Source organism: Lemur catta, chromosome 7 (genome assembly GCF_020740605.2).
Source record: "Lemur catta isolate mLemCat1 chromosome 7, mLemCat1.pri, whole genome shotgun sequence".
Lineage (NCBI taxonomy): Eukaryota > Metazoa > Chordata > Mammalia > Primates > Lemuridae > Lemur > Lemur catta.
The window spans coordinates 94,490,847-94,635,025 of record NC_059134.1 but is presented as its reverse complement, the minus strand read 5'-3'; the positions used below and the strand labels follow the sequence as shown (position 1 = coordinate 94,635,025).

The 144,179-nt window shown below is 39.2% G+C and overlaps 3 protein-coding genes, 2 non-coding genes and 5 pseudogenes across 7 annotated transcripts in view; 8 read left to right on the top strand and 2 right to left on the bottom strand.

Annotated features, from left to right (window-relative positions):
* NUP160 (nucleoporin 160) overlaps nt 1-46,158 on the top strand; it is a 53,814-nt gene extending 7,656 nt beyond the window's left edge. The window contains exons 3-36 of the mRNA XM_045558070.1: nt 465-675; nt 1,033-1,255; nt 2,570-2,648; nt 3,408-3,522; nt 4,044-4,202; nt 5,839-5,916; nt 6,180-6,277; nt 7,995-8,079; nt 9,642-9,710; nt 11,563-11,646; nt 12,016-12,186; nt 13,469-13,568; nt 13,843-14,008; nt 14,467-14,594; nt 14,677-14,837; nt 17,735-17,868; nt 18,580-18,650; nt 19,346-19,505; nt 20,135-20,204; nt 21,335-21,433; nt 22,088-22,207; nt 27,445-27,540; nt 27,643-27,737; nt 27,828-27,924; nt 28,018-28,123; nt 31,692-31,852; nt 32,652-32,712; nt 36,690-36,800; nt 36,991-37,114; nt 38,050-38,151; nt 39,752-39,893; nt 41,436-41,561; nt 42,770-42,874; nt 45,049-46,158. Of these exons, the coding sequence (XP_045414026.1) occupies nt 465-675; nt 1,033-1,255; nt 2,570-2,648; nt 3,408-3,522; nt 4,044-4,202; nt 5,839-5,916; nt 6,180-6,277; nt 7,995-8,079; nt 9,642-9,710; nt 11,563-11,646; nt 12,016-12,186; nt 13,469-13,568; nt 13,843-14,008; nt 14,467-14,594; nt 14,677-14,837; nt 17,735-17,868; nt 18,580-18,650; nt 19,346-19,505; nt 20,135-20,204; nt 21,335-21,433; nt 22,088-22,207; nt 27,445-27,540; nt 27,643-27,737; nt 27,828-27,924; nt 28,018-28,123; nt 31,692-31,852; nt 32,652-32,712; nt 36,690-36,800; nt 36,991-37,114; nt 38,050-38,151; nt 39,752-39,893; nt 41,436-41,561; nt 42,770-42,874; nt 45,049-45,138 (3,997 nt within the window). The 3' untranslated portion in view covers nt 45,139-46,158. The remainder of the gene's footprint in view (nt 1-464; nt 676-1,032; nt 1,256-2,569; nt 2,649-3,407; nt 3,523-4,043; nt 4,203-5,838; nt 5,917-6,179; nt 6,278-7,994; nt 8,080-9,641; nt 9,711-11,562; nt 11,647-12,015; nt 12,187-13,468; nt 13,569-13,842; nt 14,009-14,466; nt 14,595-14,676; nt 14,838-17,734; nt 17,869-18,579; nt 18,651-19,345; nt 19,506-20,134; nt 20,205-21,334; nt 21,434-22,087; nt 22,208-27,444; nt 27,541-27,642; nt 27,738-27,827; nt 27,925-28,017; nt 28,124-31,691; nt 31,853-32,651; nt 32,713-36,689; nt 36,801-36,990; nt 37,115-38,049; nt 38,152-39,751; nt 39,894-41,435; nt 41,562-42,769; nt 42,875-45,048) is intronic.
* LOC123643181 lies at nt 12,893-13,030 on the top strand (annotated as a pseudogene).
* Nucleotides 13,217-13,391, top strand: LOC123643182 (annotated as a pseudogene).
* On the top strand, nt 20,334-20,451 carry LOC123643111 (annotated as a pseudogene).
* On the top strand, nt 33,721-33,813 carry LOC123643184 (annotated as a pseudogene).
* On the bottom strand, nt 43,918-44,015 carry LOC123643068 (annotated as a pseudogene).
* A 9,876-nt stretch (nt 46,159-56,034) lies between the features above and the next one.
* Nucleotides 56,035-89,182, top strand: FNBP4 (formin binding protein 4). 2 transcript variants are annotated; one of them, XM_045558072.1, is made up of 17 exons: nt 56,035-56,329; nt 57,344-57,436; nt 62,596-62,732; nt 63,538-63,724; nt 64,641-64,785; nt 64,982-65,021; nt 66,234-66,572; nt 68,161-68,371; nt 72,552-72,676; nt 73,966-74,070; nt 74,949-75,082; nt 76,066-76,253; nt 81,642-81,952; nt 82,077-82,221; nt 82,624-82,964; nt 86,924-87,081; nt 88,121-89,182. In XM_045558072.1, exons 1-17 carry the CDS (start codon nt 56,083-56,085, stop codon nt 88,209-88,211), a joined length of 2,997 nt encoding a protein of 998 aa, XP_045414028.1. In that variant the 5' UTR covers nt 56,035-56,082; the 3' UTR covers nt 88,212-89,182. The 2 variants fall into 2 exon arrangements, with proteins under 2 accessions (XP_045414028.1, XP_045414027.1); XM_045558071.1 differs by having other exon boundaries at nt 64,901-65,021.
* Nucleotides 78,983-79,089, bottom strand: LOC123643162. Its single transcript, XR_006736717.1, has one exon. It is a non-coding gene; the product is annotated as a small nucleolar RNA U13 (small nucleolar RNA).
* An 858-nt stretch (nt 89,183-90,040) lies between the features above and the next one.
* On the top strand, nt 90,041-129,285 carry AGBL2 (AGBL carboxypeptidase 2). 2 transcript variants are annotated; one of them, XM_045558068.1, is made up of 18 exons: nt 90,041-90,198; nt 90,612-90,747; nt 91,002-91,065; nt 94,103-94,237; nt 94,583-94,636; nt 96,137-96,322; nt 98,564-98,671; nt 106,823-106,976; nt 109,937-110,719; nt 112,175-112,331; nt 115,272-115,398; nt 115,980-116,080; nt 117,830-117,960; nt 122,292-122,358; nt 123,748-123,873; nt 124,384-124,491; nt 125,954-126,040; nt 128,533-129,285. In XM_045558068.1, exons 2-18 carry the CDS (start codon nt 90,712-90,714, stop codon nt 128,704-128,706), a joined length of 2,598 nt encoding a protein of 865 aa, XP_045414024.1. In that variant the 5' UTR covers nt 90,041-90,198; nt 90,612-90,711; the 3' UTR covers nt 128,707-129,285. The 2 variants fall into 2 exon arrangements, with proteins under 2 accessions (XP_045414024.1, XP_045414025.1); XM_045558069.1 differs by lacking the exon at nt 90,041-90,198 and adding an exon at nt 92,213-92,258 and having other exon boundaries at nt 90,723-90,747.
* Nucleotides 120,897-121,036, top strand: LOC123643017. The gene has a single exon (XR_006736596.1). It is a non-coding gene; the product is annotated as a U4 spliceosomal RNA (small nuclear RNA).
* Nucleotides 129,286-144,179: the final 14,894 nt, after the last annotated feature.

The window sequence follows — 144,179 nt, the reverse complement described above, 5'->3', positions numbered from 1 at the left end:
TAAGAAATAGTGCACCTCACACAAATAACTATAAGGGTAAAACCCATAAAATTGCTATTGTTTTGTGCTATTGCAGGCTAAGAAGTAATAATTATTAAAGTCAATTTTGTTTGACACTGTAGTACATGTGAAAGCCATGTTCCTCTATAAGTAATGGAGGTGTGAAGTGTTAATTGTTGTTAAAGTAGAGTTTAATTGCATTGAATATTGTCCTAAATAAATGGCCTATCAAGTTTGGAAATGCCTCCATTTAACAGAATCATAATGAGATTTGAATTTTGTTATGCCATGTTTTATAAATGTGCATAATGTGATTTGGAATGTAAAAGTGGTCTGAATCTGCTTATCCAAAATTTTCAAATTTGGAGAGTTCACTTGGATGCTATTCTCATATATTTCAATGCAACAGTCAATGAGAAAAAAAAGCATAAACTTTTTAAAACAAATGTCTCTTTTTTTAACAGGAAGACCTCTGGAGATACATTGGAGCTGGTAGAGGAGTCACTGGACGTAAATCTGTTGAATAATGCAGTCCGCCTAAAATTCCAAAATTGCAACATCTTACCTGGAGGGGTTTATGTCTCTGAGACTCAGAATCATGTGATAATCTTGATATTGACGAATCAAACAGTGCATAGGTTACTTTTACCACACCCTTCCCGGATGTATAGGAGTGTAAGTTGGTTAAGTGTAATATGTTTTATTTCTCGGACTACTCTGGCTGTCACAAATTTAGTGCTTGAGTAATGTCCTTTGGAATTGAAGGAAGTTTGGACTTTTGTTATCCCTCACCAAGCATACTTTGATAGTTACCATTTTAAATGATCAGACACATCTGAAGTTGAAGAAATAGTGTTTTTTTTCTTTAAGGTCCAGAGTGAGTTGAAAAGAAATAGTTCTCATTAAAAAGAACAGCTTTCTTCTTAAGCTCCATGATTTTTTACTTTAAAAGCTCTTTTAGCAATTGAGAGGAACTGAGCAAAATTCAGGTTATTTTGATTTAACAGATTTTTCTTTTTAACTGCTCCATAGGAGTTGGTAACTGAAAATCAGATGCAGTCAGTATTCACTGACATTGGAAAAGTTGATTTCAGGGATCCTTGCAACTATCAATCAATTCCAGCAGTACCCGGAATATCCCCTAATTCCACCGCCTCGGCAGCCTGGCTTAGCAGTGAAGGGGAGGCTCTGTTTGCTCTGCCATCTGCTTCTGGGGGGATCTTTGTTCTTAAGCTACCTCCTTATGACATACCTGGTAAGCATGGGAACTAGGCCTGTATTTAACTTTAAATAAGGAATGTTTGCATTTAAACAGACTTTAGCAGTTAAACCCTATCATGCAATGCAGGTATTGCTTCTGTACTACCTCTGAATTGGTCATTCAGTATTGCTTGCCTCATGAGTAGTTCCTAGTGCTTTGCTTTTGTACAGTGGACTTTATACAGTGGATAAGGGACTATAAAGCATATTGGAGTATGGAAAAACAAATAGATAAATATAGGACAACCTGTTTTAAGTCGCATGGTAGAGATAAGTTGACTAGTTGTCTACCCTCAGGTAGAGGTATTGTAATTAAAATAATTGAAACAAAGAAGTTTGATACCCTGTTCCAAGAAACCACTATCTCTTGTCTGAGTTCTTGCATTAGCTTCCTAAATATCTCAGATCTGTCCTTACCCCTCTTCAGAAATTTCTCAAGAACTCTGATACATTTAAGATATAAGTTGGGTCATGTCACAGCCCTGCACAAAGCTGTCCATTGAGGGTTCTTCATCTCACTCTGAATAAACCCAGAGTCCTTATGTTATCTTAGAGTGCCCCTCTGCTACCTCTCAAACCTCATCTTTTCATTCTTTCCCCCTCCCCTTCTCTCCACCAGCCACATGCCTTCTTGGAATTCCTTGAATACGCCAGACACCCTCCTACCTCAGGGCCTTTGCCTGAGAGCCTGCAAGCTTGGCTCATTCCCTCAACTCCTTTAGGTCTTTATTCAATATCACTTCAGTGGGGCTTTCCCTGACCACCCTTTTCAAAATTATAACCCCTTGCATAACCCTGCCCCCAAAGAGAATTCACTGAACCCCTTTCGTGTCTTATTTTTCTCCGCTTATTACCATTCTACTTAATTTGACTGTCTCTGCTTCTCCCCTCAATGGAATGTAAGTTACATGAGGACAGGAGTTTTTTAATTTGTTTTGTTTACTGCTATGCAACGGTATAGTTTTGCATACTACTCCAGCATCTGGAACTGTGCCTGGCACAGTGAAAGGCACCCGGTGATTGTTTTGGAGGGAGTGAAGTGATTCTGCTGAGCGATTATTACCGCTCAGGGTTACTATCTGTAAATGCCAAAATTTTCCATAAGGAGTATAAAAATGCTATTTTTATTGATCTAATAATGATTCAAAATATTTTACGTGTGATATACGTAGGAAAAGTGTATCCTAAAACTTTGTTAGTACAATGTAGAAACTTGTCATCTGTTATAAAGATTTGGTTCGTGGTTACATCATTCTTGCCTTTGGGTTTATCCAAGTATGATCAGGAGTTACCTTGCGTGTCGTTGCAGGGATGGTGTCAGTTGTGGAACTGAAACAGAGTTCAGTAATGCAGCGATTGCTTATAGGCTGGATGCCAACAGCTATCAGGTAAGTGGTGTCTGGCAGGTTAACCAAAGGACTCAAGAATGTAATCTTTTTGTGCTGGTCGGCACCTTTTAGTGCTTCCAGTCTTACTCCAAGGCAAACATACTGGAAAGGAGAGGAGTCAGCATAATATCCTGTTGCATCTGAGCAAAACCCCACTCCAGGTACATTTCTCTTTTTTTGAGACAGTCTTGCTCTGCAACCTCAAACTCCTGGACTCAAGCAATCCTCTCGCCTTAGCCTGAGTAGCACATGCCACCACGCCCAGCTAATTTTTTCTCACTCTTGGTCAGTCTGGTCTCGAACTCCTGGCCTTAAGCAATCCTCTCACCCCAGCCTCCTAGAATGCTAGGAATACAGGCATGAGCCACTGTGCCTGGCCCTGAGTACATTTCATTTGCAATTGGACATCATGTGGCAGCAGAGACTGGCTTACTGTTTATGTTCTCACAACAGTTCAGTGCTCTGCCCTGACTTACTGAAATTTAATTTTGTGTAAAATTATTAGAAGTAGAAAGTTTTTGATGATTAGAGTAAAATAATACAAAATGAAATAGTGTTCCATTGTTATATAGAGATTTTTAAAATTTATTATAGCAATTGATTGTTAACCGAACAAGAATGTAGTTGTCTTATACCAGCATATAAACTCTTGCTTCTTCTGCTGAGTGTATACTTATAATTTTATATCTTTTGAATTGCAAGCTCTAATGATCAGATTATTTGCAACAATAAAACTAAAACTTGACCTTATGTCTTTAGGGGTGACCAAGGGCCTTCAGATCGTCCCCTCAGTCTTGCTGTTCACTGTGTTGAGCATGATGCCTTTATCTTTGCTCTGTGTCAGGATCATAAGCTACGAATGTGGTCTTATAAGGTAAATGCTACATTTATAGTTACTATAATTGGAAATAGAATTGTCAATTGTGAGAGAATTGAAATCAATCTTGCTGCTTCTCAAAGATTATCAAATCAATTGGTTTGGAAATTATGGGTCATTACCAGATTCAGGCAGTTTCACTTAGCTTTATTTTGCATACATTTCCCTCTTAACTGCTTGTCTTTTTATTTTGAAAATTATGAGTCCTACAGGAAAATTGAAAGAATAGTACAAAGTATACCCTTCACGTAAGAGCAACAAATGTGTTTTGGAAAGGCAAGCTGGTAAAATGCTTTTCAAGACTCACCAACCAAACAGAGCTGATGATTTTATCCATCAGACTGAAGAGATATTTTTCATCTTGGCCCTTTAAAAACAAAAACCTGTAAGGTCTTTTGGCAGATAAACTAGATAGAGTGATAGATATAATGAATGTACGTCCTCTCAAAAGATAGGAAATATGTTTTTCTAGCCTGAATATTCTTTGAATACCACCTATTAACATTTACCTTGGGCAGGACCAAATGTGCCTGATGGTAGCTGACATGCTGGAATATGTACCTGTGAATAAAGACCTTCGGCTCACTGCTGGAACTGGACACAAATTACGACTTGCTTATTCCCCTTCCATGGGACTGTACTTAGGGATATACATGCATGCACCAAAACGAGGACAGGTATGGAGCAAGTAAGACACATGTCAAGTTATTCTGTGTGTATTGATGTGGGAAAATAGCTGAGACTCATCAAGTATATTTAAGCTCTTCACACCAACCTAGGTGCTTCATGTGTTAGGTTGTTTTCTGAGGTGATGGTGAGTTTTTTGCTAATGTGTGGATTAAAAGATCTTGAAGGAGGGGTCAATATGAAAGGAAATAGTTTAAAGGCACGTCACAAAAAGTTAACCAAAACTAAATAAGAAAGAGTACATATGGAAGTCTGGGTGAACAAATGGGATTACTGAAAGTTATGTAGAAGTTTAGGGTTATGGGGAAGTTAATTTTTAGAAATTTTGCTCATCATCCAAACACTAGCTGTTGTATGTAAATAAGTAGGATATAATAGTATAATCATGTAAGCAAGCAGGTATTGGATACTATGTGTTTGGTACTGTGCCAGGCCCTTTATATACTTTAATAATACCAAACACTTGGACTGTGCTTACTTTGGGCTCATACATTGTACGTGTATTATCCATTTGATCCTAATAACATTCCAGTGAGATAGGGTTTGTCTCCCTCACTCTGCTGGAGCTCTGATTCCCCATGCTAGGTCACTGCCCTGCTTGGATGCCCTGCTCACCCTGTTTGGGCCCTGATACCACCAGGCCACCACCCCCATACAATGGACACCATCCTCACCCTACCTGAAGTGAGGTGTGTGTGATATATACCTCTTTATATACCTGAAAGAATTGAATGCAGGGTCTCGAAGAGATATATGTACAATCATATACATAGCAACCATATTCACAATAGCCAAAAGGTGAAAGCAACCCAAGTGTCCATCGACAGATGAATAGATAAACAAAATATAGTATATGCATGCAGTTGAATATTATTCAGTTTTTAAAAGGAAGGAAATTCTGGCACATGCTATAACATGAGTGAACCTTAAGGACATTATGCTAAGCAAAATAAGCCAGTCACAAAATGACAAATACTGGCCGGGCACGGTGGCTCATGCCTGTAATCCCAGCACTCTGGGAGGCCGAGATGGGAGGATCGCTTGAGGTCAGGCATTTGAGACCAGCCTTAGCAAGAGTGAGACCCCCGTCTCTACTAAAAATAGAAAAAATTAGCCAGGCATGGTGGCACACGCCTGTAGTCCCGGCTACTTGGAAGGCTTTGCTTTAGCCCAGGAGTTTGAGGTTGCTGTGAGCTAGGCTGACCCCACGGCACTCTAGCCCAGGCAACAGAGTGAGACTCTGTCTCAAAAGAAAAAAAAAAGACAAATACTGTATGATTCCACTTATATGAAGTACATAGAATAGCTAAAGTCATAGAGACGGAAGGTATTAATAAAATGGTGGTTGCTAGGGACTGGGGGTTGGTAGGGAACGGGGAGTTGTTTAATGGGTATAGAGTTTCAGTTATGCAAGATGGAAAGGGTTCTGGAGATTGGTTGCACAATAGTGTGAATATATTTATCACTACTGAACTGTATACTTAAAATGGTTAAGATGATAAATTTTATGTTATGTATATTTTACAATTTTTTTAAAAAATGGTTTCTAAATGCTAATAGCCCTTGCTTAAAAAAGTAACATGTTGATTATTACAAGTAATAACTGATCAACTTGTGTTTTAACAGTTCTGCATTTTCCAGTTGGTGAGCACTGAGAATAACCGCTATAGTCTAGATCACATTTCCTCACTATTCACTTCTCAGGTAGGTTGAATCATCCTTTGTATAGCACACAAGTACAAGGAGAAGAAGTGTTGGCTAATCTCACTATGGTGTAATGGGATTGTAGTCTTAAAGTGTAATATTTCATGATGTGTGGAAACAATTTCATTTGGGTTTTACTAAGTTCATGTTGTACTGCATTTGGTTTTTATGCCTTTACCTTTCCTACCAATACAAATTTAAGTCACCAGGAATTACTACCTTTTCTTTATTGTTTTAACCCTTTTTTTCACATTTCCTTCTAGGAGACACTAATTGATTTTGCCTTAACCTCCACGGATATCTGGGCCCTGTGGCATGATGCTGAGAACCAAACGGTTATGAAATACATCAACTTTGAACAGTACGGGTCACTTAACATTGTCATCCTACCACACTCCAGGCAGTTTCATGCTAAGACGACGAGCTTTTTTTCTGTAGAACAAAGTCAAGGGTTTTCATTCGAAGGATTCGACCCTGGGTTTGCCTATTGTTACTGTCTTCTGAAATATTTCTTTTGCATTTTGTATTATTTCTTACCTTTTGGTTTTAGGAGAAAATGAGAATTCTTAGGATTGGACTAACATAAAGAAAATACCATATTTCTTGGGAGGGAGAGCATGTATCTAAAATACTCCTAATCTAGTTTTCTTTACTTCTAAGCAAAGATTATTCTTGATACCCACAACTTCCAAAAGACACTGCAGCCCTTTTGTGTTCTCAGTTTTCTCATTATGAGTTGAGAAATAGATTGGACAAGTACAATGCTTCTCAAATTTTTTAAAAACAGCAAGCCCTTTTTTCCAAAAGATAATGAACATATTAAATGAAACTAGTATTTTATGAGTATAAAATTATAACATAATTTAATGTGTTGACAGTCATATTTGGTATCTAATCCTTTTAAAGTATATTAGTTGGTTGGTTGTTTTTGTTTTTATTTTTGTTTTTGTTTTTGAGACAAGGTCTTGCTGTGTTGCCAAGGCTCTGGAGTGTACTATCATAGCACACTATACCCTTGAACTCCTGGGCTTAACTGATCCTCCTGAGTAGCTGGGACTACAGGTATGTGCCACCATACCTGGCAGTTTAAAGTTTTTAATAGTTATAAGCGCATTTTAAAAACCAATTTTGAAGCAAACACTTGTGTAACCCCTGTAGAGGATTCCCTGGACCACTGCTTAAGAACCAGGGAAGTAATTGAACCTTCTGGGTCCCTCATAACCCTAATGTCTAGGGTAGAATTCTAAGAATGATTACCCCCAAATTGCCCCCAAGCCACGCCTCAGAAGATAAAAGAGTGTACCTTATAGTTAGCATTCAAGCAAAGTAGTCAACAAGCACAGGCTCCAGAGTGGGAACAGGGTTGGAATTGTGGTTGTGCAACTTACTAGCTATGAGGTACTCTAAGCCTCACTTGCCACATCTGCAAAATGGGAGTAATATATCCTTCAAAAGTTATTTATCATAAGGCATCTGTGAGTAATATCTAGAATTGCATCTAGCATAATATCTAGCAAATACTAAATGCAGAATAAAAGTTAGCTGTTATTTATAGATTTGTGTTTAGACTTTTAATTTCAAGAAGGTACTTGTTAAAACTTGGTAAGAATACTTCTATAAAAACTAGACTCTGGCCAGGCATGGTGGCTCACGCCTGGAATTCTAGCACTCTGGGAGGCCAGGGTGCGAGGGTCTCTTGAGGTTGGGAGTTCAAGATCAGCCTGAGCAAAAGTGAGACCCTGTCTCTACTGAAAATAGAAAAATTAGCCAGACGTGGTGGTGTGTGCCTGTAGTCTCAGCTACTCAGTAGGCTAAGGTAGGAGGATCACTTGAGCTCAGGAGTTTGAGGTTGCAGTGAGCTATAATGACGCCACTGCACTCTAGCCTGGGCAACAGAGTGAGACTCTGTCTCAAAAAAAAAAAAAAACTATGCTAAGAATAAGTTTGAAACATTTTTAATAGAGTAGTTGTTGCAAGGGTTCAGTGATAGGGTCCTCCCTGCCCAGATACTGCCAACAGCATAAGTTTCATTTTTATGCATCATTTCTGTATAAACTGATGGACTTTTTTTTCTGTAGTAATGTTGCAGGACAGTGGAATCCAGTTTTTATGCAACCTCTGCCAGAGGAAGAAATTGTCATCAGAGATGATCAAGACCCCAGAGTAAGCAAACGCTTAAGTGTCATGAAAGGGGATGATTTACCCTGATAATTATTTTAAGAAGAACCAATTGTATTACTGGGAACCCTTTCAGCTTCAGGTGACAGAAGCCCACCCTGAACTGACTTAAGCTAAAAGGAGAATACATTGACTTGTGTAGCTGAGAAGTTCAGTATTACCTGGTTATAGCAGTGGTTGGAATAATGCCTTCAGGGCTTGGTTTTCCCTTCTCTCCAGTCTACTTTCCTCCATGTTAGGTTTATTTCAGGCAGATTCCCTCCTCCCCTGGGTGAGCTTGCATTCTGTGAACTTAGTAACCCCAGAAGAAAGAAAGTAGCACCTCAGTCCCAGGTCCTTGATGTGACACTCACTGGCCTGGCATGGGACACATGTCCAGCCTGGACCTTGGTATTGCAGGGACTGGTGAAGTCCTATGAGTATGGGCAAGGGAGGGATGGTTCCCCAAAGAAAGATAAGGGATTTCTTAATAAAATGAAAGGGCACAGATTTCGGGCAGGTACAAACACTTAAGTGTCCACTACATCAACAATGTTGATACATGCGTATAAACTAGAAGTAAGACAAATTCTGATAGAAGTGTATGCTGTGAAGAAAATAATTTTGAAAGATAATGAAATAAATAGCACAACAAGTTAGTCTCCAGATATTCCAGGGACATCATCAGGATAAATGGAAGAAAACACTTCCAGTAGATGCCTTAGGTTAAAACGAGATTAAAGATTATGGGCTCTGATTCAGAAACAATGACTGCAGGAGTAGAAAACTCACTTTAAATATCTGAAAGGGAATATTGCTAAATTTTTAATCCCAAGAGTTGATGGGTGATGGTTATTTATTGTTCCAGTTATAATAATTACTGACACTTGGCTTTTGTCTGAAAGCTAAAACCTCATGCTGATTATTAAAATCTTTGGTTATCTCTTTTGTCTTCATCATTTTATCATCCACCTGAACCTTAGTAGAAGGAAGGAGACTTGAATGAAGATCAGTCAGATTTGCTACTTAAGGACAAATCTGGTTTCTGAGAGTTGGTCAAAATAATTAGGCAATATGAGATTTCCTGTTTTATTCTCTATGCTTCATTTTCCCTCTTGGGAGACCTTATTGCAGTTTGTTTTGTTTACATATAATGTCTATTATTATTGGTTCCTTTTCTTATATGTGAGCCATAAAATGAGTACTTTTGTAGATGGTGTAGAAACAAGCTTAGTTTAATTGTTCTCTTACCAATGTATATCACCAATAAACTAGATCTACTTCCTCAATTTAAGCTTGGCATTAACAAAGCATGTTTTCCAGTGGAACCCAGTGAAGCCCTCTATGAGGAGCACACCCTTGTCAGTATGGTACACCGAGTTGACTCAAAGGCATTGCAGGGTGAAAACATAACTGCTTGTTATTGCTCAAATGTAGAAGGGTGCAATGGCTGTGTTTAAATAATAAAAACTCAAACTTTGGTGTTATGTGTTGAATTCTTCCTTCAAATTTTTCCAAATTTTATCTTGTTTAGAATGGTATTAACTTTTGTTTTAATGTTCTACCAGGAGATGTACTTGCAGAGTCTTTTTACACCAGGACGATTCACAAATGCAGCTTTATGTAAAGCTTTACAGGTCAGTGAGACAATATTTACTGTTAATTTAAGACTATTTCTTATTTTGTTATTATATTATATAATTAATAATTACTATTTTGGTTTGCATATATTAAATACTGAATATATTTCTGCATTTATATAAACATGTGTTTATCAGTACTACTGTAATTGTTTTTAAATGTTCTTTCCATTAAATAAGACTCCTAGTGAGGATTCAGGGATAGGGGTTGCTTTCCCAATAACTAGTGAAACATGCCAGAGGCAAAAAGAAAAACTGATGCCTACGGTATTTTAAAAAGATACCATACTACACTGAATATAATCTCTATATTTCAAAGAAATTTAAAGTGTTTTTTGGTTCATTTCGCTTATAGTCTATTTGTGCCATTTTGTTAGTACAATGAATGTCTGAGTGGGTCGGATTCAAGAAAAAAAATTTTAACTTTAAAGTGACATAGTCTGAGAGGTGCCCAGTGCTTTACAAAAGTCTTCTTTAAAGTTACATAGCCTTCCATAAATTGTGACTTAGATTCCTGGATTTAAAATACAATTCTGTTCATGGAATTCAAAAGTACCTTACAGTCTCCTAGTCTGACCTCCAACACAAAGCAGAAATACCTTCTGAAACTTCTCTGATAGACGTTTATTCATCTTTTAATTGTCTTTACCTCCAGTGACAAGTTTCTCACTAGCTGTTATGTGTTATTATTCTCAAACTGTGCCATTTTAAAGTTCATAGGTATTGGTTTGAATTTTAACCTCCATCCTTTTGGTAGCTCCTTTCTTTTGGAACTTCACAGTATATGTCTGTCTTCTATAAAGCAGCTATTCAGGTATTTAAAGAGTCTTTCCATGTTGTCTTTCTCCAGACTAAACACACTCAGTTTCTTAACTTTCTCTCAGATGATGTGGTTTTCAGACCTGTAACTTTTCTTCTAGGTACATTCTTGAATATGTGGCCATTGTATGCTTTCAGTTTTCTCTCTGATAAAACTTCAGGGTGACATGGTCACCTTCTCTGTGTTTTTTCTTTCATCTCATCAGCAGTTCTTCCTTGTTAACAGTAATTAAGTGCGTGATAGTATTTCTCATGGTATCTCTTGCACACTGAGATATTGAATAATCATTAAGGTAATTATCAAATGTATTTCTTTAGGAGAATCATTCCCAGTACAGTAACCTACCGCCATTGATATTTTAGCTATCTTTGTGCCAGTCTCAGGATATGTATGTTTGGCATCATCTACATCTTCTTTCCAGCTGAGCAACAGCACTTATTTTGCTTTTTATAATGATTTAAATGTACTCTATTATAATTCTTTCAGATTTATGGATTTCTAAAGTTTATTCTGGTCTATAGAAACTATTTCAGAATTGTTGTGATTTCTCTTTCAGAAATTATTTGCACAATGTTCAGGGTAAATGTGTATTCCAGGCATGCTCAATCTCTATTGTACAGTTGTATACTGCTTCATTGCCGTCTAACCCAGAGTATTTTTCATTTAGTTTCAGGCATTATATAATACTCTAAAATGTTTGGGGGTTTTTTGTTTGTTTGTTTTTTGTGGAGACAGTCTCTCTCTGTCGCCCTGGCTAAAGTGCAATGGCGTCATCATAGCTCACTACAACCTCAAACTCCTAGGCTCAAGCGATCCTCCTACCTCAGCCTCTCAAACAGCTGGGACTATAGGCACATGCCACCACACCCAGCTAATTTTTCTATTTTTTGTAAAGACAGGGTTTTGCTCTTGCTTAGGCTGGTCTCAAACTGCTGATCTCAAGCAATCCTCCTGCCTTAGCCTTCCAAAGTACTAGGATTACAGGTGTGAGCCACTACTCCTGGCCTAAAATGTCTGTTTTAATTTTAGATTTTCTGCCGAGGAACTGAGAGGAATTTGGATCTTTCCTCGAGTGAACTAAAGAAAGAAGTTACTTTAGCTGTTGAAAGTGAGGTGAGGTTTGGGTAGAGAAAGAATAATAATTTCTTTCATCTTGATATGGGGCAGATTGGTATTGAGGAATTGCTAGAATTGTTCACTTAACCTTGTTAGTCGGAAATATAAATGTTTAAATGTTTTAATCAGAGAATTAGATACACATTTATATAGTCTATGGCCCTTAATATATAAGGATTAACCTGGAATTAAACTTTGTATAAAAAATAAAATTAAAAGATACAAATAAAATGAAAACAATAAGAAAAAATATATAAGGAATATTCATTTATCTGTAGCTTAGTAAAATGACATTGAACAATTATGTTCTTTGTAGAGAAAGATCCTGAATGGTATCAAGAGTTTAACTTCTTTCTTGTTTGCCAGCTTCAAGGAAGTGTAACGGAGTATGAATTCTCCCAGGAGGAGTTTCGAAATTTACAGCAGGAATTCTGGTGCAAGTTCTATGCCTGTTGTCTTCAGTATCAAGAAGCCCTCTCTCATCCTCTCGCTCTACACTTGAATCCACACACAAACATGGTGTGCCTGCTGAAAAAAGTAAGGAAGTCAGAGCATAGAGAAGAACTTTTCTAGATAGTTCAGTGGGTCTTGCAGAATGTTAGTCTGGTGAATGTTGTACTTAACTTTTAGGACTTTGTATTTATATTTTTTCCCTGAAATTCTAATTCAGTTGTATTTAGATAGTTTTTTGCATTATTATCTACATTTTTTGCATTTCATCTTATTTACTTTTTATATCAAAGTAATTTGAAACTTAAGGTAAAAGTTACAAGAACAATACAAAGGATTTCTGTATATCCTTCACCTGTATTCATATAGTTTATATTCAGATTTTGCCAATTATGCCCATAATTTTTCTTCCTGACCCAGGATCCAATCCAAAGTCTTATATATATTTAGTTGTCATGTTTCTTCTCCCCCCCCCCCCGCCCCCCCCTCAGTTTTTTGTAGAGACAGGGTCTCACTTTTGACCAGTCTGGTCTGAAACTCCTGGCCTCAAGTGATGCTCCCATCTCTGCCTCCCAAAGTACTAGGATTACAGACATGAGCCACCATGACCAGCCTTAATATTTCTTTACCTTAATCTCAAACTATTATCAGCCTTTCTTTGTCTTTCATGACATTCACGTTTTTTGAAGACTACACATACTGTTTTATATAGAGTGTCTCTCAACTTGTATTTGTCTGGTGTTTCCTCATAAGAGTCATGTCTCATTTATTTTATACCTTTAAACATTCACTGATCGCTTCTCAGCCTTTTGGCAAAGATCAAGTATAGTATCTGTTCTTATTAGTTTAATACCTTTTTTTTTGAGACAGAGTCTCGCTCTGTTGCCCGGGCTAGAATGCCGTGGCATCAGCCTAGCTTACAGCAACCTCAAACTCCTGGGCTCAGGTGATCCTCCTGTCTCAGCCTCCCAAGTAGCTGGGACTACAGGAACGTGCCTCTACGCCCAGCTAATTTTTTCTATTTTTAGTTGCCCAGCTAATTTTTTTTCTATTTTTAGTAGAGATGGGGTCTCAGCTTTTGCTCAGGCTGGTCTCAAACTCCTGAGCCCAAGCAATCCTCCTATCTCGGCCTCCCAGAGTGCTAGGAATTAGTTTAATATCTTATACTTCCTCTATCCAAGGACAATATATTAAATGAATTTTTGGAGCAGGGAGTTGGAATAGGAGCTTACTCTGTCAACTCCAAACATCAACCTGGTATTGTAGTACCTCCAGGGAACAGTGCATCCCTCCCACAAATAGAAAAAAGAAAATTTGTAAAAATAAAAATTCACTGAAAAAAATGTAACTGGAAGATTTGTATTTCCAGGGATACCTGTCTTTCCTTGTACCCTCCTCCTTGGTGGATCATTTATATCTCCTGCCTGATGAGAACCTTTTGACAGAGGATGAGACAACCATATCTGATGGTAATAGTAATTGTTACATCCATATTTAATCCCCTTCCTACATGAATCCTATGCTTTGTCTCAGATGTATACAAAGAAACATTGATTGCTACATTGACCTGTACTGGTCACTTTACCATACTGCGGATATTTTAAGGAAAACTAAAGAGACTTAGGCATCTCTGAAACCTCAGATCCCTTGGCATTTAATTATTAATATTTTATTTTAATATAGTATTGATCAATAGGTCTTCATTGTCTTGAGACATGAATATTTACTTTCTCTTACTCACAGATGTGGATGTTGCTCGGGATGTCATATGTCTTATAAAATGCCTCCGGTTGATTGGCGAGTCAGTAACTGTGGATATGTCAGTTATGATGGAAATGAGTTGTTACAACCTACAGTCTCCAGAAAAGGCTGCAGAACAGATTCTGGAAGATTTGATCACTATTGATGTGTAAGGAGAATTTAGGGTAAAGTGCATTTTCTAATGGAAATTCAGCAATTTCTAGTGCCAAAGTTGGGTTTTTAATGTACTTTCAAGAATGTACATGGTGGCTTAAAGTGATTTGCCATGATTCTATTAAATAAATGGGTGTTTCAGCTTTTAAACAGAAAATCTCACCCACAAATTCAGGTCTGGAAGCAGACTCATAAAATATGATATAGGTATCAGCTATTAAATGAGCTTCAAATTGTAAAAAGTATTTTTCTCATATTCATTTTGTCTCTCATTTCTGAAAAATTAAAGGGAAATTTGCCATGTGGAGTGAAAGTATCTTGTATGCCAGAGTGATCACTCTTTTATTATATGGCTGGGTTTCCTGTTTCATAAAACATTTAGCTTACAGGACATAATAGAGCCTGTCTTATGTATTCTCAGCACTAATTGGAGTTTTCTAATTGTCCTTATAGAGAAAACGTGATGGAAGATATTTGTAGTAAACTGCAAGAGATTAGGAACCCAATCCATGCCATTGGACTGCTTATACGGGAAATGGATTATGAAACAGAAGTGGAAATGGAAAAGGGATTCAATCCAGGTAAGTGACAGAACAACAAATGTGCTGCTTTGATTAAGAGAAAACAATGATACATTTAACTCCATTTTTCTTCTTATTACAGCTCAGCCTTTGAATGTTCGAATGAATCTTTCCCAGCTGTATGGTAGTAGTACTGCAGGGTATGTCGTGTGCAGAAGTGTATGTAAAATTGCCAGCACTCGCTTCCTGATCTGCCGAGACCTTTTGATCCTACAGCAGCTGTTAATGAGGCTAGGAGATGCAGTAAGTACTACTTAAGGGAAGATTTATAAAATCTAAAACCCGATGAAGACCTGCAAGTACATAGCAGCAGAATGTCAGCTCTAACAGCACAGAGACTTTGTTCACTGCTTTATCCCCCATGTTTGGCCTTAGTAGGTGCTCTATAAATATTTGTTGAATTAAGAATGACTAAGCATCATAATCCTTATAAGATTACAGATTAAGAACATATATGGGGTGGGGGGAGGGGATGGAGGTATAACTACATGGTGAGTGCCAGGCACACTGTCTAGGGAATGGACATGCTTGAAGCTCTGACTCAGGGGGATGGGCGGGACATGGGCAATATATATAACCTGAACTTTTGTACCCCCATAATAAGCTGAAATAAAAAAAAAAAAAGAAAAAGAGAAAAAAAGAAAACTCAAGAATGAATCAAGAAAATAAACCATTACATCAGTGATAAAAAAAAAAAGATAACTCTAGATCTAAGGGCATACACCTGAAGCCAATACATCTGCAATAATGGCAGAAATTTTAAGTACAGAAGTTCGAACCAAATATAGTGATCTAGCATGCCCTAGGATAAGGTGATTTTTATGAAAATTTGAAAAAAAACAGAGTACAACAACAGAAGTATCATATTAAAACTTAAATTTAAAAACAAACAAAAAAGAACATATATGAAGCAGATTGCTTTACTCTTTTTTTGTTTGTTTGTTTTGTTTTTGAGACAGTCTTACTCCATCACCCCAGGTAGAGTGCAGTGGTGTCATTGTAGCTCACTGCAATCTCACATTCCTGGGCTCAAGTGATCCTCCTGCCTCAGCCTCCTGAGTAGCAGGGCCTACAGGCGCACACCGTCATCCATGCCTAGCTAATTTTTTCTATTTTTAGTAGAGACAGGGTCTCACTCTTGCGCAGGCTGATCTCAAACTCGTGAGCTCAAGTAATCCTCCCAGCTCAGTCACCCAAAGTGCTGGGATTACAGGCATGAGCCACTATGCCCAGCCATATTGCTTTACTGTTAACGTTTGTGTATGTATAGCAGTGGAAATTTTTCCCAGGTTTGCACTCCCAAAATTTAGTAGTAGTATTATTACTTTGGATATGATAGCAGAGTATTGTTTAGTGTAGAGAGAGGAAAAAGAAGAAAAAGAACTCTCATTCTACAGTGCAAGCCTTACCCTAAACACAATTTTGAGATTGCAAAGTTTATCTTTGTGGTCCTCCCAGCATCATTCTGTGCTTCCTCTTCCATCCTATTTTCAGACCACCAAACACTTGTTGTTGTTATACGATCCTAATTGCCTACCCTACTGAGTGTTCCTTGCTTAAAAATTACCTTTCTGCCCACAGTCTGAAGTCTCAATTTTCTCTGGGTCAATAATCTCATTTGAGCCTGACAAGGAAGCAGTCTGGTTAAACCAATTCATGCTAATGTTAATGTGTAAATAGCTGAAAGTCCTTTGGGGCTCCTAGAAGTATTTATATTCTTTAAATCAGAATTTATTAGCTCAAATACATTGATAGTGGTAGAATTTCTGGCAAAAATATGAAAAAAACGTTTACGAAGATAATTTATTTAAGACCACCAAGGAGAAACAGGAACCTTTGCGGAGAGTCTGTCACTTAGGTTGGTTAGCCCTTACTGAGCTTTTCTGCTCCATGTAGATTTTTCCATTTCTTCAGCTTTTTTTGTTTTTTAAAATAATAACCTTTGTTCTTCTAAACACAGAAATAATAGATATTTATTATGCAACCTTTATAAGATATATGTATGCAAAAAGAAAATAAAAATTCATCTATTAATCTTCTACCCAGTGATAACTACTATTTAAATTTTGGTATATCCCCTTTTTTCCTATGCAAACAGTTTTTTGGTTTTGTTTATAAAATTAAAATATGCCGGCCGGGCGCGGTGGCTCACACCTGTAATCCTAGCTCTGGGAGGCCGAGGCGGGTGGATCGCTCGAGGTCAGGAGTTCGAGACCAGCCTGAGCAAGAGTGAGACCCCGTCTCTACTAAAAATAGAAAGAAATTATCTGGCCAACTAAAAAATATATATACAAAAAAAAAAATTAGCCGGGCATGGTGGCTCATGCCTGTAGTCCCAGCTACTCGGGAGGCTGAGGCAGTAGGATCGCTTAAGCCCAGGAGTCTGAGGTTGCTGTGAGCTAGGCTGACACCACGGCACTCACTCTAGCCCGGGCAACAAAAGTGAGACTCTGTCTCAAAAAAAAAAATAAATAAATAAAATAAAATATGCCACATAGTATTTTTTGTAATCTAGCTGTCATTATTCCTCCACTTTATAAATCTCATCAGCTTTTCCCATGTTATGAAATATTCTACATTATTTTTAGTAGTTACCTAATATAGTTTTGATTTATTCTACCAATTCCATTTGTGGCCATCCAGGTTGTTGCCAGTTTTTCTCTTACAGCTATAACTTTCTGTGCATCTTTGATTATATCTCTAAGATAAGTTCGAAGAACTGGAATTGATTGGTCATAGGGTATGCACATTTTTAAGCCTTTTGGTAGTATTGCCAGATTTGCCTCTAAGTGGTCGTGCCTATTTTTACCCAACACCCATAGAATAAGAGAGGATTTAGATTTCCCTGCTCCTCCTTCAATTCTGGAGCCACAGATTTAATGAAAGTTAAGCTTTTTGGTTGTTGCTTTCTTCTTCAGCATCAGCTCCAATGACTTGGTGAGCTATTGTTGATTATTTTTGGACTGTTAATTTTTAGGAAGCTATTTTGCCACTTGCTACCCCAAATTGTAACAAGTGTGTTGCTTTTACAATATTGTCCCCTTTGTTTGTTATTTTATTTTATCTCCACCTGAACTGTAAAAGTTACCATTACTGATAGCTATTGTTTATTGTCTCCTCTACCTGCGCATCATGTATAGGTGATTTTGGGAGCCGGTCAGCTCTTTCAAGCTCAGCAAGACCTACTACATCGAACAGCTCCCCTACTCTTATCTTACTACCTCATTAAGTGGGGAAGTCAATGCTTGGCAACTGATGTTCCACTTGACACACTGTGAGTTTCATTGTCCTAATTATTTTAAAAAACTATGAATTTAATTATTTTTTCCATTGTCTTAAAGAAAAAAATTTTTTCTTTAATCATGCTGTAAAATTACATGCCTTTAAGATTCAAAGAGCTTTCAGATACTTCATTTTCTAAAGGTTGAAGGCAACTTACAGGAATGAAAATTAAAATACATTTTTTTATTTTACATATACTTACGTGTGTGTGTGTGTGTGTGTGTGTGTGTGTGTGTGTGTGTGTGTGTGTGAGATGTACGGATAAAGCATGTTGAAGACAAAATATTAAGATGAAGCCAGAATAAAAGTTACACCATACACAAAAACATTGTGCTCTAATTATTAAAGGTAGGCTGAGTTTCTTTATAACCAAAAGAAGAGAGAAAATCGAAGAATTACAAGTTTCACGTTTTCTTTCCTTTTTTTTTTTTTTTTTACCCTGAGTCTGCTTCCTAGGAAAGATTTACATTTTCAGTAAGATAAACTATCCTGTTTGCTCTGGCTCCTCATTGAAGGATCACTGAGTGATTTGATGGGCAACAATCTAAATCATTGACATTTTCCAATTTTTTTAATGCTTTCAGTAGAGCCTTTTATGTGCAATTTATTAAATAAATTGAAAGTGTTCTTAGTAAGATAACTTGGAGAAGTAATGTTTGGCATAGGAGAATTTATTAAACTATCCTTTTCCCTTTTCTCACAGGGAGTCTAATCTCCAACACTTATCAGTATTGGAACTAACAGACTCTGGTGCTCTAATGGCAAATAAGTTTGGTAAGAAGTGGACTGTGTATGAATTTGATTTTAAATTGTATATTCATTAAAATGGTCTTTTGTCATCTTTGCTCTGTAAAAGTTGGCCAGGCTCTTTGCTTTCACTTGAAGAGGGCTGAGCAAGTTGTGGCCTGAGACCTCTGGTTGTGGCAAGGGGTCTGTGAAACTGTAGTCTCAGATCAGGCATAAATTAAGAGTGTAATACAAACATATACTGCTGCTTTTCCATTGTGTTCTGATGCTCCAGTGATTAATTCAACAAAATTATTTTAAAACTTACCAAGTTCATGGTAGCTTTTGTAACCTTGTCTTAGTCAACAAATATTTAAAACTTGAAAAGCTTGAAAACCATTATTCTAGAGAATTTATTTTGTATTTTTTTGCTGTAAAACTCGTTATCTTGGGACCAAATGTACTGTAAAGAGGTCCTAGGAAAGGCACTTACATGTAGTGAGATCAGTGAAAAGAAATGACTATAACATTGAATTAAGTGGCTTTTTTATTGCATTTGTATAGTACTTCACAGTTTACAAACAGCTTCTATTCATATTGCCACTGATTATACGCATTCATTTTCTGTTTTGAAATGATGTGTTCTTTCTTATAAAATTGGTAAACTATCTGAATTGAAAATTGATATTACTATTTATATTACCATCAGTAGTTTGTGATTATCATCACCTTTTCTTTTTAAGTATCTAGCCCACAGACAATTGTGGAGTTATTCTTCCAAGAAGTTGCAAGAAAACACATTATATCTCATCTCTTCTCTCAACCAAAGGCACCTCTGAGCCAAACTGGATTGAATTGGCCTGAAATGATTACTGCAATTACCAATTATTTATTGCAACTTTTGTATCCTTTTATTTAAAAGCCAGTTGAAAGATCTCCTATCTAAACAATATAACGCTCTGATTCAGCCTGTGTAATGAAGAATTTTAAAGAGGTTAGATGCTTACCTACCTAACAAGATTTTTAGGTATTTTCAGATTTGATCCCAATTTTTATTTTATTTTGTTTTTTACTCAAGAATTGAGCAAAATTTTGTTGGTACACACACATTTAATACCTGGGTCTCCTTAAAACACTCATTCAACAATGATTTATTGAACAACTCTATATTGCCAGGTCCTGTGTTACATGTTGGACATGGCCACTTGCACCAACAGTATGTATCTGCAGTATATTAGAAATTACCACCCAGGGATGAAATACATGCTTTATTCCATAGTTAACTAAGTTCTAAGCTGGGTGACAAGACCCTTTTATATTTATATATATATATATCTTTTCACTGTATTTGGTATATATAAAGGTATATATATTTGTCTAATATTAAGGTTATATAATGATGTGGAAAGAACACTCTTTACCTTTTTTTAAAAAAAATTAAGCTGTTTCATGGACTCTTCTGAGTTTGATGCCCAATATGTACATTTAAGTTTTGCCCAGAAAAGTAAGGACTCTCCTTAACCAATGACTAGATGGCCTAGCAATCCCGGTTGTCTCTTTCTAGAATGTTTGATGGGGAATTGTCAGTATGTACAATTGCAGGTGAGTTCTTTTGCACATTTCAGGTTTAATCATTCTTGTAAAGGATGGGACTGCTGGAATTTTGATCTGATCTGATAATGAGTAATTTGAACTTGATTACACCAAGACATACCCCAAAAAGATTTTCTTACTTACAGCCATACCACCCCGAACATGCCTGGTCTCGACTGATCTTAGAAACTAAGCAGGGTTGGGCCCGGTTAGTACTTGGATGGAGTACCACCTGGAATATCAGTTGCTGTAGGCTTTTTTAAAAAGTAGTAAAATAGAAAGAAGAGAGATTTTTCTCTACTTCTCTCTTTTTTAAAAACTTTTTAAATTATTTTGGGTTTTTTTCCCTAAAAGGCCATCTCAGCATCAGACCTATCTCTCTTAACAGTATCATTCCTAACATAATTTTTTCTAGAGTATCTTTTTTTTTAATTCTCTCTGCTAGATTTTCTTTTTTTTTTTTTTTTTGAGGCAGAGTCTCACTCTGTTGCCTAGCTAGAGTGCTGTGGCGTCAGCCTAGCTCATAGCAACCTCAAACTCCTGGGCTCAAGCGATCCTCCTGCCTCAGCCTCCTGGGTAGCTGGGACTACAGGCACGTGCCACCATGCCCAGCTAATTTTTTCTATTTTTAGTTGTTTGGCTAATATCTTTCTATTTATAGTAGAGATGGGGTCTCGGTCTTGCTCAGGCTGGTCTCAAACTCCTGAGCTCAAATGATCTGCCCACCTCAGCCTCCCAGAGTGCTAGGATTACAGGCATGAGTCATCGCACCTGGCCTTAAATTTTTTATACTAATACAAACATACCATTATCTTCATATAAATGCTTTACTAGAATCTAGTCATTGAACCAGTAAATACCAAAAATTGGAAAATTACTGAGGTGTAAAGTGTGTGTGTGTGTGTGTGTGTGTGTGTTAGTATGTTACTGGACTCCTATTTGCTTTCTTAAGATGTCTGATCTGATATAAGAATATATTAACAGGATTAGGTTTTAATCTCCAGATGATTTCAGGAAATGAAACTTTTCTATTAATAAGACACTATATTCTCTTCCTCTGTAAAGAACAACTTGGAAATGAGTATCTCCTTAAGTAGTGTTTATTTTTCTAATCCATAAGCACCTTTTATGCCTTTAAGGATTATATTCAACTGCTACATCCCTGGTGTCAAGTCAATGTTGGTTCCTGTCGATTTATGCTGGGACGATGTTACCTAGTTACAGGAGAAGGACAGAAGGTAAACTGTGTTTGAGTGATGAATACACTTTAGTGCAAGGAGATCTCTTAGTTTCCATCTAAGTAGGTTATAGAGGCTGGGAGGTATAGAATCCTCTAGATTAGAACAAAAAAGCCTGTACTAATGCCAACAAAAGGCATGATATACATGCGAGGACTCTGTAGCAACTTGTAATTTATGGTTTTAGTTAGGACATAGGAAATAAGAAAATATTGAAACCCTCCTGCCCCTGTGCAAGTGTTTTTAGGGATGAATTTTTATAAGTAAAATTTATTAATTACATTATATAATTATAATCATTGTTTCAGATATATAGAAAAGTTTAAATACTCTTACAGTGAATATATACCCACCACTCAAATTCTACAGCTGTTAACATGTTGCTACAGTTGGTTTATTACATATCTGTCTGTCATCTTATTACAGTTTACTTTTTAATTGATAGCATTTAAATACAAAGTGAGATAATTTTTTAAATGTTAAATAATGCATCACATAGAATTTAGATGTGGCAGAAATTATGAATATAATAGACTGTCTTAAATAATTTTGTTTCTTTTTTTGTTTTGTTTTCCTTAGCATATGAACCCCTGATTTATAGCACCTAGAATTGGAATAATCTACCAGAAGTCACTTTGTATTATTTTCCTCTAGGCTCTGGAATGTTTCAGTCAGGCAGCATCTGAAGTAGGCAAAGAGGAATTCTTAGATCGCTTGATCCGCTCAGAGGATGGGGAGATTGTGTCCACCCCCAGGCTGCAGTATTATGACAAGGTACTTTATGGCATGGTTTGGCTCTTCTTATAGCACCCTGTATAAAAATGCAACTGAAATACATTGCTTTGATATTTTTGGAGAAAAAATACTATAAAAATGTAATTGTTCCCTGAACTTCCACATGAAGTTGGCTTTGCCTAGAGAAACTGAAGAAATACATTTTGAGTTGAGTTAAATTTGATTTTTTTTTGGAGACAGTGTCTCACTTTGCCCAGGCGAGAGTGCAGTGGTATCATCATTGCTCTCTACAATCTCAAAACGCTTGGCTCAAGCGATCCTCCCGCCTTGGCCTCCCAAAATGCTAGGATTGTAGGCATAACTCAAATGAAATACCTATCATGATATTTTATTAGCCCAGTCTTCATTAGAATTGCATTACTTAATTTTTACTTTATTATTCTTGCTGATACTTCAGAGAACTAACTAGTAATGTTGTGTTTAGCCTTAGTTTATGATTTGGCCCTTGGGTACCCTCCTGATCTTTTTTCCTACCAATTTCTCCTCTGGTCACCCAGCTGTAACAATGATGACCTTCTTACTGTCTCACACAAGTCAAGCACATGCTCTGTTCTCTTCAGGGCCTTTCTGCCTGCTGTTCTCTCTGCCTGCAGTGTTCTTCCTCACACCCTCATTGTACTTAGATCTCTGTTCGTTTGCCTCCTCCTCAGAGTGCTCCCCTGCCTGGCCTATGCAGAATAGTTTTTGTGCCCATGCTCTTGGGTACACGTGCGCTGTCTCTCTTTTCCATGTACACCTGCAGATGGAGGCACTGTGGGCCCTGCTTTGTTTTTCTTTATAACATTTAACTGTACTTGTCTTTATATTTTAGATGGTTATTTCTAATCTGTATTTCCCACTAAAAAGTAAATGCCACATATTTTCTTCAATGTTTGTTAGATAAATGAATTTACACTGAAATGGATTTATAGCTCTTAATAACCCTCTACTGTCCTAGTAATAAGAAAATTATTTTGAATTCTAAGTAAGGTTTTTTTTTTTTTTTGAGACAGAGTCTCGCTCTGTTGCCCGGGCTAGAGTGCTGTGGTGTCAGCCTAGCTCACAGCAACCTCAAACTCCTGGGGTCAACCAATCCTTCTGCCTCAGCCTCCCCAGTAGCTGGGACTACAGGCATGCACCACCATGCCCGGCTAATTTTTTCTCTATATACTTTTAGTTGGCCAGATAATTTCTTCCTATTTTTAGTAGAGACGGGGTCTCGCTCTTGCTCAGGCTGGGCTCAAACTCCTGACCTTGAGCGATCCTCCTGCCTCAGCCTCCCAGAGTGCTAGGATTACAGGCGTGAGCCACCACACCCAGCCTAAGTAAGGATTTTTACTCTGAGGCCAGATAACTTTGAGGAATGCATAAATCCTCTGAAGTTGTATGCAAAATATTTGTATTTTTTCTGTGGGGAGTCTCTGTAGCCTTCATCAGAAGGAACTCACTGATTAAAACAACATTAAGAACCACTGCTCCAGTGGACCCCAACTTGAGAGTTGGAAAGAAAATATCAGAACTCTCACTCACAGGAGAAACAAATTAAGATGTACTAATATAGGATCAACCCTGGTGCTCTCACTTGGTCTTTTTACCAGGTGATCATTTGTCAGTCTCAAGGCAGGTATGAGGAAAGAGTGAGGATATTGCAGCCATGGTGGAGATCGCTAGTGTCCCCTTCACTTGTCCATCTGATTTCTATAGATTGTGTTTACCTGGGTAAATGGATTTACACATTATATTACTTAATTTTAATGAAACTTGCCTTCACAATGTGGCTTTAAAATGTTCAACCTGGCAAAGTAGCCAGATTGACAGTAATGCAATGTAAGTACAAGCAAATGAGGAAAAGATAGAGCTGGCACTTCTACCCATGGCACAGGCTCTTCATCAGCCACATTACAAGGTAAAAACAATGATACCCAATAATCAGGTCTGACATGAATCAGACAAAAACAATTGAACTTTTCAGGAATGCTATTTTAAAATTTAAATAAATGTACGTTGAGCCATAAAGTGTCAATTCAAGATAATATAAAACCATGAAAATTTTCAAGGTAGTAAACGTTTTAATCACCTGTGGTGAAGTTTAAATTTGTTACAACCACGGTGGAAAACTGTCATTATCTATAGTAATTCCAGTTCTAAATATATACAGAAAGATGTACGTATTTACCAAAAGACATGTGTAGTTATGTTCCAAACAGCATGTTTATAAGTCACGTGTAGTCATGCATCACTTAACAATGGAGGTACGTTTCTGAGAAATGCATTGTTAGGCAATTTCATTGTGTGCATACATCATAGAGTGGATGATGGCTTAGCCTACTAGATGGTATACCCTACTACGTACCTAGGCTATGTAGCCTATTGCTCCTAGGCTACAAACCTGTATAACATGTTACTATACAAAATGCTGTAGGTAAAATATTGTAACATAATGTTAAGTATTTGTTTGTCTAAATGTAGAAAAGGTACAGTAAAAATACAGTATAAAAGATAAAAAGTGGTACACCTGTATAAGATACTACTGTGAATGGAGCTTATAGGACTGGAAGTTGCTCTGGGTGAGTCAGTGAGTGAGTGGTGAGTTACTGTGAAGGCCTAACACATTAATGTGCATTATTGTAGACTTTATAAACACTGTACACTGAGGCTGCACTAAATTTATTTTTTAAAATTTTCTTGAATAATAAACTAGCTTACTATAACTTTTTTACTTTATAAACTTTTTTCAACTTTTGACTCTTTTGTGAGTTATCTTAAAACACAAGCACATTATACCATTGTACAAAAATATTTTCTTTTTCTTTCTTTTTTTTTTTCTTTTCTTTGAGACAGAGTCTTACTCTGTTGTCCGGGCTAGAGTGCCGTGGCATCAGCCTAGCTTACAGCAACCTCCAACTCCTGGGCTCAAGCGATCCTCCTGCCTCAGCCTCCCGAGTATCTGGGACTACAGGCATGCGCCACCATGCCCGGCTAATTTTTTCTGTATATATTTTTAGATGTCCTTATAATTTCTTTCTATTTTTAGTAGAGCCAGGGTCTAGCTCTTGCTCAGGCTGGTCTCGAACTCCTGAGCTCAAGCCATCCGCCTGCCTCGGCCTCCCAAAGTGCTAGGATTACAGGCGTGAGCCACTGTGCTCCACCAAAATATTTTCTTTATATCCTTATTTTAAAGCATTTTTCTATTTTTTAAATGTTTGATTTTTTTACTTTTTAAACTTTTTTGTTAAAAAATTATAACACAAACACACACATTAGCCTAGGCCTACACAGGCTTAGGATCCATCACTGTTTTCACCTCCACATCTTGTTCCACTGGAAGTTCTTCAGAGGCAATAATACACTTGGAATTGTCATCTCCTTTGATAACATCTCCTATGTATTCTTCTGGAACTCCTGCTAAAGTACCTCCCTGAGGTTGTTTTGATAAGTAGAAGGGGTATACTCTAAAATAACAATAAAAAGTATAGTATAGTATAGTCAACACGTAAACCAGTAGCATAGTCATTTATTATCATTATTAAGTATTATGTGCTATATATAATTACATGTGCTATACTTTTATACAACTGGTAGTACAGGTTTGTTTATACCAACATCCCAAATGTGAATAATAACCTGGGCTGGGACATCACTAGGCAATAGGAATTTTTCAGTTCCATTATAGTCTCATTAGATTACCATCATAGGCCGGGCATGGTGGCTCACGCCTGTAATCCTGGCACTCTGGGAGGCCGAGGCGGGTGGATCGCTTGAGGTCAGGAGTTCGAGACCAGCCTGAGCAAGAGTGAGACCCCATCTCTACTAAAAATAGAAAGAAATTATCTGGCCAACTAAAAATATATACAAAAAATTAGCTGGGCATGGTGGCGCATGCCTGTAGTCCCAGCTACTCGGGAAGCTGAGGCAGTAGGATCGCTTAAGCCCAGGAGTCTGAGGTTGCTGTGAGCTAGGCTGATGCCACGGCACTCACTCTAGCCCAGCAACAGAGCGAGACTCTGTCTCAAAAAAAAAAAAAAAAGATTACCATCATATATGCGATCTGTCATTGACTTAAAGGTCATTATGCAGCGCATGACTGTACTAGAAACAACTCAAGCATCCATTTAACAAAATGTATCCAGGAATTTTAGTTATATTCTTTCAATGGCATACAACACATCAATGAAATGAACATAATATAAATGTAATAATATAGATCAGTCTTACAAACATTAAGCAAAAGAAGGCAGGCACACACAAAAAAGCATATTTTGGAGTCTATTCCCATAAAGTTAAAAACAAAACTATTAAAAGTCAGGATAGGGCTGGGTACAGTGGCTCATGCCTGTAATCCTAGCACTCTGGGAGGCCAAGGTGGGTGGATCATTTGAGCTCAGGAGTTCGAAACCAGCCTGAGCAATAGCGAGACCCCATCGCTACTAAAAATAGAAGGAAATTAGCTGGACAACTAAAAATATATAGGAAAAAAAAAATTAGCTGGACATAGTGGCACATGCCTGTAGTCCCAGCTACTCGGGAGGCTGAGGCAGTAGGATTGCTCGAGCCCAGGAGTTTGAGGTTGCTGTGAGCTAGGCTGACACCACAGCACTGTAGCCCGGGCAACAGAGTGAGACTCTGTCTCAAAAAAAAAAAAAAAAAAAAAAAAAGGAAAGGATAACCAAGAGCCCTGTATTTAATCCTTCCATTATTCACCAATAGTTCCTGTAGCCTGGCACAGTGCCTCACACCTGTAATCTCAGCACTTTGGGAGGCCCAGGCTGGAGGATTGCTTGAGCCCAGGACTTTAAGGTTGCAGTGAGTATGATTGCACCACCGCACTCCAGCCTATATGACAGAGTGAGACACTGTCTTTTAAAAACAAACAAATAAACAAAAAAAAAAACAGTTCCTATTAAAAGTTCTATACATTAGAATTATCTCTCTTTTTTTCCTTTTTAGAGACAAGGTTTATCTAAATCAGGCAATCAGAATTTATCTGTAACTAGAGAGCTGTTGTTCCAGTGGTAATATCTGGGAAAACAAAAGGTTTTACAACAAGCCTATATATAACAGGAGAGTCTAAAGGAAAACCTTAAATATTAACAAATAATCCTGTCCATCTTATTGTCAGCACCTTTGATTTGAACTTTTTCTTACTTTTATCTTTCTAATTAATTTAAGACCATAGTTCAGTTTGGAGTACACTACCATATTAATTTTTGATAGAAATTTCTTCTCTTTTTCCCTAGGTTTTACGTCTACTAGATGTTGTTGGTTTGCCTGAGCTGGTTATTCAGTTGGCTACATCAGCAATAACTGAAGCAGGTGATGACTGGAAAAGTCAGGTAAGAACTAACTGTAATTTTGTTGTTTTCCTTAAGGTTTGTAGATGTGGTATTTTGATTTCATTGCTCTTTTCTGATATTTGATCTAAATTTGATATTTAGGCTACTTTAAGGACATGCATTTTCAAACATCATTTGGATTTGGGTCACAATAGCCAAGCATATGAAGCCTTAACCCAAATTCCTGATTCCAGCAGGTAATCTCACAGTCTTTATTTTAGAGAAGGCAATTTACTGCCCTGTTTAACCTGCTAAGACAGTTTACCCTCATATCCCTTTACTTCTAGGCAATTAGATTGTTTACGACAGCTGGTGGTAGTTCTTTGTGAACGTTCACAGCTACAGGATCTTGTAGAGTTTCCCTACGTGAATCTGCATAATGAGGTAATTTTAGTTATCCACTGATGGCTAGAAACAACTACGGTGATTGCTGTGATTGCTACTAACTTTGATATCTGATTGCTTCCCCTTCATTAGGTAGTGGGAATAATTGAATCACGTGCTAGAGCTGTGGACCTCATGACTCACAATTACTATGAACTTCTCTATGCCTTTCACATCTATCGCCACAATTACCGCAAGGGTGAGCAATTGAACCAGAGAGTATCTATTGAAGACAACCTTATTAGCTTAATCACATTTTACAAAAATACTGTGTATTAGACTTACATAATTTTTCATATGTGTTTAAATAAAGATTAGCTTCACCCTTTTGAAGATTACTTGTTGGCCTTAAAGATATGCCCTTATTCCCATTCTAGAACATTCTCAGGGTGTTTCCATTGAGATGGCATTGTATGTGCAAATTCTGGCCAATTATAAAGGAAACTTTAGCTTTGTCACTTAGAGACACCTTAAATTTTTGTGACTGGTTTTGAGTTCCTGTGCCAATGGCCTTCTCTCTTTCCTTATGTCAGTTCTTGAAGCAAAATTCTGACTGCTTAAATGTGCTTAGGTCATTTGAATACAATAGATGGTATTCCTTATTAGCTATGGTTAGATTGTCACATCCCTTTAATTTACGCAAAATCCTTAAAAGGGGAAGTAAAATTTACATTTAGAAGTTATCAAATGATATCCTAGTGAATTGGGTTTTTTCTTCTTTCAGCGTTTTTTTTTTTTTTTTGAGACAGAGTCTCGCTCTGTTGCCCAGGCTAGAGTGCCTTGGCATCAGCCTAGCTCACAGCAACCTCAAACTCCTGGGCTCAAGCAATCTAACTGCCTCAGCCTCCCCAGTAGCTGGGACTACAGGCATGTGCCACCATGCCCAGCTAATTTTTTCTGTATGTATTTTTAGTTGTCCAGATAATTTCTTTCTATTTTTAGTAGAGACGGGGGTCTCACTCTTTCTCAGGCTAGTCTCAAATTCCTGATGTTGAGCGATTCTCCCACCTTAGCCTCCCAGAGTACTAAGATTACAGGCGTCAGCCACCTTGCCCAGCCTTCTTCAAATTTTTATTGTTTTGTTTTGTTGGGTTTTTTATTTATTTTTTGTTTGTTTGTTTGTTTGTTTTTTAGAGAGAGTCTTGCTCTGTTGCCCGGGCTAGAGTGCCGTGGCATCAGCCTAGCTCACAGCAACTTCAGACTCCTAGGCTTAAGAGATCCTTCTGCCTCAGCCTCCCGAATAGCTGGGACTACAGGCATGCACCACCATCCCTGACTAATTTTTTTCTATATATATTTTTAGCTGTCCAAATAATTTCTTTCTGTTCAACTTTTTAATTTAACATTTTTCAGTTCTACAGAAAAGTTAAAACATTAATGTAATTAACACCTACCTATATACCCTTTGCCCAGGTTCACCAATTGTTAATATTTTACCACATCACTTTCTTACCTATCTTCTCTTTCCTCCTTCCCTCTTTTCCTTCCTTCCTTTCCTCCACTTCCTCCCTCTTGGTCTCTCTACTTACTAATTTATTTGCTTATTTGTTTATTTTCGCTGATCATTTGGGAAGTAAGTTACAGATATCATGACTATTAATACATAATAGGTGTATCTCCAAAAGACACTTTCTTATATAACCTCAATACAATTATCAAATTAAAGAAATGTAAATAATTAATTTAGTGACTTAAGTTTAAATGAAATGCTGTTATCTAATGCGGTACTCGTATTCAGATTTTGCCAGTTGTCATAATAGTGTTTTTTTATAGCACATTCCTGAAGAGTATAGGGTAGTCATTTTTGTAGAATGTATCTAAATTTGGATTTGTGTGATCGATGAAGTCTTTATCAGAACAGCTAAAATGAAGGGAATATGGATTTATTTTAAGATTATATTTTACAAGATAACCATTGTGGTTCCCCTTTGGAACTTCTAACATTTTCATACCACTTTCATTCAGAGAATTTTTATTAGATTTTTTGCTGATTTTCATTAGAAAGAATGGATGGAGTTAATTTATAGCCATGTTCTTAATATTTCTAATAGTAAAACATATTTGCATACAGGAAGGGAAATACAGATTATTAAAGACCTGTCAGTGTCTGCTTTCACGGTAACATCCATTATATTGGTGCCAACCTAATTAGGATCAGTTTAGTGAAAGTAATGTTCAGGTCTTTCTGGAACAAGGCTGTTCTTCTAACACAGTGCCTTACGTATTGTAGGTGCTCAAAAAATATTTGTTGAAATGAAATATAGTTTTACTTGAACACTGAAAAATTTTTTTTTTTTTTTGAGACAGAGTCTCACTCTGTTGCCCAGGCTAGTGTGCTGTGGCATCAGCCTAGCTCACAGCAACCTCAAACTCCTGGGCTCAAGCGATCCTACTGTCTCAGCCTCCTGAGTAGCTGGGACTACAGGCATGCGCCACCATGCCCAGCTAATTTTTTCTATAGATATTTTTTGTTGTCCAGCTAATTTTCTTTCTATTTTTTTTAGTAGAGACGGCGTCTCCCTCTTGCTCAGGCTGGTCTCGAACTCCTGAGCTCAAACGATCCACCGACCTCGGCCTCCCAGAGAGCTAGGCTAAAAGAAAATTTTTACATGTTATTCAGTTTCTGGAGTCCCATGGCCCAGAACAATGTATTTCTCAGTATCTTGTTCAACCTGTACAACTAAAGTATAAAAGTAAGAGTCTTATTCTTGAGCAAAGCACCTGAACATCTTTTGATCTTACAATCCTGGGCAGGGATAGGTGACAGTATGGCTGAGACTAGGTCTCTAAGCTAGTCTTCTGTACTTGGTATGGGAATGTAGTATCTAAAAGTAAAAAGTAACATTTTCCATTTTTGTTTATATTGTGGTAAAATACACATAACATAAAATTTATTAGCCGGGCTCAGTGGCATATGCCAGTAGTCCCAGCTGGGGCTGCTGAAGCAGGAAGATCACTTCAGCCTAGGAGTTCAAGTCCAGCCTGGGCAACATAGCAAGACACTTTCTCTTTTACAAAAAGATACACCATGAACCATTTTTTAGTGTTCAGTAGTTCAGTAGTGTTAAGTACATTTACACTGTCGTGTAACCCATCTCCAGAACTCTTTTCATCTTGTAAAACTGAAGCTCTGTACCCATTAAACAACAACTCCCCATTCCTTCCAGCCCCAGCCCCCTGGCAACCACCATTTCACTTTCCATCTCTATGAATTTGGCTACTGGAATCCTATGGTCTTTGTTTTATGACTGGCTTATTTTACTTAACATAAAACCTTCAAGTTTCATCCATGGAGTTGCATGTGTCAGAACTTCTCTTTTAAAACTAAAAAAATTCCGTTGTGTTTATATACCACATTTTGTTTATCCATTGATGGACACTTGGGTTGCTTCCACCTTTTGGCTATTATGAATAATGCTACTATGAACATGAGTGTAGAAATATCTCTTTGAGACCCTGCTTACAATTCTTTTGGGTGTATACCCAAAAGTGAAATTACTAGATCATATGGTAATTTTATTTTTAATTTTCTGAGGAACCACCATACTATTTTCCATTGCTGCTGCACCATTTTTTACATTCCCAGCAACAGTGCCCAAAGGTTCCAATTTCTCCACATCCTCACCAACATGATTTTGGGTGATCTTAAGTTAAACCCAATTTAGTTTTAAATTTTGGTATTTGATAAGGATAACAGATTCTCTCTGTGTATCTCTAAAGAAATACATTTTTGAAATTCTAATGTCCAATTTATTTTTGCCTCATAGCTGGCACGGTGATGTATGAGTATGGAATGCGTCTTGGCAGAGAGGTTCGAACTCTGCGGGGACTTGAGAAACAAGGCAACTGTTATCTGGCAGCTATTAATTGTTTACGACTTATTCGTCCTGAATATGCGTGGATTGTGCAGCCAGCATCTGGTGCAGTGGTATAAAAATTTCCCATCCTGGAATTTTGGAATTGCTTAATCTGTTTGGTCCTTTCAGAACTATTACATAATTTTCCTTCATTTCATTTAAAATTTCTACTGCAATATTTATGAAGTTAATCTATTTTTACAGCAATTCGATTGTTATATATTACTACCCCTTTAGTTCTCAAGTTCAGAATTGTAGGAAGAAGTATTGCAGAGTGGTTTTGGAGTTAGGCAGACCTGACTGACTTCAAGTTACTTAATCTTTTTTTGTTCAGTTATTCTCTTGCATAAAATAGAGATGATAATATCTACCTTACAGGATTGATTGGTTTTTTGGGAGTATTTTTTTCCCCTAAATGCTCTCAGCATAATCATGTTTGGGTATTAAATGAAATAATTTGAGTATATTGCACAAGACAGTAACAGTGCCTGGCCCACAAACAGTGCTCAAAAAATAGTAGCTGCTTTTATTTCGATCGTGTTTATTAATTTAGTCTGTGAGTTTTTCCTATCATACTGATAGGTCACATACACCCAGCTACTTCTGTTATATAGTTCCTGCATTTACTAGGCTGTTGCCCAGAGTAATAGGTGGAGAATACAACTGTGGAAACAAGGAAAGTCAGGTTGTTTATATGGAGATCAAGTCCATTTCTTTGTCTGACAGTTAAAGAACCTTTGTAAGAAGAGCTATGCTGGTTGAAATAAAAATAATTTCTATTGAGAGAATTTAATTATGAAAGTTCTCAATCATAGTTAATGAAACTAAAATACTAATTTCACAGTTAAATCACTTGTTTTGTCTTATCAGTACGATCGCCCTGGAGCATCCCCTAAGAGGAATCATGATGGAGAGTGCACACCTGCCCCAAGTGAGTCAGGAGTCTCATGCTGATTTCTTTGCTGGACGGTAGTTATATTGTTATATTACAATGGGTGGATAATTATATTGCAATATTACGAGAGAGGTTATATATATGTTGTATTATAGTAGTTTTAGTTGACCCTTGAACAATACAGGTTTGAACTGCAGAAGTCCACTTACATGTGGATTTTTTTCAATAAAAATATTAGAAAATTTTTTAGAGATGTGCGACAATTTGAAAGAACTAACAAATGAACAACATGGCCTAGCAATAGTGAAAAAATTAAAAAGTTACGTATGTCATGAATGCATAAAATATATGTAGGTGCTAGACTATTTTATCATTTATTACCATAAAATAAACACAAATCTATTGTAAAATTGCTTGAGCCCAGGAGTCCAAGGCTACAGTGCACTATGATCAAGCCTATGAATAGCCACTGCATTTCAGCCTGGGAAACATAGCGAGCCCCTGTCTCTAAAAAAATTTTTTTTTATATTTTAGTTATTTTTTTATTTTTTTTGAGACCATCTCACTCTGTTGCCCAGGCTAGAGTGCTGTGGCATCAGCCTAGTTCACAGCAACCTCCAACTCCTGGGCTCAAGCAATCCTTCTACCTTAGTCTCCTGAGTAGCTGGGACTACAGGCATGCGCCACTATGCCCGGCTAATTTTTTCTATATATTTTTAGTTGACAAGCTAATTTCTTTCTATTTTTAGTAGAGATGTGTTCTCACTCTTGCTGAGGCTGGTCTTGAATTCCTGAGTTCAAACAATTCTTCTGCCTTGGCCTCCCAGAGTGCTAGGATAACAGGCATGAGCCACTGCTCCTCGCCTTTAATTTTTTTAATGTTAAAATTTATCAAAACTGAAAGCAGGGACTCAGGGTCCTTCTGACCTTTTGAGTTTTAAACAGCAGGTGTCAGAAAAGTTACCACAGGATAACTGGCTTGTAATGGGAAAATTCTTTTTTAATTAATTAGGATAAAAACAGTTTTTATCAAATCTTATAGACATTGCTTCTCTGCCTTTTGACTAAGATCAAGTGTAGTATCTGTTCTTACCAGTTTAATATTAAAAAGAAAACATGGACACAAACAGACCATATATGGTGACATTCTAAGTCAAGAGAAATGTAAACAAAGGTAAAGATGCTATGTTAAGCTATAACTGCATAAAATTAACTGTAGTACATACTGTATTACTGTAATAATTTTCTAGCCACCTCCTCTTGCTATTGAATTAAGCACAAATGTTGCATCTATTTAAAAATGCCATGTGACATCAATCATCTCTGCATGAGCAGGTCACCTCTCCAGTAAATTGGGGTAAAAATTGTGATCTCTCACAGTTCTCACATATTTTTTTATCATATTTACTGGGACACATACAAAGGGCCACTGTGATGTTGGAAGTACTCCCAAGAAGCAGGGAAAAGTGACATTACAAAAGAAAGTTCAATTGCTTGGTATGTACTACAAGTTGAGGTCTGCAGCTGCAGCTGCCTGCCATTTCAAGGTAAATGAATCCAGCATAAGGACCATTGTAAAAAGAAAGAAAAGGAAACTTGTGAAGCCATGGCTGCAGCTACACTAGCAGGCTAAAAAACCTTGCACTTTTTGCAAAATACCTTTTTATTTCATGTTGAAAATGCAGCTTTTATGTGAGTACAAGATTCCTATAAGAAAGGCATATAGGTCGGGCGCAGTGGCTCACGCCTATAATCCTAGCACTCTGGGAGGCCGAGGCAGGTGGATCGCTCGAGGTCAGGAGTTTGAGACCAGCCTGAGCAAGAGTGAGACCCCTGTCTCTACTAAAAAAAAATAGAATGAAATTATCTGGCCAACTAAAAATATATATATAGAGAAAAAAAATTAGCCGGGCATGGTGGCACATGCCTGTAGTCCCAGCTACTCGGGAGGCTGAGGCAGGAGGATTGCTTGAGCCCAGAAGTTTGAGGTTGCTGTGAGCTAGGCTGACGCCACAGCACTCACTCTAGCCCAGGCAACAGAGCGAGACTGTGTCTCAAAAAAAAAAAAGAAAGAAAGGCATATACCTGTAGACACTAATGATTGGAGAAAAAGCAGTCATTGTATGACAACTTAAAGCAAAAGGAAAGTGAAAGATTGAAAGCTAGAGATTTAATGCGAGCAAAGGATGGTTTGATAATTTTAGAAAGAGATTTGGCTTTAAAAAAAATGTCAACATAGCCAGACCCAGGGACAATGACTCCTGCACAGGCACCCAGCACCTTGGGAGGCCAAGGCGGGAGGATTGCTTGAGGCCAGGAAGTTGAGACCGGCTTGGACAATATAGCAAGACCTCAGTCTCTCCAAAAAATTGTTTTAAAAATTAGCTGAGGGTGGTGGGGTGTGCCTGTAGTCCTAGCTACTTGGGAAGCTGAGGCAGGAGGATCTCTTAAGCCCAGGAGTTGGAGTCTGCAGTGAGCTATGATTGTGCCACTGCACTCCAGCCTGAGTGACACAGCGAAACCTATCTCTTAAAAAAAAAAAAAAAAAAAAAAGGTCAACAGGAGAAGCAGCTTCTGCTGACCAAGAGGAAGCAGACGAATTCACAAATGCCATTAAGAAGATCATTGAGGAGAACGGATATCTGCCTGAGCAGATATTTAATGCACATGAAAGTGCCCTATTATGGAAAAAAGTGCCGCAAAGGACATTTATTATTAAGAAAGAGAAGCGAGCAGAAGAGTCCCAGTTATTCAGGACTGCTTTTGACTACTTTTATAACATGGACCCTTCTATGATACAAGCACTGAAACTAAAGCAAACAGTGGAAGGATTGGTACCATATAGAAACATTTTTAGATAAATGAAAAAGTGAAAAAAATCAGACAAATTATGATGTATTTCTGTAAAGTTACACTGAGTATGCCTACCTCTCACTGCCTCCCCTTCCACATTCTTCACCTCTTCCCTGAGACAGTAAAACCAACCCCTCCCCTTCTTCCTCAGCCTACTCAACATGAAGACAGTGAGGGTGAAGACCTTTATGATGATGCACTTCCACTTAATAGTAAACATATTTTCTCTTCCTCACAATTGTCTTAGTAACATCTTCTTTTCTGTAGCTTTATTGTAAGAATACAGTATATAATACATCTAACATACAAAATATGTGTTAATTGACTATTGAGGTTACTGGTAAGGCTTCTGGTCAACAGCAAGCTATTAGTAGTTAAGGTGTTTTGGAAATCAGATGTTATACTCTGATTTTCAGCTGCTCTCTACATTGTTCAAGGGTCAACTGTACATGTAATATAGATAGTAGTTATATTGTAACATTATGTTAATATATAGTTATTGTTATATACTATTATAATATTGTCATATACTATATACATACTATATATAGTAGTTACATTGTAAAAATATTGTAAAGTTCCTTCAACATTCTAATCTACTAAAGGTTATCTGGCATCCCTTTGAAAATGTTGTATGGGTGTGTGAGAAATGAAAATGCTTTAAAAAGTGTTTTTGTTGTGTGTTTTATTTAAATCAGCTCAGTCCCAAATTTTTTTCATCAGATTCCTTTCATATTACCAGGGAGGCATGATATCCTTCCATAAAAAGTCTGAGTTCTAGATTTGGACACACCTTCTTTTAATTCTGCCTCTCACCCTTTGGGCATGTTTCTTTCTTAGGGATAGAGATGACAGTGTTTCACAATTGTAACAGTTAAAAGAAATTACCTGTAAAATACCTTGTGAACACCTCCTCAACTGCAGTTATTGTTACTGGAGTACTTTAATTTGACTCAGTTCTCTGTGTGAAGCGGGGATGTTGCTTAATTTCTTAAGTCAGCTTTTACTGAGTCCCCTGTTTTCTCCCTTCTTAATGCATTTGGAAATTAAATTGAATATTACTTAATGGTTAGTGGAAATTGACACTTTACAATTTGATTAAGCCACTTGACACTTTGTTTGTACTTTGGGATTTAAAAATCTTTTCCTTTGATTTGAAGCAAATCGGCAAATTGAAATCCTGGAACTGGAAGATCTAGAAAAGGAGTGTTCCCTGGCTCGCATTCGCCTCACTTTGGCTCAGCATGACCCATCAGCAATTGCCGTTGCAGGTAGGAATCCTGCAGTTATGGCCTCTAGCCTGTTTGTGTCAATAGCACATTTTAGGTCCAGGCAGTGTACTTAAGATGCCAGATGGGTATAAAGCATGGGGTTGTTACTCTGGGATACTCATCAACAAAGTCTTTGATCTCATTGCATATACCCTTGGGTGCACTAAATAGCCTTTTTTTGTTTCCGCAGGAAGTTCATCAGCAGAGGAGATGGTCACTCTCTTAGTTCAGGCTGGCCTCTTTGACACTGCCATATCACTCTGTCAGACTTTTAAGCTTCCCTTAACGCCAGTCTTTGAGGGACTTGCCTTCAAGTATGTATAAAATTATCTTTTTATACTCTTAATTTTGTTATGCAAATATATTATCCTATTGTTTTGTGTGAAGCAGTCTTCACAAGCCAAGTAGCCTATAAGCCATTTGTAATTTAAGGAAGTGTTTTATTTAATCCATGCAATGATTTTTTTTTAAATTTTTTTAGTGGCTTGTGATTTGACTTTTTAAAAAGAAAGGATCTTGCTTTATAGCTTCTCTTGAGAAATCAGAATAGCAGATAAACCTGAGTTAAATAATGGTGTCCATTTCTGACAAGGTATGTGCTCTGGTTAGTCCTTTAGGATATCTTTTGGTCCCTTTAAGCATTATTAAAAAATATTATTGAAGTGACTTTATACCTAACTATAATATTAGTCAAGAAGTTTGTGAATTGGAGGCTGGGCACAGTGGCTCGCACTTGTAAGCCTAGCACTTCGGGAGGCCGAGGTGGGAGGATTGCTTGAGGTTAGGAGTTTGAGACCAGCCTGAGCAAGATAGCAAGACCCTGTCTCTACAAAAAAAAATTAGTTGAATGTAGTGGCACACACCTGTAGTCCCAGCCACTTGGGAGAAGATTGCTTGAGCCCAGGAATTTGAGGTTGCAGTGAGCTATGATGATGCCACTGCACTCAAGTCTAGGCAACAGAGCAAGACCCTGTCTGCAAAAAAAAAGTAAGAAGTTTGTGAATTGGAAATATTTTTAAACATGGAGAATTTTTCATCATTAATTTTCTCTTGGAAGTAAATTGTCTCTTAACACTTACTGATATCCTGTGAGTCATCCAGTTGTGTGGCTTTGAGGAAAAGGAAGAGCCAGTACTCAAGTAGTAGAATTCAGCAATAGACTAGAGCTAAAGTTGTCATCTTATCTCTCTAGTTTTAATAGCAAAATTTCAGCATTTAGTTTATGGGTGCGGAACCATTTTCATTGCAGATGCATCAAACTGCAGTTTGGAGGAGAGGCAGCACAAGCAGAAGCCTGGGCCTGGCTCGCAGCCAATCAGCTCTCATCTGTCATCACTACCAAGGAATCTAGGTACAGCCCTAGTGTTAATCCATCCCTGGGTAGTTTTACCTGTCTCAGTGCCGTAGCTTTCTCTCTTTGATTAAATTGTCCTACACAGATCATTTCACTTTTTTCGTTCTTTTCTGGCTAAGTTTTTGTAAAAGCTGGGGAGTTTATAATTAGGGTGACATCATGCCCATTTGTTGTCCAAACCAGGATGTCTTTGCCAATGAAATGTTTCCTTCTCCATATCCCCCTCCTCAAAGACTTACTGTATTATATATCATTAAGAAAATGTTCTTTTATAGGCAAAAGTCTATATTTACTTGGTTTGAGAGTGTGATGTTCCTTTGTTCCCTGTTTCTTCCATTGAGCTCTCACTACATGGTTGTCATCACAGTGTCCTCTTATGGCTTGTCTCCAGCTACTATTTAGCAGTTTGTCACCCACCAACCCCTATTGTCCACCAAACTTTCTTCAGATCTCCTCTCTCCATATACTTACCTAATGTACCCACTTAGTGTCTGCCTAAGTGTACTTCTGCTGCTTCTTCAGAATCCTTCTCTGACATCCCTAACCCTCAGTAAACTTCCCTTCCTAAACTGCTTTTGTAATTTCTAGCATGCAACTTATCACTTTGGAATGGTAGCATTTTCATTTTAGAATTTGGAAGACCTCTGACATTAGCTTTCAGTGCCTAAATTAATGCATCAGAATCACTTACTAAAATGCAGGTTATGGGCCGGGCGTGGTGGCTCACGCCTGTAATCCTAGCACTCTGGGAGGCCACGGCGGGTGGATTGTTTGAGCTCAGGAGTTCGAGACCAGCCTGAGCAAGAGCGAGACCCCGTCTCTACTAAAAAATAGAAAGAAATTATATGGACAGCTAAAAATATACATAGAAAAAATTAGCCGGGCATGGTGGCGCATGCCTGTAGTCCCAGCTACTCGGGAGGCTGAGGCAGGAGGATTGCTTAAGCCCAGGAGCTTTAAGTTGCTGTGAGCTAGGCTGACGCCATGGCACTCTAGCTTGGGCAACAGAGTGAGACTCTTTCTCAAAAAAAAAAAAAAAATGCAGGTTATGAAACATCACTCTGTTCTTCTAAGTCAGAACTTCCACATGATTCTAATACTTGATGAGGTTTGAGAATTTGTGATCTGAGCCAGTTTCCTTGTTTTAGAAATCCAGGAACAGGCTGGGCACAGTGGCTCATACCTATAATACGAGCACTTTGGGAGGACAAAGCAGGAGGACTGCTTGAGCCCAACAGTTCTAGACTGGCCTGGGCAACATAGCAAGACCCCCCATCTCTTCAAAAAATTTTTTAAATTAAAAAAATAACAACAACAACAAAATCCCAGAAACAAAGAAGTTAAATGAATTGTATAGTCAAATAAATATGTGGTTAGTGGGAGAGAATTTAAGAATCTACGTTGTCTAGTTTCTAGTACTGTACCCCAAGTCATATTGACCCTAATAACATTAGTTACCATTTAGCTGTATTACCAATTCATTTGTGAGCTTCTACAGATTTTTTTTTCAACCCCTTGGTCAATTTGCATTCTAAAGATTTTTTTCTTTATAAATACATGTTTTAAAAGCTCATTAGTCATTTTTACTTTTTTCAAGTGCTACAGATGAAGCATGGCGACTATTATCAACTTACCTGGAAAGATACAAAGTTCAGAATAACTTGTATCACCATTGTGTAATCAACAAGCTCTTGTCTCATGGAGTGCCTCTCCCTAATTGGCTTATAAACAGTTACAAGGTAAAGTGGATCTTGTAGAGACTGAGAACCTCTCTGTCATTCTGATTGTGAGATGATTAAAAATAACAGGATGGAGTAATAACTCATGGGAACATACTGACTTATGTACTTTGGGAAGCTTTTCAATCATTGTTAAAAGCACTAAAAACAATTTAACTTCAATTCCACATGTAGTATTGGGTATTTGGATTTGAAGTTCCATGGGTTAGTAGTTAAGTTAATAGCTGTTTATGTGCTGGCTGAACAATGAGTTTATATTTAGAACAATGAATATATGCATAACATAGTATTATATTTACTATTCATAACAAAAAATTCGCAGAAGTGGGCAGAGTAGTTTTCAAATAATATAATAGCATGGCTGCTGTAAGTGCAGTGGTGTGTATAAACAAATTGGTCATAACCAGTTACAGATTTCTTTGTTCCTTCTCCACTCCCACTGCTTCACTTGACTATTAAAGGGGGAAAAAATTGGGTCCTTGGGCTGTCTGCATCAGAATTATTTGGGCAGTGGGCTTCTTCAAAATATAGATTTCGAGGCCCCATCCCAGACTTACAGAATCAAATTATCTGGGGCTAAGAGGCAGGAATGTACATTTTAACAAGCTCCTAATTTGATTTTGATGCAGGCTGAAATTTGAGACCTACTTTGAACCCTTGGGTAGAATTAGAAAAGAGAAAATCTAAATGTTGAAAATCAGGAAAGACAGCAGGGCAAGGTAGCTGACGTCTATAATCCTGGTGCTTTGAAAGGCCAAGGCAGGAGGATTGCTTGAGGTCAGGAGTTCGAGACCAGCATGAACAAGAGCAAGACCCTATCTCTACAAAAAATAGAAAAATTAGCCAGGCATGGTGACACGCACCTGTAGTCCTAGTTACTTGGGAGCCTTAGGCAGGAGAATCACTTGAGCTCAGGAGTTTGAGATTGCAGTGATCTACGATGATGCCACTCCACTCCATCCCAGGCAACAGAGCAAGACCATCTCAAAAAAAAAAAAAAAAAAATTAGAAAAGTTGATATATTTCTTTAAGTTAGGAAGTAGACAAGGCAGCTAAGGTGGTAACGCAAGATTGTAATCAAATCAGCATATTTTAACAGCATATTTAACATAATTAATAGAGCTCTTCCAAACTGCGGCTATATTCAAATTTAAAATTGGTGATACTTTGAAATCCTTTTGCATTTGTCATTCATATATTTTTGAGAATTAATGTGAAAATATTGTTACTGTAGTACTCAGCATTTCTGGAAGAGTTTGTTAACTTTACAATTATGGAAGCTGAAGTAGAAAGAAGTTAAAATATGTCTTCTTAGATTACAAAATAGGGGAGGAAGATCATTTAACTGAGCCTCACAAGCCAGAAGTAACTGGGCTATTAGAAATTCAACTCTTATCCTAAGATATAGATGAATAAACCAAGGCACTCATTTATTTATATTGAGAAATCTAAATGCCAAGGAATCAGACAGCCAACATCCTTTGGTCAATATCCAGATAAGAAGGAAACAGGTATATATTTTTAATCATTTACTTTTCACAGAAAGTTGATGCTGCTGAGTTGCTTCGTCTGTACTTAAACTATGACCTTTTAGAAGAAGCTGTGGATTTGGTATCAGAATATGTGGATGCTGTATTGGGGAAAGGACATCAGTACTTTGGAATTGAGGTAGGCATATATAGCTGGTCCTCAATTGACAATGATTTGACTTAATTTTTCAATTTTACAATGGTTCAAAAGTGATAAGCATTCAGTAGAAACCATACTTCAAGTACCCATACAACATTCTATTTTTTACTGTCAGTACAGTATTCAATAAATTACATGAGATATACAACACTCTTATAACATTGGCTTTTGGTTAAACGATTTTGCTCAACCGTAGGCTAATAAGTGTTCTAAGTACATTTAAGGTAGGCTAGGCTAAACTATCATGTTCAATAGGTTAAGTGTATTAGATGCATTTCAACTTACGATATTTTCAACTGATAATTGGTTTTATCAGAACATAACCACATCATTCATCAAGAACCATCTGTATAAGCATTTCTTTTTAATTCTGTATATCACACTAAGGTGAGAATCTAAAAATCAGTACATTGAATTATATTAGTGTGTTTAACCTTTACTACTTGTAGTTGTACAAGTAAATAGTGACACTTTAGAAATCTCTAGTTTTTTGTTTATAAAATGGGAATACATTTTTATTCATCAAAAGAACATGGCATTAGTTAGTATTCGATGGAGAGAACTAAATAAAAACAAAATGGTATTTTGTGTGTGCAGGGACTATGCTAAGTTCTACAAGCATTTTCTCATTTAACCCGTATAGAATCCTTATTAGGGACTGCTTTGATTTTTTTTTTTTTTTTAACCCTCATGAGGAAACAGAGGCTCAGAGGTTAAGTAATTTGCCACAGTTCCCACAGAGGGTAAGTAGAAGAACCAGGTCTACCCAGATGTAGTTAACTACATAGCCAAGCTCTTAAACTCTCAGGAAAGTACTCAGAACTTTGACAGTTGAGTTTTCCTTTTCCACATTTTTTTTCCGGATGATTTGAATCTAAACTCAATTTCAGACTGGAAATAGTATCATTTATTGACAATTTAGAGAAGAGTTTCGTTGAATATGTTTACCTTAGGCCTCCTTTAAGATAAGAGGTGATAGGAATTTCAAAACATACTTGATTTTAACCAAGAAAAGGACAAGTTCCTGAGTTGAAAAGAGAAAGGGGGGGTGGTGTCCAATTGTATGCATTTTCTTATTGTGCAAAAAAAATAAGTATTTTATGTTATAGTGTCCTATGAAACCAACTTCCCAGAAGAAATGGTACACTTTTTAAATTTTTTTCAAATACTCGACATTTTCCTTTCAGTTTCCACTGTCTGCAACAGCCCCAATGGTGTGGCTTCCATACTCCTCTATTGATCAGCTTCTCCAAGCTCTGGGAGAGAACAGTGCCAACAGTCACAACATTGCAGTAAGTAAACCCTTTTATGAGATCTCTTCTGTAAGTCCCTGCACTAGCAGTTATACCTTACAGCTTGATCTTTAGTACTAAAGGGAGGGCGAATGCCTGTTATTGCCCTTAACAAGCTGCTGCCATCTCTTTATAAATAAGGCAAAGGATCTAAGCAACTTGGTCAAAAAAACTTAATGAGGAATGGTGTGGGCATTAATTATACAGAGGCAAATGGCATGCAGTCCGTTCTTTTTTTTTTTTTTTTTTTTTTTTGAGACAGAGTCTCGCTTTGTTGCCCAGGCTAGAGTGAGTGCTGTGGCGTCAACCTAGCTCACGGCAACCTCAAACTCCTGGGCTTAAGCGATTCTACTGCCTCAGCCTCCCGAGTAGCTGGGACTACAGGCATGCGCCACCATGCCCGGCTAATTTTTTCTATATATATATTTTTAGTTGGCCAGAGAATTTCTTTCTATTTTTAGTAGAGACAGGGTCTCGCTCTTGCTCAGGCTGGTCTCAAACTCCTGACCTCGAGCGATCCACCCGCCTCGGCCTCCCAGAGTGCTAGGATTACAGGTGTGAGCCACCGTGCCCGGCCTGCAGTCCATTCTTTAAAGGCATTTACAGGCTAGGCATGGTGCCTCATACCTGTAATCCTAGCACTCTGGGAGGCCGAGGCAGGAGGGAGGATCGCTTGAGGTGAGGAGTTCAAGACGAGCCTAGGCAACATAGTGAGACCCCATCTTTACAAAAAAATGAAAAAATGTGTATTAGCCAGGCACAATGGTGCGGGCCTAAGCTACTTGGGAGACTTAGGTGAGAGGATCACTTGAGCCCAGGAGTTGGAGGTTACAGTGAGCTATGATTGGGCCACTGCATTCCAGCCTTCCAGACTCAGTGAGACCCTGTCTCAGAAAAATAAATAAGTAAAATAAAGGCATTTATAGTTTGGTATGGCAGATTTTACTGGGTAAACAGGTACTTAAAATGCAGTGTGATAAATTATCACTATTCTGAGTGAACTTGGCATATACAGCAACGTTTCCCAGAATTAATTTTTTTATATATACATAGAACGCTTCACAAACGTGCGTGTCATCCTTTGTGCAGGGGCCATGCTAATCTTCTCTGTATCATTCCAATTTTAGTGCTGCCAAAGCAAGTACATTTCCCAGAATTCATATGTTAGCTACTGCTTGCCTTAAAAGAAAAAAAATGATACTCTTTCCTTTGTTCAGTCATTACAGTGAATGCTTGTTTACTAGTAAGATGGAGTGTTTCCTGAGCCTATTAATAGAACTCATAGAATATGATTTTATAAACTAGTCATTGATACAGAATATAAACTGCAGGGGCTTTTGTATGTTTCTCTTCCAAATCTGTCTTTCAAAGTGTTAGGCAAGAGGAAGAAAGGCAGGCAGGCATGAAAAGCAATTCCTACTAATTGGGTCTATCAATTTAGGATAAATAAAATGTTAACAAATAATTAAACTACCTAAGTTATTAGTCCTATATTTCACTTGGCGGCTAATGACTAGTTAAATCAGATACAGCATCTTCGGTTCTCAGAGGAGAGCTAGTAATATGCTTATTAGAAATACTGATATGGGCCGGGCGCGGTGGCTCACACCTGTAATTCCAGCCCTCTGGGAGGCCGAGGCGGGTGGATCACTCAAGGTCAGGAGTTCGAGACCAGCCTGAGCGAGACCCCGTCTCTACCAAAAATAGAAATAAAAATCATCTGGACAACTAAAAATATATATAGAAAAAATTAGCCGGGCACGGTGGTGCATGCCTGTAGTCCCAGCTACTCGGGAGGCTGAGGCAGTAGGATCGCTTAAGCCCAGGAGTCTGAGGTTGCTGTGAGCTAGGCTGATGCCACGGCACTCACTCTAGCCTGGGCAACAAAGTGAGACTCTGTCTCAAAAAAAAAAAAAAAAAAGAAATACTGATATGATTTGCATATTTAGAAAATTCATTAGGAAACCAGGTTTGAAGTATTGTATATAACAGAAAAGTCCAGTTTTATCAGTAGAGTCACAGCAGACTCCTAAACTGAATGGTGATTAAATGAAGCAGTGTGGCTAACATCGTTATTAGGTAGAGTCTAATTGGTGAAGTCAAAGTGATTAGTAACCTCAATCTTTTTCAATCTTTGAGCTATTCTGTAATGATTCCCTTCTTTTCTCTTACAGCTGTCGCAGAAAATACTTGACAAATTGGAAGACTACCAGCAAAAAGTTGATAAGGCAACACGAGATTTATTATATCGTCGGAACTTGTGATCCAGATTGTTACCTAGCCTTTGTAACCGCTTGGTGCCTCCTAGGGCTTAAGACTACCCTACTGGAACACTGTACTCAAGGCCAATTTTTATAGCTGTAAATGACGTATACAACATTGAAGTCTGCATTTCTGCACAAGATGGGAGGGCTGAAGAGTCCAAGGACAGAGGACCCTGTGCTTGCTGGTGGTGCTAACACAATTTCTGGTTTTCAATGTTGGTCTCAAATAGCTGCTTTTGTATATGATTCACAAGCTTTTTTAGAGTTTATATTTTTTTAAACTACAGAAGACATTCTTTACCTGCAGATTAAAACCCATCTCCACTTTCCAAAATAACCAATAGTGGTTGGTTTGCTGTAGCTGACCACCAAAAGCAGTCACTGCAGATCTTTTAATTCTACCCTATCACTTTTTGTATTTCAATGGAATTATTTTGGTCCGGAACTGACATGTATTTTCTGTATTACAAACAGAGGCTAGTGATTTTGCGTACTCTTTTCATTATTTATTGTGGAGTTTTTGTATGATCTTCAATGAAGTATTAAATAGTTTGCCTAGATTATACCTAAAATGATGACCAGCTATTTAAAGAGGACATCTTATTTTGAATCTGGTTCTGAGGCTAAAGTTGAATAAACTCTTAACTAAGAAAATTGGAAATCCATCATCTGTAAAAGCAACAGATTTTTAAAGTAAATTCTGATAATTTCTATGATTTATGATAATCAAGCCGGACTTGATCTAACAGGTAGTCTAATAATGTATTGGACCAAAATATAAACTTTATTGATCAGATTCAGAAGCATTCATGCCACATATTTTGGGGAAAGTAAAAAATAATAAAATCTTTGTGGATTTTATTCTGTATATTAAAATTTATCTTTTCAGGAAATAATCTGTATACCACTTGTTTGTACGACCTTTAATTTTTCTTGAGTTCTTCATAAGCCTTTAATTTTTATACTGTCAATATCATATTTACATTATATACATTAATTAACAATGTGAGTTTCTCCGTGGTACTGTTGTTGGTAGATAATGAGGTGTGTAGTTCTTTTTTCATCTTGGCTCTACCATGATTAATATGAGGCATTTGGTGCAATTAGAGACTAGGAAAGCCCTTGCTCTCCCAGCTCCCTACATGTGTGGCTTTCAACTACAGTAAGAAAGACATTTTCACCTTCATACACATATATACCCAAAAGAAACGTTTCTCAAAATTTGTATCTTTACTTGCTAGGTACTCTAATGTTTTCATGAATAGTTAATGGAGCATAACCCACAGTCTAAAAAACATCAAATGCTGTTGTAGCCATCTCTGGAGAGCAACAAGTAGCAGTAGACCAGCCCTTTTCCAGAAACTTATCCATTTGTGTTGCTGATCAAAGCACTGGTTTCCATGGCAGTTTACAAGGCACTGACCAGCTTTTCCTATCTTCAGTATTATGGTTCAAGGCCTAGATCCCATGCTGGAGCCAGTCCAGCTCTTCTGTTCCTTCTTCACTTTGAGTCCCAACCAAAGCAGAACTTGCCCCACTCCTTCCTTTCCACTTTTCTCACCACTTTGAGTCCGCATTTTTGTTTGCTGGCCAATGTGATACTGTAATGGTGCATAATAGCATCATTACTCCTTGCTTTTCCCAACTGCAGCAATTTTCTGATCACAATGTTATTTAAAAGGTCTCCTCCTTTTTAGTATTTTGCTATCATAGTTCTTAAAGAATTTAACAAAATGTAACTGATAAGCTACCTACCAGCCTATGACAATAAAAGTGTCATTTCTGTTAATACTAGAATTCATGACACACTGAGTTTCATATTGACCTTTTTTTTTTTAAACACTATCAGCTCATACAAATCCATATATGGACCATTCTTACCAAGTTTATCACTGTAATTTTTGTGACCTTCCAAGAAACCTAATTTGTTCTATCAAGCCATCTTGGCAGTGTTTGGTCACCTGTGTCAGCCCTCGTCACTGAACCATAACTATTTGAGATCCCTAAATAGCTCTCATCAGCATGACTGGCTGTCCTCTCCCCATTCTGATTCCCTCCAGGTGTCAATATGGGCCATGCTGTCACCTGCCAAAGTCCAGCATGTGTTGTGTCCTAAAACTTTACTGAACATGGACTGTGCCTATCCCCAGGGATTTCCCTAGCGGCCACCTCCCTTCTTAGTTCCCAGCCTGATTTTCCTATTGCAGATACCAACATTCCTCTCACTGATAGCAATATAAATGTAAATCAATTTACCTTTAAATAATCAACAAATGGAAGGACAAGTCTATGAGTGAAGGCATTCTAGATAACAGAATTAATTTACCTCAACCTGATACTACATTTTTTTCTGCTAGAATGTCGTACATATTATAAAAAAGTTCTAAAGTTTCCCCTAATCTTCACAGTTCTTCCTGATTGTATCTGTACCTAAGCATAGATATTCCTGTATAGTTTTTTCTCAAATTAGGTAGAGACTTTAATATTAGTAACATTTATCAATAATCCCTCGCCATATGAATATCCCTTTCTGTGCACAGACCTCCATTATGAAAAAGCCAATTTAGGCTGGGCATGTGGCTCACACCTATAATCCCAGTACTTTGGGAGGCCAAGGTGGATTGCTTGAGGCCAGGAGTTCGAGAGCAGCCTGGGCAACATAGTGAGACTTGGTCACTGCCAAAAATTTAAAAATTGGCCAAGCATGGTGGTGCATGCCTATAGTCCTAGCTACTCAAAAGGCTGAGGCAGGAAGATCACTTGAGCCGCAATGAGCTATGATCACACCACTGCACTCTAGCCCAGCAACAGATAGAGACCCTAACTCAAAAAAATAAATAAAAATAAATTTATTGTCCAAATAACCTGTGCCTGTCATTGGACTAAAAATAGATATTTCTTCCAGTAAATCAGACTTCATTGTTTACATGAATTTCCACAGCACACAGAAGGTCAAATAATGTGATATAATTAAGAATATATCTGGTCTTTGTCTTTGGTTCCTGGCACAGCTTCAAAAACCTTTGGAATTTCCTGAGTGATAGGAATTCATTATACTAATGAGGGACTCTTGGTGAGTCCCCAGCTAGCTTCAGAATTGGGGCTGGTCACCAGGAAAACCAACCACAAGATTAGAGAGTTGGAACTTTGGGCCTGCCCAACCTCCTGGGAGGATAAGAGAGCTGGAGATTGAGTCCAATCACATGGCCAATGATTTAATCAATCGGGCCTATATAATAAAGCCCCAGTAAAAACTCTGGACACCAAGGAGGCTTGGTGGAGCTTCCTGGTTGGCGAGGCATTGATGTGCTGGGACGGTGACATGTCTGACTCCACAGGGAAGTGGCATAGAAGCTCTGTGCTCCCTCCCAGGCCTCACCCTACTCATTATCCTTTATAATAAAACTATAATTCTAAGTATAGCACTTCCCTAAGTTCTGTGAATGGTTCTAGTGAATTATGAAAACAGGAAGTCTTGGGAACCCCTAAATTTGTAGGCAGCAGAAGTGTGGGACCTCCCCTGCAGCTGGAGTCTGAATTATGGGCAGCTTTGTGGGGACTGAGCCCCATGAAGTCCAATGCTAACTTCAGGTACTTAGAGTCTGAATTGAATTGTATCAAACTGTCTCATCCACTTTGGGGTGAGACAGAATAAATGTTAAAATTTAGATAAATCAACATACATGACCATAAGACTTCATCCTACCCTACTGAAGTTGGGAATTCTGTGAATAGTCCACCTCTGCACGTGACCTCTTAAAGTTCCCAAAGCCGGAGCCTTCAAATGGATTCAGGAAGGTCAGCTTTTGAAATTAAGATCAAATACTGGGTAAAGGCATTGCCCACCAAATATGATTATGACTCAATATACTGGAAAATACATGTTTATTTAAATGATTGTTCTTCCCAGGTTTCACTAGTCAAATGTGAGCCCTGATAATTTGGTTTTATTGAAACAACATCATCATGACAACCAGAGAAACCCTCAGTAATTCCAGAAGTGCTTAGGATCCTGGAAATCAAAGATCAGGCCTGATTTTTCTTCTAGTCTCCTTAAAACTGACTATGTTTCCTTACTAGGAGCCTAGACAGAAGCAAACTTTTCCAGTGAAGAGTCAGAGAGTAAATAGTTCAGGCTCTGTAGTCTACATACAGCCTCTGTGACAAATTCTTTGTTTTGGTTTTTAACAACATTTTTAAAAATGTAAAAACTGTTCTTACCTCAGCCTAATTTAGCCATAATTTACCCACCCCTGGTCCAGATTTCTAACACCTCCTCTGAGGCCAACAGCAAAACTTGTCTCTCTCTAAAGCCAGTGGGTCTCCACAGAAAAACTAAAGATTGTAAGAGATTATGAACAATTACACACCAACAAATTGTATAACCTAGAGAAATGGATAAATCCCTAGAAACATATAATCTAGCAAGAGTGAATCATGAAGAAACAGAAAATTTAAAAAGTAAGGAGATTGAAGCAGTAACCAAAAACCTCTCAACAAAGAAAAGACCAGGACCAGACAGCTTCATGGGTGAATTCCACCAAGCATTTAAAGAATTAATGCTGATCCTTCTCTAACTCTTCCAAAAAATTGCAGCATTGGGACCACTTCCAAACTCATTTTACAAGGCCAGCGTTATCCTCATACCAAAGCCAGATAAGAACACTACAAGTAAAGAAAATCACAGGCCAATATTCCTGATGAACATAGATACAAAAATCCTCAACAAAAATACTAGCAAACCAAATTCAGGAGCAATGTCAAGAGGATCATATGTCATGATGAAGTGGAATTTATCCCTGGAATGCAAGGATGCAAACCATATGTGCAAATCATATGCAAATCAATATGTGATACACCACATTAACAAAATGAAGGGTGAAAATCATATGATCATCTCAATAGATGCAGAGAAAACATTTGACAAAACTCAACATCCTTTCATAATAAAAACTCTCAACAAATTAGGTGTAGAAGGAATGTACTTCAACATAATAAAGTCCATATATGACAAGCCCACGGCTAACGTCATACTTGATGGTAAAAAGCTGAACATTTTTGCTCTGAGATCAGGAGCAAAACAAGATGACCTTTCTTGCCACTTTTATTCAATATAGTACTAGACATCCTAGCCAGAGCAACTAGGCAAAACAAAGAAATAAAAGATGTTCAAATTGGAAAGGAAGAAGTTTAATTGTCTCTGTTTGCAGATAATATGATCTTGTACATAGAAAACCTTAAAGACTCCACCAAAAAAGTTAGAATAAATGGATTTAGTATTGCAAGATAAAAAATCAACATACAAAAATCAGTAATTTTTCTATATACTAACAACAAACAATCTTTAAAAAAGTTAAGAAAACAATCACACTTACAATAAGCATCAAAAAGAATAAAATAGAAATAAATTTACTGAAAGAAGTGAAAGATACATATACTAAAACCTGTAAGTCGTTGATAAAAATACGTTAAAGAAGACAGAAATAAATGGAAAGATATCCTGTTTTGTGGATTGGAAGAATTAATATTATTATTAATAAAATGACCATGCTACCCAAATTGATCTACGGATTCAGTGCAATTGCTATCAAAATTCCAGTGGCATTTTTTACCAAATTAGAAAAAAACAATTCTAAAACTCTTATAGCACCACAAAAGACCCTGAGTAGCCAAAGCAATCTTTTTTTTTTTTTTTTTTTTTTTTTTGAGACAGAGTCTCACTTTGTTGCCCGGGCTAGAGTGAGTGCCTTGGCGTCAGCCTAGCTCACAGCAACCTCAAACTCTTGGCCTTAAGCGATCCTACTGCCTCAGCCTCCCAAGTAGCTGGGACTACAGGCATGTGCCACCATGCCCGGCTAATTTTTTTTATATATATTTTTAGCTGTCCAGATAATTTATTTCTATTTTTTTTAGTAGAGACGGGGTCTCACTCAGGCTGGTCTCGAACTCCTGACCTCGAACGATCCACCTGCCTCGGCCTCCCAGAGGGCTAGGATTACAGGCATGAGCCACTGCGCCCGGCCTAAATAGTCAAAGCAATCTTGACGAAAAAAGAACAAAGGTGAAGGCATTAAACTTCCTGATCTCCAGCTATATTACAAAGCTATAGTAATCAAAACAGTACAGTAGTGGCATAAAAGCAGACACAGACCAATGTCACAGAATACGGAGCTCAGCTGGTCACAGTGGCTCCCGCCTGTAGTCTCAGCTACTCAGAAGGCTGAGGCAGGAGGATCGCTGAGGCCAGGAGTTCAAGGCTGTTGTACACAATGATTGCATCTGTGAGTAGTCACTATACTCCAGCTTGGGCAACAGAGCAAGATTTCATCTCTAAAAAACAGTAAAAATTTTAAAAAATAAATAAAAAGGCAACTGAAAGAATGAAGAAAATATTTGCAAACTATCTATCTGATAAACAGTAAATATCCAAATTATTAATATATAAAGAACTCAGCAACTCAATAACAAAAAAGGTAGGGCGGGGCAAAGGACCTGAATAAACATTTGTCCAAAGATGATGCACAAATGGCCAACAAGTATAGGAAAAGGTGCACAACATCGCTAACCATCAGGGAAATAAAAATCAAAACCACAATGAGATATCACTTCACACCTGTTAGGATGGCTATTATCAAAAAGGCAAGAGATAAGTGTTGGGGAAGGTGTGGAGAAAAGGGAACCCCTGTACAATGTTAGTGGCAATGTAAATTGGTATAACTACTATTATGTAAAACAGTAGGGAAGTTCCTCAAAAAATTAAAAATAGGAACACTCATACTATTTTATAGAATGAGGTGTTGCCTAATTTAAAAAAATATTTAAAATAGCAGGATCTAGCAATCTCACTTTGGGGCATATATCCAAAGGAAATAACACTAGTATTGGTATATAATATATATTATATATTAACATACCTTGAAAAGATATATGCACCTTTATGTTCACTGAAGCATTATTCATAATAGCCACAACAAACTTGTTAATAGATATGAATAGATAAAGAAAATAGGACACACACACACACAGAGCAATATTTTCAGCCACTAATAAAAAAGGAAATCCTGTCACGTGCAACAACACAGATATACCTGGAGAGGACATTACATTTAGTGAAATAAGCCAGACATAGAAAGACAAAAGTTGCATGATCTCACTTATATGTGGTGCTATGGTCTGAATGTGTCCCCCAAAATTCACATGTTAGAAACTTAATTCCCAGTGCAACAATACTGGGAAGTGTGGCCTTCTGGGAGGTGTTTAGATCATGGGAGGGCCCTACCCTCATGAATGGATTAATGCTGCTATAAAGAGTTTGTGGGAATGGGTTTGCTCTCTCTTGCCCTTCTGCCTTCTGCCATATGAGGACACAGTAAGAAGGCCCATAGCAGATGCTGTTGCCTTGATCTTGAACTTACCAGGCTCCAGAACTGTCACAGAATAAATTTCTGTTCTTTATAGATTACCCAGTCCCAGGTATTTTGTTACAGCAGCACAGAACAGACTAAGACATGTGAAATCTAAAAAAGTTGAACTCATAGAAGCAGAGAATAGAATGGTGGTTGCCAGGGAAGGGCTGGGACGTAGGGGAAACGAGATGTTGGTTAAAGAGTACAAACTTTCGGTTACAAAATGAATATGTTCTGGGGATCTAATATAAATATGGTTACTATAGTTAATAATATTGTATCGTATGTTTAAAATTTGCTAAGAAAGTAGATCTTAAGTCTTCACACACACAAAATAATGGTAACTGTGAAGTGATGGATTTGTTAATTAACTTTGCCAAAAGATAAAATTACAACAAATGTAGTTTTAAAGATCTTAATTGGCTTTTATTTACCAATTGCATGAATCAGGTAACACTTCATCCCATGAAATAGAATGATTTTCCACTGAGCTGAGCAGAGGAGGTTGGTTTTATACACAGAAAAGGGCTGAGGAAAGCAGAAACAGAAAGCAAAACAATGATTTGTTTCAAAGTTAGTTTCCTTATAAAGGTTAGAGCAGAGGGGACTTCTTTATCATGCTGTTTAAAGCTGACTAATCCCCTGTTGGGGGATTTAGCTATTAACTCTCTCTTCTGATTTCTCAGGTCAGATAAACAACTTAGATTTGGTTTGATGTTGTGGTACTTTGGCATAAGTGACTCCATTTTGGTTTGGTCTGTTAGGACTTAATACAGGAGCTCAGTCCAAAACAATGGCTTCCTATAAATTGTATTTAACAACTTGATGTGGTAATCATTTCACATTGTGTATCAAATCATCACATTGCCCACCTTAAATATATACAATTTTTGTCAATTATAGTTCATTAAAGCTAGGAAAAAATAATAAAGCCAGTGGTTAGGAGCCTTAGCTAAGTATTAGAATAACCTAAGGAGCTTTAAAAAAAACAGCCAAAACAATTGTGGGTGGGATGGCACATGCCCATAGTCCCAGCTACTTGGGAGGCTGAAGCAGGAGGATGGCTTGAGCTAAGAAGTTTGAGGCCAGCCTGGACAACACAGTGAGAACCCCATATCTAAAAACAACAACAACAAATTGATATGTGTCCTGCACTCCCACCCTTAGTCCAATTGATTCAGATTCTTAAATTGCTGTAATGCCCTCCAGATGTTTCTATGAACAGCCAGGGTTGAGAATCCTTGTCATAAACACAGCCACATCCAGAAATGTAAGTTTCCCCCAGAGAAAACAGCCCTTCACATTCCTATACATTTTGCTTTAGCTCATAATCTCAACTTGGTTCCAGCCAGTTTTATATTATCTGGCCTTTTGTAAACAAAGACTCATTAATAGAAATAATTAGGCTGCTGGAAAAAATGGTAATAATTAGTATTACTGTTTATTTTGTTCCGGGTACAATGCAAAAAGAGCCTAAAACTATGATCCACCAGCCTGGACAACATAGTGGGACCCTGAGATCCTGCCTCTACCAAAAAAAAAAAAGAGAGAAGAAAGAAAGAAAGAGAGGAAAGAAAGGAAGAAAGGAAAGAAGAAAAAGAAAGAAAGGAAGGAAGGAAGAAAGAGACAGAGAGAAAGAATGAAAGAAGAAAAAGAAAAATTAGCCAGGCGTGGTGGGGTGCACCTATAGTCCTAGCTACTTGGAAGGCTGAGGCAGGAGAATTGCTTGAGCCAAGGAATTTGAGGCTGCAGCAAGCTATGATGACACCATACCACTCCAGCCTGGGCAACAGAGCAATATTGTCTCAAAAAAAAAAAAGGAAAGAAAGAAAGAAAGAAAGAGAGAGAGAGAGAGAGGGAGAGAGAGAAAGAAAAGGAAAGAAAGAAAGAGAAAGAAGAAAGAAAGAAAAAAAACTATGATCTCATTTAAACTTCACAACAACCCTATAGACACTGTTACTAACACATTTTACACTTGCAAAGACAAGTTTAGACATGTTAAAAAATTTGTCCAAGCCTTCACATCTGGAAGGTTACTGGAGCCAAGTTTTGAACCTAGATGTTTGGCTTCAGAATTCCAATACACAACTAATGTATTTTACTGCCTCTCCTCCCAAGAAATAAATCAGAAAATTGCTAACAGTTTTAAACAGCAAATTCTTCCCTGCTTCGAGATCTTAAATTTTCAGAAATCTGGAGAATCTATAATCTCAGGACATCCTAAACCAGATATTCTTCCCATAGGTAAGAAAAAGGAATGAAATCTTTCTATTTCAAGTTTGTATATATTTATTCAAAAGCATTTGCTGAGTATTTCCTCTGTTCCAGAAAATGCATTTCTATACAGGGAACAAAACAGATAAGTAACTACTCTCCTTGCTTTTGCATTCAGCAACCACCTTGAGGGTGCATCTGTTAACTGAGGATAATGATATCTACCCTATAAAGTTGTTTTGAGAATCAAGTACAATTTTACATGTAAAGCACTTAGTACTAACATACAGTAAGCGCTCAATAAATGTTAGATTTTTTTTTAGTAGGAACTCAACCTACGGATATAAAAATAAACACCAATGGTATTCATTTAAGCTCAACTTGGAGGGGCAGTAGGATGTGCTAGGGAGGGGCTGGGCTTCTCCGGGGCGCGGATACACTGCACTGCGCCTGAGGAATTAAAAGAATTTCATCATGAGGTGCAGTAATTATTCCGGGCAGGGCAAAGGATTGAAGGTGAGAGAGGTGATGCTCCAAGCGGCTGGCTGCGGAGGCAGAGGAGGGAGACAGTGGCGGGGCGGAGCACGGGGGCCAGCGGGGGGTGTTAAAAGATTAATTAAAGTAGGTTGAGGGTACCAGTGGGACCAGATTAGTAAGGTTCCTGTATCCCATTCCAGCAATTTAGGCTTTTCCCTTGTAGGCAGTAGAATGAATCTCTAGTGATTTTTCCCAGCCAATAAGCAAAATTAGACATTATCTTTGTGCTCTAAGAAATTACAAAAGCGTAAAGACTCACTATCCTATTTAATGTTCAATGTTATACCCAAAGTAAGCCACAATAATCAGGGCGAAACTTGGGGAAGGGCTCGGGAAACAGCATAGCTTCCTATAGGACAAACAACATCGAACACTTCCCCGAGAATAGCCACAAGATGGAGGACAAGAGGATAAAGAAAAGACTGCAAAAGACGCATGGGTGGAACCCTATCCTATGTAAGCGGGGAAAGCATTCTAAACTCAGGCCCTTCCGCTCTACTGGCTTGACTCTCACCCTTTTTCCTATTCCATTGGCTACCGGCGCCTTCTCTGGGTCAAACCATCCAATCGCCTAGCGCCGTGGGTAAAGCCGCCCTTCCTCCCCGAGGAAGAGGAGCCAGAAGCGCCAGAAGGCCCAAGGCGCCTGCGCAGGCGCGTGCCCCGCCGGTTAAAGGCGGACTCCGGCGGGAGGCGGTGCCGTGGCACATGAATATTGATTACGCATCGCCACGCCGAGTGCCCGCCCCTCTCGGCTGCCCGACGTTCGCTGCTCGCGCTCGGGCTCGCGATGGGGAAGAAGTCCCGGGCGGTACCCGGCCGCAGGCCCATCCTGCAGCTCTCTCCTCCTGGTCCCCGGAGTAGCACGCCGGGCCGGGACCTGGAGCCGGAACCCGACACCGAGCCGGACTCGACAGCAGCGGCCCCCAGCCAGCCAGCCCCGGCGGCGGCGGCGGCGGCGACGACGACCACGACCACGACCACGACTACGACTGCGGTGGCTGCCACCGCGGCCCCGGACGACTCGCCTTCGGAAGGTAAGTGTGCGCGATGGGCCCCGCCTAGTTGGGTCATCCGAAACTCGAGCTCGGGGCTTGCGGCCTAGGCCTCTCTGGGCGCTCGACCTCACCCTGCGACGGAGAGAAACTCGGGCGGGGGAGGTCCGCTTTCGCGGCCTGCGTGTTCGGGGCCTGTGGGGAGGGCAGTGTGGGCCCCGGGCGACGGAAGGGGCCGGCCGTGCTGTGCGCACTCGACCGGGCCCACCCCGAGGCGCCATCTCTGGTGCGGAGGTTGCCCCGGGAACGTTTGAAATGCGACCGAGGCCCGCGTACCCAGAGTCTCCTAAACGCCCCGGTTAGGTTTCGGATTAACGCATGGGGTATTTGTGAGTGTAGGAGTTTACGCGTGCGAGGCTTGTGACAGTGGAACCAGGCCTTTTCTATACGTCATCAGCTTCTTTTCGTTTTTGTTGAAACCGAAAATAGAGACTGTTTGGAAGCGAACAAGCTCCTTTTTATTATGCCAGTCAGAGTGTAGGTATCTCCAAACTAATCAGGTATCCCCCAAATTCTTGGAGAAGTGGAGCTTGTGGGTTCCCAAGTACTTGTGGGGTTCTCGCTAGGACGGCGCTTGGATTAAGAGTAACCGTAGCACGCTGCTACGCGGCCAGGCGCTGGAGAAGCCGCCACCATTTCAGGGGTTAAGAAATCATGTTGGATGGCTAATGGCAAAAAATACACTATAGCGGTGCTTGTTGTAGAGGTCCTCTCACAGCCTGCACAAGATTTATTGTGTGCTAATTTTGAAGTATTGCAGATGTAATTTTTATATACAATGTCAGCTTGTTTCCTTGATGTTAAAGTCACCAGGCAAGTGGAAGATTCTAGCTCTGCTTGTTTATCATCTCCTAATTACTAGGGTCAGTGAGACTCCTTGTTTTTAAATTGATGAAATATAGATCTGAAAGATCAAATGAAAGATTTACTTGTAAACTCTAGTGTTCTCTCTGGTCCGGGGTCTGACTGCAGTTTTCCTTTTTTTTTTTAATCCAGATGAACAAGAAGTGGTGGTGGAGGCCCCAAGAGTTGTTCAGAACCCTCCAAAACCAGTCATGACCACCAGACCTACGGCTGTTAAAGCAACAGGTATTTTTTTTTTTAACATCTTTTCTAGAATATTTTCATTAAGTTCAAGTTGGTTTTGTACACAGAATGCTCTGTTGAATGCTTTGGTGTTGCTAATTTATATTTTTTCCATAAAATGGAATTTAAAATCTTTCTGTTCCTGAGGGCTGGTTGATGCATATACTTTAACCAATGCAAAATGTGTTGCTTTTTCTGTAGCTAAAATACTTTGTACTATTTTTTTCTTCTAATGCAATTTTGTTTCTAGTTTTATGCCCCACCTCCCACCCCCCAGCTTGGTTTTCTTTAGGGACACCAACCATGGCTTTTCATTCTGTTCCTTTATTTTTTTTCTTCTTCTTTTTTTTTTTTTTTTTTAAGAGATGGGGTTTCCCTCTGTTGCCCAGGTTGGAGTGCAGTGTTGCAATTATAGTGTACTGCAGCCTCCAACTCCTGGGCTCAAGTGATCCCACCACCTCAGCTTCCTGAGTAGGTAGGACTACAGGCACATGCCACCATGCCTGGCTAATTATTTAATTTTTTGTTGAGACGGGTCACTGTGTTTCCAGGCTGGTCTCCAACTCCTAGCCTCAAGTGATTCTTCCTATCATTTTGCATTGTTAAAAGGGGAAAAAATAGAGGAAACAGAAAAAAAGTGTTGCTGGGATTACAGGCATGAGCCACCACACCCTACACATTTTGTTTGTTTCTTAATACTACCTTAATTGGTACCTGACAAATGTTATGTTGACCTGAAAATTGTTCTTATTTAATATTTTTAAGCACAAAAGAATACTGTATTGATAAATGTGGTTTTGCAGACAAACCTGGATTCATATCATCACTCTAGCATTCACTCTAATCCTCTAGGACAACTATTATATGGGCTGAATTTCAATTATCTTACAGCCCTGATTTATTTTGAGGGTTAAATAATGTATATAAAACTCTGACATAGTATCAAGGATGTTGATTTACTCTTTATGTATCTTGAAAGATTAAAATACGTTTTGATGTTAAATACTCTATAATTTGTAGTAATTTTTTTCTTTTCAGTTTTGGAATACTTTTGTGCTACTTGATACCTAAAATGATAGATGCTTATATCTCTCTCTCCACCATTTGCCACTTAAAAAAAATACCAGTGTGGGTTAGAAAAGCTAAGATTTGATTGTGAGAGAAATTTCAGAACTAGGTAATACCATTTTGTATTTCAAATTACATGTGTCATTTGAGTCTTCAAAGACTCGTGTATGATGTGTAGAGAACTTAAGTGTTCCTAGGAGAAATTTCCTTGATAACTGACCTACCTAAACACCTTCCCTTAGACCCCACCTGCTTACACTCTTGCATTAAGGATTAAGTTTCCAAAACACGCTTTTTAGGGGACACATTCAAATTATAGCAGGTATATACCTAAGAAGTAATTTACTGCTGGATTTAGTTTGTTGATTTGCAAATTGTATGGTACTATCTCTCAAAGGTAAACACATTGAGGTTTAAGGGGTCAGCACCCCTCTCAGAAAAAGATTGTTAAGGACTGTGGCTTTGAGGTATGGCCTTCCTTACTTCTCAGGAAGTTGGTTAAAACAAACAAACAAACAAAAAACCGAATAGCCCTGCTTCCTCAGGCTTAAAATAGCAATAAATCTTCATAGTAATCTAGGATGTGAATAAGGCTTTTGTTTCGTTTGTTTGTTTGTTTAAAGAGTCTTGCCATGTTGCCCAGGCTGGTCTTGAACTCCTGGGCTCAAACAATCTTCCTGCCTTAGCCTCCCTAGTAGCTGGGACTACCAGTGTAAGCTACCACTCTGACCAGCCGTTGTTTTATTTTTCTAAGATTAAGCAATTTTACATAATAATATTGTGAACACTTATTTTCAGTGTTATTCTGAATTCATGCCTGTTCCTTATCAGTATATGCACTACATTTTCAGAGGTTTGTTTGGAATATATATGCATTTTATGGCTTTCTTCTATTCCTTTAGCATTACTTTTAATCCCTTGTATTATTTCATGTAATCCTATAATGGTCTGGTTAATCACAATGGTATTACATCAGGTACTGTGCTATAATTTGCTTTGCCAGTTGCCTATTTGAGAGCATTTGAGTTGTTTGCAGCTTTCAGTTGTTTAAAGTAAGCTGTTAGAAGCTTTGTGAAAATTTTTTCTTAGTTATTTCCTGGGATTGTAGTTTCAAAGATAATCATCTAGCTAAAAGAAACTTGAGTTTGGTAGCTCTTGGTACCTGTTACCAGGTTGCACTTAAGAAATATTGAATCAGTTTATAATGTTTCTAATAATCATTGTGTCACTTTCCCACAACTACTGGGTTTAATATTCATTTAGTTTGCTAGTTTAATAGTCATTATGTTCTTAGGAGCTTGAAAGAAATTTGGTATGTGTAACTGTGATTAGTTCTAAAGTGAAGGAAATGGGAATAGATAGAGCCTTGACTAAACCTATTACTTATGAGCCTGGGAAATTTTGTAATAAATTCCATGCAGCTCACCTGGTTGGAACCTTTTACCAAAGAATATAGAATTAAGGCCAATAGGCTGGGCGTCCTGGCTCACCCTTGTGATCCCAGCACTCTGGGTGGCCGAGGCCAGAGGACTGCTTGAGCTCAGGAGTTCAAGACCAGCCTGAGCAAGAGCAAGACCCCATCTCTACTAAAAATAGAAAAAGTAGCTGGGCAGTGGCACACCCCTGTGGTCCCAGCTACTTGGGAGGCTGAGGCAGGAAGATCGCATGAGCCCAGAAGTTTGAGGTTTGCAGTGAGCTACAGCGACACCACTGCACTCTACCTAGGAAGACCAGGGGCACAGAGTGAGACTGTCTTAAAAACATTTTTTTGTGGCCGGGCGCGGTGGCTCACGCCTGTAATCCTAGCACTCTGGGAGGCCGAGGCGGGTGGATCGCTCGAGGTCAGGAGTTCGAGGCCAGCCTGAGCGAGACCCCGTCTCTACTAAAAATAGAAATAAATTATTGGACAACTAAAAATATATATAGAAAAAATTAGCCGGGCATGGTGGCACATGCCTGTAGTCCCAGCTACTTGGGAGGCTGAGGCAGTAGGATCACTTAAGCCCAGGAGTTTGAGGTTGCTGTGAGCTAGGCTGACGCCACGGCACTCACTCTAGCCCGGGCAACAGAGTGAGACTCTGTCTCAAAAAAAAAAAAATTAAAAAAAAAAAACAAAAAAACATTTTTTTGTGAAAATTGATATTTAGTGTAAGAACTTACCTACATATCAAAAAAAAAGAAGAGAATTATGTTTAAAGCACTGAATATGAACTGTTTGTTTTTTTTTTTTAATTTAAATTTTTGTTTAAAAAACTTTTTTTTTGCCTTGCCCTTCCAAGTAGCTAGGACTACAGGCACATGTCACCACATCCAGTGAATGCAAACACTTGTATAATTAATGGAACAACTTATGTATACTTTTAGGTGAATCCATGAGTTCATGTATGGAATATATGATACAGAAAACTAGATTCTACTTCTTGATATGTGTTCATTTACAAAATTTTTATTGAAAATATAGAATGTGCCAGGCACTGAAATTTAGTCTAATTAATAGTTGAGAAAATCTAGCACTTCATGTACTTACAGTAAAATTATATAGAGGGGTATATATGCTCACTTATTGTAACATTAGAGTAGCCACAGGTGATCCAAAAGGAAATGGCATAGCAGCATTACAGAGGCCATACCTGCTACCACTTTAGTTTGAGGAAGACATTTATAATTTTTCTAGCCATTCTGAGCACCATTTTAATTCATGTCACTTCCTGTTTGAAGAATAACTATGAAGAGCTTTGTTTTTAACTTTGAAAATCTGTTTCAACTAGTATACCATAATTGGCTTAGTGTTTTTTGTTTTTTGTTTTTTTGTACAGAGTTTTGCTCTGTTGCCCGGGCTGGACTGCCCTCGCGTCAGCCTAGCTCACAGCAACCTCAAACTCCTGGGCTCACGAGATCTTCCTGCCTCAGCCTCCTGAGTAGCTGGGACTACAGGCGTGCGCCACCATGCCCAGCTAAATTTTTCTATTTTTAGTTGCCTGGCTAATTTCTTTTTATTTTTTTAGTAGAGATGGGGTGGGGGTCTCACTCTTGCTGAGGCTGGTCTCGAACCCCTGACCTCAAGTAATCCTTCCACCTCGGCCTCCCAGAGTGCTAGGATTGCAGGTGTGAGCTACTGTGCCTGACCTGGCTTAGTGTTTTAAGGTGAACTTTAATCACCAAATTCTAAAATCATCATATACTATGTGCTGTCTTGAAAAGTTGAGTAATTGAGCATGTATTTTAGGGATGATGTCAAGTAGCTGTGCACATTCATTTTATTTTTTATTTTAGTTTTTTTTTTTTTTTTTTTTGAGACAGTCTCGCTTTATTGCCCAGGCTAGAATGAGTGCCGTGGTGTCAGCCTAGCTCACAGCAACCTCAGACTCCTCGGCTTAAGCGATCCTCCTGCCTCAGCCTCCCGAGTAGCTGGGATTATAGGCATGAGCCACTAGGCCCGGCTAATTTTTTCTGTATAGATTTTTAGTTGGCCATATAATTTCTTTCTATTTTTAGTAGAAGCAAGTAGGGGTCTTGCTCTTGCTCAGGCTGGTCTCGAACTATTTTTTTTTTCTGTAGTAGAGACGGGTATCTTGCTCCTTGCTCAGGCTGGTCTCGAACTCCTGACCTCGAGCGATCCTCCCGCCTTGGCCTCCCAGAGTGCTAGGATTACAGGTGTGAGCCACCACGCCAGAGCCTAGTTTTTATTTATTTATTTATTTATTTATTTATTTATTCCCCCAGGGATAGGGGCTGTGTTGCCTAGGCTGGTTACTCCTGGGCTCAAACCATCCTCCCACCTCAGCCTTTTGAGTAGCTAGGGTTACAGATGTGAGATGTCATGCCTGGCCAGATTGGTTTTATTAACTTTAAGTACATATGTAGTTTATATCTCTGTGGTAGTTCAGTGATTATTAATTTTGATGTTATATTCTAATTTTTTTTTTTTTTTTTTTGTGAGACAGAGTCTCACTCTATTGCCAGGCTAGAGTGTGTTCTAATTTTAAGTACACTGTATGTTAACTCTTTGGCTAAAGAACCACATTATACTTTCTTTTAGATAACTTCCTAGGACATACCCACATTGTTACTAATATTTTCCTTTTTGTTTCCAGGCGGTCTGTGCTTACTTGGTGCTTATGCTGACAGTGATGATGATGAGAGTGATGTTTCTGAAAAACCAGCACAATCCAAAGAGGCAAATGGAAACCAGTCAACTGATATCGATAGTACATTGGCCAATTTCCTAGCGGTCAGTGATGCCTTTGTTTGGGTTTTTTATTTATTGAAGCCCACTTGGGACCTGGATCTCAAGTGGGTCAGCATACTTGTTGGTCTCAGTGTCTCTCCCTCTACCTCCTTTCCTCCATCTCTTTCCTCTTTTTGTAAAACTTGCAAGAAGGAGAAGAAAGAAGAATTGAAGGGGGTTGGGGAACTTGTATAATTGGAAGATAAGGGGGTTTTTTTGTTTGTTTGTTTATTTATTTATTTATTGATTGATTGATTGATTGATTGAGAGACAGGGTCTCACTGTGCTCAGGCTGGTGTCGAACCCCTGAGCTGCAGCTATCCTCCCGCCTCGGCCTCCCAGGAAGCTAGGACTACAGGCATGAGCCACTGTCCCCAGCCTGTTTTTTTCTTTTTTTTTTTTTTTTTTAAAGACAGAGTCTTGCTCTGTTTCTTGGGCTAGAGTGCCATGGCATCTGCCTAACTCATGACAACCTCCAACTCCTGGACTCAGGCAAACCTCCTATCTCAGCCTCCCAAGTAGTTGGAACTATAGGCACATGCCACCATGCCCGGCTAAATTTTCAGTTTTTTTAGTGGAGACAGGGTCTTGCTCTCGCTTGGGCTGGTCTTGAACTCCTGAGCTCAAGAGATCATCCCACCTTGGCCTACCAGAGTGCTAAGATTACAGGTGTGAGCCACGGCGCCTGGCCGAAGAGTTTTGATTTGAGAAGTTGAGAATAAGCATTTAGAATTTTAAGTGATTGCCATTTCCTCAAATTTCTGGTTTTGATGTAATTAACGTATTTGTTACTCTTTTCATTCTGAAGGAGATAGATGCCATAACAGCTCCTCAGCCTTCAGCTCCTGTAGGAGCTTCTGCTCCACCTCCAACTCCACCTCGACCAGAGCCAAAGGAAGCAGCAGCATCTGCCCTTTCTTCCACTACTTCAAATGGAACAGACTCAACCCAGACATCAGGGTGGCAGTATGATACCCAGTGTTCACTAGCAGGAGGTAAACTTGATCCTTTGATTTTTAAAGAAATCTAAAGTGTAATCCTTAAAGATATTCTAGGCATTGACATTTATAAATGAAAGCCGAGATGCTTTAGGTCCGGACTTTAGGATTCTGCCCTTTCAAATGTAGTATTTGGAAGATAGTATGTAAGATAGTGGTCTCTAAAAACTTGTTGGATATAATTTTTATCTTTTGAAAAATAATTGCTCACCCTTTTAACTAGTAGCAGACTATGCCAGGTGAATGATAAAAGCCATTATTTTTTTAAAGTATTTTGGGGTTTAAAAAATATTTTTGGACTAGCAAACTTTTTTTTTTTTTTTTTTTAATCATGTGTGCAAAGGTGGCTCTGAAAGTTTATTGAGAAAATAATTCTTAGTGTTAGACCAGTGGTTCTCAACTAGGGGTGAGGGGTTGCACCCATGGGATATTTGACAATGTCTGTAGATATTTTTGGTTGTCACAATGCAGGAGGCAGGACATCGATCAGCCCAAAATGTTTTGAGAAACCCTGTGTTAGACTTTTGTGGCTTTAGAGCTGAGTTGGGATGGAAGCCAGAACTTTGGAGGAATTTGTACTTCTTACAATTTGTTTTGGCTGGGTGCAATGGCTCATGACTGTAATCCCAGCACTTTGGGAGGCCAAGGTGAGAGGATTGCTTCAGGCTAGGAGTTAAAGACCAGCCTGGGCAATATAGAGAGACCTTGTCTCTACAAAAATAAAGATAAGAAAATCAGTTGGGTACTGTATCATATGTCTGTAGTTCCAACTACTCGGGAAGCTGAGGCAAGAGGATCACTTGAGCTCAGGAGTTTGAGGTTGCAGTGAGTTCTCATGACACCACTGCACTGTAGCCCATGAGACAGAGTGAGGCCCTGTATCCAAAAAAATAATTGTTTTATTTTCTTCTAGTCGGAATTGAGATGGGAGATTGGCAGGAAGTCTGGGATGAGAACACAGGCTGTTATTATTATTGGAACACACAAACAAATGAAGTGACTTGGGAGTTACCCCAATATCTTGCCACCCAGGTACAGGGATTGCATTACCAGACCAGGTAAGAATGAACTTGAAAAAGAAATTACCTAGAAGGAAATCATAGTCTTGTCTTTTGCTCATTTGTCTGGTATTTCTTTCACTAAGTATATATATATATATATATTTTTTTTTAGTTCTGTAACAGGTGCTGAAACTAGTTTTGTGGTAAATACAGACTTATATAATAAGGAGAAAACTATTTCTGTTTCCAATAGTAAAAGTGGACCAGTCGTAGCCAAGCGAGAAGTTAAAAAGGTCAGTGTTGCAGTTTACTTCATTTGCTTATTTTTAAATCTAATAAACTTGAATGTTACTCTGAGCACAGGTATAGAAGCCTTATAACACAGATGTAAAACATGATAAATTCTGTTTCTTAGTTTTAATCTATTTTTCTGCATAGGCAGCATTTATCGTAGTTATCCAGTTCAGTTGTTTTTTCAGAGCATTGGGGTGCCATAGAGGTTCCTTTGGGTCGTTGTGAGAACTTGGGAGTAGCCAACCAGGCAGGGCTCCAGGTCCGCATCTCCACTTCAGACAGAATCATTCTATATTTTGGGATTCCACATAAGATTTTTTTCAAATAAAAAGAACCAACTACCTTAAAATTAAAAACTACTGCAGGGTAAGCATCCCTTATCTGAAATGCTTGGGACCAGAAGTATTTCAGCTTTCAGATTTTTTGGGATTCTGAAATATTTGCATTATGCCTACTTGGTGAATATTCCCTGTCTGACAGTCTGAAATCTGAAATGTTCCAATGAGCATTTCCTTTGCACATCATGATAGTGGTCAAAAGAGCATCTTGGATCTTAATAGTAGGGATCTTCAGCCTGTACTAGTGAAATACAAACATTTCTCTGGCTACATTAGTAAGAAAAGCAAGTTGTATTCTTTGGAGAGTGTGCATTGAATTGCAGTTTATCTTCAGTTTTAAAATGATGGCTTTTTTGGTATCAAAAAGTACTTTTAAAATAATTAAATCTTCACAGCTCTAGGAGGGAGGTAGGACAAGTATTATCCCAATGGGGAAAATATTTTAAATATAGTCACATATTTCATTTTAGGAGTATTTCACTTTCCTCTAAATCACCTTCATAGCATACCGATGAAATTTTCTCATCGTACAGCAGAAGGTGAAGATTTATCTAGTCATGTGTTGAGCTAATAAATTCCTGATCTTATTTAAATCTGCCTCTGATTATTATTAGTCTGTCTTGACATCCTGAGAATAACGGGGAGGATATATTTAAGACTCACCCAGAGCTAGGCTCTAGTTTGATCACTGCCTTTCCAAAGTAACAGTGTTCTATTATATACATGTAATGGTACAAATATGTACCAATCTTTTGGGAGGTGGTTTTTAAAAATACCCAGTTACTGCAAATAGTTAATATTAACACTTGAATGCGTATGCAGGTAAGATTTCTTGAAGAATTAAGGGAGACTAAATTATTTTATCCTTTGCAGGAAGTAAATGAAGGAATTCAGGCTCTCTCAAATAATGAGGAGGAGAAGAAAGGGGTGGCAGCATCACTGCTTGCTCCTTTATTGCCTGAGGGAATAAAAGAGGAAGAAGAGAGATGGAGAAGAAAAGTAATTTGTAAAGAAGAGCCAGTTTCAGAAGTGAAAGAAACAAGTACAGCAGTAGAAGAAGCAGCAACCATAGTAAAGCCACAGGAGGTTATGTTGGACAATATAGAAGACCCTTCTCAGGAGGATCTTTGCAGTGTTGTCCAATCTGGAGAAAGTGAGGAGGAAGAGGAACAAGATACCCTTGAGCTGGAACTAGTTTTGGAAAGGAAAAAAGTAAGATTTTGAAGGTTTAGTTGATGTGTGTTTTCCCCCTCAGTACTATTGTACTACACAGGGATCATTGTGCTTGACTTACACCCACTATTGAGATTTTGTTATTCTTTCATTTAGATGTGTTTAAGCTTATGCAGTAAAAACTTTAACTGTATAGTTGTAGTATTTTTGTCCCTGATAATGCTTTTGGTAGGTGACAACCGATAAAAACTTGACATTATTCTGATTTAAGGATAGGTACAGGCCAGGCACACTGGCTCTCGCCTGTAATCCTAGCATTTTGGGAGGGTAAGGCAGGAGGCTTCCTTGAGCTCAGGAATTCGAGACCAGCCTGAGCAAGTGTGTGACCCCATCTCTACTAAAAACAGAAAAAAATTAGCCAGGTGTTGCTAATTAGCCAGGTGTAGCACCTACCTGTCCTCCCAGCTACTCAGTTTGAGGTTGCTGTGAGCTAGGCTGATGCCACAGCGTTCTAGCTGGGACAGCAGAGCAAGACTCTGTCTCCAAAAAAAAAAAAAACACAAACAAAGGATAGGTACAGTGAATATTAAAACTTTGATTTAACTTCTTAACAAATGAACATTGTGATAATTCAGTTTTTATTTTATTTTTTTTTTTGAGACAGAGTCTCACTTTCTTGCCCGGGCTAGAGTGAGTGCCGTGGCGTCAGCCTAGCTCACAGCAACCTCAGACTCCTGGGCTTAAGCGATCCTACTGCCTCAGCCTCCCGAGTAGCTGGGACTACAGGCATGAGCCACCATGCCCGGCTAATTTTTTTTTTTTTTTTTGTATATATATTTTTAGTTGGCCAGATAATTTCTTTCTATTTTTAGTAGAGACGGGGTCTCACTCTTGCTCAGGCTGGTCTCGAACTCCTGACCTCGAGCGATCCACCCGCCTCGGCCTCCCAGAGCTAGGATTACAGGCGTGAGCCACCGTGCCCGGCCTGATAATTCAGTTTTTAATCCTATAATTAAAGTGCAAGTTGACTTCCAGAGATGAACCGTGGCATTGTTTGGATGATTAAATGGGCATTGTATGATAAGAAGAATTAAAAGGAACCTATAATTTCATGTGCCATCCCTTTACAAAAAAGATGGTCCACAGGAAACTTTCCTCATTGGGATGTTGGTTTTTATCTATTTTCTGCCATTTTTCCCCCCCCTTAGAACAGTTGAGTCTGTTGCCTTAAAAGGTCCTTGTATGAAGCAAAATCTTTACAGGTGTTATAACAGCAATATCTTTTGGAAGCTTTCCTCCATTTGAATAATTTGAAGCTATAGGGAACTAAAATTAAGCTTTCTCTGTTGGGTAAGCATAATGGAAAATTTATATATTTATGGATCTCTAGGACCTGTCCCCTTCAAATCAATATTTGTTACTATAATTATGAATAAGCATATATTGAGTAGCAATAGAATATGGAGCATAATGCTCAGTTCTGATGGCAGAAATATATTAAGAAATGCTTCCTGTTATCAAAGATTTTAAATTCTAAGAACATAGTCATGGCTGTTATTTTTGCCAGTCACAAATGCTTAAATAAGCAGTTAATGACACTCTAACTTTATTGTCATGTTTATTGTAGGCAGAGTTGCGAGCCTTGGAGGAAGGAGATGGTAGTGTGTCAGGGTCTAGTCCACGTTCTGATAACAGCCAGCCAGCATCTCAAGATGGAATGCGTAGACTTATGTCTAAAAGAGGAAAATGGAAGATGTTTGTTCGAGCTACCAGTCCAGAATCTACCAGCCGAAGTTCTAGCAAAACTGGACGAGATTCTCCAGAAAATGGAGAAACTGGTAAGTTGTGCTTCATGCTAAACTTTGGTGTTGAAAGATACAGAGGGGAAGGAAATTTTTTTTTCCTTTTTTAGATTTTTCTCTTCAGGAAAAAGAGGGATATCATGCTTTTCTCCTTTGGGGGAAGTGCTAGGAAGGGGAAGCTTCCTTGTACTCTACGTTTTTCTCTTCCATCTCTAGTAGAGAAATAAAGCCTGAGAGGTTGACATCCATTGGATGGTATATTCATTACTGAGTGGGAATTACTTCTCCCTCAAAAGCAGAAAACAAGATTGACACTGGCCTCCTTTTTTAATTGTGTGCCACAGAAATTGCCTTGATCTTTCTAAAGCCCATGGGCTCTCCTTTGCTCACTGTTTCCAGGTGGTAAGCAAGGCAGGCAAGGACTATTTCTGGGGAGCCCAACCTCATTTCTGCTCTCCTTTTATAAAAGTTGCTCAACCTCCGTGTGGGTGGGAAGACAGTTTGATCCTGTCATGAGGACCCAACTTATCCTCATTCAGGGTAAGGTAGAAGAGGCCTATTCCGTTTTTCAGTCTTATCAGAGAGCCCTGGATAAAGCTAATATTTTAATCTCCATTTGGCCCTAATTCTGTGGTTGAAAGTTAGCAATAAGATTTGAACACCAAATCTTAGTTGAGTATACCTAGCAAAAAATACTTGTATAGGGGCATGGTTAAAAAACAAATAGCTGGGCACAGTGGTATGGGAGGCTGAGGCAAGAGGATTCCTTGAGCCAGCTAGCCTGGGCAACATAGTGAGTCCCTGTCTCTAAAACCAACAAACAGACACAGGTAGTAACCAAAGGCAAATATCCTTGTTTGAATTTTTCTTCTCAATCAGCAATATAGAAAGAATATGAAGGAAAATTCCATGTCTTCCTTCATCTTTTCTTTATTCTCATTCCCTACCCCTGCAGTCCATTTTCTCTATCCTTTATATACATATATCTTATCAGACCATTTCCTGTCTTTACAAGAAACTCTTCCCCCTCTCAATGGACATTTAAATTGTGTGTCTGTTTCACTCTTTAAAAAATAATGTTGGCTGGGTGTGGTGGTCCATGACTGTAATCCCACACTTTGGGAGGAAGGCCAAGGTGGAAGGATCACTTGAGACCAGGAGTGCAAGACCAGCTTGGGAAACAAAGCAAGACCCTGTCTCTACAAAATGTAAATAAAAAATTAACCAGGCACAGTGGTGCACAACTATAGTCCCAGGTACACAGGAGTCTAAGACAGGAGGATCCTTGAGCCCAGTAGTTCAAGGCTGCAGGAGCTATGATGACACCATTACACTCCAGCCTGAGCGAGCGATAGAGTTAGACCCCATCTCTAAAGAAAAAGAAAAATGCTGCAGTTGTATAATCAGAAAAAAAAAACTATACAAGGCCTGGCGCGGTAGCTCACGCCTGTAATCCTAGCACTCTGGGAGGCCGAGGCGGGAGGATCATTCGAGGTCAGGAGTTCGAGACCAGCCTGAGCAAGAGTGAGACCCCGTCTCTACTAAAAAAATAGAAAGAAATCATCTGGACAGCTAAAAATACACATAGAAAAAAAATTAGCCAGGCATGGTGGCACATGCCTATAGTCCTAGCTACTCGGGAGGCTGAGACAGAAGGATCGCTTAAGCCCAGGAGTTTGAGGTTGCTGTGAGGTAGGCTGATGCCACAGCACTCTAGCCCGGGCAACAGAGTGAGACTCTGTCTCAAAAAAAAAACAAAAAACAACCATATAGGCCACACAAATGTCCATTAAAAAAAGAATGAATAGATTGTGGTATATTTTTATAGTGGAATACTAAGCAGCAGTGACAAAACAAATAAGCCATAGTTATGTTCATCAACATGAATTGATCTTAGAAGCAAAAATGTTGAACAAAAAAAGCCACAGAAGAATGTGTATATTAATATTCTATCTATATAAATTGGAAAATAGGTAAAAATATTGTACTTAAAGGTGTGTCCATTATGAAGCTAGAGGAATGTAGTGACTGACACCATAGGAGTAGAGGTAGGTAATGTCTGGTGTGGATGTGTTGACAGAGGCACAAGGAGCTTCAGAGCTGTTTGGAGTGTTCTGTTAGTAAGTAATAAGTAAGTTAATAAGTAAGCTGTGTTATTTGAGTGTTCGTTTTATGCTTTAAACTGTATTATACACATGTGTTTCACAGTGAATAATGCTCTAGTAAACATCATGGTACTTGTATTTGTATCTTTTTTTTTTTATTTTTTTTTATTTTTTTACTTTTTATTTATTTTTTTTGAGACAGAGTCTCACTTTGTTGCCCTGGCTAGAGTGAGTGCCGTGGTGTCAGCCTAGTTCACAGCAACCTCAAACTCCTGGGCTTAAGCAATCCTACTGCTTCAGCCTCCCGAGTAGCTGGGACTACAGGCATGAGCCACCATGCCCGGCTAATTTTTTCTATATATATTTTAGTTGGCCAGCTAATTTGTTTCTATTTTTTTAGTAGAGACGGGGTCTCGCTCTTGCTCAGGCTGGTCTTGAACTCCTGACCTCGAGCGATCCACCCGCCTCGGCTTCCCAGAGTGCTAGGATTACAGGCGTGAGCCACGGTGCCCGGCCCTTTTTTTTTTTTTTTTTAAGACTGGTCAAGTAGTGAGAAGCAGGAGGGAAAGAGTAGACCAAGAAGTTTGATCTGTAACTGACTGTGAACAGTCAATTGAGATAACTCACTGCCTTCAAACCAGCTGATCCTGGTGCTTGTATCTTTATGCACATTTTAATATCACTACAGTATAGATTCCTATTGTCATATTGCTAGGTCAAGAGGTCTGTGCATACTGATTAGATAAGAGCCTGTGTACTTGTTCTCCAAAACATTCCAGTCTTAGAGCTCTAGTGGTACTTAAAATTGTTAAATTATTGTACTGGACACCAGATAAAAGATTTCTAATACACAATGACATTATTAAATTAATAGGTGGGATTAGTAGATTTTTTTTTCAGACAGTTTGGAAATAAAGAATGTTAATGGTTAGGTGAAAGGAGAATAAGGCCATTATATGACAAGATTAAGCACTTAACATAAAGGTTTAGGCTACAACAAGCTGTTCAAATTGATGTGAAAGTCACATTTTACTTCAGATCAAGGATTAACCAGCTTTAAGAAAAGGTTCTCGAATTTGGGGTTTTTTTAAATTGTGATATTCTCATGACTGTCATTTAGATTACATGTGTGGGCCGGGAGTGGTGGCTCACGCCTGTAAGCCTAGCACTCTGGGAGGCTGAGGTGGAAGGATTGCTTGAGGTCAGGAGTTCAAGACCAGCCTGAGCAAGAGTGAGACCCCTGTCTCTACTAAAAATAGGAAGCAAAAAAAAATTAGCCAGTCAACTAAAAATAGAAGCAAAAAATTAGCCGGGCATGGTGGCTCGCGCCTGTAGTCTCAGCTACTTGGGAGGCTGAGGCAGGAGGATTGCTTGAGCCCAGGAGTTTGAGGTTGCTGTGAGCTAGGCTGATGCCATGGCACTCTAGCCCAGGCGACAGAGTGAGACTCTTCTCAAAAAAAAAAAAAATAGATTGTATGTATGGGTTACTTTGGGTATGCAGGTGTTAAGAAATAAAGATTACAAAGGGGGTTCATATCTTGTGCTTCATTTAAGTTGGTGGTAAACCCTTTCTCTTTTGGAGGGTTCTGCTACCAACAGACATGAACACCAGCCATAATAGGTGGATCCAATGTAGATTGTCTGTAGGTCTTAACCGATTCTGGAACGAAGTTATCAGTTGGTTTAAAATTAATGCTGCTCTGATTTTGAGAGCCTTCCCTCCAAGCCTCCCATCTTAGTAAAAAATCCTATATATTCTAGGTTTGATATCTACCTTTTGTAAGTAATTGGAGCAGCAGTATTCTGGAAAAGAAGATAAGAAAAGATGTTAAGCAGAAAGGGAAAGAAGAAGCTATACAGGATAATCTAGTAGAACAAAGTAAATTTTATTTATAGATACATTTTAAGAAAAGTGATTATAAAGGATGAAGTTTTTGGCTTTATAAAGACCGTAGGTTGACAAGATGTGAGGGGTTTAATGAGTAAGCAAAAGCAAAGAAGAGAGCTCTGATAACCTTTTTCAGGTATCTGCTACAAGAGGAAGAAAGTTTATGTGGGGCTGTATTTGTATTGGTCCTTTTCCATTTAATTTCACATGTTTTCTTTTACAGCAGTTGGTGCTGAAAATTCAGAAAAAACAGATGAGAATTCAGACAAAGAGATGGAAGTGGAAGAATCTCCAGAAAAAATAAAAGTACAGATAGCACCAAAAGTAGAAGAAGAACAGGATTTGAAAGTAAGTATATTACTTAATGCAGCCTGACAAAAAAGGCCAGTCATTAAACTTGTTTCTCTTACCAAGTAGTGGAAGTAATCTATACTATCTTCAGAGCTAAATCATTTACTTGGTTAGGTGAAAAGGTCATATTTAAGCCTGGAATAAGGAATTACAAGGCTGGCTTGATGCTGAGAAATAAAAAATAAATTATAAATGCTAATTACTTTTAAGTTAAGCCTTGATTTGAAAGCAGTAACTCATTAATACAGGCTTCTCTAGTTTGAGAGTACGAAAGCGACTAGAAGTTACAGAAATAGTTCTCCATGAAATACTTATTTTTATACAAAGGCAAACTTAGTTCCAATTGCGTTTCTAATCTGATCTCATAGGGAGAGTTAGACTAAGTAAGTATTGGCTATTTAAGGATAGTCTGAAAAAACCCGCGTAGCATATTCTTTTGATTTGAAAGAGAGAGAGAACTCTTCATTGGTTAGTGAGCAACCATATAGAAGGGACTAGGAGAATTAATTTTGTTTTAGGCTTCAGCAAGTGGCTAGCATAAACAAATAATAATGGGTAAGTGGCAATTTGGCAATATTGGGAGTTATTCAGAATATATTTTTTCCAGCTTTATTGATGTATAATTGACAAAAATTGAATACATTTATAGTGTACATGATAATTTGTTATGTGTATACATTGTGATATGATTACCACAAACCAACTAATTATCGTATTCATCACCTTACCTTGCATAGTTGTCTTTTGTGTGTGTATGTCTTGAGAACATTTAAGGTCTACTCACTTAATAAATTCCAAATATACAAGACAATATTGTTATCTGTAGTCACCATGTAATACATTAGATCCCTCAGACTTACTCATTTTATAATTGAAAATTTGTACTCTTTGATCAACATCTTCCCATTTCTCCCTTGCCCCTGGCCCTGGCCACCACAATTCTAATAATAGTCTCTTTCTGAGTTCAACATTTTAAGATTAGGATCTATTTTCAACTGTTGAATTCCATGTTGTGTTAGAATGCATTATGATGGATTGAATATAGGTATGCATTTGATTCCTATAGATATTCTGTCATTACTTATCACTTTATTATCACTTTATGTCAATTATTTTATATAAGTTAGAATTTTATGTTCTACCTAACTAGATATAGCTGTTTGAGGAAGGCTGTTTATAGGCAGGCTCATTCTAGTATCTGTAATAATAAATGAAAAATTTATATAATACAGAAAATACTGTTGATTCTATTTTTATTTTTCCTTTTTTTCTTTCCTACGTTATAGTTTCAGATTGGCGAACTGGCAAATACCCTGACGAGTAAATTTGAATTTCTAGGCATTAATAGACAGTCCATCTCCAATTTTCACATGCTGCTCTTACAGACTGAGGTAACTTAGCCATTTTTTGGTGGAAACAGTCAGTGTTTGAATGAAATGCTGGGCACAGTGGCTCACGACTGTAATCCCAGCTCTTTGAGGGTGCCGAGGTGGGAGCATCACTTGAGGCCAGGAGTTCAAGGCTGTGGTGAACTATGATGGTGTGCCACTGCACTCCAGCCTGGGTGACACAGTGAGATCCCATCTCAAAAAAAAAAAAAAAGAACCTGTCTTGCTTACATTTTAAACCTAAATTATTTCTAACCTTGATGTGTATTTTAACCATCAATCCCGGAAATAAAACTATGTATTAGCCAAAACAAAATACAATTTTGAAGATAAGTACCGAAAGTTTGTGTATAATGATGATACCACCTTCAGTAGGCATATAAATATGTTTAAAAAGAAAAGTTCTGAGTCCTATTTGTAACCTGCATACTTTATAAAATGGCAGGTAGGATTATTAGATAAAGAGCCTCCTGCAGGCAGTTGACTGATTTCCGTAAGAACTGAAGCTTTAGGGCTGGGCGTGGTGGCTCAGGCCCATAATCCTAGCACCCTGGGAGGCTGAGGCAGGAGGATCACTTGAGCTGAGCCCGGAGTTTTAGTTGCAGTGAGATATGATGAGATGACTCCACCGCAGTCTACACAGGCAACAGACCAAGACCCTCTCTTACAGTTGGCAGTGTAAAAATATACTGGACCCCAATCATTTTACAGAACTCTTCAGTGCACTTAGGATTGTTCCATGAAATTGAGATGGGGAGTATTTTTGTTCGGTCTACTCTTCTGTCAGAGTAGTGATACAGTCTCAGAGCAGAAGATTTATGTTCCTTTTACCTCTGTCTCCTAACATAATAACGTCTGACTTATTTCTCTGTCAATTGTAGACTCGAATTGCAGACTGGCGGGAAGGGGCTCTTAATGGAAACTACCTTAAACGAAAACTTCAGGATGCAGCAGAACAACTAAAACAGTATGAAATAAACGCCACTCCTAAAGGCTGGTCCTGCCACTGGGACAGGTACGCACTCTTCTCCCCTTTTCACCTTTCACCTTTGACATCTCAGACATGATTTGTGATCACCACCACCTGACGACGTGACAGCCTGTCTGGAGACTGAGAGCAGCTACAGTTAGCAGTGCTGGGCAGGCAAAGCCCCGCAAGCACAAAGTCTGGGCCAGCCACACATTGGAGAAACAAAAAGCAATGTTTACAGTGTTCCATGTAACGGATTTTTTCCCAAGATTGGACAAAGCTGGTTTTTACTCTCCAGAGTGTTGCACGGAGTAGGGCGGGCTTGGGGGTTAAGCGCATGCGAGAGCTCTGTGCGCTTTACAGGACCTCTGGAAGCAACTACTCCTGATTAACCTCGGTGAAGTTAAGGAAAACTTCGTGGCTGAAGATGTGAATGAAGAACAAGATTACTATCCTCTGCCAGCAGGTCAGATGAAAACATTTCTTTATATATTTGGCTTTTCTTGGTTTTTTTTTTTCGTTATTTGAAATCTTTGCTCTTTTATTTTTCAGCTCCCAGATCCTCTCCCTCTCTTTAGCTTTCACTGTGTTTGATACCAAGAATATGAAATGTGAATTCCACGGTCCAAGAGGGGAAGAGTCACCTTTCACAAACTTCGTTGTTTTCTTCTTTGGAAGGGAAATTAGTGTTCTAGGCGATTGAGTCCCTTCATTAATGAAACTTGAAACCCTGTTATGCATTGGCAAAAAAAAAAGCAAAAAGAGAGAAAGTTGTTTTCTAAGTCATGTGTTGGAGTGAGAGGGCTCAGGGCTATATTCACAGAGCTGCTGGCAGTGCAAATAGCTTTGAATTATCCTTGGTTCTCCATCCTCAATTGTCAAAGCTCTTTGTTGCCTTTGTGAATAGCAGTCCATAAGAAGAGGTTCGTCCCTGTGAGAGCAGACTGCTGTCCTGGGACAGGACCAAATGGAAGTGTCTTTGTAGGAGATTGGGTTTTAAAACATGTGTTTTCTTTCTTGTAATTTAGGGATCATAGACGATATTTCTATGTAAACGAACAGTCGGGCGAGTCTCAGTGGGAGTTCCCAGATGGTGAGGAGGAGGAAGAAGAAAGCCAAGCACAAGAAAGTAGAGATGAGACTCTTCCTAAACAGACCTTGAAAGACAAAAGTGGCACTGATTCAAATTCTACAGAATCCTCTGAGAATCCTACAGGTGCGACAATTTACCCTGTATTAATTGGACAGAAATGTTTTCAGAGAAAAACACTTTTGTTAATTTATATCATAAAAGAAGAAAAGAGTTTATACTAATACAAGCTTCTAATTGAAAAATAGTGGCTTGAGCTAAAATAAGGAATGCACAAGTTATTCTTGTTGGAAACCAGCATACTATTGATATAATGTATCAGACTCTGCTCAAAATGAGAAGATGAGCCAGTATATATCGATTTCAAAGATTGTCCTGTAACCATTCTATCATGCCACAGATATAGCTTTGTGTCTCAAAAAATAGGAAAGCTGATTAATGCTAAAGAACTAGATAGTTGAACTGTCAGCAGTATCTGGTGTGATGAAATTTGTTTTACATTTCTATAGAACACTTAATCTATTCATATTGCAGCCTCATTTCTCAACTCCACTAATCTTATAAGAAGTATAGTTGGTACAAATCAAAATAATGTGAAGAAATGATGTGTAACTAGTACTTGTTTCAGAGAGGCAAAATCATTGCCCATTGAAAATCACCAACAATATCCTAGTACAAAACAATCAGAAATAGGATGTCTCATCCCATTTAAGGTATTCTTAGAGGAATTCAGTTTTGTTATACTTTTTTTTTTTAAATAAGTCTTTCTTTGCTCCTCAGTTACTCTGAGGATGTGATAGCTCTTCAGAAGAGCCATAACTTGATTGCCACGTTATTAAAGAAGATACATTTTCCTCTCTCTCAGTTCATCTTTCTTGGAATGCCAAATATCAGTGAGTAGCCATGACTGTGATTAACCACCTTTAATCTTAAAAACTGGTAGCTGTTCGATAAAGTGCTAGCATAGGAAGTCTATGGCTGGTTTCTAAAGTAATAGACTTTTGAAAATAAATAAAATGTAATTTGTTGATAACATGGGGAGCGAAGAACTGAATTCTTTTGTCTTCTGCTTATCAAAAATGATGCTTCTCTACTGGCTCCCTGATCATAATAGAAAAGTTCTGGTAATGTACCAAATGAAACTGGTCATGTAGCAAATGATTTTGTTAACTTCTTAAATAGCCTAGGAATCATCATCGGATCACCTTAAATTGAAAGCCACATACCACTGCAGTTACAATTTTAGAACATAGCAAAAGGGCGGTTTTAATCTACTTCACATTTCAGAAGTGTATTTTCTCAAGTTACAGGATATTTCATCCTTTTCTCATAAAGAGATTTTCTTTTTGAATACTTTCCCCTTTTCATAGCAGTAATAGACACGTCTAACAATAGATTGGTTTTTTTGTTTGTTTGCATTTTAGTAGTTAATGAACTGAAGATGCTTGATAGTGGTTCTGGGTAGGTGATTCCACTCCTGGTCACTGTCTAATGTCCTTTCCTCGTGTGTTCCAAAGTTGAAAATTGTACAGTTACCAACTCTGAATGTTCTGTGAACACATTAGAGTTAAATATAAAGCTATTTTGTCCCTTCATTAATGATATACATGGTTGGTACTATCTTAGTAAGAGGTAGATCTTAGCCACTCCTATCTGATTAAAATAAAACTAGTTGTGGTGTAGGAAAAGTCACTGATAGGCAGGCTGGACGGAGTGGCTCACTCCTGTAATCCTAGCACCCTGAGAGGCTGAGGTGAAAGAATTGCTGGAGGTCAGGAGTCTGAGACCAGCCTGAGCAAGAGCGAGACCCCATCTGTACAAAAAATAGCCTGGCATGGTGGCATGTGCCTGTAGTCCTAGCTACTCGGGAGGGGCAGGAGGATCGCTTGAGCCTGGGAGTTTGAGGTTACAGTGAGTTATGATGATGCTACTATACTCCAGCCTGGGTAACAGAGCAAGACCCTGTCTCAAAAAAAAAAAAACCAGCCACTGATAAACCAGATTATATTCATAAGCCTCTCTTTATTGAGGACCCCTAAAACCATATGATAAACTTGATCTAAATAAAATAAAAAACTTGTACCAAGGCCTGTTGGATTTAAGAGCAATATTGATCACTATTATGAGTCTATAAAGACGGTTTACATATGTTCTTGGTCAGCTCAGCAGTGACTAAGACCATCTTTTTAAAGCAAAATTATTACAGTATGAGGATCCAAGGAAGTTTCAAAGTTCTATTTTTCTCAATCATTTTTAATCCTGTTGTTTCAGTGTTTGGATTTAATATCATGTCTAACGAAGAAGTAATATTTGAAGATATCAAACATGTCTGTTTTATTGGGTTTAAGTCCTTAAGTTAACTTTATATGCTTTTTTTAAGCTCTATGGTGGAACTGTTTGTATAATTTTTTTACTTTAAATTGCTAAACTGGTCTCTTGGTTCAAAATACTAAACAATAATTTCTCATTTGTGGAAAATAAAGGAGGGCTGCCTATGAATAGAAATAAAGATGCTTAGAAAAACAAGGTTCTTGGAAAGTTAAAGATTTGTATCCCCACCCTATTCAGTGTTTAAGTTTATAATTTGACAACCTTTTAGCACATAAAAGCTGTGTGTATCATTTAATCTCTCCTTGGACTTTAGACCTCAGTATGCTCTTAAATGGCAAAAGTATCATCTCAACTGGATTAAATTTAGAAAGGAGAAGAAGCATCATTGTAATATGATATGCATGGATATTCAAACTAGTATTTCTTGAAGTTCATTGTGTTTAAGCTAAAGGAGATGATTATTGATGTTAAGACATAGCTTTTATGTTTTGAGTACAGTTTGGGATTAAGTATTATTATTTTCACATCAGACAGGGGTAATGTTCTGACCTTGTAACAAAGTTTGAGGGAGGCATATCTAATACATGAGTGTGAAAACCCAATCATCACATGTAGGTAACTGCAAAAGGATCTAAGATTCAAGTATTCTAAAAATGCTCCTTGTATGTGGCTAAATTTAACAAGTCTAGTTTAATATCGTATTTACACAAGATTTAGTTAATTCTGATTAGCTTTGTTGGAGGTTGTAAACCACATTATTAACTTTGAGCCTGTTTTTCCTTGTTCCTCTGTATAGCAGCATGTCATCATAATCATATCAGTATAGCATTACGCTTCAAGATGAGAAACTACTGATATGAAATCTTATATTCTTTCCTACCATATGTTGTGGTTAGTTTAGAGGAAGGAGGTTTATTTATTAATTTTTAATGTTTATTGCCTTAGTTCTGATGTAATGTTGATGTGCTATTGTATAACGTAGGCTGCCTGGCCATAACCAGACTTTATTTGTCTGAAAGTTAACATATGAATAAATATTAGATACGGCCAAATAAAAACATTTAATGAGTCATTTAAAATTTTTTAGCTGGAAAACTGCATTCACGTTTTCTGGTGAATTTTTTCCAGTTCTCTTAGCAGTAAGCAACCGTCTTAAAGTAACTGTGGAAATAATGTGAATCATGCTAAAGTCTTTTACACAACATTATTATCTATCTGTTCCATCAAAAGTAAAGCTATTCGAAAAGCCAAATGGCTCATGGTCACTTTGGTTTTACCTTGTTGAGTGCCAGTGTGGTGTATATTGAACAAAGCCATGTAAATGGCCTTATCCCTTCCCTAGAGCCTTTCATAATTAAATCTTATTTAATTTACCATTTTGACCATGAAATTTAACAGGTGGCTGCATCTGGATATCTACTTCATGAGAAATGAGATTTATTGTTTTTACTGAGATTTCTAAAGCTCTTGGATTCCTGCTGTCTCACTAGGAAATCTTAGTCAAATAGGAAGTACTAGATGAGGAGTCATACTTGGGCTCTGGCCCTGGCCTGGCCACTAACACCTGTATGATCTTGGGCAAGTCAGTTCCTGCCTGGATTTCATTACCTTTAAATGAGGAGGTTTAAATAGATGATTTCTCATGTCTCTTCTACTCCTAAATTCTATGATTTTAGGGAGAAAACCCCCCTCAGCATTCCTGGGATATATATCTAATAGTCCCATATATTGTGAAACTTCCCTATTGACGATAAAGAGGGATGGGGAAGGCTACAAGTAAGTATATCCTCCTATTTTCTCTAATCTTTAAAGATTTTCCCAGCAGAGAAAGAACAGTAATCAATGGTGGCATTTGCAAAATTTGAGGAAACCTGATCCTGAGTTTTTTAGGTGCAGTTTCTTAACTCAAACTTAAGCAGCAGTGATTTTAAATTCTCTGCATCTTCAAACACCTCTTTTTTAAAATCTGAATTATCATGTACATTTAATATTTATCTTCCTAAATTTCCCTTTTCTCATCACAAAACTAAATTACCTCCAACTTACGTTGCTGTGATTGAACTAATGAATGCAGTTTACACAAAGATGTGAAGGAATGAAAGTCTGAATGCACAATCACCATTATAGAAGTACTGGTGTTCAATACAATGCATTAGAACTATGGACAATCCAGAGTTGTACCAAAGAGTTAGTATCAAAATCCTTCTACACTGTAGACTTTTTAAAACTTAATGACATCAAACAAATGGGTTTTTTAAAAAACTTAGTAACCCAAGCCAAGTGTGGTGGCTCATGCCTGTAATCCCAGCACTGTGCGAGGATCACTCGAGACCAGGAGTTTGAGACCATCCTGGGCAATATAACAAGACCCCATTTGTAAAAAAAAAAAAAAATATAAAAATTAGCCATGCATGTGGTCGCATGCGCTTGTAGTCCCAGCTACTTGAGAGGATCACTTGAACCCAGGAGTTCAAGGCTATAGTGAGCTATGATCATATCGCTGCACTGCAGCCTGCATGACACAGCAAGACCCTGTGTTGGGGGGGAAAAACCCAAAAAACTAATAACCCAAATTAATCAAAATGGGTAGAATTTTTGTGAGTGATTTTTGAGGGTGCTTCGAATGGAACTTCTCTGGGTCACCTCCACTCAAAAATAAAATACATGGACTCAGTATTGCAAATGTACATGTAACACTCATGCCTTCACTTTTGAAATAAAAAAGGTCCCAGGGTATTACCTTCTACTTAGGTATCCTGAAACTGAGTGTTTCAAATCAAAAACTCCAAACTACAGATTCAGATGACTGAATTTCTCATCTGAGTTGATGTGATATTCTTCATTTACTCATCTATAAATCTGGATCCAAAGGTCAAGTCTAGTATAACACAGATGGGGGAAGTGCTAATTATGAGGTTCATAAATTTACTTTTCCTGGAAGTCATTTCTGAACTAAGTTAATATTTTACTGGCATCAACGTAGAATTAGATGCCTATGGGTCAGATTTTTGTTGGGGGAGGAGCCAGTCCCTGCTCCTCCCTTGAAACTGCTTTCCATATTCTTTGCATAGTATGCTTAGGTTCCTGTAGATGTTTGTCTCATTGATCAATTGAATGTTTCTACGAATAGAAGGCAGGAAGTTTTTGTCTTGCTTTTTTCCTAACTCCTATCTGTTTTCATAGGTTCTCTTTGTAAAGAATCCTTTTCTGGTCAAGTTTCTTCTTCATCACTCATGCCACTTACTCCATTCTGGACCCTCCTTCAGTCAAATGTTCCTGTGCTACAACCTCCATTACCCTTGGAAGTGCCACCACCCCCACCTCCACCCCCAGAATCACCTCCACCCCCTCCACCCCCACCTCCTCCTGTAGAAGATGGTGAGATCCAGGAGGTAGAGATGGAGGATGAGGGAAGTGAGGAGCCTCCTGCCCCAGGAACGGAGGAGGATACTCCTTTGAAACCTTCAGCACCAACCACAGTTGTAACTAGCCAGGTAAGTAATGGGCTTTGACATTTTGAATGATTTTGGGGACTGGAGCTTGATTGACATCATTTTATTTTAGAAGAGTATGTTTAACCAGGGCCTTCAGCCACTGACCAGAATGTTTGTGTTTCAGAGTTCAGTTGATTCTACCATCTCTAGTTCTCCTTCCACTAAAGCGATAAAGAGAAAAGCTACAGAAATTAGCACTGCAGTGGTTCAAAGATCAGCTACCATTGGTAGTTCTCCAGTTCTCTACAGCCAATCAACTATAGCTACAGGTAAGCATGGAGATTAAAGTGTGGTTGTTCTCAATGTAGTTTTTTTGTTTCCAGCCTTAGATGCCATAAACTGAAGAAATGTTAAAGGCTTTTGATTGCAAAGACTATTTATGTTCATTCCTTTCAGTTACTAAAAAGCCATTGTAAACAATTTGGTATGTATCCTTCCAGATTGTTTTCTGTACATTTATGTACATCAGTGATTTTGATGTTTAAGTATCTTAATCCCAAGGTATTAAAAAATGAATATTTTGCTACTAGCAAACATGGCTATATTTTTTTTTAAAAGTATATTGAAATCATTTTGTAGGTAATATAACCACAATTCCCTTTTTCTTTATCTTTCTTCTGTTCTTGTCACAGTGTCCTTTTTATAGTATCATTTTATGTTTTCTGTGTTAGGTCACCAGGCAGCCGGGATTGGGAACCAGGTGACAGGGATTGGACACCAGACAATTCCAGTTAGCCATCCAGCAGCAGGAATGGGCCATCAGGCCAGAGGAATGAGCCTACAGTCAAATTACCTTGGCCTAGCAGCAGCACCTACAATTATGAGTTATGCCGAATGTTCTGTCCCAATTGGAGTGACTGCTCCATCACTGCAGCCAGTCCAGGCCCGAAATGCTGTGCCTGCTACTGCTGTTATAGAACCACCACCACCTCCCCCTCCTCCTCCTCCACCACCACCACCAGCTCCCAAAGTGCCACCACCTGAGAAGACGAAAAAAGGAAAGAAAGACAAGGTATGATCAATCTCTTGTTAGAGAGATTGATTAAAAAATTTATTGAGGTGATACATAACATAAATTTAACGATTTTCAAGTGTACAATTCTGTAGCATTTAGTACATTCAAAATAGTATACAACCAACACCTCTATCTTGTTACAAAACATTTTCATTAACCTAAAAGAACACCCTATACCTATAAAGCAGTCACTCCCTGTTATCCTTTCCCCCATCCCCTGGGAACCACCAGTCTGCTTTTTTTGTCTCTGGATTTACCTATTCTGGATAGTTCATATAAATGGAATCGTGCCATATGTGACGTTTTTTGCCTGACTTCCTTCACTTAGCTTTATGTTCTTGAAGTTTGTCCATGCTGCATGTACATTCCTAGTACTTCATTCCTTGTGGCTGAATAATGTTCCATTGTGTTGTGTGCCACAATTTTTGCATCCATCCGTTAGTTGTTGGACATTTGGATTGTTTCTGCCTTTTGGTGGTTATGAATGAATAGGGCCACTGTGAACATTCATGTGCAAGTATTGAGTACCTTTTTTTAATTCTTCTGGGTGTATGCCAATACCGGTTATTTTCTGTTTTCATGCTTTTTGTTTTTATTATGCCCATCCTAGTGGGTCTGAAGTGGTATATATTATTGTGGTTTTGATTGCCATTTAGCTAATGACTAATGATGTTGAACCGGTTTTCATTTTCTTGGCCATTTGTCTATTTCCGTTGGACAAATGTCTCTTCAGGCCCTTTGCCAATTTTTGAATTGGGTTATTTATCTTTTTGTTGAATTTTAAGAGTTCTGTGTATATTATAGGTATAAGTCCCTTACAACATAAGATTTGCAACTATTTTCTAGTCTGTGGTCTGTACTTTCCTTTTTTTTTTTTAATGGTGTGTTTGAAGAGGAAACGTTTTAAAAATTACATGTCTAATTTTTCAGTTTTTTAAAAAATTTTATATTAGTAGTTCTTGGCATTTTTATGTAAGTCATTGATTTCATTTTAATATATATGATGTGAAGTAGAGGTCCAACTTTATTCTTTTGCATGGCACCCTTGTCAGAAAAGTTGAATAAAATGTATAGGTTTATTTCTGCACTCTTAATTCTATTTCATTTATCTGTGTGCCTATCCTTGTGCCAGTACTTCCTATACTTGGTTTTGGGAGGAGGGGTGGGGTCATGGTTTAGAGACAAAGTCTCACTCTGTCACCCAGGCTGGAATGCAGTGACGTGATCATAGCTCCTGCAGCCTTGAACTTTTGGTCTCAAAACAATCCTACTGCCTAAGCCTCCTGAATAGCTGAGCTGCACCACCATGCCCAACTAATTTTTTTTTTTTTTTAGACACAGGGTCTCAAATTCCTAGGCTCAAGTGATCTTCCTACCTCAGCCTCCCAGATAGCTGGGATTACAGGTGTGAACTATTCCACCTAGCTTCATGACAGGCCATTGTTTAAAAAAATAAAATGTATCCTTAATGTCTCTAATAGTCAAGAATATTTGGGGCTGGGCATGGCTGCTCACACCTGTAATCCTAGCAGTCTGGGAGGCTGAGGCAGGAGGATCACTTGAGCCCAGGAGTTTGAGGTTGCTGTGAGGTAGGCTGACACCACAGCACTCTAGCCCAGGCAACAAAATGAGACTCTGTCTCAAAAAAAAGGCCGGGCGCGGTGGCTCACGCCTGTAATCCTAACCCTCTGGGAGGCCGAGGAGGGTGGATCGCTCGAGGTCTGGAGTTCGAGACCAGCCTGAGCGAGACCCCGTCTCTACTAAAAATAGAAATAAAAATTACCTGGACAATAAAAATATATATAGAAAAAATTAGCCGGGCATGGTGGCTCATGCCTGTAGTCCCAGCTACTCGGGAGGCTGAGGCAGTAGGATTGCTTAAGCCCAGGAGTTTGAGGTTGCTGTGAGCTAGGCTGACGCCACGGCACTCACTCTAGCCTGGGCAACAAAGTGAGACTCTGTCTCAAAAAAAAAAAAAAAAAAACAATATTTGGGGCCACTATATATTTTCAGTCTTTTTGCTAAAGAGTTTCATGGGCAGTTGGCTAGGAAAAAAGGAGTTTTTACCATTTAATCTTTGTTCCTTTGATTGTAATGCTCCCCTATTTAAAGTGTGCTCACATGGCCAGTGCAACTGTTTGGCTCCATGGTTTCAAATGTGATAGGCCATACATAACATGTAAACATAACTTATTTTCCCATGACAGATGGGAATCAAATATGCTAAAAATTCACTGGCTTCTATAGAAGTCAAAGTGAAACAGCAGTGACTATACCTAGATCTGTGATTTTTAATTGTCAGTGTTAAGTGAGAGATTTTACCCCAGAGACCTCTCTGCTCATGTGGCCATAATTAATCTGTCTTATTTTTATTTGGTTGATTCCGTGCTAACCCAGAATGGTCTGTGTTGGATCTTGTTGGAAGGGTGTATGTGCTGTAAGACAGGTTGTGCCAAAGGCGAAATGACAGAATGGAATATGGGGGAGTGTGTGTGGAGGGAGCTGAAGGTCTGAGCATGACACATGGGCATTCATTTCCCCAGAAAGTTAATTACTATCCATTATAGTCAAAATGAGTTATCAGGCAGGGTGGCAGGTAACATAAAAAGACTGAAAATGTTAAGCTTATTGTCTCAGAATTTTGGGGACTTTATTCAAGAAATTTGTTGCCCCAAGTGTAAGCAGGAAAATAACCTGCAGCCCCCATACATGAGTATAGCACTCAGTCACACTTATTCCTACTTGTCAAGCTTACAGCATAACCTGGTCAGGTCTTCAAACACATGGCTCTGTTTCTCTTTAGAAACATAGGTTTAAAAATTTGTCTTAGCAATGTCTAATGTATTTGTCAGGTATTCTCCCTAGGGGGTTAGGATTTAGCAGTGAATGAGACAGACAAAAATCTGGTTGGGTGCAGTGTCTCATGTCTGTAATCCTAGCACTCTGGGAGGCCAAGGCAGGAGGATTGCTTAAGCTCAGGAGTTCAAGACCATCCTGAGCAGGGGTGAGACCCTGTCTCTACTAAAAATAGAAAAATTAGCCTTGCACGGTGGTGGGCGCCTGTAGTCCCAGCTACTTGGGAGGTCGAGACAGGATTGCTTGAGCCCAGGAGTTTGAGGCTACAGTGAGCTATGATGATGCCATTATACTCTATCCAGGATGACGACAGAGCAAGACTCTGTCTCAAAAAAATAATTTAAAAAAAAAACTTTTTATTAAAAAAACAGACAAAAATCTGCTTTTGTAGAGCTTTTGTTCTGGCCAGGGTGGGTGTGGGAAGACGTATAAGGAAAAGATATATATGTTAAGTGTTTTTCTGCTATTAAAGTACGTTTGTTATAGGTAATTTAGAACATGAAAGTAAGACCTAAGAAGAAAAATAAAATTTATTATATCTTCTCTCAGGACAAACCTAATCAATGATATAATTTTATAGGTGTTTTTAAACAACCCTTTTGGTTTATAGTTGGTAGAAATTTCTGGCAAGACTTTAAAGTAGTATTTATTTTCTGTATGTTATTTTAAGTGAGTTTTAAAGTCCACTTATTCCTTAGAACTAGGAAAAGATCTTGAACTCCAGTGTATAATATGACTCATTTCTTAAGCCGGGTGCAGTGGCTCACACCTATAGTCCTACCAGTGTGGGAGGTTGAGGTGGGAAGATTGCTTGAGCTTAGGAGTTGAACACCAGCCTGAGCAAGAACAAGACCCTGTCTCTACCAAAAATAGAAAAAATTAGCCAGACATGGTGGTGCATGCCTGTAGTCCCAGCTCTTTGGGAGGCTGAGGCAGGAGGATTGCTTGAGCCCAGGAGTTTGAGGTTGTAATGAGCTATGATGGCACCATTGCACTGGGGCAACAGAGCAAGACTCTGTCTCCAAAAAAAAAAAAAAAAAAAAGACTCATGTCTTTAGTTTATATGTTGTATTCCCTCTGACCTTTAACCTTTGTTACAGGCAAAGAAGAGTAAAACCAAAATGCCATCTTTGGTAAAGAAGTGGCAGAGTATCCAGCGTGAGTTAGATGAAGAGGACAATTCTAGTTCCAGTGAAGAGGACCGGGAATCAACTGCACAGAAGCGAATTGAAGAGTGGAAACAGCAGCAGCTCGTTAGGTAAAAGAAAAGGGATCATAGAGGGGGATAGATTGTGGTGGTTGTTGTTGTATTAGAACAGTTATAGTCTTAAGATGACAACCCTTAATTTTTGCTATTGTTTATAAACTTACCTAAAACAGTTTTTAATTCATAGAAATGTTTCTTTCTCTGTAAAAATCATAGTCTAGCCTTTTTTAAAAATCAGAAATATCAATGGTTGTATACTCTCTCCTGATGATTGTCTTAGGCAAAGGACTGTCAACTCTATCAGGAAAAATAATCATCAACATTTACCGTCTAGAGTCAATATTTTCTACAAATAATTTATAAAAATAAGAATAAAGAAATAGGGAGGAAACTTCATTAGAAATTTTCAAAAGAATTTAAACAAAGCAAATCTAAATTCCTATTCCATATTGTCCTAGTTTTGAAGGCATTTATACTGAAATGGGCAACGTTCTGTGAATGCAACTAACATTTATTTCATCAGTTGTCAGTGCATAAACCTAGAACATAACCATCTCATAAATACTGATGCCAGATTTCAAATTCACTTCTGATAGCTTCTAGCTTAATTTACATTTTTAAAAGCGTCCAATGCACCCATTCTGGTAATTGCAAAATAGAATTTGAGTTTTAATCCTTACAAATAAAATTGCTCAAAAGAGAAACTCAACATTAGTTCCAAGGGTCACTGATGGCATATTTAAGGTTAAATATACCTGCCTTGAAGAATCATAACTCCTATAGGCTAAGAAAAACTTTAATAAGAAGATGTTGTATTCTTTCAATGTGGCTTTAATGGTTATTGGAGATATATTTATAGAAAATAAATATGCACTTACATACATACATAAACAGAGTGGATGTGTGTGTTTGGTTGGCCTATCAGAATTTAAAAATTTGAAGAATGTACTTACATTTAGCTGACAAAAGATTTTCACAAACATAGATGTGATAGATCAGGTTTTCAGTTTTAGAGGTTTTTAATTGCTAGGAAATGAACAGTTTTGCTCTTTTTCTTTCCAGTGAAATAATCTGTATGTTGTTTTCACAGTGGTATGGCAGAGAGAAATGCTAATTTTGAAGCCCTTCCTGAGGATTGGCGAGCAAGACTGAAGAGAAGGAAAATGGCTCCAAACACATAGTTTTTTAAATTTAGAGAAATTTTTGCATTTGTTTTGTGTTCATTTCAGAGTCTTAACCAGTTTTACTGTTGTCAAATAAACTATAAATGTTATGGGGGAGAGCATATAAATTTCCTAGGCAAGAACATACACATACAAAGTTTTCACACTTGTGAAATGTAATTTTTCTGTTTTGCTGAAAGGTGAGGTGATTGGAATTGCTTTGACCTGGCTGCCTTTACTCTCACACTGGCAAAATTAGCATGTTAGGCATATCAACCTCATCAATCTTGAAGAATATGCGGCACATGAGTCTGGCACTTCTGTAGACGGCTCATTGACAAAAAGTGAAGAATTTTCCTGCCTAATAGAGGTTCATTTAGTTCTAGTGTGGCACGCACTGTCATTAACTTCTACTCCAAAACAAGTGCAATTCATACGGCAGCTCTGTATTCAACCTTGATTGACTAAGATAGTCAGGATCTCTCTCTGACCTCTTCCTCTAGCCTGCTACCCTTGAAGTGCAGAGGTATGTCAAGTGGTTTACCTTGTGCTGGTAGATGGCCACGTTCCTTAAGTAGTTCTTGCTCACAAATTCTAGAACTGGTAGCTCAGTCATTTCACACACTAGGTGGCATATTTGAATTTTAATGCAAGCAGCAGCAGCAGCTTGTATTATATCCTTGATTTTGAGAATTTTCCCCTCATGTATGTGACAGTAAATGCAACAAAAGCCACTCTGTATCAGTGTGTTTCCATTGTCTTACCCTGGTCTGAAATCACTTCCCTTTGTGTGAATGTATTCTCCATAAAATTCCAGTATTTAAAAGGCAGTTTACTGTTCTGTACTTTCTATTGTACCACAATCAGGTAAAAGTCACTTTAAACTGAAGAAAAGGCAAATTGTGTTTTAAAGCTGTTTGTATTTCTCCAGTTTCTGACCTTGTAAATTTGTATATATGCACTAATAAAGCTTTTTTTTATACTTCTGATTGGTTATCCTTTTGCTCTTCAAAGCCTGTTACCCTTGATTATGTAACCAGGACTTAATTTTAAGTCAATTCTTAATTGTGTTTTCTAATTGAATACAGTGAAAGGCACGTGCAAACCAATTAGGGAACACCTTTCAGGAAAAGAGCAGCAAGATTTTGGGCAGGGGTTGAGGGGATTGGTGGGGCAGGGTAGAAAACAAGCCTCCAGTACCAGATGGTGCTGTGTGACTTAAGTTTTTGGTTGTACTCTAATATTAACTATTATTTGACCTATTTAAGTCCTGGAACTTATGTAATGTGGTTAAAAAATAAAGGTGCTTTATAGCTTTTCTCTTTCCCACTTTGGTTCTAATAGATAGTTTCGGTTATCTTCATATAGTTAACCAAAGACAATAATTTGAATTTTATTCCAGTATATTTCTGTGCATCTAATTAAAATTTTTTAAGCTAATAAGTTGAAATGCGTGGTATTTATTTGCTAACTTTGTTTCTTGTAGTTTTTCAATGTAGAAGGTAATTTTTCTTGTCTGGCCGTGGCATGGAGAAAATAAATATGAGGTGAAAGGAGAGCCAGCTCCCTTAGAGCAAAGCATAAGTTACCTAAAGCTAAGGAACAGCAAACGAGCTTGGAAATAACGTTGAAGACTACTGGCATTGTACTCATCAGTCCGATTTCAATCGCCAGATTGGGGCTATAATGTATGAAGGAGGAAGAATGAGCCTAAGTCAAGTCGCCCACCTAGCTTAACCTTCCCGGGGCTCCTCGCTTCCTCCTTGTGGGCGGAGCCTAGCTCCCCGGAAACCCGTGACCGCCCCGGCCTCCCGTTTCCTGCTCGCGGTTGCTAGGCTACCCGGCCCTCACAGAAAGCGGTGACTGGAGAACGCCGCTCGGCGTCCTCTGGTGCACAGCCCGGCCTCTGCAGCTTGCATGCCTGGCTTCCTGTCTGGCCCATACTGCTCTGCTGCCGCGGGCGCTGCGCCCACCCCTGCTGCCCGAGACAGGCCGGGGCTTGGAGGTGGTCGCACCTTTCGTCTGCCCTCTTAGGAAATCTCTGCTTCCCCTACTCCTTCCGACCCATGGGACTAGACAGCTCTGGACCCCTGAATTCCCTTTTCAGGGCCCACTCTCCCGGCGCCTGACCCTTTTTTTCCGTCTACCCCCAACGTCTTTCACTTTCCTGTAGCGTCCTGGTGGCGGGCATCTCCCTTCTCGGGGGCCTGGCGCCTCGGGAAGAAGCGGGAAGACAGCCCTCCCTGACTCTGACGGTGCGCCTCCCAGCCTCATGGTGGGAACCACCAGGCGGGTCTTTCTTTGTCTGAGAAGAGGCTGGGATGGCAGGGTTTCCTCAAGTCAAGCGAAAGCTGGAGGTGCGGTGGGGGGAGCAGAGCTATCGAGAGTTTTTTCACTTGTCCTGTTCCGGCTTTGTAGCGTCTCCTGTGTAATCAGCCGCTTATTTGGAAATTGGGCAGGAGTTGCAGCTGCACGCCGGTGTCACTGACTGGTCTTCAGCATAGCATGCAGAAGTAACATGTTCCCAGCACTGGAAAGAGAGCTAAAGCAGGAGGTCGGTACACACCCTTGTCCGGGAACTCCACAGAAATCCAATACTAGTAGATCAGAAGGGATATTCTGGTGGCACTTTTTCCAGCTGGAGGTCTTGATCCCCAAGATAGAATAATGTGCAAGAATGTCTTTCACTTGGTTTGTTTACAGAAGCTCTCAAGTACACTGCCCAATGCAACAAAGCTTGCGTACTTTTTAAGAGTTTATTATCATTTTAAAGGACTGTTCTGATTGAGTTGGCCTTTCCTTTCACAGGCTCTTCCTGATCCCTATGAAGACTTTATGTACCATCACCTCCAGTATTACGGCTATTTTAAAGGTAATAATGCATTCTTATCTAACCACCTTTCCTGGGGTCTGGAAGTGAATTTTTCATTAACTGGGATAGTTGTGCTTGAATAGACTAATAAATAATTTTTCTAGTATCACTTGATGAAAAGCACTTCCTTTCCCTATTGATCTGCTATGTTACCTCTCAAGTGACTGAGTTACTTTATGCAAAGATCTGTTTCTGGGCTCTATGTATTGGTCTGTCTGTCTGTCCTTTCACCAGTATCACCTACTTGTAATTACTACATGCTACATGGCATTAAAATAGTCTTTCTTTTTTTTTTTTTTTGAGACAGAGTCTCGCTCTTTTGCCCTGGCTAGAGTGCCATGGCGTCAGCCTAGCTCACTGCCCCCTCCAATTCCTGGGCTCAACTGATCCTCCTGCCTCAGCCTCCCTAAGTGCTGTGGAACCACTGCGCCGGGCCAAGTTTTTAATATTGATTTTATTTATATTAATAGCAACCTTTTTTTTTTAATAGCAACCTTTTTAAACTTTGTTATTAACTGTGGTAGTCCCCCCTTATCTGCAAGGGATCTGTTCCATGATTCCCAGTGGATGCCTGAAACCACAGACAGTATTAAATTCAATTACTATCAATCGGAACAGACTTCAGTTCATATCTTACACCCACAAATTTAGTTCCTTTTCTACATTAAGTACTTACCACACACTTTTGCAGTTTGTGGTGTAATAGCAAAACTAGCACAAGTTTCTTTTTCCTTCACAATTCCACAGACATAAGATTTATTCTTACCATAGAATTTAGCAACCTCAGCATACAATTTTTTTTTTCCTTAAGTCGAGAACTTTCACCTTTTCACTTGAAGGAAGCACTTTACAGTGTCTCTTTGGCATGTCTGAATTGCTAGCATCAATACTCCATTTTGGGGGCACTGTTTAGTAAAATAAGGGTTACTTGAACACAAGGGATACAGATAGTCGATCTGATAACAGAGGTAGCTACTAAGTGACTTACAAGCAGATAGCATATGTATTATGGATATGCTGGACAAAAGGATGATTCACAGGCAAAGCAAGCAGGACAGCACAAGTTTTTATGACTCAGAATGGCATGCAGTGCAAATTAAAACTTATGAATTGCTTATTTCTGGAATTTTCCATTTAATACTTTCAGACTGCAGTTCACCCCGGTTAACTGAAACTGGAAAGTGAAACCATGGGTAAGGGGGAACCACTGTATTTCATTTTCTAAGTGATTACTAATTTGTTGGAGCCTGAATTTCTAGTTTGCCACATTCAGCAGATGCCCTCAGGCAAAGTGGCTTTGGGCATCAGTGCACCACTGCCATTCTGATACTTGCCTTCACCTGGGTTTGGCCCTCTTGGCAGCTATAGGAGCAGAGGGAAAGCTTCCCTTCCACCCTCTCTGAAGGTTTGCTGACTGAGAATAGCCAGATTAATGGGAGAAAAAGGCATATAAATATATATGTATGTGGACAAGGGGATTCCCACAAATAGGAGACTCAAGGAAGTGCCAGATGGTTGAAGTTTAAATACCTTCCTCGTAGGGGAGAGGGAAAAGGGGTGGTATAGGCACTTTTGAAGGGTGGTAAATGATTTTCAGGGAAATGAATGAGCCCAAAGAAAAATAAATGGCCTGGGACAGACTTCTGGGCTCTGGGAGAAGTGTCTGGAAGGGAACAAAGATCTGTGAACAAAGATTGTCTTATTATGCAGATAGTCTCCCAGGTAATCTCTGAAGAATAGATGAAAAGTCTATCTAGGTGTGGTGGGGACTTTCAGTCTCCTCTCTAGAAGTTAACCTTTCCTGGTTATTTGATGAGATTCCTAGGGTGAAGGTCTTAAGACAGTTGCTTTTCTAAGGGAAATTATAGGCCAGGCATGGTGGCTCACACCTGTAATCCTAGCACTCCGGAAAGCCAAGGCAGGTGGATTGTTTGAGCTCAGGAGTTCGAGACCAACCTGAACAAGACCCAGACCCTGTCTCTACCAAAAAAATAGAAAGAAATTATCTGGACAACTAAAAATATATATACAAAAAATTAGCTGGGCATCGTGGCACATGCCTGTAGTCCCAGCTACTTGGGAGTCTGAGGCAGTAGGATCGCTTGAGCCCAGGAGTTTGAGGTTGCTGTGAGCTAGGTTGACCCCACGACACTCTAGCCAGGGCAACAGAGTGAGACTCTGTCTCAAAAAAAAAAAAAAAAAAAAGATAAGGAAATTCTAGAGAGAGTCCTCCCTCCCTGCTCTTGGGGTGGAGGGGAAACAGGAGAGGTCAGAAAGTCCTTGGTTTTTTTTGTTTTTTTTGGTTTTTTTTTTTTGAGACAGAGTCTCGCTCTGTTGCCCAGCCAGAGTGAGTGCCGTGGCGTCAGCCTAGCTCACAGCAACCACAAACTCCTGGGCTTAAGCGATCCTACTGCCTCAGCCTCCCGAGTAACTGGGACTACAGGCATGCGCCACCATGCCCGGCTAATTTTTTCTATATATATTTTAGTTGGCCAGATAATTTATTTCTATTTTTTTTAGTAGAGGCGGGGTCTCGCTCTTGCTCAGGCTGGTCTTGAACTCCTGACCTCAAGCGATCCATCTGCCTCGGCCTCCCAGAGTGCTAGGATTACAGGTGTGAGCCACCGCGCCTGGCCAGAAAGTCCTTGTTTATAAGGCAGCTTCTAAGGCCTTCCTATTTTAGTTCAAAGTGTTCAGTATGCAAAGTACCAAACTTTTGGGGTATCATATTCTGAGCCCCAACACAGTTCTTGCTACCAAGTCTATCTCCGAAGCCCTTTCTTGTTCCACTGCACCACACTGCTTCTCAAGTCTGCCTCCTCTCTTGTTTCTTCAGCTGTAAATGGGGATAATTATGCTTAACTAAGAGAAGTTGAAATGTGAAAGCTCTTTGAAAAATGGCACATATTCATTGCAAAGGCCGGTGGTGGTGGTTGGTGATAGAAGTGGTGATTTGGGTAGTAGTGGTTTTGGTATTGACCTCTAAGATGTGATGAGCCAGCCATCCAGCAACTTTAATTATACCACCTGTTCTTAGCTCAGAGAGGCAGTTTACCAGACTGTGCTATGCATCAGCATGTTTGGAAGCATAACCCTCGATACGTGTTGAATGACTCTTTTGGGGAAAGAGATGATTTGATATCACATACCCTGCAAAAGGAGCAGCTTCCATGTGAGTAATAAATCAGTATGTGTGTCCCTCTCCAGAACCTCACTGCCTAATAACTCCTACGGGATGATTGTGAAAACACGTAAACATCTTTTCGTATTCATTAAGTAAAAATACTGGTATCTCCTTGTCACTTTGATTTATATTTCTTTAGTTATGAGTACTTTTCAAATGTGTATTGCCTAACTCCACCTTTCCCTCCATTAAACTGTGGGGAAAAGATTTAGACAGGTAAAAATACAGGGCCCCAAAGTGGGCATGGGAGGTGAGAAGGGATAGAACAGTGGATGGAAAAAAGAAAGACAAAAATCCCTAGGACAAACGGTGCCTCTTTCTTCCTCTTCTCAGGGTCTACCTGTTTATCTTCAGCTGTGCACAAACAGAGAGAAGCTGTAAGCAGAGGTATTTCATGTCCTTCCAGACCAGAAAATTCAGGCTCCTGTATGGGAATGTCTTCACCACCTGCTCTCCCGCCAAAACTGAGAATTACCAGACAAGCCTAGGATTCATGTCTGATGGACACTGAGGGGCCTTCAGCCTTTAGTTCCTCATTTTGTTTCCATTTTTTCCTTCCTCTCATGTACTTTCTTTTTCTGTCTCCCCAGAAGCCTTTCTTTTCCTCTCTTTTTTCTCATTCTCTCTTCCCCCAGAGCTGTTCTTCCTCTCTTCTGCCGCTTCTCACTCCTTTTCTGCCCCTCCCCTTTCTATCCTCTTAGTTTTATAAGACTCTGTCCTTTGAATGCTTATATTATGGACTTGAAATTTAATTTGTAGATTATTTCACTATAGTTAATAAAGTTTTATGTAATTTTTTTCTAAAATGCTAATAGATGAATTGAAAGTTCCCTCTCTTGTCACTCTTTTTTTTTTCGTTTGTTTTTTGAGACAGAGTCTCACTTTGTTGCCCGGGCTAGAGTGAGTGCCGTGGCGTCAGCCTAGCTCACAGCAACCTCAAACTCCTGGGCTCAAGTGATCCTACTGCCTCAGCCTCCCGAGTAGCTGGGACTACAGGCATGCGCCACCATGCCTGGCTAATTTTTTCTATATATATTTTTAGTTGTCCAGATAATTTTTTTTGTTTGTTTCTATTTTTAGTAGAGACGGGGTTTTGCTCAGGCTGGTCTCGAACTCCTGACCTCGAGCGATCCACCCACCTCGGCCTCCCAGAGGGCTAGGATTACAGGCGTGAGCCACTGCGCCCGGCCTCTTGTCACTCTTTAAACAAAAATAATATAACATATTAAGTAACATTTTATTCATTGTAACCCACTGTTGAAATGTCTTAAACTCATTAATTTTTTTAGGGTGGGTGCGGTGGCCTACACCTGTAATCCTAGCACTCTGGGAGGCCGAGGTGGGTGGATCGTTTGAGCTCAGGAGTTCCAGACCAGCCTGAACAAGAGCAAGACCCCCATCTCTACTAAAAATAGAAAGAAATTAGCAAAATAACTAAAAATAGACGGGCATGGTGGCGCATGCCTGTAGTCCCAGCTACTCGGGAGGCTGAGGCAGGAGGATCACTTGAGCCCAGGAGTTTGAGGTTGCTGTGAGCTAGGCTGATGCCATGGCACTCTGGCCCAGGCAAGAGAGTGAGACTCTGTCTCAAAAAAAAAATAAATAAATAAATAAAATTTAAAAATAAAAATAATTTTTTTAAAAGCTTCTAATTTACTATAAATATTTACACTTACATGTTAAATAGAATGTGCGGAATTTTAACATTTTATAATTTTGAATCTGTCATTCTGGACTAATTCTCCTTGAAGGAGAAACATGTCATAGGATTGTATATCTGTGCTAGTATTTTAATGTAGTGCTTGAAGTCATTTCATTGTTATAGATGAGTTAAAGTTCCCAAAGAGGAAAAGAAAGATGTTCATTTATTCCCTTTCCATTTGGCAGATTCACTTATGCTGAACTCACCACTTCTGAGGAGCAAACAGCTTCTTTATGATGAGTTGGACGAAGTAAACCCACGTCTTCGAGAACCTCAAGAGCTCTTTGCCTTTTTCTCTACCAGGGGGCCACTGCAGGCTCCAAGATGGCCAATAGAATGTGAGGTCATCAAGGAAAACATTCATCATATTGGTAATATGACTTGTGTGTGGTGGTCTTGCTATTCTGCCAGACCTTAGAATCCTATATGCTGTGTGCTGACGTATAAGGCAGGACAGAGTCAACATCTGTTAATTCACCCTGAAAAGATTAAACTCTGGGAAACTGATATATACTCACTGAAGTCAAAAGTTGCCCTAATATATAAATTAGAATGCTTCTGAGTTTTTCAGAACTGGAGGATACCTTCCTAGAGGCCAAAATATATAAGTACTTAAATCTATTTTCTAGATTATTCCTATCTCAGTATTAAGGTTGAGTTGTAATTTTACCAACCTTAGTATAATTGATGAAGACCATATATACCAGAACATAGTTTTTATTGTTTTTAATTATATTTTGAGTTTATTGGAGTTTTTTTATGGGAATGGCAGAGACTTTTTTTTTTTTATTTTTATTTTTTGAGACAGAGTCTCACTCTGTTGCCCGGGCTAGAGTGAGTGCCGTGGCATCAGCCTAGCTCACAGCAACCTCAAACTCCTGGGCTCAAGTGATCCTCTTGCCTCAGCCTCCCGAGTAGCTGGGACTACAGGCATGCACCACCATGCCCGGCTAATTTTTTCTATATATATTTTTAGCTGTCCATATAATTTCTTTCTATTTTTAGTAGAGACAGGGTCTTGCTCTTGCTCAGGCTGGTCTCGAACTCCTGAGCTCAAACAATCTGCCCGCCTCGGCCTCCCAGAGTGCTAGAATTACAGGCCTGAGCCACCGCGCCTGGCCGGTAGAGACTTTTTATGACATTGCTGATCATAACTGTGAGTTCTTGGTGCAAGTACAATCTTTTATTTTATTTTATTTTATTTTTTTGAGACAGGGTCTCACTCTGTTGCCCAGGCTAGAATGCCATGGCGTCAGCCTAGCTCACAGCAACCTCAAATTCCTGGGCTTAAGCAATCCTGCCTCAGCCTCCCAAGAAGCTGGGACTACAGGTGTGTGCTACCATGCCCAGCTAATTTTTTTCTATGTATTTTTAGTTGTCCAGCTAATTTCTTTCTATCTTTTTTTTTTTTTTTAGTAGAGACGAGGTCTCGCTCTTGCTCAAGCTGGGCAAATACAATCTTTTGCATCCATTTTATGAAGGATTTACAGAAGTGGGTTGCATTGAAATGTGGGGACTTTTCTAGTTACTGGAGCACTTATGTCTACCAAACATGATGTCTCTGCTTTAGACTACTGGAAAAACAATTAAATGTTTCTCATTTTCTCACTCCCCTCTAAAAGAGGTGAGACTGAAAATGTAGAGAGGGGCTCATTCAGTGTTCTCTCCTGGGGTCAGCCCTGCTCTTAGGGTGTTTGGAAATAGGGGAGCAGGGCATTTTGAGTTGGCACAACGACTGGGAGTCCTAAGATCATCTGTCCGTACCCTGTATAGTTTTTAGATAAAAGTACAAGTTGATCTGGCCAGACAATAGGATTTTGCTATTCTCTTTATGTAATAGTAGAACTGAGCAGGTATTAGACCAAGACAGAATTCCTGTGAGGATTAGGGATTCAGTTCCAAGATGAAAAAATAAAAGTGGGAAATTGGAATATAATAACCAAGTTATTCTGGTGGTAATCCACTAAACCACAAGATCTTTCAAAAAAGCAATTTTTGAAAAAATTTCAAGGAAACTTATTAACAAGCACCTTATAGTTTAAACTAAATTGTCAAAGCCTCATCACTGCCTATAACCTTGAAGAAAAGAAATTAGCATCATCTTTTACTGAGTTGTGTCTTTATATGCCCTTGGCTTTCATCAGTGGCTTCTGTACTTAACATGATATTGAGAAGTTGCTCAAATCCTATGAAAGAAATCTTTTTTAATTCAGTGCTAATGAAAAAGCCTTGTTTCCTCTGAAACAATTGATAGACTTGTTCCTCTATGGTAATAAAGTATGCAGCTGACAGTATTTTCCTGACTTTAAGGAAGGTCAGAGCCAAATTTTGAAGAGTTGTTGTAGCAGCTATATTGACCTTCCTAGCTTATTTTTCAGTCTTCTATTTATACTTTATTGTTTAATCGTATATGCTTTTTGTTAAAAGTCTCTTCGTAGTCTTTATGGAAAGAAGCAAGACATAATTTACAAACAAACTGGAAACTTGGGGTGAGAATTCGTTCTAATTCAGCCAAACTAGCCATTTTAATAATTATTATTATAATTTTATATCAGTTCTGATAGTGTCTTTTATATTATTTATTTTGTTCTTTTTAAAATGTCTCCTTTCAGAATGGGTTCCACCTCAACCAGAATATTTCTATCAACCTACAGGAGATGAAAAGGTACCAGAAATTGTAGGAGAAGAAAAAGGCACAGTTGTCTATCAGTTGGATTCAGGTACTGTCATTATATTGAACAGTGAGTGGTTAATCATGACACAGTTATAATAAATGTATTTTCTATAATAAAAGTGATTTGAAAAATCCATAGTTTAGTGATAAACTGTCTTCCAGACCAACCTGAGTGGGAGCCCTGAGAGTAGTCATGACTAGTCACTTTTTAAATGTTAATAATTTTGGAAAATGACAGTACACCTTAATAGTTCTAAGTCCATTTTATAGCTTACCCCTTTTTATTCCCCTTCCTGAAAATCAGATGTTGTATCATCTTGGGGAGTTTACTCTTCTTTTTGCCACCTCCTGTATATACTTTATTAGTACTTTGTTGTATGTGCATATGACTGTCATTTAGTATGTGGTTTCCTGTATTGAGTTGTGGGCTTCTACCGGTAGAATCTATGTCTTCTATAAAAAATATGCAGAACACTATGCCCAAAAACAACAACAAAATACACATTCTTTTGAAAATGCACCTGTTACATTCCCCAGGATAGACTATATACTAAGCCATAAAGCAAGTCTTGATACATTTAAAAGGATTAAAATCATACAAAGTACATTCCCTGACCACAACAAAATTAAATTAGAAATCAACAACATCAACCCCCCACTGCTAAATTTGACTGGCTTTAAAAAAAAAAAAAAAAAGAAAATCAACAACAGAATGAGATTTGAGAAATCTACAAATATTTGGAAGTTAAACATCACATTTCTAAATAAGCTATAGGTTAAAGAAATCACAAGGAGAGTTCAGAAATATTTTGAACTGGGTGAAAATAAAACCACAACATATCAAAATTTATGGGATGCAATTAAAAAAATTCATGGGATAAAGCTGAAGTGTTGCCTAGGAAATTTATGGCTTTAAATGCCTTTATTTGAAAGCAAGACAGATCTCAAATCAATTACCTCAGCTTCCACCTTAATAAATTAGAAAAATAAGAGCCACTTAAACCCAAAGAAAGCAGAAGGAAGGAAATAATAAAAATATAATAAGAATAGAAATCAGTAAAATATAAGACAGAAAAATGATAGAAAATCAACCCAAAAGTTGGTTCTTTGGAAACATCAACAAAATTGACAAAATTTAAGCTAGACCAACCAAGAAAAAAGGAGGGAAGATACAGATTATCAAAATCAGGAATGAAAAAGGGAACATAGCCACCAAACCTGTAGAAATCAAAAGAATTACAAGGTAATGCTGTTAGCCAACTTTATGCCAAAAAATTAGACAATTTAGATGAATAGGATAAATTGCTAGAAAGACAGAAGTTACCATAACTGACTCAGGAAGAAATAAAAAGTCTGAATAAACTATAACAAAGAAATTGAATTAGTAATTAAAAATCTTCCCAGGGAGAAAACATAAGCCCAGATCACTTGACAGGGTTTGTTTGAATTCTGTCAAACATTTAAAGTTGGCCGGGGATGTGGTGGCTCATGCCTGTAATCCTAGCACTTGGAGGCCGAGTCTGGAGGATCGCTTGAGCTCATGAGTTTGAGACCAGCCTGTACAAGAGTGAGACTCCATTTCTACTAAAAATAGAAAAAATTAGCCAGGTGTAGTGGTGGTGTGCCTGTAGTCCCAGCTACTCAGGAGGCTGAGGAAGGAGGATCGCTTGAGCCCAGGAGTTTGAAGTTGCTGTGAGCTAGGCTGACGCCACGGCACTCTAGCCCAGGTGACAGAGTGAGACTCTGTCTCAAAAAAAAAAAAAAATTTAAAGATGAAATAGCCAGCCTGAGCAAGAGCGAGACCCCGTCTCTACTAAAAATAGAAAGAAATTATCTGGCCAACTAAAAATATATATAGAAAAAATTAGCCGGGCATGGTGGTGCACGCCTGTAGTCCCAGCTACTTGGGAGGCTGAGGAAGGAGGATCGCTTGAGCCCAGGAGTTTGAGGTTGCTGTGAGCGAGGCTGACACCACGGCACTCTAGCCCATGCAACAAAGCAAGACTCTGTCTCAAAAAAATAAATACATAAAAAATAAAAAAAATAAAGATGAAATAGTACCAAATTTTCACCAAATCTGAAAACAGAGGAGGAAGAGATGTTTCCCAACTCTTCATGAAAACTGTATTGCCCTGATACCAAAGCCAGACAAAGACATCACAAGAAAACTACAAACCAATATTCCTTATGAATGTAAGTGCAAAAATATATAAGGAATATATAAGGCCGGGCGTAGTGGCTCACACTTGTAATCCTAGCACTCTGGGAGGCCAAAGTGGGAGGCTGAGGCAGGAGGATTGTTTGAGCTCAGGAGTTCAAGACAAGCCTGAGCAAGAGTGAAACCTTGTCTCTACTAAAAATAGAAAAATTAGCTGGGTGTGGTGATGGGCACATGCCTGTAGTCCCAGCTACTTGGGAGACTGAGGCAGGAGGATTCCTTGAGCCCAGGAGTTTGAGGTGTGAGCCAGGCTGACACCATGGCACTCTATCTCCGGGGACAGAGCAAGACTCTGTCTCAAAAAAAAAAAAAAAATCACAAAAGAGAACGTGTAGCATTTTTGCTTGCCCACCTACTATCCCCAATTCCCCAGCTCAACAGAAGCCATGAGGACAGCAGCCCACATTCCTAGTGTGGCATGCTGTTGTTGGGGAAGGGGGTTGGGGGAGAAAGACTGTAGCTCTGATTTTCTTGTCCTGCAACTCCCTGAGGAGTCAGAGTAAAGGCTGACTTTTGTTTCTGTCCTCTCAGGATAGAGCAGTTTTTCCTCATGGCATCTGTCAACAGCATGTAAAGACATACACTGCCCATAACCACCTGGGGCAAGGGATGACAAATGGAGCAAACAGCAGACAGATCCAAAAGTCAGGAAAGGAAGAAGTGGAGGAGAAATATTCTTGAGGAAATGAGGACTTGGAAGGGCTGTCACAAATACTGGAGAATGCAGAATACATGGGAAGGACTGGACCCATGTTTAGAAAAGACCTAAGAGGACACAGGCATGCCCCTCTGGTTGTTCTTTGGGCTCTGTGCAAGCAAGAGGTGAAGGCTAACATTGAGTTGTTAGCAGCCTGCCTTAGTATTGAGAAACGTCCCACCTGAGAGCCAATCTGCAAAGACTAGGAAAGTTTTGTGGGTTCCCCCACCAGGGTATTTAAGGAAATCTCTGTCAGGTCACTGGCTGACCACTGATATAATGGAACAGAGACTCGGTGACCACACATGACAAGGAATAACGTCATACTCAATGGTGAAAGACTGAAAGCTTTACCTCTAGGAACAAGAACAAGATAAGCATGCTTACTTTCACCACTGCCATTCAAGATTGTGCTGCATGTTTTAGCCAGAACAATTAGGCAAGAAAAAGAAATAAAAGTCAAAGTTGCAGGGTACAGATCAACACACACAGACATCAGTTCTGTATTTATACACTAGCAGTAAACAATCTGAAAAGTAAGTTAAAACAATTTATAATGGTATTCAAAAGATAAAATACCCGAGAATAAATTTAACCAAGTAGATGAAAGACTTGTACACTACAAACTATAATATACTGCTGAAAGAAATTAAAGACCTAAATAAATGGAAAAGCATTCCATGTTGATGGATTGGAAGATTTAATTTTGTTAAGATGGCAATACTACCCAAACATCTACAGATTAGATGCAATCCCTATCAAAATTCCAATAGACTTCAAAGAAAAATTTCCTATGGCCTTTCATGCAGAACTGGAAAAGCTGATCCTCAAACTTATATGGAATTATAAGGGGCCCTGAATACCCAATATTGAAAAAGAAGTTCAAAGTTGGAAGACTCGCATTTCCTAGTTTCAAAACACTGCAAAAATGTAGTAATCAAAACAGTATAGCACCGGCCCAGTAATAGGCATATAGATCGATGGAATGGAATTGAGAGTCCAGAAATAAACTTACACATTTTTGGTCAGCTAATTTTCAGCAAATGTGCCAAGACCATTCAATGGAGAAAGAATGGTCTCTTCAAAAAGTGGTGCAGGGACAAGTGGATATCCACATGCAACAGAATGAAGTAGAATCCCTACTTTACACCATATTAAAAAAATTAACCCAAAATGGATCAATGGCCTAAATATAAATGCTAAAACAATAAGACTTTTAAAATGGAATGAATCTTCATCACCTTGGATTTGGCAGTAGATTCTAGATACGACATGAAAAGCACAATTCGTAAAAGAAAAATTGATATAATTGGAGTTCATTTAAATTTAAAACTTTTGTTCTTCAAAAGACACTATTAGGCCAGGCGCAGTGGCTCACGCCTGTAATCCTAGCACTCTGGGAGGCCGAGGCGGGTGGATCACTTGAGGTCAGGAGTTCGAGACCAGCCTGAGCAAGACCCCGTCTCTACTAAAAAAAAAAAAAAAAAGAAAGAAATTATCTGGCCAACTAAAAATATATATAGAAAAAAAAAATTAGCTGGGCATGGTGGTACATGCCTGTAGTCCCAGCTACTCGGGAGGCTGAGGCAGTAGGATCGCTTAAGCCCAGGAATTTGAGGTTGCTGTGAGCTAGGATGATGCCACGGCACTCACTCTAGCCTGGGCAACAAAGTGAGACTCTGTCTCAAAAAAAAAAAAAAAAAAAAAAGACACTATTAAAAAAAGGAAGAACCACAGACTGGGAGAATAGATGCAAATCATATATTTGATACACTGTATCCAAGATCAATGATAAGACAACCCAACTAAAAAATGGACAAGAGATTTGAATAGATACAAGATCAGTGATAAGAAGACAACCCAACTAAATAATGGACAAAAGATTTGAATAGATATTTTGCCAGAGAAAATATACAAGTGGCTTTTAAGCACATGGAAAGATGCTCAACATCATTAGTTGTTAAAAAAATGAAAATTAAAACCATGAGACACTTTTTCATACCCACTAGAATAGCTATAATAAATGATAGACAATAACAAGTGCTGGGGAGGTTGTGGAGCAGGCGGTAACATTACCATTTCAGATAGAACAAAGGGGACATAATGCTAAAGAGCAATGAGCCAAAGAATGTAATAGGAACCTTCCTGAGGGAGGGGAAGTAAATTTTGAATAAAGGCAGGGTGACAAGTTGGTAATAGAAATGGATGTGGGGGAGGTAAGGGAGCTGCCCACAGTGGCATCCGTTGTCATCACTAAAAATCATCTGATACTCTGCACCTATACTCAGGGACCAGGGCTAATTAGAGCTCTTAAACAAGAGTTCTTGACAATTGGGAAATACATGGAAGGAATAGAATGCAAGACAAAATTCTCACAATTTCAAAATCAATCTTTGCTAAATAATAATGATCAGAAAGAAAATCTATTTATTGGAGGAGGAATATGCACCAAGTTTAGTTAGTAGGAATAGAATATGTTAAGTCAGTGAAATCAGAGGAGGCTCTTGGAGAAACAACCAGAAGTAGGAGGGAGTGACTCCATAGTTTTTACCTTCCTGCAACTAGACAAATGAAATGAGCCAATTATAGTTTAAGGCCCCTCCTGAGATGTAAATTCCACAAGCTCTACTCTCAGTTGCCTTGAATTTGAGCTCTCCTCATGTTAATGTTAATATGGTGAAAAAAACAAGCTGGGAATGGTGTCACATACCTGTAGTCCCAGCTACTTGAGAAGCTGAGGAGGGGAGGTTCACTTGAGCCCAGGATTCGAAGCTGTAGCACACTGGTATTGCACCGGTGAATAGCCACTGCCTGCGCTCCAGCCTGAGCAACAGTCTTTAAAGACTGCGAGGCCAGGCGCAGTGGCTCATGCCTGTAATCCTAGCACTCTGGGAGGCCAAGGCGGGAGGATTGTTTGAGCTCAGGAGTTTGAGACCAGCCTGAGCAAGAGCGAGATCCGTCTCTACTAAAAAAAAATAGAAAGAAATTAGCTGGCCAACTAAAAATATATATACAAAAAAAAATTAGCGGGCATGGTGGTGCATGCCTGTAGTCCCAGCTACTTGGGAGGCTGAGGCAGGAGGATCACTTGAGCCCAGGAGTCTGAGGTTGCTGTGAGCTAGGCTGACGCCATGGCACTCTAGCCCAGGCAACAGAGTGAGACTCTGTCTCAAAAAAATAAAAAAATAAAAATAAAGACTGCGAGACCCAGTCTTTAAAAAAAAATAATAATAACAACATGGTGGGAAAAGCTATATGCAATGAAATAAATAAGGTAAAGCAATTCCCTATCTAGCTCCACCTTACAGATGCAGTCATCAGTGAATAGACTTGGTTTATCTACTGATAGGGCAGCTCTTGTGAGTTGTCCTAATTATCCTGTTAACACACAATTGTGACAGCTGCCTTGATCTTATCCCTTGAATTCATAAAGAAGAGTTGAGCCCACCCTAATAGAAGAATGAAGAAACAAAAAACTGAGAAGATGAGGCTCCAAGGAGAATTCTGGTGTTTGTCAGTTTAAGGGGCTCCAGAACAACTACATGAAAATATTGGGAAAAAAGGAAAGAGGCTTTGTTTTTTGAGAAATGTTACTGTGCGCTATAATTTGAATCACCTTACATGTTTCTTGAAAGACTTAAGACAATATTGAAATCCCTGTATTAGTGACATTTGGTTGCTAATCTGTATTTTGTAGTTCTGTGAAGAGACTGAATCACATGGGGCTCCAACTTTTAATTGGATCACATGTGTCTTTGCTTCTGTTTCTGCTCCTGCTTCCTCTGTACTTGTTTTCTTTTACTCACTTCTTTGCATGTTTGCTTTCTCCTTTGCTCCAGTTTATTATCCAAGTGTTTATTATCTAAGTCTCCACAGTGACAAGGTTGCATATGGAAGCAAAAGTCATCAAAATATGGACATATTTACTAATGAGCTGGTTAATTATAAAGTCAGGCCCTGTACAAACATTACTCTTTGTTTCATGATGGGGTCTATACTGCCCCATGGTCAACATCTTTGATATCAATCTCTCTTACTTATTAGTGGATATTGTTAACATCTGGCAATATAATGCAAATTGAGTAAAAATTAATTGCAAAGTGAAATTGTGATCTTTACAAGAAATGCAGGAATTTATGAAATTTGTGACTGTTAAAGAACTGCTTGAATCATTTACAAAGCCATTGAAAAATGAGGTGAGGATCTAGAAACTTTTCATCAGTTGACAAAGAGGAAATCAACAAAATATGACAAAATATACTCTAGTTTCTCTTCAGATCATATAAATCTTTTGCCTTTTAAAATATGACAAAATAGTTCCTTCAGAGTAGAGGAGGGGAAAAAAAAGAAAAGAAAAAAAAAAATATGACAAAATAGGCCCTCTTGGGAACACTAAGAATATTGTGGGGCCGAGTATGGTGGTTCACACCTATAATCCTAGCACTTAGGGAGGCCAAGGCAGGAGGATCACTTGAATGTAGAAGTTTGAGACCAGCCTCTACAAAACATTGAAAAATTAGCCAGGCATGGTGGCACGTGCCTGTAGTCCCAGCTACTCAGGAGGCTGAGGCACGAGGATGGCTTAAGCCCAGTTGGAGATGGAGGTTGCAGTGAGCTGTGAAGACACCACTGTACTCTAGCTCGGGGAACAGAGTGAGATCCTGTCTCAAAAAAAAAAAAAAAAAAAAAAAAAAAAAAATATATATATATATATATATATATATATATATATATATGTGGTAGGACAGAGAGAAGTCCTTGGAAAAACTATGAAGCCCTAAAATGGTTTTGCAAAAGTAACTGCAAAAATTGAAGCTATCATATGGCATTCCCACTGAATTTGTCTGAAAAATTGTAACCCAATCAAAAAAATCAACAATTGATTCTTTATTATTCCAAGGATTAGAAAGAGGTTGCAGTTATAACCTAAATTCTATAAAATAAGATAAAATAGATTTCATAATTTTTTGTTTTAGCTTTCACCTTACAGGTAAAATGCCAATCATAACCTTTTATTTTCACTAATAAATATATTTTGGTTCCCATGCCAATTCTTTTTTGTTTTATTTAAATATACCAAAAAATATTGAAGGATATACCAAAAAATTATATGGATTATACTAGAAAAAATTAAAAGTCTCAGCAAGGATAATTGAAAATTTGAATATTCATTGTTGTTAGCCTAGAATAGTGCTGACCACATAGAGGGGCTCAGTAAACAATTACTGAATGAATGGATTTTTTAGTGGAACCTGGCCAAAATATGTCTATTTTATCTGCAGTGCCCACAGAAGGTTCCTATTTCACCAGTTCCAGAGTGGGAGGCAAACGAGGAAGTATCAAGGAATGTGCTGTCACGTTGCAAGGACCAGAAGATAATACTCTGTTGTTTGAATCAAGGTTTGAGAGTGGGAATTTGCAAAAAGCTGTCAGAGTGTAAGTAACAAGAAATTTCCCAAGCGGGGCCGGGCACGGTGGCTCATGCCTGTAATCCTAGCACTCTGGGAGGCCAAGGAGGAAGGATCATTTGAGCTCAGGAGTTCGAGACCAGCCTGAACAAGAGCGAGACCCAATCTCTACTAAAAATAGAAAGAAATAAGCTGGACAACTAAAATATATATATATATATATATATATATATATACAAAAAAAATTAGCCTGGCATGGTGGCGCATGCCTGTAGTCCCAGCTACTCGGGAGGCTGAGGCAGAAGGATTGCTTGACCCCAGGAGTTTGAGATTGCTGTGAGCTAGGCTGATGCCACAGCACTCTAGAATGGCCAACAGAGTGAGACTCTGTCTCAAAAAAAATAAAAAAATAAAAATTTCCTAAAGGGATGATAATTGGAGTGACTAAGAGGTGTCCTCAGGAACAATATTGGAATCAGCAGTATTTGTAAAAAAGAGAGAGGTGATGGGAAATGGTTATGAGGATGAAGAAGAAGCATGGAATAATTATGACTCATGTTTTTCCCCAGAATAAAAGATCATCTAAATTGTTTCTTCAGCTTATAAAAGAAATTAGAGCTCACTTAAAATGCATTTTATTAATAGTAAAAGTACATAAGTCCTATAGTCACATTCCCAGGTGCAACAACTACTAAAGTTTGGTGTATATCCCTTAATTTTTTTCTGTGTATATATATGTAATATATACAAATTATATATTTTTAAAAATAAAAATTGGTAATGATAGACACATGTTGTTTTGTAAATTGTTTTTTTCACTTAATAAATTTTAGATGTTTATCTATGGCAGAACCATGCATATACCTCCTTTTTTTTTTTTTTTTTTTTTTTTGAGACAGAGTCTTGCTCTGTTGCCCGGGCTGGAGTGCCATGGTGTCAGCCTCGCTCACAACCTCAAACTCCTGGGCTCAATTGCTATGAGCTAGGCTGATGCCAGGGCACTCACTCTAGCCTGGGCAACAAAGTGAGACTCTATCTCAAAAAAAAAAAAAATTGGGCTCAAGCAATCCTCCTGCCTCAAGCCCCCAAGTAGCTTGTTCTACCACACCCGGCTAATTTCTTTCTGTTTTTTAGTAGAGACGGGGTCTCACTCTTTCTCAGGCTGGTCTCAAACTCCTGAGCTCAAGCAATCCTCTTGCCTCGGCCTCTCAGAGTGTTAGGATTACAGGCGTGAGCCAACTTGCCCGGCCAACCTCCTCATTTTTAATAGTGCATATTATTCTGTTGTAAGAGTATTCCACACCTTATTCACTCGATTCCTAACTGATGGGAAATTATGATGTTTATGATTTTATATTTGGTGATTTAACAAAATTAACACCCTTATGCATTATATTTTTAAGTATTTGTGGTTTTAGAGGATGAATTCTAGAAATAAAATTGTTGAGTCAAAGGGTTTGAACATTTTAAGTATTGCTAGTTATTGCCAAATTGCCCTCCAACATGATTTTAGTTCCCATCAACATTGTATAAGAGTGCCTGACCAAGCGCAGTGGCTCACACCTATAATTCTAGCACTTTGAGGGGCTGAGGTAAAGGAGTTTGAGGTTTCAGTGAGCTGTGATGAGGTCACTGTATTCTAATCTGGGCAACAGAGCAAGACCTGTCTCTAAAAAAAAAAAAAAAAAAATGTCATTTTCTCCAATATCTGATCAGCATTCCAGCATTGGCATACAAGCACTATTTTTTTTTTTTTTTTTGACAGGGTCTCACTCTTTCACCCAAGCTAGAGTACAGTGGCATCATCATAGCTCACTGTAACCTCAAACTCCTGGGCTCAAGTGATCCTCCTGCCTCAGCCTCCCAGGTAGTTGGGATTATAGGCGTATGCCACCATGCCCAGCTAATTTTTCTACTTTTTGTAGAGACAGAGTCTCATTCTTGCTCAGGTTAGGCTTGAACTCCTGGCCTCAAGTGATCTTCCTGCCTTTGCCTGAGCCACCACGCCTGACCAAAAATGACATCTTATTTCTTATTTTTATTTGCATTTCTTTAATTATGTATGTGGGAGAATATATTTTTTCTTTTCTTTTTCTTTTTTTTTCCTTTTTTTGCTATTTGTATTTCCTCTTCTGTGGGTTAGTCCTGCTTCTTTTAAACAAGGCGAATGCATTTAGAGATGCCTCTTCATCTTCAAACAATTGATAATCAGAAATAAAAATAACACTGAGGCTTAAGTATCTCCTCCACAGTGGTGATGTCAAACTTCGTGTTTTTTTTTTTTTTTTTTTTTGAGACGATGTCTTGCTCTGTTGCCCAGGCTAGATTGCCATGGCGTCAGCCTAGCTCACAGCAACCTCAAACTCCTGGGCCCAAGTGATCCTCCTGAGTAGCTGGGACTACAGGAGCGTGCCACCACACCCAGCTAATTTGTTGTTTCTGTTTTTAGTTGTCCAGCTAATTTTTTCTATTTTTAGTAGAGACAGGGTCTTGCTCTTGCTAAAACTGGTCTCAAACTCCTGACCTCAAGTGATCCTCCCACCTCGGCCTCCTAGAATGCTGGGATTATAGGCATGAGCCACCGCGCCCAGCCAACGCAGCGGTGATCTCTAAGGTAGACATGGTAGCAGCCAAAAGAGGACCCTGGCTCCACTACTGTTCAGTGTGTTTCAGATAAATATACTGCAGTCATTCGAAACTGCTACTGAGCACTCTAGGAAAACTCCGAGAAGCTCACAGAACTTCCATACACCTTATGCAGCAGTGCGTTTTGAGACTCTTCTCCATCCCAAACAAACTTTCCTTCCCCAAGTTTCTACTAGTGTATATGAGTTGGAGAACTAAGTAAGTTAGAAAATGAACGTTTGATGTAGCGTGTTGTCCTGTTGTAATAAGATCTATATTTTTCCAGGGGAAAACAATATTTTCCCAGATTTGTTTTTGAGGAGAGTGTGAGGTTACAGACATGTTCTGTTTTCCCCATTACAGAGACACCTATGAGTATGAACTCACCTTGCGAACCGACCTCTACACAAACAAACACACTCAGTGGTTTTATTTTCGGGTTCAGAACACCAGAAAAGATGCCACATATCGCTTCACCATCATCAACTTGCTAAAACCCAAGAGCCTTTATACGGTAGGGATGAAGCCACTCATGTACTCCCAGTTGGATGCCAACATCCACAACATTGGCTGGAGGAGAGAAGGAAATGAAATTAAGTACTATAAGAAGAACACAGATGATGGGCAGCAGCCCTTCTACTGTCTCACGTGGACCATTCAGTTTCCCCATGACCAGGACACTTGCTTCTTTGCACACTTCTACCCATATACGTACACCAATTTGCAATGCTACCTCCTGTCAGTGGCAAACAACCCCAAGCAGTCTCAGTTCTGCAAGCTCCGAACTTTATGCAGAAGCCTAGCAGGAAATACTGTCTACCTGCTCACCATCACCAATCCATCCCAGACCCCTCAAGAGGCAGCTGCAAAGAAAGCTGTGGTCCTGAGTGCCAGAGTCCACCCTGGGGAAAGTAATGGCTCCTGGATTATGAAAGGCTTTTTGGACTTCATCCTTAGCAACTCCCCAGATGCCCAGCTCCTCAGAGATATCTTTGTCTTCAAGGTGGTTCCCATGTTAAATCCAGACGGTGTGATTGTGGGAAATTATCGGTGTTCCTTGGCTGGAAGGGACTTGAACAGGCATTATAAAACCATTCTGAAGGAGACTTTCCCTTGCATTTGGTACACCAGGCACATGATCAAAAGGTAAGACCTTTTGTGTGTTGATCTTTCTGTGAATGGTGTGAGCACTAGAGCCAGATATCCCTATCTCATGGGGTGTGAGGTCTCTTCTGTTGTTATAGGAATCAAATGTGGCTTTGGAGACAGAGTCTTTACCATTCTCTTTGCAGTCAAGTGGGTTTGTTAATTTTCAGACTTTTAAATCACGTCTTATCTTTGGGTTGAAGCTGAACTTGCAGCATTTCAGCTAGGGTCATTTCACTTATAAGTGAAATAATTAAATGGAAAAGGTCAGAGTTCAAGGGAGTTCATACGTGTTCATGATGAGACTTGTGTAATACTAACTAACAATTAGTGCTTATATGTGAAGTGACAGGCACTATTCTCGATGCTTAACACAAATATGACCCACAATCAATATCCCATGTTACATGAGGAGATTAATTGCCTAAGATCATAGAGCTAGTAAGTGACAGAGTAGATATTTAAACACAGGCTCTCTGGTTCTAGAGTCTGAGTTCCTTATTACTATCTTATATTGCTTCTCATGAAGAAAGAATAAAATCGGTCAACAGTTTTCAAGTCTGTGTTAAAGCAGTTGGCAGCCATAGCCTTCAATAGCACCTACCTTGAAGGAACTTTCTTCATTCACAGCACAAGAATATGTGCATGCACACCTTCTAACCATCCTGTGTAAATGCCGGGAGTAGTGGTGGGCTGGTGTGCATGAGTATAGGAGTCAGACAAACCTGGATTTGAGACCTAGTTTTACTAATGGCTGGTTCTCTGACCTTGGCTAAGTTATTTTACCTCTCTGAGGTTCAGCTTTCTCATCTGTAGAATGGGGATAATAATGCCTGCCTTGGGTAGTTACTGTGAAGATTAAATGAGATAATCCATGTGATCCATTATATTTAACATAGTACCCAGTACATTATAAATATTTAGCATTATAGTTATTATTCTCTTCATCTTACCATCATCATCATTGAGAAAGTGAACATATTTGAACAGTTGGAATAGGTGTCCTGGGTGATCAGAAGACAAAGAAGAACTGAGCCTTATAAGAACTGGCCCTGGAAAGTCGGAACCAAGGCTTTCTTTGGTTCTTGTTCTTTCCTATAGCTGTGACCTCTCTGCCTCCCTGCCTCTCTTCACAGGTCTGCTCCAGGGTGGGCTTTTTCTCATAGGCTTGCCCCACTTCCTTGTCAACTTACACGAGGGCTACCCACGATCCCTTTCCCTATCAGAACTTTTCCATTTCAAGTCCCTCTGATTAACAGGGACAAGGCATGCTGGTGACGTGTTTTTACCAATAGCTAAGGATGGGGATAGGGTCCACTGAAGGCCATTGAAGTTGAGATTTTCATAGGAGGGAAGGTATCAACAACCATACTTAAAGAAGACACTCCACATAATCCTTGATTATTTGCATGCATTTGATTGTCCACTGAGTCCTTTGTTTCCCCTACTCAATAGACTTCTTGAAGCAAGAGAAGTTCTCTTGTATTGTGATTTCCATGGCCACAGCCGTAAGAATAATATCTTCTTATATGGCTGTAATAACAACGATCGCAAGTACTGGCTTCACGAGCGAGTCTTCCCTTTAATGTTAAGCAAAAATGCACCAGATAAGGTAAGCTCATAAGATAATTTTCTGTCCATTGACTGAGGGACAAGGAAACTCACTGCTTCCTTTATATAGTGTTTTATTTAATACTTTTTTTTTGAGACAGAGTGCAGTGGCTTGGTCCTAGCTCATTGCACCCTCAAACTCCTGGGCTCAGGTGATCCTCTTGCCTCAGCCTCCTGGGTACCTAAGACTATAGGTGCGAGCCACCACACCTGGCTATTTTTAAGTTTTTTGTAGAGATGAGGTCTTACTATGTTGCCCAGGCTGGCCTCAAACTCCTGGCCTCAAGTGGTCCTCCAGCCTCAGCCTCCCAAAGTGCTAGGATTACAGTGTGAACCACCACACCAGGCCATTATTTGGCACTTTGCGTCTCTTTTTATTATCTTGGGTAAATGCCAGCAACCTAGACTTCAAAAAATTAGAAAGATGTGGCTTTAAAAATTCCTGTGTCCATCAGCATCAATTGATGAACAGATAAATAAAATTTGGTAGTTTCACATGATGGAATTATTAAAAATACTGATACTGTAGGAGATGGATGAATCTTAAATACATTATGCTAAGTGAAAGAAGCCAGACACAAGAGACCACATATTATATGACTCCATTATCTGAAAAGTTCAGAAAAGGTAAATCTATGGAGAAAGAAAATAGTTTAGTGATTGCCCTGGGCTGGTGTGGGGAGAGTGAAATGAAGAGTGACTGTTAATGAGTACTTTAGCAGTGCTCATTATTCAAAAAAAACCTGTGTTTTGAGGGGTGATGAAAACGTTCTAAACTTAGATTGTGGTGATGGTTGAACAACTCTGTGAATATACTTAAACCATTGAATTGTGCACTTTAAATGAGTGAATTTTATAGTGTATGAACTATATCTCAATAAAGATGATTTTTTGAAATTGTTCTGGCTGCTTCACCTGAGCAGAAATTGAAACTCTTAGTAGATAGTTATTTATGACCTTTAATCCTGCGGTTGGCCCTAGAAGAAGAGATTGAAGGACTAGCCAAAATGCTAATGTCATATGACTTTCCACAGAAAAGGTTATGTAGGCTGTATTTTTAAATACAAAAAAATGCAGAAAAGTCTAAGACCACTCATAGTATCTTTCAAAAAAAAAAAAAAAAGGAAAAGAAAGAGAAAATGTTATGTAATACAAGATCACAAATGGCTGGGTATTGTCCCAGCTACAGGAGAGGCTGAAGCAGGCAGATGACTTGAACCCAGGAGTTCTAAACTGTGGTGCTCTGTGCAGATCTGGTGTTCACAGTGAGTTGGGCATCATTATAGTGACTTCCTGACAGTGGGGGACCACCAGGGTTGCCTAAGGAGGGGTGAACTGGCCCAGTTTGGAAATGGAATAGGTCAAAACTCCTGTGCTGGTGGGTAGTGGGATCATGCTTGTGAATAGCTACTGCACTCCAGCCTGGGCAACATAATGAGACTGCATCTCCTACATTAAAAAAAAAAATCACAAATAAATGTAAGATATTAAAGAGCTAATGAAAATAACATAAAAGTTTTAAATAGTTTACTAACGACTTTGTGACAGTTGGGCATATACAGATAATCTGCATTGGTTTAGAAGTTGGGTTTTTGCATTATAAATAGATCTATAAAATGTAGCTTCATGCCAGGTGTGGTGGCTCATACCTGTAATCTCAGCACTTTGAGAGGCCAAGGTGGGGGGAGCACTTGAGGCCAGGAGTTCTAGACCAGCCTGAGCAACATGGCAAGACCCTGTCTCTACAGAAAATACAAAAATTAGCTGGGCGTGGTGGCACATGCCTGTAATCTCAGCTACTGGGGAGACTAAGGCAGGAGGATCACTGGAAGCCCAGGAGATTGAGGCTGCAGTGAGCTATAATGACACCACTGCATTCCAGCCTGGGTGACAGAGAAAGACCCTGTCTCTTAAAAAAAAAAAAATTAGCTTTCAGAAAGAAGAAAGTAGGTTGGATTTACAAAAGTATTTAAATGATAGTGTAAATTTTCTCACATAAGGATGTATGAGACAAATATTTTATATTGCTTTTGTTTAAAAAAGAATAAAGTTTTTCTTCCTTCCTCACTCCCTCCTTTTCTTTCTTCAAATGAAATCATATGCAGAACCCATATGTAAAACAAACTAATTAAAGTGGGGAGAGAATCTGGAACCCTGACCCCTCTGCCTCCTTATTCCTCAGTCCTTGAAGCTGAAATGCTCTGAGGCTCCTCACTAGAACCCTTGGATTCCACAGGGCACAATTTAAAAATCACTAGACAGATACCTTCCAACTATAAAACCTTCTTGGTGGGATAGGACAGATAGGGATAGGTGGCAAGTATAGTTATAAGATCTATGTGAGAGAAAGGGCTAGGGATGGTCATAAAAAACAGTGGAGGATATTGAATTCCAAGTGATAAGATGAGAGTTGCCAGCAGAGATTATGGGGGTAAGGAATACACAAATACAGAGAGAATAAACCCACTAGATCTAAGGGTTTAAGTTGGAGAGTGGCAGAAAATAAGTCTTAGAAAGATTAGCTCATGCCTCAAATGCCAACCAAATGTTCCATGAACCCTAGACCTGCAAAATTCTCTTTGGAGGAGTAGTGAGGGGGGAAGGGTTCATAAGTAAATAAGTTTGGAAAATAAAATGCAAATATACTCCCGTCCTTTTGGAAGATGACAGTCTACAAAAGCATATTAAATGCCCTGAGAGGCCTTGCTAAGGAAGCCTGTTTAATTTTGTTAACCCTTCATCTCCCTGACTAACGTGACCACAGAACTCCTTCTTCCCCTGTAGTACCTATTAACACCCCTCAGAATTAATATTTTATGGAACATGCTTTAGGAAATAATATATAGACCCCAAGGGAACTATTCTTGTATCATATGAATGAGTCTTAAACATTTTACATTTGCTGGTTTATGATTAACAGAGAATTTGGATTTCTCTTTAGTTCTCTTTTCATAGTTGTAATTTTAAGGTCCAGAAGTGCAAAGAAGGAACAGGACGAGTTGTGATGTGGCGGATGGGAATCCTAAACAGCTACACCATGGAGTCTACCTTTGGCGGGTCCACCCTGGGTATGCTCCCCTTTGAATATCATAGGCCAGCACGGCAAGGGAAAGCCAAGCACAGCACCTGGGGAGATGAAGTACCTTTGAATGCTGGGGCGATAACTGATCTAGAGGATTTCCTTGTCTAGCCTTATGCTAAATTTGAGTACTCAAAATATGAATGTGAAATATAATACTTGATGGAGTAATATAGCATAGTAGTTGCTCAAGACCTGGAATTAGGCAGATATGGGTTTGAATGTCAGTTCCATTTACAAGTTGTGTGATCCTGGGCAAATTACTTAACCTCTTTGAACCTCATTTTCTTTAACTGGCAATAATAATAGTATCTGCATTATACGTATTATTTAATGAAATAGTGCAGATAAAGCACCTGCCATAAGGCCTACCACAAAGTAAAATCTCAGTAATTATAGCCATCCTGATTATAAGTTTTTTCATGGTCAAAGATTCTTCTGAACCAAACTAAAACTAGGAGAGCTACCCTGTCCAGAAACATAATATTCTAGAATTAAGTATTTTAAATAACTTAGATTTGCATTCAGTCACTGAGATTTAATTAAAAATGTGTATGGATTTTTTTCCAGGTAGTAAAAGAGATACCCACTTTACAGTTGAAGATCTGAAGTCCCTAGGTTATCATGTCTGTGACACTCTTCTTGATTTCTGTGATCCTGACCAAACCAAGGTAAAAATGGGGTTTCAAGAAATGTGGTGATCTACTGTGATGTTTCACACAGGTCCAAAGTCATTCCAGTGGGATTACAGGTGATCTTTATTTTGCTCTTAGTATTTTTCTGACGTTTTTATAACCAAAGAGAAAAAGCCCCCAGCCTACACATTATCAGGGAATGGCAAGACCTCATAGTTCACTGAGGAGGTGGAGACATTCCTTCAGCACATCTCTCCCTCACTTCCAAGCTTACCCATGCCAGCACAAATTCTTACATTCTTTTCTCCTAGTTTAGAAAATCAGATATCTTTTCTCCAGAACTAACCCTGTCCTTTGTGCACTTGTCAACTTCCCCTATGCCCTCCCTGAAGTCTTGCCTTATTAATTATGTCCTCTCTTTTCTGTGTCCTCAGTTTTTTTCTCTTCTTGCTTCTCCTCAACTGCAGGTCTTCTCAAGCTACCTCTATCCTAAAACACAAGGTTTCCTTTGGCTTTGTTTCACTAGCAGGTTATTTCTATTCTATTTTTGCTTATCACTCAACTTCTTAAAATGGAGTTTGTACTCACCTTTTCTTTTGGAGACAGAATCTCACACTGTCACCCCAGGTAGAGTGCAGTAGTGTCATCATAGCTCACTGCAACCTCAAACTCCTGGGCTCCAACAAGTAGGTGGGACTACAGGCATGCACTACCATGCCCAGCTAATTTTTTCTATTTTTGGTAGAAATGGGTTCTCACTCTTGCCCAGGCTGGTCTTGAATTCGTGGGCTCAAGTGATCCTCCCGCTTAGGCCTCCCAGAGTACTAGGATTATACGTGTGAGCCACTGTGCCTGACATGTACTCATCTTAGTCTCTAACTTGTCTCCTATATTCCTTGTGAAATGTTGGCCCTGGGAACACTTGATGTGCACTACCCTGAATATAAGTATTTAATAAAAATATTTATATTTGGCCACAGCACATCCCATTAAATCATATTTTCCATAAGCCAAAATCTGAATTACCTCTGTCCTTGCTACTCAAAAAAATAAATCAGAGCATTGCATTGTTTAAGAAGTTGTCTATAGTCATAGAAAAGCCAGAGAAATGTTGGGTCTGGTGGCTCATGCCTGTACTCCCAGTGACTCGGGAGGCTGAGGTGGGAGGACTGTTTGAGGCCAGGAGTTCAAGACCAGCCTGAGCAACACAGCAATACCCTGTCTCTGAAAAAAATAAAATAAGTAAAGCCAGAGAAAAGTGGCTAAAGCAGTGCTCACTGATGTTCTGCCCTAAAAAAATTTTTGTCTGTTCCTACAGCTTATGTAATATGTCTATTAACATGTCCTTACTAGCATGGGTTGTGGCTTATTTATCTTTGTGTTCCCAGCAATAAAGTCCCAGCCCGGCATAGTGGGTCATACCTACAGTCCCACCACTTTGGGAGGCTGAGGCAGGAGGATCACTGTAGTCCAGGAGTTCAAGACCAGCCTGGGCAACATAGCAAGACCCTGTCTCTCTAAAAAAAAAAAAATTTAGCCATGCCTGGTGGTGCACATCTGTAGTCCCAGCTACTTGGGAGGCTGAGGTGGTAGGATCACTTGAGCCCAGGAATTCGAGGTTACCATGAGCTAGGATTGCACAACTGTACAATGTACATTCTGCCTGAGTGACAGAGCAAGACACTATCTCTAAAAAAATAATTATAAAATGCCTTTCAGCATATACTTAGTATTTGATGAATAAATAAATTACTTATAAAAATCATTTCTTTTTCACTTTCACAGTTCACTCAGTGTCTAGCAGAGCTTAAGGCACTCTTACAACAGGAAATCCACAAGAAATTAAATGAATTTGGACAAGATATGGATTTAGAAGGAAGTTGGAGTGACATCTCTTTGTCTGCCATTGAATCCAGGTAACAAAGAAAAACCAGAGGAGTTTATTTTTTTAAATAAATTTGTTGTTTTGTTTGATCTGTTGTTCTGTTGGTTTTGGTTTTGGACCACAAATGCAAAAAATTGAGTAAATCATACTCTTCAATTCATGTGCCCTTAAATACACTTCATTTCTTTGGCAATTATGTATTTAGCACATTTTCTTTGCCAGACTCTGTTCTAGGCACTGGAATAAGGGGTAGGGAGTTGGGCAGGCAATCTGTGGTCAACTGAAAAGCCTTTGTCGTTACTCCAAGGGAGATGGAAAGACTTTGGGAAGTTCTGAGTAGAGAAGTGTCATGATCTGACTTAGGTTTTAGTTTCAACAGGAACATTCTGGCTGCTGTGTGGAAAACAGATTGTGAAGAGGAAAGGTCTAAACAGGGAGTCTCAATAGGAGGTTCTTGCATTAGTACAGGTAAAAGGTGATGGTGGCTTAGACCAGAGTAGTAGTAGTGATTGGGAAGAGCTTGGATTCTAGATATATTTTGAAGTTAAAAACATTAGGATTTGCTTATGGATTAGATAGGGGGCATGAGAAAAGGAGAGAATGACTCCACAATTGGCTGGTTGGAGTTGCCTTTAACAGAGATGGAGAAGATCAAGGGAGTGGAAAAGGTTAGGGAGATGGCAAAGGTTAGGAGTCTAGTGTTGGGCTAGTTAAGTTTGAGATGTCCATTAGATATTTAATGGAGATATTGAATAGGGAGTTGGATATATGGGTCTGGAGTTCAGTGGGGAGGTCCAATGGAGAGAGTCATCATTGGAGACAGATATTATTTAAACCTTCAGACTGGGTGGAATCCCAAGGCAGTAAGTGCAAATATAGTAAAGGGGTCCAAGTCTCAGTTAGACATCCCAACTTTAATAGGTTCAAAGAGACAGGGAGGAGCCAAGAAAGGAGTCTGAGAAGGGACCAGTGAGGCCAGAAGAACACCAGGAGAGTGATTTTTTTAAACTTAAATTAGATCTTGTCATTCTTCTGTTTAAAGCACTTCATAGCTGGATATTGTGGTGTACACATGTAGTCTCAGCTACTTGGGAGGCTGAAGCAGGAGGATCACTCAAACCCAGGAGTTTGAGGCTATAGTGAGCTGTGATGAGGCCACTGTACTCCAGCCTTGGTGACAAAGTGATACCCTGTCTCTGAAAAAAAAATAAAATAAATAAAATAAAATAAAGCATTTCAGTGTCTTCCCCAATTCACTCAGATAAAAAGCCAAAGACCCTATTGTGGCCTACAAGGCTATAGGATCTAGCCACTAATACCTCTGTGGCCCCTACCCTTCCCTTTTCACATTCTGCTACTGCCACACCAGCCTCCTCACCCTTGCTCAGACTTGCCAGGCCCTCTTCTGCCTCAGGGCCTTTGAACTTGAAATTCCATATGCCTGGAATGCTCTTTCCTCAGATACCCACATGGCTAATTCCTTCACCCTCCTTCAAGTCTTGGCTTAAACATCACCTTTTTTAAAGTGGCCCACACTCATTACTCTAATACTGCAACTTGCCTTCCTCCTCCCCCTCGTGCCACTCCTCATCCCCCTTAGGTGCTCTGCTTTTTTCTGTAGCATCTGTCACCCTCTTTCATTCTGTATCATTTAGGTCCTGATTGTACCTGCTGTTTATTGTTTGTCTCCCTCTACTAGGAGGTAGGTTCTATAAGGTCAGAGATCTTTATTTTGTTTACCTCTGTATCTCATGAACCTAGAACTGTACCTGTTCTGTACCTAGCACAGAGGGAGAACTCAATCAGTATTTTTTGAATTAATGTAGTATGCAGGATCTCAGCTCCACCCTTGTAGTCTCCATGACTATTTCAGGAAGGCCCTATGTGGGTGGATATCTCCTGGGTGTTCAAGAACACCTCCTAGTCCAGCTTACTGGCCAGTATGTCTCAAATTTGACCCAGATGGCCTCAGGTTTCTGGCTGGGCAGAGAGATCTTCTACCAGAGGCCGCACTATAGTCTGTGGTGGACATTGGAAAGGGGGTGGCTCTCCCACCCACTCTGTGTGGCACCTTGACATTTGGGCCCTAAAGCCGTTCTAGCTGAGTCTCCCGATGGACCTTAAACCAGACTATCAGGCCAGGTAGGGTGCCCCATTCACCATGTCTCCACTTCCACTCTCTTGGAATCCTTTGTCTAAACTTCTGAGACCACTGCACCAACCCCCGTCCACTTTCAGCCTCAAAAACAAGATGCTCTCTGCCTATCAGCTCATAGATAATAGTGCCCAAGGATAATCAACTCAGAAACAGCCAGACTCTGCATTCTAGCTAACTCAGCAGGGACATTCTGATGTATTTGGTTAAGAATTATTGAATCAGGCCAGCGAGGTGGCTCACGCCTGTAATCCTAGCACTCTGGGAGGCCTAGGCAGGCGGATTGATAAAGCTCAGGAGTTTGAGACCAGCCTGAGCAAGAACGAGACCCCATCTCTATTAAAAAAATAGAAAGAAATTAGCTGGACAACTAAAAATATATAGAAAAAATTAGCCGGGCATGGTGGCGCATGCCTGTAGTCCCAGCTACTCGGGAGGCTGAGGCAGAAGGATCACTTGAGCCCAGGAGTTTGAGGTTGCTGTGAGCTAGGCTGACGCCATGGCACTCAAGCCCAGGAAACAGAGTGAGACTCTGTCTCAAAAAAAAAAAAAAAAAATTATTGAAACAAGTTTGCCAGCCTCTGCATTAGGAAGCTGGTTATCACAAACCTCCATGGGGCTCTGCCTATCTATTCTCATGATTGCACAGAAAAGCAGACTGTGAGTGTACAAGCCCAGAGTGAGTTTGCTGTGTCAAGGTGTGCACACACGTGGTTTTTGATACTCTCTGGAACACACTGCCTTCTAGTGCTTTAATCCCATTTGTTAAAGCTTTCTGTTTTCTCTCAAAGGGACTTCAGAAGCTATTGTCCAGCTTTGCGCAGTGGCAGTATCATAGCCAATGAGGTTTATCCAAGGCACAATTATTGCTAATTGAAAATTTTTCCCGATACTCTGCCATGATGACTTGCAATATAGTTAGCATTGGCAATTTTTGACAGTCTCTGTGGGAACTGAGTTTAAAAAAAAAAAAAAAAAAGAAGCTATTGTTCAGTGGCCTCAAAGGCTACGCCTTGCCTGGAAAAGCCTTGTGAGAATTGGGAATTGGGAATTAGATCAGAGAAGATAGGGCTTTCTTCCTACTGTCTTGCTGTAGAACTCATTATTGTGCATTGAGGGGAGCTAGGGGAGTATAAACAGAATGAAGGGCTGGGCAAAACAATGATTTGAAATGCCGACTTTTCTCATGTGATTTGAGTTTTCTGCCTGAGAAACTTTTTATATGTGGAGCCCCTGTCATATAGTACAGCTCTCAGTTCTAGCTAACCAAACCCCAGGAAAGGGAAAACATAATTTTACACTTAAGCAAAGGACATGATAAAGAAAGAAAGAAATAATTGATTATCTTAGTTTGCATTCATCCTAGCCCTTACAGAAAAAGGGAGGGAACAGTTTGTGGGGGAAGACTTTAGATTAGGCTAGATGTGTATCCAAAATTTTTGAAGGCAGAATTGAGGTGATAAAAGTAATACTCTTTGTCTCTGACCTACAGATTCTTTATTAAATTTATTTGTTTATATATTTATTTATTTTTGTTTGTTTTTCCTATTTTGGCTCCTTTATTTTTTTAATTTTTTTAATTTCAAAATATTAAGGGGGTACCAATATTTTTGTTACATGGATAGCTTTATAATGCTTTAGTTAGGGCTGTAAGTGTGCCCATCACCTGAATATTGTTCATTGTATCTGTTAGGTAGGTTTTTACCCCTCTTCTCCTCCCCCATGTTTATAGATTTAATACATTTTTACAGAGTGCCTGGTAGGATCCTGGCTCTCTGAACTGATAACCAGCCTGACAGGAATGAATGAGAAAAATCCCCTGCTCTCAAACAAATCACAGTTCCCCTGCTGTTCTCTAGGATTCTTGAGAATCTCATGGCCCCTCACAACCTCTGCCAACGGCAGCTTTACTCATCTGTCCAGTATTTGCTTTGCTGCATGGATTGTGAACTCCTTGGTGCCAGGGGTTCTGCCTTGTTCATCTGTGTTCTCTGTGCCCAGTGCACTACCTGGCGTGTAGGAGGTGTTCAGAGTGAATAAATGAATGTACTTGTCAAGAATTCTTAGTAACTGAAGTATAGACAATGAAGCAAATAGTGGACTAAATATCCTAATCCTGTACACTGGTCTGCTAAATGTTATACTTCCTATATTAACTGTCATGTTAATGATAGTTATTTCCCTGTTTTCTTTTCTTTTGGAAACAGCACCAGTGGTTCTGACAGCTCTCTCTCAGATGAGCTTCCTGTTCACCTACGGAACATAGCAGATGAGGTGAGATTATATTAATTCTTACACCCAGGAAGTAGCAGCCTTAAAAAAAATCACAATACTACTCAATTATTTGGTGAAATTTTCCAACTGTCCTAAGATGTACAGAAAATATAGCAATAGTATCCTAACTGGTCACCTTGCCCTGGAGTCTCTTATTTTGTCCTTTATAACTTTCTTGCTTGGGCTGGGTGCAGTGGCTCATGCCTATAATCCTAGCACTTTGGGAGGTCAAGGGAGAAGGATTGCTTGAGGCCAGTAGTTCCAGACCAGCCTGAGCAAGAGTGAGACCTCATGTCTACAAAAAATAGAAAAATTAGCCAGGCATGGTGGTGCATACCTATAGTCCCAGCTACGTGGGAGGCTGGGGCAGGAGGATTGCTTGAGCGCAGGAGTCAGAGACTTCAGTGAGCTATGATGACACCACTGCACTCTAGCCCGGGCAACAGAGCAAGACCCTGTCTCAAAAAAATAGAAAAGTAAAGAAAAAACAAGAAAAAAAAAACCTTTCTTGCTTAATTATTAAAGCCACCTTATGGTAACAACCAAACTAATGATCAGTTTAACCACACATCTAATGATCAGTGTTATCTGGGCCTGACATTATTGCCATAAGTAATCTGGTTTCATATTATAAATCACAGATATTTGGTTATTGGTATATGTTCCTCTTTGGCAGTGTATCTATAATAGTGGGATTTGGGGGTGGGTTTTTTTGTTGCTGTTTTTTGTTTTGAGACAGAGTCTTGCTCTGTTGCCCGGGCTAGAGTGCCATGGTGTTAGCATAGCTCATAGCAACCTCAAACTCCTGGGCTCAAGCAATCCTGCCTCAGCCTCCCGAGTAGCCGGGACTACAGGCATGCGCCACCATGCCTGGCTAATTTTTTCTATATATTTTTAGTTGTCCAGTTAATTTATTTCTATTTTTAGTAGAGACGAGGGTCTCGCTCTTGCTGAGGCTGGTCCTCAAACTCCTGAGCTCGAGCGATCCTCCCGCCTCGGCCTCCCAGAGTGTTAGGATTACAGGCGTGAACCACCGCGCCGGGCCGATTTGGGGGTGTTAAGTAGGGAGCAGCCTCTAGTAAGGAGGTAACTGAGCTGTCTATTCTCTGGGTAACCTGTGGCCTCAAGGCCAGATCTCCAAGTGCAGCCCATCGACCAAGTCCATAACAAGTCCTTTATTAAAAAGATTTGTTCTGTAAAATTTGGATTCAGTCCAAAGGCCATACTCAAGGATCCAGAAGGCCACATGTACCCCCAGGCTGTGGGTTCCCCACCCCTGATATCCCTTATGTCTTGAGTGTTGTGTGAAAAGTGTGCCACATGTGGGTGGACATAGCTCTGGAATCAGTGCTCTGGATTCAGTGACCAGTTTCTCTATTTCTGGATTAGTTTAATCAGAAGAAGAAGGCGCTTAAAAAGAAAAAAAAGAAAGCACTTCAGACTAGAAAACAGCGAAATGAGCAGTATCAGAAAAATAATTTGATGCAGGAGTTAAAGTTAACAGAAGAAACCCTGGTAAGAAAGCCCTGCTACCTATTTCTACTATCCGATCACAGAGTATTCCATAGAGGGAGCAGGAAAAGAGGTGAAAGTTTACTCCAAACCAGAGGGGGATGGAGATTGGGACAGGGGAAAGCTTTCTATTTTGAGGTCAGAGCCCTTCCATGAGTCTTCTGGACATCTCTGAGCAGGTTTCAGCCTTGGCCTACTGCTCCTCTCCTACCCTCTGGCGTAGCAAGTCTGGGTTTAGACCAAGTCTGGATTTCTAGAGGAAAGAGATGGTACTGGGAGAGTGGTGACTAGAGCTAGTCCGAGTGGATAGGTGACTGCGGGAGCAAGCCTGGTCCAGGTAAAGGACACTGCATAGCTCCCTCTCAGTCTTTCTCTGAGGTGCCACACTCACCCTGTACCATTTGCTTTCTAAGGACAAAAGTGCTTTCAGAGCTGGTAGTTTTGCTGTTGGGTGAATTGGGTCAATTATGAATGGATCAATTCAAAAAGATTCTTTTCATTCATTCCTTCTAGGAAAGAGCAGGATATGCTTCTACTCTGCAAAAGCAGCCTACCTTTTTAAAAAATTCAGAGAATTCCCATTCTTCAACAATGAAAAATGAAAAACCAAGGTTGAAAGAGGTAGTATTTTTGTTTGACTGTCACACAGGTTCTCCTGATTTCTCCAATTAGCACATCTCACCTACAAGGTGAAAAATGCAATAGCCAATAGTCACTCTTACCTGTCAGTGCTACTGAGAGCAAGGGAAAATTAAAATTGGGGGTTGGTGGGTGCAGTGGTTCACACCTGTATTCCTAGCACTCTGGGAGGCTGAGGTGGGAGGATCGTTTGAGCTCGGGAGTTCAAGACCAGCCTGAGCAAGAGCAAGACCCCATCTCTACTAAAAATAGAAAGAAATTAGCTGGACAACTAAAAATATGTAGAAAAAATTAGCCAGGCATGGTGGCACATGCCTGTAGTCCCAGCTACTCGGGAGGCTGAGGCAGAAGGATTGCTTGAGCTCAGGAGTTTGAGGTTGCTGTGAGCTAGGCTGATGCCACGGCACTCTAGCCCTGGCAACACAGTGAGACTGTGTCTCAGAAGAAATAAATAAATTAAATAAAACAAAATAAAATTGGGGGAGACACTGACATTGCTTTGGATCAGACACCACTGAAGTTTGACATCAAATATTGGTGATTTGTGATTGTAAACCAAGAATATAACAACAGGCTGCTTTGCCATACATTCATCCATCCATCTGTCCATCTACATGATCAATAAATTTTATTTTTAAATCAATAAATGTTATTATGTACCTGCTTCATGCCAAGCCCTTTCCTGGATGTTGGGAATACAACATTTAACAAAATATTATTCCTAACTCAGAGATTTTAGAATCTGGTGAATATTTCAAAAAGTAAACAGGAATTATATCTCAGAATATGGTGCAGTGGCAACAGAGGAGAGGCACCTAAACAATTTTTAGCACTTTAGAGTTTTGTGGCTATAAAATTGTTAATTTTTTAATGTATAAAATTAGGTTTTGGTACAATGGTAGCTAACTGTTAGTGGGTAGGGTGCAAAATGGGCCCTCCTCCTGTGAAATGCTAGCCTGTGGTTAACAATGATGCAATGAGGTCCCACTGTGCTACATGGGGGAAACCCCACAGAGCACAACTGTCCGTTTGACATTGAGAGCCATTTGGTATCTACTGTGACAATGGCAAGAGCACAAGCTTTGAAATCTATCTTGAGTTCAAATTCCAGCCCCACTATTTAATATTCTGGAGTCATTTAACCTCCCTGGGATTCAGTTTCTGCATCTAAAGTATTATGGTGATAATATCTACATCCTAAGGTTGTTGTAAGAATTACATGCAAAACCGTGTTAAGTACCTGACATATGGTTGGAACTTAATAAATATTAGTTCCTTTTCCTTCTTTTCTTTGAATTGTTATTTGTCTTGCCTCTTTTTTTGTGTTAGAATATCATAATGATTCAACATGTATGAATAAAAAGCAAACAAATAATGTAAATGGCATATAATCACACTTGTTCAAGTGGAAAATTTAGTGAAGAGATTTGTTCATTTACTTTAGATGCAGTTAATTGGAAGAGACAAAGGCACCTCCCTGGACCCATCAATGACCACCGTGATTCTGACTAAGAATAAAGAGAAAATGCAGGTACTTTATCCAATATACTGTATATACTTACATGCCAGCAATTTTCTTTTTTTTTTCTTTTTGGAGACACAGGCTCACTGTGTTGCCTGGGCTAAAAGGACCTGGCATCAGCCTAGCTCACAGCAACCTCAAACTCCTGGGCTCAAGCAATCCTGCTGCCTCAGCCTCCCGAGTAGCTGGGACTACAGGCATGTACCACTACGCCTGGCTAATTTTTTCTATGTTTAGTAGAGATGAAGTCTTGCTCTTGCTCAGGCTGTTCTTGAACTCCTGACCTCAAGCAATCCTCCCGCCTCAGCCTCCCAGAGTGCTAGGATTACAGGCGTGAGCCGCTAAGCCAGGCCCAGCAATTAATTTTAATTAGCTCTCAAATGTATTATGTGATTTGGAGGAGTCGTGATCCACAGGCCCCCCAGTTTTGCCTTCTCATATTTGTTCTGCTCAGATGAAACATCTAAGGTAGTTTGTACCCTCTGGCTACAAACCACCTCACCACCCTGGGGCACAGCTCATAAGATACTACAGGACTGGAGGAAGACCACCCAGAGCTAAATGCTTGCCACGTAGAATTCAATTTTCTTTAATATTTCAACAAACATTTTGTTAGGCAACCATTATTTAAAACTCATAGCAACATGTTAGGTAAGATGGCGATAGTAAATAGTGCAGTGGTTCTTTTTTTTTTTTTTTTTTTTTTTTTTGAGACAGAGTCTCACTTTGTTGCCCGGGCTAGAGTGAGTGCCATGGCGTCAGCCTAGCTCACAGCAACCTCAAACTCCCGGGCTTAAGGAATCCTACTGCCTCAGCCTCCCGAGTAGCTGGGACTACAGGCATGCGCCACCATGCCCGGCTAATTTTTTCTATATATTTTTAGTTGTCCAGCTAATTTCTTTCTATTTTTTTAATAGAGATGGGGTCTCGTTCTTGCTCAGGCTGGTCTCAAACTCCTGAGCTTTATCAATCCGCCTGCCTAGGCCTCCCAGAGTGCTAGGATTACAGGCGTGAGCCACCGCACCCGGCCTGCAGTGGTTCTTAACCCTAGGAGATGTCACCATCAGCCAGTGTTACCATTGATTATTCGATACCTAGGTTTATGAATGATTTGCTATTTTATTTTTATTTTTTTAGAGACAGGGTCTTGTCCTATCACCCAGGCTGGAGTGCAGTGGTGCAATCACAGCTCACTGTAACCTCGAACTCCTAGATGCAAGCAATCCTCCCACCTCAGTCACTTGAGTAGCTGGGACTACAAGGCACATGCCACCATGCCCACCTAATTTTTAAAAAAATTTTTTGTAGAGACAGGGTCTCACTGTATTGCCCAGGCTGGTCTTGAACTTCTGGCTTCAAGCAATCCTCCTGCCTTGGCCTCCCAAAGTGTTAGGATTACAAGTGTGAGCTACTGCACCTGGCCATGATTTGCCTTTTTAAAAGAATAAATTAGAATGAATTCATATTTATCCCTATAATAACATATCTCATGCTCATTTGTAGCACTCGCATATTGTTTCCTGAAAGGGAGGAAAAAAGAGATGGAGAAACAGCTAGTTAGCTGCTGTTTCAGGTAGCCCTGGGTACCTCTACAGGAGGGTGTTGCTCACATGCATCTGGGGGGAACAAAGGTTGAGAATCACTGGAATAAGTTAGGTGTACTAGATATAAAATGGATGGTTCTCCCAAGGTGAAGTCCCTGCTATCTTTCCAAGTCTGTTGCTTAGGAATTCTTGAATTGATGCTCTCATTTACCTATCAATGTGTTCTAGAGAACGTACTATGTGCAGAGCCCTCATAGGACAGTAAAGACAAGATTCTCCAGGATGGATGACAAGGCAGATAGATCACCATAGTATGATAGGAACAGAGGAACAATGAAAAGAAAGATTTAAATAAAGTCAAATCAAAGAGGGTTTCAGTCCTGACAGACTAACAAATGGTGAACGTGTCCTCTTTCCTCATTCAGCATTCATTGTAGGAAGTTTTATAGGTACCTGAAACCATATCCCACAATTGAAACATGCTAATTAGGCTGTAACATGTAAGCATGGGTACATTTAAATTCAATGTAGCAGATGAATGCCATCCAAACCTTTACCTTTACTTCATTTTCTTAACATTTCTAGTGTGATCTAACAGAGATGTGGACATTTAACTTCCATAGCATGTCAGATAAACAGAATTGAAAAAATGGGGCAACTTGATAGATCAAGTTTTTCTCTTCCTTTGTGTAATGTTTCTAAACAACTCATAAAATGCAGTCCCTCCACTTCTCAGGGCAATTAAAATTTTGCCCAGGGATCTTGATTTGGCTATCTGGGGAACCAAGACAAGTGCTCAGTTCACCTCTGCCCTTTAACAATGTCAACTATTTTGATATTTGGGAAAGAAATGCAAATACTTCTTACTAACCCCTTATAAAGCCAACCCTAACCCTAACTATAACTTTAGAAATGGCAGCATAAAGTGAATTCAACTTTTTGATCTTGTTTGCACAGAGTAAGAAGCTAGGCGTTACAGTATCATGCACTCCAAAAAGAAGCACAAACTCAAGCCAAGAGCCAGTTCCAGGTATGAAGCCAAACTGGCCTAAGAACAGATATCCTGTCACAAAAAGAGGCCGTGCTGACATGGTGGTATACCCATCCTTGCACATATATACGTACCCGTAGGTATACCTGTGCCATGCCACACATGTGCTTCCTCAGGGTGTTTGGGGTTAGATACATTTTGAAACATTGGAAAGGTATGATTGGGAACCGCATTCATTTGTGGTATACTGTGTTGTGCATTCATCATGCACTGATCTTACACTACAAAGTACAAACTTGATCTGTGTGCATGTGCTCAAGATGCATACCTCATGAATTTAACTATTTTTTCATAAAATGGAATTATGATGTATAGAAAAGCTTCCTTTATCAGAAACTGAAGTGTATGCCCATGGAAATACAGCACATATATCCTCATTTTAACCAATAGATAGTCACTCTAAAATTATGTGTGAATCAATTTTAAAAGATCAAACTCTAATTTAAACATATTTTGGAAGTGTGCTATATAAAAAAAAAAGCCTTGTGTCAAAGCTTTCTAGTGATGAATGATCAGACTGTTGTATATCAGGTTTACTCAAAAAGAGGTTTTCCCACATAGTGATAATTCATGTATCACCCAGAATTTAACGTTACATATATTATGCTCAACAAGGTTATGTAGAGTTTTTAACCTGATGATTAAAATTCTTTTTCTCTGGCAAGTTGTTTCCTTTGACTGGTTAAGTGCATAATCTTATGTGAACAGATATTTTATACCAGCCTTTTCTTTCTAAAAGTCCCTCATGAGCACCCAAGTAGTCTGCCAGCTGCAGCATGTCATGTCAACATGCTGAAGCTGTGTTAAAGAAATGTCACTCCAGCTCATACCAAGCCCCCTGTTTTGACTTTAATTTTTCCTATCACATTGGATTTAAAGTTTTCTAGCATGTTTTTTTTATCACTTTTGAACTCTTAGCCAAGGCCAGGCAAGGTGGCTCCACCTATAATCCTACCACTCTGGGAGGCCGAGGCAGGAGGATCATTTGAGCTCAGGAGTTCGAGACCAGCCACTCTTTTAGTAGAGACCTCGTCTCTACTAAAAAATAGAAAGAAATTATCTGGCCAACTAAAATATATATAGAAAAAATTAGCCGGGCATGGTGGTACATGCCTGTAGTCCCAGCTACGCGGGAGGCTGAGGCAGTAGGATTGTTTAAGCCCAGGAGTTTGAGGTTGCTGTGAGCTAGGCTGATGCCACGGCACTCACTCTAGCCCAGGCAACAAAGTGAGACTCTGTCTCAAAAAAAATATATATATAGAAAAAATTAGCTGGGCATGAAGGTGCATGCCTGTAGTCCCAGCTACTCGGGAGGCTGAGGCAGAAGGATTGCTTGAGCCCAGGAGTTTGAGGTTGCTGTGAGCTAGGCTGACACCATGGCACTCTAACCCAGGCAACAGAGTGAGACTCTGTCTCAAAAATAAATAAATAAATAAATAAATAAATAAACTCTTAGCCAAAACCACTGCCTGCATGCATAGTAATTAGAAACACATGACAACACAAATTTTATTATAATTCCAGTATGTCCTAAAAAAACTTTTTAGAATAGTTTTAGATTCACAGAGAAATTGAGCACATATTACAGAGAGTTCTCATATACAGCCCTCCACCCATGCACACTGCATGAGTCTTTTAAAGGGAATGATATCTGCCCAAGTTTGCAAATATCCTTCTCCTATGCCACACCTTACTCACAAGCTAAAACATCCTAAATACACACTTTAAGTATCTAGAAAGCACGTAGCCAAAACCTACTTTTTATCCCTAAAGTAAAAGACAAGTTCCAAAGCCATTATAAACTCCTGAAGGCAAACCTTGTTTGAAAGTTGTTCAGAAATAGTTTTGCTCCACATAATTTTGAAGAAAGTTTATAAAAAGTGTCCCAGTATGATGATAATATTTTTGGAATCAAAATTCAGAATACATGATCAGTTGTTTTTAAAAGTGCTTTTTGAGAACACAAAGCTTTCTGAGAGATGTGGTTTCAATGTGTTTTGAAGGGCAAAAAGAAAAGAATCCTATGAAATCCAGGCACAGCCTTCACATCCAATAATTGCTGAAAGGCCATGATAACTAAATTTCAAGTCCTGCCCAGCTCACATGAAGTCAATCCTGTAAAGGAGTCATATTTGTTCTCTTTAGAAAAGAGTGGGACCGGGCGTGGTGGCTCACGCCTGTAATCCCAGTACTCTGGGAGGCCGAGGCAGGAGGATCGTGTGAGCTCAGGAATTCGAGACCAGACTGAGCAAGAGCAAGACCCCGTTTCTACTAAAAAAATAGAAAGAAATTATATGGACAACCAAAAATATATAGAAAAAAATTAGCTGGGCATGGTGGCACACGCCTGTAGTCCCAGCTATTCAGGAGGCTGAAGCAGGAGGATTGCTTGAGCCCAGGAGTTTGAGGTTGCTGTGAGCTAGGCTGATGCCACAGCACTCTAGCCCAGGCAACAGAGTGAGACTCTGTCTCAAAAAAAAAAAAAAAAGAGAGTGGCAAGTTTTGCTCCTCGGATTAGGAAGAAGTGTCCCACAGGAAATTTATATGCTGCAGCATCTAGAAGCCAAAGTGCCTGTCATTTTTCATTAAGCTCTTTGGTAGGAGGCTGAAGGGATGACTCACTCTGGCTAGAGATTTTAAAATGACAAACTAACGTAATTCATGCTAACTGCCTGAACAAAATAAATAAATCTCATGCTGCTGGAGAAACAACCTGAGGCATCTTGATTACTAAGAGTGAACTGTGAGAACGGAATCAGGGAGAAGTCGAAAAATAGCATTTTAATGGGGTCAGAGGATAAATAAGATCAACTTTACATCCAATGGTTGTTGATAAAGGTTAAGGATAGAGGGAAGAACAATGAATATACTTTATATTTTGTTTTCATTATAAACTTAATGTACAGTCACTAATTTTTTTTGAGATTCAAATGGATTTCAGGTGAACATGTTTTTTAAGAAGCCTTACTTTTTGGACTACGTGGCCTAATGGAGGTCCTACTGCCATCTGGTGGCAGCATACCCTTTTCTGTTTTTGGACGGGGGCCAACACCTCTTGAAGGTGATATAAACAGATGTGAACAGGTAAGGTGATGACAGTAAACATTACTCTTAGGAAGTTTTTGATGGAACATTAAATGTAGGAACTCTGTATAGACATAGAGGCTTTTTGAGAATAAAAATTCTGGGTGTTTTTTCCCGTACATTAAAAGGTACAAGAATTGTGAAGATCTACTGGATACCTGGCCACTGAAACTACCATTGATCACTGGCTTTAGTTATGTTGTCAACAAATTTCCTTATGAAATCAGGTTCAGAAAGGTATTGTTTTAATGAGCGTGTTTACTGACAAAGCTCTAGTAATAAAGTACACCTACATGTCCAGTGTAATGCTTGCTTAATAAGGCTTGAAAAAATGCCACACAAAATGCTCTGCTTTGCAGAAATAGAACTACCATCTTCTGGTTTAATTATCTAGAATAGCAGAGATGTTTCCAGGGCACAGAGACTTGGCACCTTCTGTACAAGATGCCTTTGAAGCTACAAAGCACACTCTGTCCTTTAAACTACAAAGACAAACTGTATGGCTTGGCTAGATTTAGTTGAACTACATTCCACCAGTGACATTTCTGTCCATTTCTTTTTTTAAAGACAGAGACAGGAGTCTCACTCTGTTGCTCAGGCTAACTTTGAACTCCTGGGCTCAAGCAATTTTTCCCATCTGCACCTCCTGAGTAGCTGGGACTACAGGCACATGCCACTGTGCCTGGCTATTTCTGTCCATTTATTAGTGTCCATTCCTTGGAAGGAGGATAAGCTCATCTCTGTTAATGCTTGCCAAGGTCCAAGATCTCAATCCCCTTTTCTACACCCTGATGCTGCCTGATCAACTAAAAAGCTCAGAGTTTATTTTCCCCATTAAGTGGGTTCCACCTGGGCTCTGTGAAGCCGAGTCATGTGGTCTATGAAAAACAAAGCTTCCTTATGAAATCAGGTTCAAAAAAGTATTCTTTTAATGAGAGTTTACTGACAAAGCTCTCGTGACAAAGTACATACCACATGTCCAGAGTAATGTTTGCTTAATAAGGTTTGAAAAAAAAGAAAGATCCTGTAAGAATACAGAAAGAATTAATGCTACTTGAAAATTCTGACTCCCTGCCAACATTTCTACCCTAAGATATGATCTATTCCCACTAATTCATCAGCCAAAAACAATCCATTGAGCAGTGACTGGCTTAGGAACTATGTTTTTCTTTTTTTTTTTTTCTTTCTTTTTATTTGGCAAGAGCAGCATCTGGGTATGAGCTTAGAAACTATGGAGAATGAACTGATGTGTAAGGTTCCATTCCTACCCTTCTGCTTAAAATCTAAGTGGAAAACAAAGACTAGAATACAAAATAAACCAGTCAGATATTTTACCAGCTTCAGAATTGTAGTGGGTTAAAGAGCCACCAACTTGGAATTTAGAACACCTAGGTTTGAATCCCATCCACTCTGGGGGGCAGGGAGAAGAGGGGGCAGTTGCTTAACTGCTCTGGCTGGACCTTCACTTCCTGACCTTAAAAGTTAAGTGACTATCCGGTGAAACAATCTCCAACATCCTTTCATTTTTATGAAATCACATTTATTTGAACATTACTCTCCGCTGTTGATCATACATTGTAATAATGTGCCTGAAACAGTTTTCCTCTTCAGCCTAGGCTAGCTAGGTCTTCTCTCCCTCAATCTCTAGTCTTTGGGGAAACAAAGTCTCTTTGGTTGCTCTGAGTACAGTCCCTCCCATCTTGTCCCAAATCAGTTTTGGTACAAACCATCTTTCCTCATAGCCCCCTGAGCTGGCTGTTCCTAGATTGTTGGATTCATTGACCAGAAGTCAAATCAATAAACCCCTTCACAGTTCCGGTCACTTCCCTGCCTCTCTCTTGGCTTCACTTCCTCCCCTTCTCAGCCCAGACTCCAGGGTTCATGACGTCAGCCACTCTCTTGCCAGCACCCCGGTGCCCTCACCCTCTGTCCTTCTGCCACATCCACCTGGTAGTTCCCCAACTTTGGATCAGCCAGCCATCCCAACCATCTGTCTTCTCTATTCCTACACCTAGGCTGCCAAAATGGCTGCAGGAAAACATGCCATCGAGTAGACCAGGCCACTGCACACATATCTTCTCCAGCCTTGGAAACTTACCCTCTGCTTCTGAAACTGAAGCTCCTTGACTTTTCCCCGTCTGTGGCTACTTCACACCTCCATTTCCTCAAGTCCCCTGCTCCCTCTCTGCTCCTACCATCCTCACAGTAAACAACCTTGCTCAGAGATAGTGTTTAAGAAGCTAGGCTCTGGTGAGGAAAGAGTGGGGAGAAAACTGCAAACACATTCTGAACTGTCTTTGGTAGGTTTGTTTATATAGCAGTGTTAGCAAAACAATTCTGAAACTATTTTACATGTATTATATAGTTGAACAAATGAATAAATAAATGTGCTAATGTTGATAAGAGCCAGGTTTCTTCACTCTGGGAGAAAAATGTACAGATATTTAATGGAAGGAAACAAGAAAACAAAACCCTGTAGGAGTGGATTGAAATTGGAGATATCAGCGTGAACTCATGATTTCTAAAATATGTATATGTATATATATATATAACCGTTTGTGTATACAAGTATATATGTACATATGTGTGTATGTGTATTCATGTGTATGTACGTGTGTATGTATATTCAGCACTGTTTGCTACAAGGGCATAAAATCAAATATACTCCATTGGTAATAAGCACATTTTGCACTGAGATCTTGGTCTCTAATACCATTCTTCATTAAAAAGAATCAGGGTTCATTAGAGAAATAGCTGATTTCAGGGATAGGGCACTATAGATATGAGATGAGGAGCCTGGAATATTTTGTTATGCCAAAAAGTACGATGCAAGGCATGTCACAGGACAAGGGAACCAACTTGAAGGGGCTCCCACCAGCAGTGGGTTTAAAGCTAATCTCTCCACATTATGCTTCAATTCTACCCCTTACTTTATCTTCCCAAACTTTCTGCATTGCTTTAATCCCCTCCTCCTTCTCTCCCTCTCTACCACCAACTTCCCTGTGCCTAAAGAGATGCCAGACCTCCCCAATCTTTAAAGAAAGCACAAAACCCTCCACTGTGTCTCTGTAAAGCTACTTTCCTTACTGTCCTCCATTCCCTAACCTCTTTTAATAATAGCCACCATTTATTGCAGGCCCACTATGTGTCAAGAGATATACCTTCCATAGGAGATAGCTATTAGGCCCTTATTTCAAGGATGAGAAAATGTGGACTCAGAAGATTTGAACTGAGAACTGCCTCGGTCTAGAACGCTCCAGTTGGGCAGCCTCTTACCACCCGTGGCTATGGAGCAGTGGAAATGGGGCTGATCCAGACTGAGATGTGCTGTCAGTTTAAATGCAAGCCAGGTTTCAAAGACTTAGTACAGGTACAAAAAAAAAGACTGTAAAATATCTCATGAATATTTTTTATATTGATTATATCCTGAAACAATATTTTCGATATTTTTGGTTAAATATATTATTAAAATTAATTTTACCTGTTTCTTTTTACCTTTTTTTTTTTTTTAGATCCAGGAACAGACTGGAATCTAAACTTTTTTAATGTAGTTACTAAAAAAAATTGAAATTACAATATGTGGCTGGCATTATATTTCTATTGAACAGCACTGTTCTAGAGCATTCACCTCACAATGTAATATGGCCTCTTGTCTTCCTTCTCTTAGCTCCCTGAATGTGCTCCTGGACTCTGGGGCTTTTCACTCTACACACCTTACCTGGGTGATCTCAGCACACCCCTGATGACGTTGGGTCAGGCCTTTCCTACACCCCCAGACCACTAGCTCCTCCCTAGCTCTCTCATTTCCACTTAGTTCCTCTTAATTCCGCTCAGCTTCTCGAGGGCAACATATCCAAAATGGAATTATCGTATTATTTTTTTCCTTAAACCAAAACTCTCTTTGTAGCCGGGCGCGGTGGCTCACGCCTGTAATCCTAGCACTCTGGGAGGCTGAGGCCGGTGGATCGCTCGAGGTCAGGAGTTCGAGACCAGCCTGAGCGAGACCCTGTCTCTACTAAAAATAGAAAGAAATTATCTGGACAACTAAAAATATATATAGAAAAAATTAGCCGGGCGTGGTGGCGCATGCCTGTAGTCCCAGCTACTCGGGAGGCTGAGGCAGTAGGATCGCTTAAGCTCAGGAGTCTGAGGTTGCTGTGAGCTAGGCGATGCCATGGCACTCACTCTAGCCAGGGCAACAAAGCGACACTCTGTCTCAAAAAAAAAAAAAAAAAACAAACTCTCTTTGTATTTTGTCTCCTAGTAAATGGTACCACCATCATTGCACACATGTAACCTCAGTATCTCTAGAGTGTCCCTCCCCTGAACCTCCATGTTCAGTTTCTGACCACGTCCTATTGACTCTACTTTTTAAGTAAATCTATAAGTTTCTCTCCACCCCCTTAGTTTAGGTTATCATTGTTCTCCAGAGTTAATAAATCTGGTCTCCCAGGCTCCAGGCTTGTAGATCATGACCTTTCTTTGGTAAAGCAGCCAAGGTGAGCCCACATTAAAAGGCAAATCTGGGCCAGACTCATTGGCTCATGCCTGTAATCCGAGCACTCTGGGAGGCCAAGGCAGGAAGATTGCTTGAGCTCAGAAGTTCAAGACCAGCCTAGCAACAGCAAGACCCTGTCTCTACTAAACATAGAAAAATTAGCCTGGTGTGGTGGCGTGCACCTGTAGTCCCAGTTACCCAGGAGGCTAAGGCAGGAGGATCATTTGAGCTTAGGAATTTGAGGTTGCAGTGAGCTATGATTGTCAGGGTTGACTTTTTTTTTGAGGGGTATTGCCCCAGTTCTTTGGCTCCTGGCTTGGAAGAATCACAAGTAGGGATGGTGTGATGGACTGATGACAGACACTTTGCTTTTCCACATAAACAGCTTTTATTGCAGGCTTGTCAACATAGAATAGAAAGCACTAGAAAGAGATCAACATTAGATCATGCTACATCCCTTTTTGTGATGTTACATATTTGCAAAACTAGATTTTCAGTGGTTGCTATAATGAAAAGCAAGTGCCATGCAAAAGTCGGTATGGAATAGGCCATGAGGGTGGTGGTGTCTTATCTGATTCCAAGGTTTGAAAAGTTGTTCAGTGCCCAGCAGGTGCACATATCGCATTACTAAGTAACTATATTTAAGTATGAAATTTTAAATCCTTTTTCTTTAAATTTATGTTTTTTTCAAATGGATACCAAGTTGTTAGCTATTAATTAATACTTATTAGGTCATTTAGACCTAACTACCAAATAAACGGAACTGTTAGGCATTTCTTTTGGCTTTCAAGGAGTCACTTGAAAAAAATTACTGAGACATTAAAATCAACATGAACTGAGAAAGTTTGGGAATCTCTAAGCTAAGCCTTGTAAATGCAGAACCAAACATCCAGACCTTGGCTAAGGCAGGGCTATGACAGAGCATAAGCATCTATTGGAATGGACCAAAAGAGAAACAGAATGGTTTTCTTTTTAAAGTTTTATGACTGCACTCACAGAGCAGATTCTTCTCTTATCTGCCTCACTTGGAGGCCAGATGACCCACAGGCACCTGCTACCCTGTTTTCTAGAAAGGGCAATGGCTACTGCCATGGCTCTGAACACACTGAGCTAATGTGTTCCCTTCCATCAAAGCAAGTAAATACCTTCAGACATGGCTCCAATTACATAAAAAAAACAGTTAAGAGCTGTAGAAAAGGCAAGGTGAACTCTATATTGTATTTTTATATTGATATTAATGCTTTTCTAAAGACAGTTGCAAATAAGATGTGAACCAACTTTCAACAAGAGGAAAATCTCATAATTTTCTCATTGCTGCAAGTATCTATGGGTTGAATTTGCACTGGGCAAATCCAGAGGAATTGGTGAAACAGTGCTAGGAAAATTAGATTCTTGGCTTCATTACTCCCACTAACTCACCATATTAATGTTTGTTTCCTTAATTTATTTATATCAGGAAACAGTTAAGAAAGCTCACTAATTCCCAACAATATGACTTAGGCAAGTCTCTTATCTTATGTACAAAAAATTAAACTAATAACACCTTTTTAACCTACTTTGGAAGATGGTTGAAAGGACAGAATGATATACTGTGCAAAGAAAAATTATTAATTATTGTCATAAGTAATGAACCATATCTTATTAATTATACTGGGTAAGGATGTCTATTTTTGCTCTTATTTTAAATAATCATTCAATCAGTCAGTCAATAAGTAGTCACTGGAAGACTTATGGTTTTAAAATGTCAGAGAAGTCCAGGCTTGGTGGCTCATGCCTATAATCCCAGTACTTTGGGAGGCCACCACGGAAGGATTGCCTGAGGCCAGCTGAAGACCAGCCTAGGCAACATAACAAGACCCTGCCTCTACAAAAAAATAAAAATAAGAAAATTAGCTAGGCCAGGCACAGTGGCTCACACCTGTAATCCTAGCACTGTGGGAGGCCAAGGCAGGGGGATGGCTTGAGGTCAGGAGTTTGAGACCAGCCTGAGCAAGAGCGAGACCCCTTCTCCACCAAAAGTAGAAAAATTAGCCAGGCATGATGGCGTGAGCCTTGTAGTCCTGGCTACTTATTAGGCTGAGGCAGGAGGATCATTTGAGCCCAGGAGTTTGAAGTTGCAGTGAGCTACAATGACGCCACTGCACTCTACCCAGGGCAACAGAGCAAGACTTTGTCTCAAAAAAGGGGGGGGGGGTGTGCCTGTAGTTTGGAGCCTGAGGCAGAAGAATCGCCTGAGCCCAGGGGTTCCAGGAGTTGGAGGCTACAGTGAGCTATGATCGTGCCACTGCACTCCAGCCTTGGTGGCAGAATGGACACCCCATCTCTAAATACTAGAATAAATAAAAATTTCAAAATTAAAAATAAAATATCAGAGAAAATTTGGCCATCCCCTCTTCTCTTGGAATTCATTTAAAACTCCATTTTTGACAAAAGTGGAGACACCTAAAATCCCAAAACAATAAATCTAACATAGAACTGCCAAATAACATGAAGGTCAAAGAGAGATGTGGAAGATGTTGAGAGACAAAGCAAATAGAAGCTCATTCCTTCATATACTAAAGGGCAAAACCAACAGTCCCCAGTTAGAAATAGTGGGATCAGCCTCTGATATCATATCTAAGAAATCTTTGCCTAACCAGAGGTCATAAAGAAATTCTATTTCTTTATAAAAATTTTATGGTTATAGCTCTCATTTAGGTCTATGGTCGATTTTGAGTTAATTTTTATATATGGTATGAGGTAAGGGTCTAAGTTCATATTTTTACATATGGATAGCCAATTGTCCCATCACCCCTTTGTAAAAAGATTATCTTTTCCCCCATTGAACCTTTGTTGAAAATCAAATGACTATAAATGTAATGGACTCTCAGTTCTGTTCCCTGGCACCAATACTATGTCTATCTTGATACTTAGTGTCTACAGTCTTGACTACTGTACCTTTACAGTAAATTTTCAAATAAGGTAATGTAAGCCCTCTAAGTTGTTATATTTTTGCAAAATTGTTTTGGCTATTCTAAGTCAGTTGCATTTCCATATACATTTTAGGATCTGATTGTCAATTTTTATAATATAATGCCTGACAGAGTTTGACAGGGACTGTTTTGAATCCATTGATCAGTTGGGGATAATTACCATCTCATCAATTTGATTATTTTACTCCATGAATATGGTATGTCTTGCCATTTATTTAGATCTTTTAAAAATTCTCTCAGCAATGTCTTATAGATTTCAGTGTACCAGTTTTACACTTCTTTTGTTAAATTTATTCCTATATATTTATTTTATGGTTTTTTTAATTATTTCTTTAATTTCATTTTCAGATTTTTTTATTGCTAGTATATAAAAATAAAGTTGATTTTTGTATATTGATCTTGTATCATGTGACCTTTGTAAACTCATTTTAGTGCTAAGAGGGTTTTTTTTTAATTCCTTAGGATATGCTACACACAAGACAGTTTTACTTCTTCCTTCCAATCTATCCCTTTAATTTATTTTTCTCGCATTATTGTGCTGGCCTGAACCAACAATATAATGCTGAATAGAAGTGGTGAGTGTGGGGGCCAGGCATGGTGGCTCATGCCTCTAATCCTAGCACTTTGGGAGGTTGAGGTGGAAGGATCACTTGAGATCAAGAGTTCAAGGCCTCTGGGAGGCCGAGGCAGGTGGATCGCTCAAAGTCAGGAGTTCGAGACCAGCCTGAGCGAGACCCCGTCTCTACTAAAAATAGAAATAAATTATCTGGACAACTAAAAATATATATAGAAAAAATTAGCCGGGCATGGTGGCGCATGCCTGTAGTCCCAGCTACTCGGGAGGCTGAGGCAGTAGGATCGCTTAAGCCCAGGAGTTTGAGGCTGCTGTGAGCTAGGCTGACGCCACGGCACTCACTCTAGCCCGGGCAGCAAAGTGAGACTCTGTCTCAAAAAAAAGAAAAAAAAAAAAGTTCAAGGCCATCCTAAGCAAGAGTGAGACCCTGTCTCTACAAAATATAGAAAAATTAGCTGGGCATGATGGTATGTGCCTTTAGTCCCAGCTACTTGGGAGGCTGAGGCAGGAGGATCACTTGAGCCCAGGAGTTTGAGGTTGCAGAGGACTGTCATGACACTGCACTCTAGCCTGGGCAACAGAGTAAGACCTTGTCTCAAAAAAAAAAAAAAAAAGTGGTAAGTGTGGACATCTTTGCATGTTCTCAATCTTAGGGGGAAAATATTCAATCGTTTACCATGAAATATAATTTTAGCTAAGGGTTTTTCACAGATGCCTTTTAATTATGTTGAGGAAGATCCCTTTTATTCCTATTTATTGTAAATGTGTTTAATGACTGTGTGTTAGATTTTGTCAAATCCTTTTCTCACTCATTAAGATGATTATGACTGGGCACAGTGGCTCACACCTGTAATCCTAGCACTCTGGGAGGCCAAGGTGGGAGGATCGTTTGAGCTCAGGAGTTCGAGAACAGCCTGAGCAAGAGCGAGACCCTGTCTCTACTAAAAATAGCAAGAAATTAGCTGGACAATTAAAAATATATAGAAAAAATTAGCTGGGCATGGTGGCACATGCCTGTAGTCCCAGCTACTCGGGAGGCTGAGGCAGAAGGATCACTTGAGCCCAGGAGTTTGAGGTTGTTGCTAGGCTGACGCCATGGCACTCTAGCCCAGGCAACAGAGTGAGACTCTGTCTCAAAAACAAACAAACAAACAATCAAAAAACACACACTGGGGAAAAGAATCCCTATTCAATAAATGGTGCTGGGAGAATTGGATAGCCACATGTAGAAGACTGAAACAGGATCCGCACCTCTTACCTCTCATAAATACAACTCATAATGGTTAAAAGACGTAAACTTAAGGCATGAAACCATAAGAATTCTAGAAGAAAACGTTGGAAAAACTTTTATAGACAATGGCCTAGGCAAAGAATTTATGAAGAAGATGCTAAAAGTAATCACAGCATCAACAAAAATAAATAAATGGGATATGATCAAATTTTAAAAAGCTTCTGCACAGCCAAAGAAACTATCACTAGAGCGAATAGGCAACCTACAGAATGGGAGAAAATATTTGCATGCTATATATATGATAAAGGCCTGATAACTAAAATATATATAGAACTCAGGAAAATCAGCAAGAGAAAATCAAACAACCCCCATTAAAAAGTTGGGCAAAGGACATGAACAGAAACTCTTCAAAAGAAGACAGACTAATGGCCAAGAAACCTATGAAAAAATGCTCAACATCTCTAATCATCAGGGAAATGCAAATCAAAACCACAACGAGATATCACTTAATTCCAGTGAGAATGGCTTTCATCAAAAAGTCCCAAAACAAGAGATGTTGGCATGGATGTGGAGAGATAGGAACACTCATACACTTGCTAGTAGGGACTGCAAATTAGTACAACCTCTATGGAAAGTAATATGGAGATACCACAAAGAACTAAAAGTAGAACTACCATTTGATCCAGCAATCCCACAACTAGGTATTTACCCAAAGGGAAAAAAATATATTCTGGGGGGGAGGGGCAAAAAAAAAGAAAAAATATATTCTATAATTAAAGACATCTGAACTCAAATGTTTATAGCAGCACAATTCACAATTGCAAAGATGTGGAAACAACCCAAGTGCCCATCAATACATGAGTGGATTAATAAAATGTGACATACGTATACCATTAAGTACTACTCAGACACAAAAAACGATGGTGAACACCTCTTGTATTATCCTGGATGGAGCTGGAGCCCATTCTCCTAAGTGAAGTATCACAAGAATGGAAAAACTAGCACTACATATATAGCCTGGACAACTGTACATAGCAGCTTGGTACCTTCTGCACGTCTCTTATTTATACTACTGACTTTGTTAGGTAGGTAGTGAGGGATTCTGGGTCTCCAGGGATGAAAGTGAGCCCCCGTCCTGGTGATGCCCCACCTTAATCCTGTCCCAAGTGACTGCCATACCTAAAGGAGGGAATACCCTATGAATCTGCCGATCAGAATTTAGTACACCAACTGCAAAAGAATGAGAGGACTCTCTAGCCCACGGGCCAAGCAGCATAGGTACAATAGAGTCTGGAAAGTGACCTAGAACCAGCCAGCTTTCAGAGAGGCTTATGGGAGATCCACATGTGTAGTAAGACTCAGGGCATATAACTCCCAACTGTCCAATCAAAAGTGGTTCCATGGTTACGTCAGAGCCATGAGGGAGGTCCCAATCTGGACACTATAAAACAAGAGGCAGACCATAACCAGGCTTTCTCTTTTGCTATGATAATGGGCTCGGTCATCATCTTTGGCATTTGTATCACATTCTGTAAACCTGTATCTTTCTCTCCTCAATAACCTCATTTTCATTCTTGTCTTACTTTGGTGCATCTGTTCATTCTTTGGCCATGAGCATGCCAAGAACCGACATTTCAGACCCCAAAACCCAACAACTTCAGTTCCCTATCCTCTGCAGATTCTTCCCAAAATGTAATGGGTAGCTTCTGCCTTACACCATTGGAAAATATGGTGGAGCAGTCCAAATCACCCACCCAGCCTCTCTTGCCTGGGCAAGAGAGTCTCTGTGCCTCTCAGTGCACACAAGCACCAGTGGGACAAAGGCAATGGACATTTTTTGACACCATCAATGTACAAATCCATGAATAAAGAGTCCTTTCACCAAATGGTCTCTCTGGTTCTGATCAATGTCTACAAAGTTTCTGGATTTAGTTACAAGCAATGTGGAAGTTTCTTACAACTCTAAAAGTTATGATAGATTTTGTGTGCCAGGCTGGGTAGGGAAATTATTTCATTCAATTTTCACAGCAGTGTATGAAGAGACATTACTATATTCATCTGTCTAAAGTTCAAAGAGGTAATGTGATCTGCCTAAGGTCACAGAGTTAATAACAGGCAGAAGTGGAATTTTGACCAGGTCCATTGAACTTCAAAGCCTATGTGCCTTCCTGCTCTATAAATTGACTTCAGTATCACCTAGCCCTGTGCTGAGTACAGGATGATATTAATTAAAACTAACATCTGTATTTCAACATACAGTTTAAAAAAAAAACTCTTTCCTAGGCACAATTTCATTTAATGCTTATAATAATCCTGAGAGGTAGATATTAGTGTTATCCCTAGATTTAGATACAAAAACTGAAAATCAAAGATGATAAAATGACAAATGGATGCAAAGGAAAAGTCAGGATCTAAATGCAAGTCTTTTTACACTAGTATTTCATTTTCTGCTCCATGCTCTGCCTCACTAAATGTTTGGTATAGAACACGTGAGCTAATAATGCAAATTCTTTAGATTATAAAACAAAAAACAAGCAAACACGAGAGCTGGGGCTAAAGTGGTAGGATAATGCCTTTTTCATTTTTGCCTGTGATAGCCTGTAACCTGGTAGGCTGAGTAGTATGTGTTCACTTGTGTAGTAAATATTTATGGAGCACCTGGTACGTCTCCAGCACTGAAAACACAGCTGTGAACAAAGGCTGTCTCAGTTCCTGAACTCAGGGAGTTTCCATTCTAGTGGAGGAGACAAAGAGATCATTTCAGACATTGTTAAGTGCTCTCGGGATATGTGGTAGGAAATAAAGAGGAGGTAAATTTAGATAGAGTGAGTGGTCGGAGAAGGTATTTCTGAGAAGGTAACATTAATCGAATGAATAAATGCACGAAGAACAACTCGCAGACAGATTCACTATTCATACCAGAGTCACCTAGCGTTTGTCGGCTATTTGACTGTTACGACTCTGATGCTGAATACCTTTTGAACCTTATGTTGATGATGGCCAAACGGCAAGAGCAGACGTGAAGCATAAAGAATAATCCCTTCCAATTCTTTTCATGCCTCTGACCTTGCCTTTGCGGTCAGGGTCACCCGAGCCCGCCACGCCCATTCTTCCGTCTCCAGACATTTCCGGCCTGCGCATGCGCAAGACAAACTGCTAGCGGAGGGCGGGGATACCACCACAAGACGCATGCG

Coding starts and splice junctions, on each gene's coding strand:
- FNBP4 (XM_045558071.1), top strand. CDS start 56,083: ATGGGGAAGAAGTCCCGGGCGGTACCCGGCCGCAGGCCCATCCTGCAG. Junction 63,725..64,640: donor CCAGTGTTCACTAGCAGGAG/GTAAACTTGATC, acceptor ATTTTCTTCTAG/TCGGAATTGAGATGGGAGAT. Junction 87,082..88,120: donor AAACAGCAGCAGCTCGTTAG/GTAAAAGAAAAG, acceptor TTGTTTTCACAG/TGGTATGGCAGAGAGAAATG.
- AGBL2 (XM_045558068.1), top strand. CDS start 90,712: ATGTTCCCAGCACTGGAAAGAGAGCTAAAGCAGGAG. Junction 94,238..94,582: donor GCAAAAGGAGCAGCTTCCAT/GTGAGTAATAAA, acceptor TCCTCTTCTCAG/GGTCTACCTGTTTATCTTCA. Junction 126,041..128,532: donor AGAATAAAGAGAAAATGCAG/GTACTTTATCCA, acceptor TTGTTTGCACAG/AGTAAGAAGCTAGGCGTTAC.